At 39.4% G+C, this 144,179-nt stretch overlaps 2 protein-coding genes across 4 annotated transcripts; both read right to left on the reverse strand.

The window, feature by feature from the left end:
• Positions 1-339: 339 nt before the first annotated feature.
• On the reverse strand, positions 340-61,312 carry GYS2 (glycogen synthase 2). 3 transcript variants are annotated; one of them, XM_043882310.1, is made up of 17 exons: positions 60,880-61,006; positions 55,577-55,662; positions 48,978-49,159; positions 43,661-43,852; positions 40,827-41,009; positions 38,912-39,056; positions 32,004-32,121; positions 31,699-31,819; positions 28,183-28,289; positions 26,956-27,015; positions 24,146-24,224; positions 22,829-22,942; positions 11,526-11,652; positions 6,883-6,978; positions 5,464-5,627; positions 4,019-4,099; positions 340-1,312 (listed from the first exon to the last, which is right to left on the reverse strand). In XM_043882310.1, the coding sequence occupies exons 3-17, from the start codon at positions 49,083-49,085 to the stop codon at positions 1,091-1,093; spliced, it is 1,917 nt and encodes a 638-aa protein (XP_043738245.1). In that variant the 5' UTR covers positions 49,086-49,159; positions 55,577-55,662; positions 60,880-61,006; the 3' UTR covers positions 340-1,090. The 3 variants fall into 3 exon arrangements, with proteins under 3 accessions (XP_043738245.1, XP_043738244.1, XP_043738246.1); XM_043882309.1 differs by lacking the exon at positions 55,577-55,662 and having other exon boundaries at positions 60,880-61,311; XM_043882311.1 differs by lacking the exons at positions 43,661-43,852; positions 55,577-55,662 and having other exon boundaries at positions 60,880-61,312.
• Positions 61,313-92,401: 31,089 nt separating this feature from the next.
• Positions 92,402-110,641, reverse strand: LDHB (lactate dehydrogenase B). Its single transcript, XM_043881726.1, has 8 exons — positions 110,486-110,641; positions 107,562-107,696; positions 100,309-100,426; positions 98,672-98,845; positions 96,772-96,945; positions 95,773-95,890; positions 94,074-94,197; positions 92,402-92,772 (listed from the first exon to the last, which is right to left on the reverse strand). Exons 2-8 carry the CDS (start codon positions 107,688-107,690, stop codon positions 92,605-92,607), a joined length of 1,005 nt encoding a protein of 334 aa, XP_043737661.1. The 5' UTR covers positions 107,691-107,696; positions 110,486-110,641; the 3' UTR covers positions 92,402-92,604.
• Between the last annotated feature and the right edge of the window lie 33,538 nt (positions 110,642-144,179).

Consider the following 144,179-nt stretch of genomic DNA (forward strand, 5'->3'; position numbering starts at 1 on the left):
ATTGAGCAGACCTAAAGAGAACCTCTACAGACCTGGGTCAACCAATAAGCCAACCGAGGCATTCTCTGTTATGGAAAAATAATCCACAGGTGAATGTGGGGTTCTTTTTGTTTTTTGCCAATTTAGGTTTAACTACATTCAAAACATTAATATGTTTAACTACAATCATTCAACAATGTCTCAGAGACACTGTCCTTCTTATAATAGACTATTTTCTTTTGCTAATATTTTTTAAAGATAGTTTTAAATGTTATCCTTCATAAGGCACTATTTTATAGTGTTTTTGAACATATTATTTAAATGCCTAAAAGAATTTTAAACAAGACATTATCAATGCAGTTAAACTTTAAATATTGATATATTTATTCACATGGATTTAACAATTTATCCCCTATGAAAGACTAACCAAGTTTTCAAAAAGAGTTTCCTTTTACACAATAGAAAAAACTGATATAGTCAGGTGGCACAGTACAGATAACATCTTCCCACCATTAATTTGAGAAGTGACCTTGTACATACGCATTAACATAGCGAGATCCGGATTTTGGATAGCTAGTGTCTTATGGAATTTGATGCAAAAGTAAGCTTAAATTCATGGTTCTGATTCATGTGAAAAATAAAAGTAATCACTAAAGGCCAAATTATTTAAAATATAAACGTAGAACACATTCAAGGCTAAGGTCAGGATCCTTTGGGGGAGGGATGGCAGACTTGTTTAGTAGGTATAGAAGTTGTATAAACACTAAGCAAAGGGTTATGATGATGATAATTAAAAAATCGACATTAGGAAATGAAAATTCTTACTGCTTAAAATAACCGTTTTTAAAAACACTTCCAGTCTTCTTCCTATAATTAGGTCATGTTTCTCATGACCTACATTGACTGGAGAAAAGGAATTGGGGAAAATAACTGGGATTTCATTATAAATTACCAAATTGCCATTCACTTAACCTCCTCCACTTTTTAGGCAGAGAATAAATCCCATTGTAACACTGAGAGGAAGAGAGTGAAACGTGTGGCGTTTCCATTTCTATCAATAATCATTCTTACTGCATGCTCACTAAGTTAGCCTGTTGGACCAGAGCGGAATTCAGTTCTTGTATTCTCCGTGCTGCTTCTTCTTCCCCCGAGGAACGTGACTCGGAGAAAACGGCGACTTGATATTTAACCGATCCCTTTCGGCCTCTTTTTCCTCGTCGTATCTCTCATCCTCATTGTCATCCTCCGCATCGCTGCTCTGAGGACTGGAGGCCTGAGATCCCGAAGGCGACGGTGGTACCGAGGAGGGCCTGGGATACTTAAACCCTTCTGTCTGCCAAAGCCAAAAAAAGACACGAAACATCAGAAGGACTTCTTGATTTTTCAGTGAGGTAAACACTTGGCATGTGCATTTATTAAAATCACAGTTGGATATTTTTTGTGGTCTGTTCAGGGGCTATTAATTTTGATTTAATTTGACTCTGGTACCACCAAGTTCAAGAGAGATTCGTTAAATAAATAGCTTCATTTTACAGAGCACTGAAATGTGCCAGGTGCTGCGTGTATGTGTGATCGTATTTAATCTCCAAACAATCTGTTCCTCCCGTTTACAGAAGAAAATTGAGGGTCCAAGAGGGTCCAAATGATTTGCTCAAGGTCTTAACAGCAAATGGTAGAGCAAAGATTGGTTCCAGAAGACCTGAGTATTTTCAGAGCCTCTACAGACCTGGGCCAACTAATGGGCCAGTCAAGATGTTCACTGCAGTCTAAATATAACAATTTTCACTTCTGGAAAAAACTAATCCATAGGTGAATGTGAGTGGTTTTGTTTTTTTTTTGGTCAGTTTAGGTTTAACTACATTTAAAACGTTGTGCTGCAGTCCATGGGGCCGCAGAGTCGGACATGACTGAGCGACTGAACTGAACTGAAAACATTAATACATTTAACTACAATCATTCAGCAATGTCTCAGAGATACTGTCCTTATTATAATTAAGTAGGCTATTTATTTTTGCTAGTATTTTTACGATGATTTCTGGGATGATCTGGCTGTGACTACCCGAGAGCCTTTAATATCTACTGCCCTGATACCCTGTTGAGATTATCAGTCTCTGTTGCATCCTTCAGATTTACTCAATCAAAACTGCAGAATATGGGCAGCCTGCATATCCATGGACAGCCACCACTAGAAAGATTCCTGGAAGCCAGGCCGCTTCGTCGACCTCGAAATTCCACCAGTTCCATTTATTTCAGTTAATGAGCCTTCATCACTAGGTTTTAATCAATTGCCCTTCTACCTAAGATGCACCGAGATAACTCATTTGATAAACAGACATGAGCACCACCTATAGGACAGACACCCTAATGCCACTGGGGAAACGAAGATGAAAAACATGATGCTTCATCAATCAGGAAAACAAATGTAACAGCACTTGTCATCCTGAATTTCAACTATTTTTAGACACTGTTATGTCATATATGTACAATCACTTCAAGACTCATACTTTACCTGAAAGCAATACAAAACAAGAGGGAAAAAAAAGCTGAGTCCTGTACTTAGCATAGGAGTTCAATACTTATTTAGTTGAATTAGTTGAATAAATGGATGAATATAGCTGAATTATCATTCAGGGCAGTGACCACCTTTGAATAATCTAAGCAAGTCACTCTGGGGACATGGACATGGGAACTGAAATTTATATACTGAGGGATTTATGAAACCCTTTCATTTTCTCTATTAGCAACTTTTACCTCATGTTAGCTCTCTAGATCTGGTCCTCAAACACCAAATAAAGGTGAACATAAGGTATTGGGCAAAACTGCTCATGGTAAAAATGACTCCTGATTGAAAAACTACATCTACATTTGGAGTATCTACAAATACTTGACGAAGATCTCTAGCTTTTAGAAATCCTTGAATTTGATGACTCTTATAATTGGTCACAATCCTTCCAGAGACCACAGAAACTTATCAGTGAAGATTTACATGAGATGTTGGCTCTTGTGGGGCGTGGAACTACTAAGCTAAAACAGATCTCATGGTCAACAGCAGGGGTTTCATCTTTTTGCACCTAAGTGTTCAGCTGGTGGGGAGGGGGCAGAGAAATTTAGCTCTTAGACCGCTATGTAGACTGCTGTAAGGACTTATTCCATTGAAGAGAGATGTCTGATACTGCTCTACCTAGAGCTGTGTTTCCTTCTAAGTAAATGTGATGACAAGTAGTCTGTTCTAGTCTCATGAACATAAATGTCTCAGGTGACTTTAGAGGAAGACTCCCTGGTGGGCATGGCTGAATGGAACAGAAATGGTCATCTAGTCCAATTTCTTCTATGGTGCTTGAAGTCTCTCTATTATTCTTGCCGAGTCATCAACCCAGAGAAGGCAATGGCACCCCACTCCAGTACTCTTGCCTGGAAAATCCCATGGACCGAGGAGCCTGGTAGGCTGTGGTCCATGGTGTCGCTAAGAGTCAGACACGACTGAGAGACTTCACTTTTACTTTTCACTTTCATGCATTGGAGAAGGAAATGGCAACCCACTCCGGTATTCTTGCCTGGAGAATCCCAGGGACGGGGGAGCCTGGTGGGCTGCCGTCTATGGGGTCGCACAGAGTCGGACACGACTGAAGTGACTTAGCAGCAGCAGCAGCAACCAATATTTAAACATCTCCTTGGATAGCAAATTCACTTCTTTTTTTTTTTTTTAGCAAATTCACTTCTGATGAAAGTAGGCCAGTTTACTTTTCGACCGTTCTCAAAAGAACAGATGTCTCAGAGAAGTTTCAGGCACCAAAGCATAAGAGTTTCATTTGAAAGAGCTTCTCCAGTGACACGAAGTAGCTGACTGCTGACCCTAGGTATAGGCTAACTGAACTGAGGGCTTAGAGATGGTCTGACTTGTCAGTTTCTCTACGTGTTTTGTTGCAACACTATGAAAAAGTACAATAATTTGTGAATTTAGCTACTTTCAAATAAAAGGACTTACTGCACATAAACCATTTAGCTTTCAAAACAAATAAACAATACATAAACTATTTACCGTTGGTGGCGATGTGGGTTCCATGTGGAATTTTTCTGGAAAGGCTCTGCTTAATGTCAGGAGCCTGGCATGCTGGTAATACTGTGATAGAAAATCAATCCATGGTTTAAAAAAATTTTATAGTTATATATTTATACACATATAAATATATATATGTGGCCATATTATTATATATGGCCAAATTATTGTATAAAATCTTATTCTCCCACTTATAAATATATATATTTTAAAGTGGCAGATTTTAGTCATCCTAAACTTAAGAATCAAAAAACCATGACATTGCTGTGTAATACTGGGACACTCAACCTGGTACTCTGTGACAGTCTAGAGGGATGAGATGAGGGGGTGGGAGGAAGGTCAGGAGGAGGGGATATATGTTTACTTATGGCTGATTCACATTTTATGGCAGAAAGCACCACAACATTGTAAAGCAATTATCCTCCAATTAAAAATAATTTTTAAAATATGGTAATTTATAGGTTTATTATTTTTCAGTCAATAAGTAATATTACCAAAAATTTGAAGGGAAGGCCATCCTTCTAAGTAAACGAACTCTTACTTGAACTCTGAATTGAGCACAAAGGTAATTGAAAACACCGGTTTTTTTCTACAGAGAAGCAGTATGGTGCGGAAAAAAGTTGGGGCCTGAATAATCAGACAAATGGGATTTAAATCCTGCTTCAGATATTAAGAAAGAAACGTAACTTCTAAGTGCCTTATCATCCTGCTTTCATTATACAATGAGGACAGTAAAATTAATCTTCCAGGTAGTAACATAACCGTCAGCATTAGTGTGTGTGTGTCCTCAGCTGATGGCTGCATCTGCCATTTGTCAGCCAGAGTTCAGCAGTATTTAAGCAGTTACATTATGTGAAGGCAAAGTCAGTTTAGTTTTTATTAAACCATCCAGTGCTAAGATGTATGAACATCTATCTGAGTATTTATAAACTTACTGCAGACTAGAAAGGAGGTATTTCCTGTACCTGTCATTTGGAGAAACAAGATTATTCCCACTCCCCATTGTAGTTGAGAAATGTGATCATATTCTCTCTTAGAGTGAAACAAAACAGGGACTTTCTTCTTGATGTTTTCCTCATCTTCATGAAACAATACCTGTAATGCATCAAGTTAAGCCCTAGAAATAGAATAATTAGTAAGATCATGGCTAGATCTCTCTGAACCGGCTGGAATAATTAGTAAGATCATGGCTAGATCTCTCTGAACTGGCTGTTCTGGTCTCAAACTAAATATGAAGAGTTGGAGTTAGGATTTCGCAAAACTCACATCAAGTTAAAAGTAGTCATAGTTAAGTACATGAGAACATCAGTGAGATCTTAACAATGATGATACAGATTGACCTTAGAGATGGCAATTCAAATCAGATCTTTAATAATCCAGGGGGGATTTTTAAAGGGGTCCTCTGTGTAGATCACAGACTTGCTTACTCTGCCTAAGTATCTCCAGTCCAGAAGATCTGAGAGCCTCTCGGTGCGATTCCTTTGAATAATCCTCTGGCGGCGTGACTGTTTGCAAAATCCATAGAGAAACTGAGTCAGCTGATTGCAAGAATCATCAGGGGAGCAGAACCGCCTGTCAACGATGTAAATTCCTGAGAGACACAAACACCGGCGCACAGGTAAAGGTAAGGCTAACCTTGGAGCATTTCTACTCCTGTTCCTTAGGCTCCATCATGGACCGCATGCTTATCCACTCCCTGACTCCCCTACTGCTTCTGCTTCATCTTTTCCCTTCCAAGACTGTATTTCTCCTGTGATTTCCTTCTAATAGCTCACAACTGTCACTAACACACAGCCAACCAAATGAATGTTGCCAGAAAAAACCTGTCACAACAGGGCTACCACAGATCAGAGGTCATCCTTGGGGCCGCTGGCTAACCAGAGCCTCCAGGGTAAGGACTGAATTTCAGTGCTTTTCAAGTTCCCCAGTGTCCCCACTGTGCACCATGGGGTGAGACTACAGCTGTCACCCAGGGAAAGACAACGGTGACAGCGCGACTCCGCAAGACCAGAGAATCAGCATGTCCAGGCAGAGCATCCAGCCCATTCTAATTTTTCTTGTTGCTAGGCAACATGGACGTAGAGATGGTGACGCCATCTGCCATCTGAAATGTGAATTTTGATAACTTGGTAGTTGGAACTTAGAAAATAATTATGCTGACCAATACATGTACTCTAAAGCAGTGGTGATCATAATATCACTTCCAGGTAATAGAAGACCAAACCAGTTCAGAAAAATAAAACGGTGAAAAGGCAAGATTTGTCCAAGTTTAGCACTCTTTTTGGAGAAGGGGATGGCTACCTACTCTAGTATCCTCACCTGGAGAAATCTCATGGACAGAGGAGCCTGGTGGGGTACAGTCATTGGGATTGCAAAGAGTTGGACACGACTGAGCAACTAACACTTTCACTTTCACACTTTGTAGTTTGACTTTTAGGCAACATATTCAATATTAATATCATCCTTTTCTATGGACCATATAAGTAATCTACTTTTAATCAACCAAGAAGTATAAATATTAATTGGGGTTTCCCTACTGACTCAGCAGTAAAGAATCTGCCTGCAATGCAAGAGACCCAGGTTTGATCCCTGGGTCAGGAAAATCCCCTGGAGAAGGGCATGGGAATCCACTCCAGTATTCTTGCCTGGGAAATCCCATGGACAGAGGAGCCTGGTGGGCTACAGTCATGGGGTCACAGAGTCTAATACAACTTGGCGTCTAAACAACAACAACAAAAAACAATCATCATCGGGATAGTGTTAAGAGTTGGGCTCTGTAAAGACCCTGTGCTTTGTTTGGTGAGAGGTCCCTTCTCGCTGGTTGGGTTCATGATGAAAAGCCTCACCGTATGCAGTGGGGTCAGCCACATGCTCCTGCATGAAACAGCCAAAGCCAGAGAGATTGGTGGTCACACTGGGGATGCCCATCACAGTGCATTCAGCTGCCAGGGGAAACAGAAAAAGGCTTGACTTCAGACCAGCAATTATACCTTCTTATACATCCAGAGAAGGAAAAAGCTCCAGTCCCAGTAACAGCAATGTTTGGTTTGTGCCAGGCACAGCACTAAGCTCCTTACATGCATGAACAAATTTAATCTTCTCAAGCAGCCTGTGAAGTAAGGCTATCATTAGCCTCATCTTACAGATGAAGACATTGAGGCCCAGGGAGGTTAAATAGCTTGCCCAGCTTCACAAAGCCAGAGGATGTGGTGGAGCTGGGATTTGTAGCCAAGTGCCCAGCCCCAGAGCTACTCAGCACTGCTACCTAACTGCCTCTCTCATTCCAGCTGCCTTTTCTCTTGCTCTGTTCTAAGCTTGTGTCTCTAAGTACATGGCAAGTTTATGCGGTAAGCCGACTCATTGGAAAAGACCCTGATGCTGAGAAAGATTGAGGGCAGGAGGAGATGCGGATGACAGGAAGAGATGGTAGGATGGCATTACCAACTCAATGGACATGAGTCTGAGCAAACTCCAGGAGATGGTGAGGACAGGGAAGCCTGGCATGCTGCAGTCCATAGGGTCGCAAAGAGTTAGAGACGACTGAGTGACTGAACAACAAAATACATTGTGGACAAGACCAGTTCCTCCCCTCATTTTCATCTCTTTGACCACCAATCTCTTCCACTTTCTTGGGTACTCAGTGAAACCATGGTTTATTTCAATCCTCTATCACCTTTTAGTCAAAACGTTTTCTCCAGACAATCTCAGATGTGTCTTAAGACATGGTACCACACTCAAGGATATTTGAATTGTTAATGTGATATTTATATTTAATTATGGAATTTTTCTTGGTTGATTAGTGGGCATGAGTGGACAAAAAAAATTTCCTCATGACCCATGTACTCCTATTCTGCAAGTATTTCCTCTTGATTTAGCTCCAGAGAGTAGTGGTTTTCAAATCTGGGGGAAGATGGAAGAGGAGAGGAAGTTGAGTCAAGGATTATTGACTCGTTTGAGAATGTGATGAAACCTAGAACTCCTCCCCAGAAAAATTTAGCCTACAATTCTATGAAACTTAACAGATCCTCAGTTTTATTAAATACTCTTTTACACCCAAATAATAAAATTTTAGACATCTTTGTAAGCACCATTTATGTCCACTGAATGAAATTAATGAAGTCAGTGTTTATCTTCACTGGGTTTTCTCAAAACATAAAACACAGATTTTAATACTTTCTGGAGTGAGAGTTAGCACCACATAAAGCAATTGTTCTAAAAAATTATCTAATATATGAATACCAAACTTATACCACCAGAGGTTCTGCTATTTCTGCAATTCAAGTTAGGAAAGGAGGGGCCAACTTCCTTAGAGAATGACTCATTCACTATTTGGCATGTGTTTCTCACACTCCCTTTTCCATCTACTTATCTTTTATAACACCTTTGCTGGTCTTTATCTTAACAAACTAGATATAGCTCCTCTATCATTTCAGGTTAGATTTACCTTTGTCCTGTGATATGATATTCTGGTGGGAAGTAAGTCAGATAGCCTCTTTATCCAGTGTAAATGACTTCCCACATTCCCGTTCTCACTCATGTTTTGGTTTTGTACTTTTTGTTCTCCATATTTACAGTTGAAAATTATATTACTTACTAGAAATAACAGGAGTAACAAAATTGTCAGTTCATCAAGTGAATTGTTTTAATGTATCTCAAAAGATAGTTACTTCATTAAAAACAATTTAAGATAACTGTGTAGGCATTTTACAAGTAAGAAGATACTACCTTCACAAAAGTGGAATTGGTGCCAAAAACAACTTTTAGAACTACAAGAGAGATAACTGGAGGAGTCAGATTAGTAACTTTACTATGTCATGTTTCAAGAATGGGTAATTCTTTGTCAGTCTTTCCCCAAACGTTCTAATGGTTTTACAGCTGCTGGCAAATTATTCTTGCTGGAGCCTAAGACAATAAAAAAGGAACTTTATCAAAAGATGCAGAGCCTTGTCACTCCTATTGTAAAGATTATAGTAACCTATTTATATAGAATTTAAAATTCTATACTTAAATTCTGGGGTCAGAATGTAAAGATTAGAAAAACCTTCCTCATAATTCAGCCTATGACCTCTCTCACCTTATTTGCTGCTGCCCCTTACTTAGACCATGAAGACACTGAGATGCAGAAGGCAAAATGTATTCATTATAAATAAAAATGTTTTCTGAGCCTCTTATGTTCAATTATAAATGGAATTATAGCTGTACTGGGAGGAAAATCTCGGATTACCAGGAAGATGGAAAAGTCATCAATGTCTTCTTAGCACTGGCATATAAAGTAATTGTTTCCTTTTTAATTAGGCATTTCAGTACAAATACAAATTGACAGCTCCTGATGCCACTGACAACCATGTTAGTAGGATACAGAAAAGAAAAAAAGATAGTGGGTCTGAGAATCTACCACCTGTGGGAAAAAAGGGGGTGGGGCAGGTGTAGGGTCTGAATGGAATTATGTCATTGACACAATGCCTACCACCAAACTGACATTCTATCTTTACCTCCTTTTTGAGAGACAAGGGTGTGAAGATGACTTTTCACCGTACATCTCTTTACACTATTTGTGTCTTTAACCATGTGAATGCATTACCTAATTAAAAGATAAATATATCCTTAACTTAAAAGGGATTCTTCTGAAATGAATTTTATAACAATTTCAGAAACAATTGTTTCTCATATTAATCTCCTTGTAGTTAGTTTCTTCTTCGTATTAATGGATAAGACTGGTGAATTTAACTAAAAAGATATATTCTTTATAAAACAGTCTTTTTCTTTGGAATGCAATGAGGCAGCAATTCAGATACCAAAATATGCCCAACCACAACCTCTTACACTTATGTAAAAGATTACGTATTATGTCCTTGGGCTTCTCAGGTGGCACTAGTCGTAAAGAACCTGTCTGCCAATTCAGGAAACGTAAGAGAGGTGGGTTTCCTCCCAGAGTATTGGAAATAAAAGCAAAAATAAACAAATGGGACCTAATGAAACTTAAAAGCTTTTGCACAACAAAGGAAACTATAAGCAAAGTGAAAAGACAGCCTTCAGAATGGGAGAAAATAATAGCAAATGAAGCAACAGACAAAGGATTAATATAAAAAATATACAAGCAACTCCTGCAGCTCAATTCCAGAAAAATAAATGACCCAATCAAAAAATGGGCCAAAGAACTAAACAGACATTTCTCCAAAGAAGACATACAGATGGCTAACAAACACATGAAAAGATGCTCCACGTCACTCAGTATCAGAGAAATGCAAATCAAAACCACAATGAGGTACCATTACACGCCAGTCAGGATGGCTGCTATCCAAAAGTCTACAAGCAATAAATGCTGGAGAGGGTGTGGAGAAAAGGGAACCCTCTTACACTGTTGGTGGGAATGCAAACTAGTACAGCCACTATGGAAAACAGTGTGGAGATTCCTTAAAAAACTGGAAATAGAACTGCCATATGACCCAGCAATACCACTCCTGGGCATACACACTGAGGAAACCAGATCTGAAAGAGACACGTGCACCCCAGTGTTCATCGCAGCACTGTTTATAATAGCCAGGACATGGAAGCAACCTAGATGCCCATCAGCAGATGAATGGATAAGGAAGCTGTGGTACATATACACCATGGAATATTACTCAGCCATTAAAAAGAATTCATTTGAATCAGTTCTAATGAGATGGATGAAACTGGAGCCCATTATACAGAGTGAAGTAAGCCAGAAAGATAAAGACCAATACAGTATACTAGCACATATATATGGAATTTAGAAAGATGGTAATGATAACCCTATATGCAAAACAGGAAAAGAGACACAGATGTACAGAACAGACTTTTGGACTCTGTGGGAGAAGGCGAGGGTGGGATGTTTCGAGAGAACAGCATCGAAACATGTATATTATCTAGGGTGAAACAGATCACCAGCCCAGGTTGGATGCATGAGACAAGTGTCAGGGCTGGTGCACTGGGAAGACCCAGAGGAATCGGGTGGAGAGGGAGGTGGGAGGGGGTATGGGGATGGGAAACACATGTAAATCCATGGCTGATTCATGTTAATGTATGGCAAAAACCACTACAATATTGTAAAGTAATTAGCCTCCAACTAATAAAAATAAATGAAAAAAAAAAGAGAGAGGTGGGTTTGATCGCTGGGTTGGGAAGATCCCCTGAAGGAGCACACAACAACCCACTCCAGAATTCTTGCCTGGAGAATCCCATGGACAGATGAGCCTGGTGAGCTACAGTCCATAGAGTCGCAAAGAGTTGGGCACAGCTGAAGCGACTTTAGCACGCACACACGCATTATGTCCTTATGCTTACATCAGGAGCGACAAAGTGTACATCTGACCTCTGGATAGATCCAACCAAAATCACTTTTAAAACAAACAAACAAAACCAGAACCTTAGCAGAAATGACATATCAACTTGGAATATTATATACATGTGTGTAGAATAATATTCTAATACAACTTAAAGCATCTCACAATCTATACCTGTCACATACCTGGAGTATAACCCCAGGGTTCATAGTATGATGGAAATACTCCAAGATGACAACCTCGGACAAACTCTTCGTAATCCATGGGTAGCAAGGGGCTGGTGGAGGACAGGAACTCTGGGTGCAAAATCAACTGAAAGAGAAAAAAAAATCTAATGAGATAAAAGAGAAAAGAAAGAAGAAATTAGAGCAAAAAAATCTCCTACAGTTTTTTTTATTTCAGTATTTTGATACTATAGAATCCTTGTGTTATAGACTCAGGAGAAAGAAAGAGAGAGATAAGGAAAAATAAAAAGGAAAAGGTCTGGGTGTTTTTTTCCTCCTTTCTCTATTCTCTGTGAATATCTACTCTGAGGATTGATCTTCCCTCAAGTTCCCAGGCCTGGATTGGAGGATATGGAATTGTGTCCATTTTTGTTCTCATGCTAAACTCATCCAACCCAGCCTTTATTGACAGTAAAGATTTTATTTGCTTTCCTAACTGCTGGCCCCTGCCTTGTCTTTCAATTTATTCCCACCAGGAGCAGAGAAGAAGGGAGCTACCCTTATACACCGAGTGAATGGAACTGAGGGACAATCGAAAGCTACCACCGCGATGTCGCAGAACTGGAGACAGGAAGAAGAGCAGGGCATCCTGACAGGGTATTTTCATCACGCGAGTATAGTGGTCAAAAATAACCTCCAGAGCATAGCTCATAGAAAAATGCAGTACACAACTAGGATGCAATGAGTTTGAGCATTACCTTTCCTTTTAGCATAGTTGATTTTTTTTTTAAGTTTTTGCAATTTGATTTTACACAGCAATTGTGTTTAAAACTGGCCCACAGCATTTTGAAAAGTTAGCAATTGGCTCCCGGGCACTGGTATGAGCCTTTTCTTGGACTGCACAGCCTGTGCATGTGTGTGGGCTAGTCACTTCAGTTGTGTCCGACTCTTTGCAACCCCATGGACTGTGTAGCCTGCCAGGCTCCTCTGTCCACGAGATTCTCCAGGCAAGAATACTGGAGTGGGTTGCCATGCCCTCCTCCAGGGGCTTCCCAACCCAGGGGTCGAACCTGTGTCTCTTACGCCTCCTGCATTAGCAAGAGGGTTTCCACTAGCGCCACCTAGGAAGCCCCGCAACCTTTAATTTTCTGCAAAGGCAGACGGAGACCAGAATGCAGCTATACTTGGACAGCTATGAATAGAATAGCTACTTAGCTGGTAACCTAGATAAATGAGTTCTATTTCTCCTATTTACTGAAATGATGAATTATAAATTTTAGTATAATTATAACATATAAATTATATTACTCCAGTACTTTAAAATCAGATTTTTCTAATTCATTTATTAGAATTTAATTTTAATAACTTACTTAGCTATGAGGGGAGGCTGATAGGTAACCTAAAATTGGTTCGGTGAGAACTTTAATAAAATGGAGAAATAGAATTATATATATATATTATATATATTTTCATATGTAGTATGTTTTATATATTTTTATTTGCTTATATGTAAACATGTTTATATATAACTTGAAATAATGTCAAATTTACAGAGAAGTTGCAAGTATAATGTGAATAGAATTAATATTTTTCCAGATCCATATGAGTATAAATTGCTGACTAGATGCTCATCATCCATAAATACTTAACATGTGTTTCCTGCAAACAAGAATATTCCCCCTTAAAAAACTAAAAATAGAGTTACCATATGATCCTGCAATTCCACTGCTGGGTATGTATCTGGATAAAACTCTAATTTTAAAAGATACTGTGCACCCCAGTGTTTATAGCAGCACTATTTATAATAGCCAAGACATGGAAGAAACCTCAATGTCCACTGAGAGATAAATGGGTAAATATGAACTATTACTCCATAAAAAATGAAATAATGCCATTTGCAGCAACATGGGTGGACCTAGAGAGTATCATATTAAGTGAAGTAAGTCAGATAAAGACAAATATCACATGACATCACGTATGCATAGAATCTAAGAGATGGTACAAATGACCTTATTTACAAAATAGAAATAGACTCATAGCCATAGAAAACAAACTTATGGTCACCAAAGGAAACAGTGAGGGAGAGAGGAAGAGAGATAAACTGCAAGTTTGGGATTAACATATATACACTACTGTATATAAAATAAGTAAACAATGAGGTCCTACTGTATAGCACAGGAAATGAGACTCATATCTTATAATACTAATAACTTATAATGGAAAAAACTGAAAAAGAATATATATGTATATATAGCTGAAATACTTTGCTGTACGGCTGAAATTAACAACTGAAATAAGTGAATATTCTTCCAAAGAGATTACTTTGAAGGAAAACAAACCTAATTTGGGATATACATCAATAATGATGACAATAGTTGTCCAATACTTTATATATTATAAATCAGTTTCACATATATTACCTCATTTAATCGTAGCAACATTTTGTGATAAGGAGAGTAGACATTCTCATTGTCTTTATTTTATTTTATTTCTAGTTTTAGAAATAAGGAAACTAAGACTTTGCAAGCATATGTCAATAGATCCATAAATAGGAGATATGTAACACTAAAGAAGAAATGAAATGGTAAAAATGCCCAAAACTAGTACCTATAAATGATGGTTTATTCAATCACAAGAATTACAAATTGGCAAAGAAAATAATGGATAAAGTATTTTCTTCCACAAAACATAATTTTAATTCCTATTACTTGCAAAGTACTGCACTAGGGATAGAGACCAAAGAGGCAGACACTTGACTGTGTCTATGTCTTCAAGTCCAAAGCCCACTGTACCCTGTTGGCAAATATCAGCAAAGAGGGATTTGAAAGGCATTATGCCTGCTTTGGCATTTCCAAACTTAGGAAAACTTGTTCTCTCCAAAGCCCATTTTGAAACATGAAAACATCATGGCTCATTCATTTTGTTCCTAGCTAAAGAGAATAACAGCACAACTAAAATAAGAACACAGCTGTTCTACATCCTAAAACAGCCAATGGCAGAAGCCCAGGGCAGAGGAGGGGATGTCAGAGGTCAGCCCAAGGTCACAGGGAGGATTAAATGAGATCCTGTGTGCAAAGCCCCCCAGCAGAGCAGCTGGTTCACAGCAAGACCTGGATCAGTCAGCATACAACAAAAACTTGTCAGGCTGTATTTATCCTGGGAAGGAAGCAAGGTCCCCAGAAGTTAATTTGCTTTCACAGCGGGCAGCACAGGGTCGAGATCTGAAATCTACAGTCTAGACTTTTCTCACTATGCCTCGAACCTGAGGCAGGATCGATGATAAACTCAGATTCAAAATTATCTGCAATGCTTCTTGAATCAAACAGTTACATTAATATAAAAAACTTGTCAATTCAGTTGGAGAGTTAAGAATCACTCTATAGCTGTCTATAAACATGCAGGTAATCCAATAGATACTCATACTGTCAAACTTTTAAAGGACACTATTAATGAAATAAAATACAAAATTCTGAATTGACCAAAGTTTATCTCAGTGCTTTGAATGTATATTGTTAGAAAGAGCTATTCTTTAGAAAACAAACTTACAGTTACCAGGAGCTAAGGCGGGGAGGGATAAATGTAGAGATGTAGATTGACACTAACACACTACTATATTAAAAAATAGGCTTCCCTGGTGGCTCAAATGGTAAACAATCTGCCTGCAATGCAGGAGACTCAGGTTCAATCCCTGGATCAGGAAGATCACCTGGAGAAGGGAATGGCGACCCACTCCAGTATTCTTGCCTGGGAAATGCCATGGACAGAGGAGCCTGGAGGGCTACAGTCCATGGGATAGCAAAGAGCTGGGCACAACTGAGCGACTAACACTTCCACTTTCATATATAAAATAGATAACAAGTAAGTACCTATTCTATAGCACAGGGACCCTACTCAATATTCTGTAATGACCTATATGGGGAAAGTAATTTTTTAAAAAGAGCTGCATGTATAACTGATTCAGTTGGCTGTTTAGCAGAAACAAATACAACATTGTAAATCAGCTATACTCCAATAAAAATTTAAAACAGATAAAAAGAGGCTATTCTTTTATTTCTTTTCTGTGTGTTTGTCTTATATTAAACAGTGAATATCTGAACATGTTCATGAGCTTAACTGCATAAACATGATTTGTATGAGAAGCCTGCTAAACAAGGCACCTATGATTTATTTAGGGCTTCCCCGGTGGCTCAGCAGTCAAGAATCTGCCTGCCAATAGAGGAGACGTGGGTTCAATCCCTGGGTTGGGAAGATTCCCTGCAGAGGAAATGGCAACCCACTTCACTATTCCTGCCTGGGAAATCCCATGGACAGAGGAGACTAGAGGGCTACAGTACATAGGGTAGCAAAGAGTCAGACACGACTGAGGGACTAAACAACAACAACCTCTTCTTTCCATTTCGCTTTCTTCCTTGTGTCTCGCTGCACCTCTCTGCCTGCTCTTGCTTTCCACTTCTTTATCATACACAAGTATTTCTGTCAATAAATGTTTTCATAACTACTCTTGTTTCGGTATCTGCTTTTCAGAGGACAAAAATTGAGAAAACAGATGAGACACGATCATCAGCTCAAAAAAACCCACAGTCTCTGGAGAAATGGACACATTAAATTAAAATATATAGAATTCAGTGTGATAACTCCTATAATTGCAGAAGATACAGACAAGGAAACAATTGTTCTTTCTGGAGTAGGTAAATGTGTATTAAGGAAAAGTGTAAGAAAGAGATGACTTCTAGGTTGGATTCCAAAAAAGAATTGTTCAAATAACAGAAATAAGATTATTTCAGAGGGAAAAAAATATCAGCGATTACATAGAAGTATGAAAGTATTTCACATGTTTAGGAAATAAGTTACTTGTCCATTCCTGGGAATTGCTTCACTGTTATCAATCTTTTTTAAAAACATCAATCTGTATTTATTGTACTTAATAAGTGTCAAGCACAGATAGATCATCAGAGGAAGAGTTAAAAGTTTAGATATGGATGTGACATGAAGTCAAATCCCACTGGCCTCCAAAATCAAATCCCCTGTAGGTTCTCAGTCCCTTTGCCAGATCCCCGGGTTGGGAAGTCTGTTGTGGGTCTTAGAACTTTCTTAACAGTGTGAGAATTTCTTTGGTATAATTGTTCTGCAGTTTGTGGGTTGTCTGCTTGATGGCTCTATGGTGGGGCTAATGGCGACCTTCTCTAAAAGGGCTTATGCCACACACCGTGTGACATAGGTCTGTTTCACCCAGAGCCCCTGCCCCTGTGGCAGGCCACTGCTGACCCATACCTCTGCAGGAGACACTCAAACACTCAAAGACAGGTCTGGCTCGGTCTCTGTGGGGTCTCTGGCTCCTGGTGTGCTCAAGGTTTTGGTTGGGCCCTCCAAGTGTCTCTGGCAGGTATGGGATTTGATTCTAAATGCAATTTCACCCCTCCTACCATCTTGCTGGGGCTTCTCCTTTGCCCTTGGATGTGGGGTATCTTTTTTTGGTGAGATCCAACATTCTCCTGTCGATAGTTGTTCAGCAGCGAGTTGCAATTTTGGAGTTCTCACAGGAGGAGATGAGCACACATCCTTCTACTCCACCATCTTGCTTCCCCCCAAAAAAATACCCCCAGGGGATTTGATTTTGGAGGCCAGTGGGATTTGATTACAGCACTTACACAGGACCAGGGAAACAGACTCTTGGAGGGCACAAACAAAGCCTTGTGCACATCAGCAGCCAGGAGAAAGAAAAAGTGTCCCCACAAGAGATTGAGCCAGACTTGCCTGCGAGCGTCCAGGAGTCTCTGGTAGAGCCATGGGTTGACAGTGGCCTGCTGCAGGGTCGGGGCACTGAATGCAGCAGTGCATATGCACAAGTCCTTTTCAAAGAGGTTGCCATTATCTTCATTACACTACCATAGTTTGACCTCAGTCAAACAACGGGGAAGGAACATAGCCCCACCCATCAAAAGAAAACTGGAATAAAGATTTACTGAGCATGGCCCCATCCATCAGAACAAGACCCAGATTCCCCCACAGTCAGTCTCTCCCATCAGGAAGCTTCCATAAACCTCTTATCCTTATCCACCAGAGGGCAGACAGAATGAAAACCATAATCAGAGAAAAGTAACCAAACTGATCACATGGACCACAGCCTGTCTGTGTAGGGCATGAAACTACGAGCCATGCCGCGTAGGGCAACTCAAGACAGACGGGTCATAGGGGAGAGTTCTGACAAAATGTGGTCCACTGGAGAAAGGAATGGCAAACCACTTAAGTACTCTTGCCTTGAGAACCTCATGAACACTGTGAAAAAGCAAAAATATAGGACACTGAAAGATGGACTCCCCAGGTCTGTAGGTGCCAAATATGCCACTGGAGATCAGTGGAGAAATAACTGATCTGATAAGAGACAGAGCCAGAGCGAAACCACCACCCAGCTCTGGATGTGACTGGTGATGGAAGCAAAGTCGGATGCTGTAAAGAGCAATATTGCATAGGAACCTGAATGTTAGGTTCATGAATCAAGGTAAATTGGAAGTGGTCAAACAGGAGATGGCAAGAGTGAACATTGACATTTTAGGAATCAGTGAACTAAAATGGACTGGAACGGGCGAATTTAATTCAGATGACCATTATACCTATGCTACTGTGGGCAAGAATCCCTTGGAAGAAATGGAGCAGCCCTCATAGTCAACAAAAGTAGTCCTAAATGCAGTACTTGGGTGCAATCTCAAAAATGACAGAACTATCTTTGTTCATTTCCAAGGCAAACCATTCAATATCACGGTAATCCAAGTCTATGCTCCAACCACCAGCGTTGAAGAAGCTGAAGTTGAACTGTTCTATGAAGACCTAGAAGACTTTCTATTTTTTTTTTTCATTTATTTTTATTAGTTGGAGGCTAATTACTTCACAATATTGTAGTGGTTTTTGCCATACATTGACATGAATCAGCCATGGATTTACATGTGTTCCCCATCCTGAACCCCCCTCCCACCTCCCTCCCCAAGGACCTAGAAGACTTTCTAGAACTAACACCAAAAAAAGATGTCCCCTTCATCATAGGGGACTGGAATACAAAAGTAGGAAGTCAAGAGATACCTGGAGTAACAGGCGATTTTGGCCTTGGAGTACAGAATGAAGCAGGGCAAAGGTGAACAGAGTTTTGCCAAGAGAACCATGGGTCATAGCAAACATCCTCTTCCAACAACACAAGAGACAACTCTACACGTGGATATTACCAGATGGTCAACACTGAAATCAGACTAATTATATTCTTTGAAGCTGAAGATGCAGAGGCTCTATACTGTCAGCAAAATCAAGGCTGGGAGCTGACTGTGACTCAGATCATGAACTCCTTATTGTCAAATTCAGACTTAAATTGAAGAAAGTAGGGAAAACCACTAGACCATTCAGGTATGACCTAAACCATATCCCTTACGATTATACAGTGGAAGTGACAAATAGATTCAAGGGATTAGATTTGATAGACAGAGTGCCTGAAGAACTATGGACAGAGGTTTGTGACATTGTACAGGAGGCACTGAGAAAGACTTTCTTATTTCTCCTTGCTATTCTTCGGAGCTCTGCATTCAAATGGGTATATCTTCCCTTTTCTCCTTTGCTTTTTGCTTCCCTTTTCACAGCTATTTCTAAGGCCTCCTCAGATAGTCATTTTGCTTTTTTGCATTTCTTTTTCTTGGGGATGGTCTTGATTCCTATCTCTTGTACAATGTCATGAACCTCCATCCATAATTCATCACGCACTCTATCAGATCTAGTCCCTTAAATCTATTTCTCACTTCCACTGTATAGTCATAAGGGATTTGACTTACGTCATACCTGAATGGTCTAGAGGTTTTCTCCACTTTCTTCAATTTCAGTCTGAATTTGGCAATAAGGAGTTCATGCTCTGAGCCACAGTCAGCTCCCAGTCTTGTTTTTGCTGACTGTATAGAGCTTCTCCATCTTTGGCTGCAAAGAATATAATCAATCTGATTTCAGTGTCAGGCTTCAGCAATACGTGAACCATGAACTTCCAGATGTTCAAGCTGGTTTTAGAAAAGGCAGAGGAACCAGAGATCAAATTGCCAACATCCGCTGGATCATCGAAAAAGCAAGAGAGTTCCAGAAAAATATCTATTTCTGCTTTATTGACTATGCCAAAGCCTTTGACTGTGTGGATCACAATAAACTGTGGAAAATTCTTAGCTGGGAATACCAGACCACTTTACCTGCCTCCTGAGAAATCTATATGCAGTTCAGGAAGCAACAGTTAGAACCGAACATAGAACAACGGACTGGTTCTAAATTGAGAAGGGAGTAATGTCAAGGCTGTATATTGTCACCCTGCTTATTTAACTTATATGCAGAATACATCATGAGAAATACTAGGCTGGATGAAGCACAAGCTGGAATCAATACTGCCGGGAGAAACAGCAATAACCTCAGATAGGCAGATGACACCACCCTTATGGCAGGGGGCAAAGAAGAACTAAACAGCCTCTTGATGTAAGTGAAAGAGGAGAGTGAAAAAGTTGGCTTAAAACTCAGCATTCAAAAAGCTAAGACCATGGCATCCTGTCCCATCACTCCATGGCAAATAGCTGGAGAAACAATGGAAACAGTGACAGAGTTTATTTTTTTCAGCTCCAAAATCACTGCAGATGGTGACTGCAGCCATTAAGTTAAAAGACACTTGTTTATTTGAAAAACAGCTATTACCAACCTAGAGAGCATATTAAAAAGTAAACATATTACTTTGCCAACAAAGGTCCATCTAATCTAAGCTACGATTTTTTCAGTAGTCATTTATGGATATGAGAGTTGGATGATAAGGAAAGCTGAGTATTGAAGAACTGATGCTTTTGAACTGTGGTGTTGGAGGACTCATGGACTGCAAGGAGATCCAACCAGTCAATCCTAAAGGTAATCAGTCCTGAATATTCATTGGAGGGACTGATGCTGAGGCTGAAACTCCAATACTTTGGCCACATGATGCAAAGAACTGACTCATTGGAAAAGACCCTGATGCTGGGAAAGACTGAAAGCAGGAGGAGAAGGGGATGATGGAGGATGAGATGTTTGGATGGCATCACCGACTCAGTGGACATGAGTTTGAGCAAACTCCAGGAGACGGTGATGAACAGGGAAGCCTGGTGTGCTGCAGACTATGGGGTCACAAAGAGTTGAACACGACTGAGTGACTGAACTGAACTGTGGCATGAAATGTTCTGAGAAAAGCAGAAATCAAAGGGGAAATAAGATGTTTTCTTGCTCCCACTATTTTCCTTCCAAAACACAAAAAACTGAGAAGGACCAGTCTGGAATAAACTACATGAGAATGATGACAAGTGTGTGTTGACTTACTCTGTGGATAGAATCCTGCTGAAAAAATGTAAAGAGTGATGCAGTCTTGCAGCAAGAGTCCTGCATTTCCAGGAGAAACTGTGCAGCCTGGCTCTTATATGTGTGCTATGTGTTGAAAATTTGGAAATTCACAAACACAAATGAGAAATAAAAAATCACTCATATTTCTATAGCACAGGGCAATATACATATACATGTGGGTCTATGTGTAGATTGTTTGAAATGAAGGAGTTAACACAATATGGAGCATTTTATAAACAGCATGGATCATTTAATGCTGTACTATTAGCTCTTTCTACTATTATTAAAATTTCTCCTGACTTGATCTCTGATATATTTATCTTTTTCTTTCTTTCCCTAATCTTTCATCTTTTAATCCTCTCTTGAGGTTCTCTTGGGTCAATATTCTCTTCATTCATTCCACCTAGTCTTCCAACATAGCAAGGTCATCATTCCTTGGCCTCCACTACTGCCCACATGCCAATAGCTTCCCTCACAACTGTCCTTATAAACCCCAGACTTGTGTTTTCTAAGTACCTCTTAAGCATCCTAACTTGAATATTCCATATGTAACTCAATCTATAAAAAATTGAACTTCATTTGAGATATGACCCTGAAACCAACTTCTTTTAAAGCTTTTCCTTAGGTTCTAGAAAGTGTGGGTTACATCCTGAAGCCTTGCCTTCTGCCTCTTCCTCACTCTGCGCCCACTGGTCACTTAAGTATGGTCTTTTTCTGCAGGCAACCATTCCTTCCATTGTTCCATCCTCTCTGGAACTTTGGAGAAGGCCTTTGGAAGTGGCCCTTGGTATTTCTCACCTGGACTGTTGCAGTAGGTTCTTAACTTTTCTCCATGACATCCACTGATGCCTATGTCAACAATTGAGTGCAGGATGAGAAATACATTTAAGAATAGACTGTATTTTCCCAAGAGACTTTACAGAGAAGAGTAGAAAAACGTTTAAAAACATCAAGAAGGGGTAGAGTTAGGGCAAAGCTTGTTTTTTCATGTGGAAAAATTTCAGAAAGATTTGTAAACAGCAAGGGAAAGAGCTAGTAAGCCTACAATATAGAAAAGGGTAAACAGGGTGCATTTCCTAAGAATGTGGGAGGAAATAAGATCCCAGTAAAACTCTTACAATCTGAAGGAAAAGAAGTAAGAATAAGTCAAAATCTATGTGAGGCCAGTATGAAGGGACTGTGAAGGAGTTTAGAATTCATATCATCTGCTAAAGGCAAAAGAAAGAAGGGACATTGGGACCTTCCTTTCAAAAAGATTGGTAAATTCTTAGGACAACTTGACCTTGAATGCTGGTGGATAGAAGTGAGTAGGAATAGGCTATGATCTGTTGACACATTTACCCTTGTCTCCCACACCTAACCCCATGCCTAGAACGTAACACACCCTCAGTAAACATCATGGAGATTAAGCTCCATTGCAGCAGAAACAAGATCTTATTCAACACTGTGCTTCATCACTGGAGAAACTCAGAGTCAAAAGAACAAATTAGTCTACAGGAAATTATATAAAACCATCATTAGCCACATTCTCTGAAACTAGAAGCTTCTCATACTACACTCTTAAATTGAACTTTATGAGGAAGAAACAAAGACTATTTATGTTAATCTCCAAGATTCATTCATTAAACAATTCTTAGACCATATGTGTTTCATTAAAAATGAGGCCATTTCCTGATGCTTGCTGACAGTATTTGACAATGAAAATGAAAGCAACATTACAACTCAAAGCCATAAATAGTCTGCAATTATTTTTAAGAATGATACCAATATAGCAGTTTTTAATTGCTCAAGACAGGAAACAATTAATTTTCTTTGGAAGTATCATTTACAATATTTCTGATGGAAGTATCATTTACAATATTTCTGATAGATGTTAAAACAAACAAGGGATGCTTCTAATAAATTCTCAAAAACCTGTCCTCTATGATTTTGAAATGTCCCGCGTAAACAATGAGTTTTACCTTGACTCTGTCTGTGCGGCTATTGAAGAGCCCGATACGTCTAATGGTGCTGAGGATGGGATCGGTGGAATCATCAATCATGTTGTGAGTGGTCACCGGGGGCAAAGACTGCCGCTGAAGGAGCAGAGGGAAGAAAATGTCAGTTCAGGAAAAGAATTACTAAGTGTGACTAATTTCAACAATAGGTCATCAGTGATATGTCATCCAACCTTTATGCCTTTATGGTCTGAGATGCCACTAAAGGGGATGAGGGATTGTCTGTATATTTCATAGGAAGATAACAGGTTAAAGAACTTCCTTCTATACTCTGAACACATGATGCTTTTGTTCACCAGCAGCCACGCTATGGAAAGCCTAGACTTCTTGAAGCCTCCTGAGACTTACAGTTAGTCCCCAACATACGAACCTTCAAGTTGGGAATTTTCAAAAAGATACAAAAGCACATTCCATCAGCATCAGATGTGTGTGAAACTCCAGCTTGCCCTCCGTCTCCTATTGCTGGTGGTCCTTCAGCTCTACCACCTCTGCTACCTCCTCCAGTCAGTAACTCTTCTTGCCTGCTCATTTGATGCCAGCCCCCGTATGCCAGCTGTTGTTGGACTGTCCTACTGTACTTTCCAAGGTACTGTATTGTGAGATTAAAAATGTTTATTTTTTGTGTTTGTTTTTATGTGTTATTAGTGTGAAAAGTATCGTAAACCTATTACAGTACTGTACTATATAGCCAATTATATTAGCTGGGTACCTAGACTAACTTCGTTGGACTTACGAACAAAATGGACTTAGGAGCATGCTCTCAGAATGTTAGCTCATTCATATGTAGGGGACTGACTGTATTTGCAATAAAAATGGAACTCCAGGTGAGCTACTCTGCTGATTCCCACTAAGGGGCTGTTCTCCGATGCCTCCCTGTTAATGACAAGATGGCTATACATGGCTAACACAATTATCTTTTTAACAATTCCACTCGACTGAGAAACATTCACCTTTTCTCTAGAGTGACTCCAAAGTCTAAGCTTTTTGAAAACTTTAGGCACTTTTTTTGTCATTGCAATATACATAGTTCTTCAACTGACATATAGGTTCCAAATGAATTTTTTAAGTAGATATGAAGACAAGTTCCATGACATTTGTTTATAGGAGGCTTGAAAAACACTGGTGAAAGAGAACTCACAAAGGTGTCCCTTAGGTGAATACCCGAGGATGACTTTTCTAGCTCTCAGGTTTAAAAATTTCCCAAATTAGCCCATTTCAAAAAATTAAGATAAATAGACTTTAACAGTTATGGGAAGTAATGGGCATTTTTTCCTTTATTACCTGAGTTGAAAAGATAGCTCTTTTCATAATTGTCAGATCATCTCGATCCAAGATATTGTTCATGTCAGGAATTTCTCCTCTGTAGGGAAAATAGTTTTAAAAATCAAAATAAAAACAGTTATACAGCATACTAACACATATATATGGAATTTAGAAAGATGGTAATGATAACCCTATATGCAAAACAGAAAAAGAGACACAGAAATACAGAACAGACTTTTGAACTCTGTGGGAGAATGTGAGGGTGGGATGTTTCAAAAGAACAGCATGTATACTATCTATGGTGAAACAGATCACCAGCCCAGGTGGGATGCATGAGACAAGTGCTCGGGCCTGGTGCACTGGGAAGACCCAGAGGAGTCGGGTGAAGAGGGAGGTGGGAGGGGGGATCGGGATGGGGAATAAGTGTAAATCTATGGCTGATTCATATCAATGTATGACAAAACCCACTGAAATGTTGTGAAGTAATTAGCCTCCAACTAATAAAAAAATTAAAAAAAATAAAAAAAATAAAATAAAATAAAAACAGTTAGCACTAACCGACTGCTTCCTATGCGTCAAACACCATTTCAAGCAATTTAAAAATAAATGCCAAACATACATAGTTTCCTGATGAAGCTCACAGACAAATTCCAAAGGGCAAGGAAGTTTGATAAAAGAATACCATTGCTAGCATAAAAGAAAATTGAAATTATTTTTTAAAGCATTACTGTTGATGACCAGGAGGATACTTTCATAATATTTTGCCTACTTTAACAATTATAGGAAGTGAGTGCTATGTTCTACAGTGGCCATAACATTTCCATCTGTAAGTTGATATTTTAAAAAATTATGTATTTATTTTTGGCTGTGCTGGGTCTTTGCTGCTGTGTGGGCTTTTCTCTTAGTTTCAGCGAGTGGTGGCTACTCTAGTTGCAGTGCATGGGATTCTCACTGTGGTGAGCTTCTCAATGTATACTAATGTATGCATTAAGTAATGTATATTACTTAAGTAAATGTTAGTTAACATTAACTAATATGTTCATTAATAAATATATGTTGATATGTCAGTATATATTTTGACTTGAAATCTTCTGCAGCTTCAAATTGACATGTTAACTCTAAATGAGAATTCCATTGAAGGAGACCCTATCTGCGGGCTTCCTCAACACCTTAGCAGGTAAAGAAACCATCTGCAATGCAGGAAACGGGTTCAATTCCTAGATTGGGAAGATCCCCTGGAGGAGGCAATGGCACCCTTCTCCAGTATTCTTGCCAGAAAAATCCCATTTTCAGGACAGAGAAGCCTGGTGGGCTACATACAGTCCAGTGTTGCAAAGAGTCAGACATGATTGAGTGACTAAGTTCACACACAGATAACTTACCCACGTATTTAACTATGTTCTCATTTGTACAACCTGTCTACAAATATTTGTCAGATGAAGGATTAAACAAAGCCTGCTCATATGATGCAACATATCTTCAGTTCCATTCAGTCGCTCAGTCGTGTCCGACTCTGCAACCCCATGGACTGCAGCACACCAGGTCTCCCTGTCCATCACCAACTCCCAGAGCCTACTCAAACTCATGTCCATTGCGTCAGTGATGCCACCCAACCACCTCATCCTCTGTCATCCCCTTCTCCTCATGCCTTCAATCTTTCCCAATATCAGGGTCTTTTCAAATAAGTCACCTCTTCGCATCAGGTGGCCAAAGTATTGGAGTTTCAGCTTCAGCATCAGTCCTTCCAATGAACACCCAGGACTGATCTCCTGTAGGATGGACTGGTTGGATCTTCTTGCAGTCCAAGGGACTCTCAAGAGTCTTCTCCAACACCACAGTTCAAAAGCATCAATTCTTTGGCACTCAGCTTTCTTTACAATCCAACTCTCACATCCATACATGACCACTGGAAAAACCATAGCCTTGACTAGATGAACCTTTGTTGGCAAAATAATGTCTCTGCTTTTTAATATGCTGTCTAGGTTGGTCATAACTTTTCTTCCAAAGAGCAAGTGTCTTTTAATTTCATGGCTGCAGTCACCATCTGCAGTGATTTTGGAGCCCCAAAAATAAAGTCTGCCACTATTTCCACTGTTTCTCCATCTATTTGCCATGAAGTGATGGAACTGGATGCCATGATCTTAGTTTTCTGAATGTTGAGCTTTAAGCCAACTTTTTCACTCTCCTCTTTCACTTTCATCAAGAAGCTCTTTAGTTCTTCTTTGCTTTCTGCCATAAGGGTGGTGTCATCTGCGTATCTGAGGTTATTGATACTTCTCCCGACAATCTTGATTCCAGCTTGTGCTTCCTCCAGCCTGGCATTTCACATGATGTACTCTGCATATAAGTTAAATAAGCAGCATGACGATATACAGCCTTGACATACTCCTTTTCCTATTTGGAACCAGTCTGTTGTTCCACGTCCAGTTTTAACTGTTGCTTCTTGACCTGCATACAGATTTCTCAGGAGGCAGGTAAGGTGATCTGGTATTCCCATCTCTAAGAATTTTTCACAGTTTGTTGTGACCTACCCAGTCAAAGGCTTTGGCATAGTCAATAAAGCAAAAGTAGATGTTTTTCTGGAACTCTCTCGCTTTTTCTATGATCCAGCGGATGTTGGCAATTTGATCTCTGTTTCCTCTGCCTTTTCTAAATCCAGCTTGAACATCTGGAAGTTCAGGGTTCAGGTACTGTTGAAGCCTGGCATGGAAAATCTTCAATGGCTATTAATTCTTTTATATTTGGAACAAAATTAGTATAGTGTCTAAATACGTGTCTCAATAGTGAAGCCCTAAACGTTTGAGTGGTTTAGTGTTCCAAGCTCCTACCTTAATAGCGCATCATACAGTTTCTTTCCAAACTTTTCCTTCACAGAATGTGCAGTGTCCCTGTATGAACAGAAAGATATACAACTCAAACAATGTCACCGTTTTAAGTCTTTCTTTCCATGATGGTGTTCTGTCAGTGCATTCTTTGAAACTTCAGGTCTCTTTTATATCACCTCTTTTGTTCTTTTCTTATTTGCCAATTTGGCCTGAGTTAACACCTCTAGGCAACTGAACACCCTGACCAGTGCGGGGTGTGTAACTTTCTTTGGCTTGATGATAATCAGGAGAAGCTTGGGGGAAGGGAAAGGGAGTGTAGGGAGGTATGCATATAATATGAGGAATTTGTTTATAAGAAATGGAACATTCTTGCCATATCAGTAAACAAGGATGTCACAGTCATCAGCAATTGTAGCCCCTGGTGTGAGATGGTGAGCCCTAAGGAAACTCAGAAAGGAGAAGAATACCTGCCATCTAGCAGCCATCAGACTGCAGTCACTACCTACTGTGAGTCCCAAGGGAGCTCAAAATGTGAAAAACACTACAAACTAGCCGCAGATAGGTGACGTTTCTATCAGAGGAATGTTTTCAGTGAGTCCAGACTCCTGCATCTTCCCATACAGAGAAACGCACTAAGTTCCTTAACTGGGGATATCTGATTTTCTTTAATTAGCAATAATCTTTTGATGTTCAAACTACCTGCCCTTTGTTGCAGAACTTCTATATAACCTGGCTCCTCTCCTGGCCTCCTCAGAGCAGTTCTCTCAGGGTTACTTGAGATGCTGTCTCCCGGGCTCAAAGTTCTAAATATTCCCAGCAAATAAAACATAACTCTCAATTTTTAGGTTGCAACTATTTTTTAAGTCAACATTTATAATTGTTGAGTCTGGCCTATGGGGAAGAGGGGGAGCACGATACTAATTTCATTACTTCAGCATATGTTTTAACATTTCCATAATAAATTTTTTTAAAATCTGAGCCATCTTTAAAGATTTCTACAAAGGCCTTATCCCTCCATAGTAGCTCATTCCAACATTTTTATATGAACACAGTTTTATAGACATGACAAAATTTAACAAAGGAACGCAATGAGAAGAGAACCAAGTAGTATGTAAGCTATTATAACCTTAAGGGGAAAAAATAGTTCAAAGAAATAGATCAGAAATTATGCACTTAAAAAAAATCCCTTTACACCTATTGCTTGAGAATATTTACAAGATGTGAGGTTACCATAGCTGTTTGCGTACTGCCTGGCCTTTCAGGGTTTCCACATTGAAATTATTTGTCTTGGCAGGCATAATGAAAAACACCACCACGGTGACGTCACTTTTATGCATCTAATGAGGGGTTAGAAAACACAACAGTCAACTATCAAAGATAAAATAAACCACGTGACAGCTGGACCTTAAACTGTGGCAAAGAGTGCTTTGAAACATCTTGAGGGAATAAGAATACTTATTTATAACTGACAAAGAAATTATACACCACTGTCTTGAAGCTTCTTCAGAAAATTTAAATATGACATTCAACTAAGATCTGACAATTAACAATTAAAAATCCACACAGAATAATTTGGTGGCATCCATCATCTAAAATATATAGCAATTGCTACTGATATCACTGTGGTTTTCTGTTGTTAAAAAATTACATAAAAGATAACACAAATGTTAAAATTCCAGATTGGAAAGTTAATGAGGATTTCACTTGGGTTTATGTCTTATAGCTAATTTACATGGATTTGCACAAACAGATTATTACATTTTTCTGTTAAATGTCTTGATTCTCATGATGTTGTATTTTGTTTTTTTTCCAGCCATAAAGGAACCAGAATGGGGACTCAGAACTTTTGGTGTAGCAGTTACTGTGTTGGGTGCTTTAAACACATAACTTAACCCAAGCCTAACTATCACTTTCCTCATTGATTTCAAAAGAGAGGCACAGGAGTTTTGATTATTCTTCTGAGCTCCTATCACAGGTTATTGGCAAACCTGGGAGTCAAACTAGTGTTTTGTTTTGTTATTTTAAACTAGTGTTTTTTGACTCTACAATCTGTTTACTTTTCCTATTCCAAAAACACTATTGACCTGAAGTTTCTCAGAAAGAAATGACATGCCAAACAGCAGTGGGAATGATAGTGTAAACTTACTTAAGACTGTGTACTGATGAATGCTTTTATATTCTGAAATGACTGACTCTTGAATGTGGGGCACTATCATCTAACCTATGGTCTCAGCCCTCTGGAACCTTATATTCTATTCAAAATATCTATAGGAACCATAAAATAGGAAACACCCCAGGAATAAGCAATGTGCTTTTATTGAAGACTAAATGTACTATAAGGAAAGAAAATGTCTTATTTTGATTTCTCCAAGGATCATAATTATCTTTGATGTCTAGAATAAGAGAAATTCACTTTTTCTTCACATCTAAAAATAAAGTGAATATTTAATAAATGTATGGATAAATTAATAATGTCTCTAGACATGCTACATTTTTATATAGTTGTGAGTCCATCTATAAAGCTTGTTAAATAGATACATATCAGAAAATACTGTGAAATAAGTATTTTTCTCATGTTTATTCTTGAATAATCTTTCTGATCTTCAATCCTATTTTATAAGCATGGATGTTTATTAATGTGATTTTAGTAATCTCCTAAAATACTTGGTACAGTGTATATGTTTAGTCTGTCAATCATGTTTGATTCTTTGCCATCTTTTGGACTGTAGACTACTAGCTTCCTCTGTTCATGGGATTTCCCAGGCAAGAATACTGGAGTGGGTTGCCATTTCCTTCTCCAGGGGATCTTCCGGACCCAGGGATCAAACCTGCAACTCCTGTCTCTCCTGCGTTTCAGGCAGATTCTTTACCCTCTGAGCCATCCAGGAATATCTGGACTAAGACAGTGATAAATCTATGTCCAAGAAATAAAAACTGAACAGGAGAGTTACATAGAGCTCAGGAAAATTTAGATTATCTCAGCATCTCAGTAAAATTAGACTTCTATACTGACCTCTTCTATTTTCCTTATGTATTCTATATTTTTCTATGATGTGACAAGAATATAAGCTGATAACTTTCATCAATATCTATGATGCAGTACTTCTGTTGGCACAGGTTTTATTGCTGGATTAGTTCAGAATCTATTTTAAGAATACGCCTGCCAATGCAAGAAACACAAGAGACGTGAGTTTGATCCCTGGGTTGGGAAGCTCCTCTGGAGAAGGAAAGAGTAAACCACTCCAGTATTCTTGTCTGGTGGAGCCCAGCAGGCTACAGTCCATGGGGTCACAAAGAGTCAGACATGATTGAACATGCACACACAACAACAGTTCAGAATCTATTTTAAGATTCTGAGCAAACCTAACCTATTGAGCAAAAAATCATTCCATATTGGGAGTGGGAAACTCCTCTATGTTTCTGTGTGGTGGGGCCTCTCCTAGTGGCATGGTTTGAGGCTTTCGGATTTCAGAGTCGAGGCATGGCTAGTGAGCTGGGAGAGGAATAGAGTTTGTGTGTGTCTGCCCCATTCTACAAGGGCAACTGCTTGGCTGTCAGTCACATTGCACATGTTTTTCTGAAGGCTTCTGGTTGGAGGGGATGGATATGATCAGGGCTGTCTGTGCTCAGATGTGTAATACCACAAAGTTTAATACCAAGGTCCAATATTGGGAAGCCTTTTAATGCCATGCAACCAAGCCATATTTCCCATTAGGGTATTTTTTACAATTAATTTTTATTGGAGTATAGTTGCTTTACAATGTTGCATTAGTTTCTACTGTATAGCAAAGTGAATTAGCCATACATACACATACATCTTCTCTCTTCCTTACCATTCAGGTCACCACAGTGTATTAAGTCTATCAATTTAAAAAAAGGCAAGGTTTTGTTCTCTTTACTCTCTGTTTGCTTGATTTCTCTGTATCTTTCGATCATTTACAAACTCTTGGGGGATAGGTGGGAAAGAGGATGCTATACAGTCAGCTTAAAACATGGCACATATATAACATAGAAAGGAAGAGAATGTAAAACATGAATATATACACTTACATATATGTATCACTGAATCAGGGCTTCCCAGGTGGCACTGGTGTAAAGAACCTGCCTGGCAATGCAGGAGACACAAGAGATGTGGGTTTGATCCCTGGGTCGGGAAGATCCCTAGAGAAGGGCATGGCAACCCACTCCAGTGTTCTTGCCTGGAGAATCCCATGGATTGAGGAGCCTGGTGGGCTACAGTCCACAGGCTCACAGAGTTGGACATGACTGAAGCGACTGAGCACACATAACTATATCACTTGGCCATACACCTGAAACTAACACAGCTTTGTAAATCAACTATATATCAGTAGAATTTTTAAAAATTTTTAAATTAAGATAAAATATTCTTTGGGGTGCATTTCCAAAAAAAATTTGCTTCTATGATTCTTAAAAAAAAAAAAAAAAAAAAAAAGCCATACTATTATATTGGCTATATACCCAATATAACATGATAAGTTTGTAGCTCTCTTTAAAAAATACCTGACATTCTAGACAAATACACGAGCAAAGAGTGTGGCAATCATATTTATCATTTTAAATATGAACTTGAAAGACCAAAGGCATTTAAAAAATAAAGCTAACATTTTAAGTCTTCAAAATCAAATATTTTTTTTGAAAACCATTTAAGAAGCCAGGAAGTTCTTTACTTTCCACAGAAGACAGTCCTCTATAAAAGCACCGTTTAGTGTTCTAGAGCATTCTTACCCTCAGCAGGAAATTTAATCTGGATAAGGATTCTAAGAAGATGTCAGCTCCTTTGTTTGAAAACTCATACCTCCCAGCAATGAAGAGGAACAATGTTTTTTCAAGATCAAAGTCCAGATGACTAAAACAAAACAAAACAGTTTCTAATGAAAGAAAGCAACAGCAACAAAATGTACACATGAATTCTGTGAAAGTACAAAGGGGACTGGGAAGGATAAACATTTACTTTAACAACCCTTTTCTCTAACCCCAGATCCCTAACATCACAGGACAATTTTTTTTTTTTTAAATAAAGAAAAGCATACCCATAGAAGTGACCTCGAACAAATTCTTGGATCCTGGCCTTGTACATAGCATGGAGATTTTGAAACTCATGTACAGCTGAAAATTTCTTAACATTCAAGCCATTTGGAGTAACTACATCTGGAAAAGCAAAGTAAAATCCTCATGGAAAAATCTCTTTTGAGAGAGGGTAGCATTGCAAAAACAACAGTATTTTGCTAGAGAAGACTCTTGAGAGTCCCTTGGGCAGCAAGGAAACCAAATCAGTCCGTCCTAAAGGAAATCAGCCCTGAATATTCATTGGAAGGACTGATGCTGAAACTGAAACTCCAATACTTTGGCCATCTGATGTGAAGAGTCCACTCACTGGAAAAGACCCTGATGTTGGGAAAGATTGAAGACAGGATGAGAAGGAGGAGGCAGAGGATCAGATGGCTGAATGGCATCACCAACTCAATGGACACGAGTTTGTGTAAGCTTTGGGAGCTGGTCATGGACAGGGAGGCCTAAAGTGCTGCAGTCCATGGGCTCACAAAGAGTTGGACACTACTTAGCAACTGAACAACAACAACAAGTTAGGTGTCTATTAACATTTCTAGTTTCTGACTATCATAGAATTGGAAGTTTATAAAAATCCACAATGAACCACTGAAATAGATAATCAGGAGGATCTGACTGAAATAGCATTGAGTAATGGGTATTACATAATAGACCAATAGCAAAAATAGTCATTGTTAAGAGTTTTCAGTTACTGATCACTTACTATGCATTAGGTACTGCTCTAAACGCCTTGCCGTGTAACTCATTTAATCCCTTCAACACCCCGTGGAGCGAGGTGATATTTCAGAGGCAGAAACTGAGACACAGAGTAGTTATAGAATCTGTCCCAGAACACATGAGTAGAGTCCATGCTGTCTGTCCCCACCTGTTTTATCTTTAACTGTGCTATGTGCTAAACTACCTCTGTTTTTGTTTTAATTTTTATTGGAGTAAAGTGGCTTTACAGTGTTAATGTTAGTTTCTACTGTACAGCAAAGTGAATCAGCTGTATGTGTATCTATATCACCTGTTTTTTGGATTTCTTTCCCATTTAGATCACCACACAGCACTGAGTAGAGTCCATGTGATATACAGTAGGTTCCCATTAGTTATCTATTGTATACGTGCATGCATGCTAAATCACTTCAGTCCTGTCCAGCTCTTTGCTACCCAGTGGACTAGCCCATCAGGCTCTTCTGTCCGTGGGATTCTCCAGGCACGAATACTGGAGTGGGTTGCCATGCCCTCCTCCAAGGGATCTTCCTAGCCCAGAGATCAAACCCAGGTCTCTAATGTTTCCTGCACTGACCAGTGGGTTCTTTACCATTAGGGCTACCTGGGAAGTCCATCTATTTTATAAATAGTCACATAAATATGTCAATCCCAATCTCCCAATTCATCCCATCCTCCCCTTTCCCCCTTGGTATCCATATGTTTTTTTCTCTATGTCTGGGTCTCTATTTCTCTTTCGTAAATAAAATTATCTATACCAATTTGTTTAGACTTCACATAGGTGTGCTAATCTATGGTATTTGTTTTTCTCTTTCTGACTTACTTCACTCCATATGACAGCCTCTAAGTCCGTCCATGTTAAACTACCTCTTGTCATTTTATTTTAGTCAAATGTGTGAAGAGTGTTCTGTCCATAAGGAACATTGGAAAAGTAGCCCTTTATTCCAACACATAACTGATTCTTTCTGCCTAAAAGATTTTGTTGCTTGAGTAGGGAGACGATTTTGATTTTTCAGAATATTGGTCTTTGTCAAGAAAGATAAAGACTGCTCAGAATACATGATGGAAATCACCTACTGAGTTGAATTCATGGATTATTTTATTTAGAAGCAGTAAAAACAATAGAAATAAAAAATTAGCACATTGCAATACAGATTTTTCAAAGGAGATCTGAGCTATAATGACAAGAATGTAATCATTTTGAAGGATATTTTATATAGTAAACAGGCTATTCCCTTGAAATGGCTCCATAAAAATCAATCCAGGCTTCTTGGTCATTTCTTGTGAAAAATTAAAAAAGAACTTCTGTTTTTATGATTTTTTTTTTTTTACTAATTATTCGGGCATTTGCTACATTCATTTCCATATCTTGCCACAGCAAAGTTAATTTTAGGTTACCAAGGTTTCCAATAAAAGCCCTCATGCGAATAATTCCTAGATGAACCATATAGCGTGATCAGGATAGCAGACAACCCCCTCCTACAATATATCTCTTTCTATAAGTTTTATCCCTGGTAGCTCAGCTGGTAAAGAATCCACCTGCTACAAAGGAGACCCCGGTTCGATTCCTGGGTCGGGAAGATCTCCTGGAGTCTACCCACTCCAGTATTCCTGGTCTTGCCGGTGGCTCAGATGGTAAAGAATTCCCCTACAATGCAGGAGACCTGGTTTCGATCCCTGGGTTGGGAAGATCCCCAAGAGAAGGAAACTCCAGTATTCTTGCCTGGAGAATCCCTTGGACAGAGGAGCCAGGCAGGCCCCAGACTACGGGGTCACAAAAAGACAGACACGACTGAGCAACTTTCACTTTCACTACTATCGTTGATGAATATTCATTGCTGTGGTATCTAACACTCCAGGAAAAAGAGAAAAAGAGAGAAATGTTTTATTATTGGTAGAGATTTGCCTATCTTCGTGGGCTTCCATGATGGCACAGATGGTAAAGAATCTGCCTGAAATGCAGGAAACCTGGGTTCAGTCCCTGGGTCGGGAAGATCCCCTTGAGAAAGGAATGGCTACCCACTCCAGTATTCTTGCCTGGAGAATTCCATGGACAGAGGAGCCTGGCACGCTATAGTCTATGGGGTCACAAAGACTCAGACATGACAGCTACTGAGCACTCATGCATATATTGATATATAATAAATATTTTAAAATATATATTAAAGATGAAATAAAATCTCTTGCTTGGCTTTTGGAGCAGGGAACATTTTAGATTGCAAGCAGCTTAAGCATGGAACTCACAGAATTGTAATAGTCTAAGAAAGTAACTTTTTTTAAAACCACTTAAAATTGGTTTTACTCATGTGTCAACAATGGTGCTATGCATTCACAGAAATTTTAACATTTAATTTTTTAAATAACCTCTGAGGTAGGTATTATTATTTTCTATCAAAGTGAGCTGTGACTATGAGTGCCCAGTCACTCAGTCGTGTCCGATTCTTTGCAGTCCCATGAGCTGCAGCCCATCAGGCTCCTCTGTCCATGGGATTTCTGAGGCAATTACCCTGGAGTGGGCTGCCATGTCCTTCTCCCGAGGATTGTCCCAACCCAGGGATAAAGCCTTTGTCTCCTGTGTCTCCTGTATTGGCAGGCAGATTCTTTACCACTAGTGCCACCTGGGAAGCCCCAAATGAGATATCAGGGACTCATTATTTCCTATTTCTTTTTCTCCCTCTTGGATGCAAAGGCATCCCCATATAGATGAAACTTTGAGTCTCATCTGGTGTTCCCTCAAATTCCAGTTATCAAAAAGAACTTCTCTGAAACCCTATATAAAGGAAAAAAATACAAAAGCAAAATATGCCCATCACCTCCACTCCCTTACCTGCTTTACTTTTCTTCATGGCATTTATTACCCCAAACATGAAAAAGAAAGTGAAAGTCACGTCCAACTCTGTGACCCCATGGGTATAGTCCATGGAATTCTGTAGGCCAGAATATTGGAGTGGGCAGCCTTTCCTTTCTCCAAGGGATATTCCCAACCCAGGGATCAAACCCAGGTCTCCCACACTGCAGGCAAATTCTTTACCAGCTGAGCCACAAAGGTAGCCCATGAATACTGGAGTGGGTAGCCTATCCATTCTCTATCAGATCTTCCTGACCCAGGAATTGAACCGGGGTCTCCTGCATTGAATGCAAATTCTTTACCAACTGAACTATCAGGGAAGCCCTACCCCAAACATATCATATGTTTATTTGAATATCTGATTTACTGCCTACTTACTCCTCTTAGAATGTAAGCTTTATGAAAGTAGACATGTGTTTTCAGCCAGTTACTCATTCATATTGCTTGAAGCAGGGTTTAATAATTAATTGGTTGACTCATGATTAATTTGCATATGACATTATTGAAATGCTGCTCCATACTTGCAATTCGAGAATCTCCATACAGCTGGAAAGTCTAATTGCTCAGAAATTCTGAGCCAAAGATGAGTTATGATTCCTTGGGTATCTAAAATAGCATTGTTGAAACAACAAGGTCCTACTATATAGCACAGAGAACTATATTCAATATTCTGTGATAAACCATAATGGAACCGAATATGAAAAAGAATGTATATATGTATAACTGAATCACTTTGCTAAACAATGGAAATTAACACAGCATTGTAAATGAACTATACTTCAATAGAATAAATTAATAAGAGAAATAACAGGTCCAGCTGAGCAGCATCCAGATGGCAGCCCTCACAAGCTGTTGGCTTTGGAATAGTCACTTGACCTCTCTGTCCCTTGGGTTCCTCACCCATAGCAAGGAAAGATAATGATAGTTCTTATCTCTTCAGACTACTGTGATGATGAAATGAGACTATATATGTGGATAAAATACTAGAATGAGTCTAGCACACACCAAGCATTCAATAAAATTTTGTGTTTGATAATTCACTAAAAGTCTGTGGATTTTCCTGAGCCACAAAGCATCAGGGATTTCACAATTTCAATCAGGGCCAACAGGTGATTCCATGACTAGACAGAAATGTCGTAGATTATGGGGTTTATAGTTCTAGTAGAACCTCAAATTGAAGTTAGCAGAAATAGAGATGAGAATTTATGAAAAGCCTAATCCACACAAAATAATAATTGTCACTTTCTGAACTCTTACAATGGGCCAGGTGTGTATCTGAGTCCTTCCCATGTAGTAGCTCCTTTAATCATTGAGACAATTCTACATAAGAGATGATATCATCCTCATTATACAATCTGGGCAAAGAGGACTTAAGCAATATCCACAGTGTCTACAGCTAATAACATATATTCAACACAAAGTCATTCTTGCTACTGAATTCAGACAGTTTGGCAATAAGTCCACAGTTTTCACCACTACCTACAACAAACCCCCTAAGAAAATAAGGAGTTAAGAAAACAGTATATAGAGAAAGCGGGGTCCAGAACCTGATGATGGAGAATGTCTGCTTTTAAAAGACAGCAGTTAGTAGAGAAACTATTGAGACACTAGAAAAGAATATTTGAGAAACCTCAGAATGTGTAATGTCATGAAAATAAGGAATGATAGAGGTATCTGCCACCTTTAATTGCTAAAGAATGTCAAGGAACATAAAAAAATTACAGAATTGTGAACCTGGTGAGTTTTGAAAAAGCAATTTTAGATCAAGTGTTGGAGGTTGGAAGTTAAAGTTGAAGAGGCTCTAAGTGGAAAAACTATGGATTATTTTTGTAAAATACTTGATAGCAGGAGGAAGGATGAAATATGTAGACGTCTAAGATAGTAGTGGTTTTAAGAGAAATTTTTATTTCAGAATAGGAAAAAACAAAGCATTTCTGTAAGCACAGAAAAGGATACTGATGACAGGAAAAAAAAGTAAGATCCAAGAAACAAGTGAGCATATTGATGAAGCAAACTCCTACAAGAGACACGAGTGTGAGAAGCAAAGTGGACTCAAGAGCACCTTTGGAAAGAAAAAAGAATAGCACAGGATCTTTCGGCTGCCACTGTTCAAATTACTTGCTTCCTTTTTAATTATGTAGAACTTTGTAATGCTTTCTCTAGATGTTAAACTGGTATACAAAAGAAAGACTAATTAACTAGAGTTAAGACCACAGGAATTAAGCAAGGAAGATGTATTAATCAGGACTGTTTTGTTGCAAGTAAGAGAAATCTAGGCTTCCCTGGTAGCTCAGCTGGTGAAGAAACCGCCTGCAATGCAGGAGACCCTGGTTCGATTTCTGGGTTGGGAAGATCCCCTGGAAGAGGGCATGTCAACCCGCTCCCGTATTCTTGCCTGGAGAATCCCCATGGACAGAGAAGCCTGGTGGGCTACAGTCCGTGGGGTCACAAAGAGTCACACATGACTGAGTGACTAAGCGCAGCACAGGAGAAATCTACTAACACTGGTTTAAGTATTACAAGGAGGAATTAATAGGATCCTGGAGTGTCTGATGGCAGAGATGTAGCTGGGCCGCAGGAATTAATTTAAACCATGGTCTAAATCACTGTGGAGGATCTAGAGTTCACTCAATCTGTTTCTGCTTCTTAATTGTACTTCACTGTAGTTTATCTTTCTTTGCATCTTTACAGCTTCCAAGCTTCTATTATACAAGAGTATTCAAAGAAACTCATCTGTTTAGACTCATTATGAAAGCATTCTGATTGGGCCAACTTAAATCAGGAACCCACCTCTGGACCAATCAGCTATGGCCAGGTGACGGGGTCATGTTTTATGAACACACTGCTTGGCATTGCAACCTCTGCACTGTCTGGGGCTAGTTCCCTGAAAAACTTGCAAGAAAATCTTGCGAGAAGTAAAACAACAGGTTTCTACTAAACAGGACCAATGAGGCAATGTTCTAAGATGTAGGACTGGGGAAGTCACACACACATTTCTCATATTTTCTTGACATTCATTTTCTTAAAATAGAAAAGTCAACTCAGCTTGCTTCAACACAGGAAGTCATTATGACAACCCAGTTCAGAATTAGGGTATTTTAAACATAGACTATTCAACAAGCACAGATCGTTTACTATTATGTTCCAGATATAGCTTAGTGTTCAACAAAGCTACTGAAAATGAGAATTCAAATACGTATAAAGATTTGAGTAGTGATAGTGCAGTTTTCCTCTTATAATTATTTCATGAATTTTTGTTTAAAACAAAGCTATCACAGGTTGGTGACAAACTGAGGGATAATAATTAATTACCAGGTTTTCTCTTCAGCATGTGTTCTGCCTCTATGGCTGTAATTTCAGAAACTGTGGTGAAAACATGAGCACAATGGACGGAAGCGCGCTCCATGCAATACCGGTGATAAATCTGCCTTTCCCCAGCCTCTTTGTCTATGTTAAACTGTGAAAACAAAACAAACACACACACATAGACATTTGCTTACACCAGTCCTTCTACATAGGCAAAGCAAAATCACATATTTCTCACACTGTTTTTCCTTACAGCTATGTGGAATTTTATGACCACAAAAAAGAAGTGACAAATTTTTATTAAACCCATCACTGAAACACAAAGCTACTTATGCTTACAAAGAGTGCTCTTTACTTTAAGCTGGGGAGATATGCAATCATATTTGAAGACAGTGTGATATGAACACTGACCTTTTGTTGAAAGGATGAAGTTATAATATTGATATATAACTATATATTATGATTTTGTTCCTTAAAAATAACTAATAAAACCTGATGAATATTATTAGTTGTTTTTATTAATTGCTATATACTATGCTTTTAAGTATTTTGAAGTGAAATATTTGATGTGCTTGAAATATTCGCTATGCCTCTGTAATATTTTCTCTTTCACAAACATCAAAGCCTGCTCTTCTCCAGGAAACACGGTGGTTGAGCTTATCACAGATCACTGGTTTGCCCTTATTAGTCTACTATTAGGAGATCTCCCTGACCTCTTGACCTTTCTGAATTCCTTGGTGACTTTATTTTGAATATACATCTTATGTTTATAATTTGACCTTCAGGTTCAATTGACCTTTTTATAGGCGAGCTCTCCTTAGAACCATTGTTTTGCAAATGTTAAGTTTTGTTTAAAAGAACTTTCCTACACTCAAAACGCCTCTGAGATGGTGGTATAACTTTCTGCTCTCATTATCTGAGTAGTATTAATCATGTATTACAAATAGGCACAAAAATACACTCAGAAAAGTATGCAGTCTGTTGCATAGACTCCTAGAGCTTTTTTAAACTGGGGTAGGAGGTCAATTTTTCAACTTCCTAATGTTCCTGATAGTGAGACAAAACCCTAAAATGCTAAATTGATTTGACTGGCAATATAGACACCAAGTCTACAAAAGTCCTGACTGTATGTTACTCAAATGCTTGACCATGATTTTTTAATTTTAATTTTGTTACATTCTTTCCTTATTTATTTTTAAAATTTGCTTGATTTTAATTGGAGGGTAATTGCTTTACAATGTTATATTGGTTGCTTGACCACTACTATTGACAGGATGATATGAAAAACATAGCTACATTAATCTGAACTGATGAAAACTGGAAGAAAGAAGTCAAAACTGAATGATTTTTGGTCACAGAATAGGGCAGTCTTCTAAGATATGCAAACCCAACTGTTTGATCACCAAGGATCTACATTCCTGTTTTTGGTAACTCTGTCTTAACTGGACCCCCACAAAACTCCACCTATAACTCACTGCAGAATTACAGCAGATATCTGACCTTCGTTCACTTGGAGGATGGAGGAAGTGAGGCTCATAGTACAAGCGGATGCCTAGCATCCCTGTGGGGTACCTGCCACTCAGAGCTGTGTGAGGATCCCGGGTCCTCAAAGCATTTCCCAAGCAGCCCAACCTCAGGACCGCAGTGGCTGATGTCTTCCAGGCCTCTTTGGATCTTGGGTCTGTTACTTCAAAGTGGACAGGCATCTGGCCTGTCCCGGCTACACTTGGCTGCACTCTGAACAAAGTTAAACTTTATATGAGCTCTCAGTCCCCTCAGGGGAGGCTGCGTCACAAATATTGATTGGTTAAAAGGGCATTTCTGCCATCTGGATGACAGATGAAAGGTGAAGATCAATACTTCCCATCCTTCAGCTTCAAGGGTCGGAAAGAAAGGTGGCGAGGGTGGAAGAGCTAATTACCTTATCAAGCTGGTTGTAGAAATCGATGTTAGCTGCACAGAGATACCGCCCAAGCAGTGTGGCGTGGGTGGTAAAGACTGTAGCAATGGGCAGTTTCCGAGCTCGAGAAAGGATCAGTCCAATCCCAGCCTGCCATTCATGGAAATGGACAATGACGTGTCTCCCTTCGGCATGGTCCGTCACCTAGGTCAGAAAAGAAACTTGTAGAAAAGTTGAGGATGAAGTTTGATCTTGCTCATGGTCCACAGCATAAGGAAAGTTGTTATGCTTGTAAATTTTAGCACAATTAAAAAGAATCTAAATATAAACCATGCAGATTTATCAACTATAAGGGCTTTCTAGAATTTAGCTTCCTATTCATAAAGTCCATATATGTTTATGGCTTAATCCTCTTTTTCAATATGGATCAGATTTATTTTTGCATTCACAGAGGGGACTCCTAGAGTAAATGTACAGTAGGTGCTCAATTAATATTCATTGAATGAATGAATGATTAATAGCAATGAAATTTTTGAAGTTTCACTGAGCATCTGAATCAATTGGGACAAGCCACTTACAATCTTCTTTTTTAAATTAAAAGTAATGACTTCATGTTTTAAATCAGTCTTATTTGGATTTTCTGCTACTTAGAGCCAAAAATATTTTAGCTGATATATTATTATTATATACATCATTATTTTATATTATGATAATATTATTTTCTATTATTAATATTATTTTTAATATATCTTATTTTGTATATTATTATTTTAAGATTATGAGACTGAGGGAAAAAGAGATTAATAACTTGCTTAGAAATTTAGTAACACACTGAGGACCCAGATCTAATTCCAGGTCTAACTCTAACACTAGGTAAGGCACCAATTTCTTAGCCTTAAAGTTACTTTGTTTCACTAAACATAGAGCTATCATACAATCCAGCAATCCCACTCCTGGGCATATGTCTGGAAAAGATGAAAACTCTAATTTGGAAAGATACATGCACCCCAGTGTTCAGAGCAGCACTATTTACAATACCCAAGACCTGGAAGCAACCTAAATGTCCATCAGCCAATGAATGGATGAAGACATGGCATACGTATACAATGGACTACTCCTTGGAAGGAAAGTTACGACCAACCTAGACAGCATATTAAAAAGCAGACACATTACTTTGCCAACAAAGGTCCATCCGGTCAAGGCTGTGGTTTTTCCAGTGGTCATGTATGGATGTGAGAGTTGGACTGTGAAGAAAGCTGAGCATAGAAGAATTGATGCTTTTGAACTGTGGTGTTGGAGAAAACTCTTGAGAGTCCCTTGGACTGCATGGAGATCCAACCAGTCCATCCTAAAGGAGATCAGTCCTGGGTGTTCATTGGAAGGACTGATGCTGAAGCTGAAACTCCAATACTTTGGCCACCTCATGCGAAGAGTTGACTCATTGGAAAAGACCCTGATGCTGGGAGGGGTTGGGGGCAGGAGGAGAAGGGGGCGACAGAGGATGAGAAGGTTGGATGGCATCACCGACTCAATGGGCATGAGTTTGAGTAAACTCCGGGAGTTGGTGATAGACAGGGAGGCCTGGTGTGCTGCAATTCATGGGGTCGCAAAGTGTCGGACATGACTGAGCGACTGAACTGAACTGAACTGATTATTCAATCATAAAAAGAATGAAATACTGTCATTTTCAACAACATAGGTGCAGTAGAGATTATCACACTAAGTGAAGTAAGTCAGACAGAGATATCATTTATAAGGGAAATATCATACACAAATGAATTTGTTTACAAAATGGAAACAAACTCACATAGAAACAAACTTAGAGTTACCAGAAGGTAAATAGTGGTGGGTAGGGATAAATTAGGAGTATGGGATTAAGAGATACACAGTACTATATATAAAATAGATAAGCAGTAAAGATTCACAAACTGTATTTTATATCTTGTAATAACCTACACACCCTTTATGACTGTTGGCTTCATCAGAAAGAAGTTATACTGGTAAAGAGGACACACAGCCAATATACAGCTCTGTGATTTCTTCTTAGAACACAGTCCCACTTTGCCAGAGATGCTCTTAATTTTTTTATTTTTAAGCAAAGCATAATCATCTTGAGGTAATGCAAGGAATGTGAAGAAATCCTACTGCCATGCTTTCAGGAATTGAGTACAGACATGGCTCATTTAACAAAGACTGATTTCCAAGGCTCTTCTTGTTTTTTTAAATCTACAGAATATTTCACTGCTGTGGACTTCTTAGCAACTGCTGAGATCACTTCACCCTTTAGTAAATGATTAAAAGATCTAAGAGCCACTGCAGTCACACAAGCACTCAGGAATGAACAAAACCAAATATTTCAAGCCATTTCCACTCCCCTGATGCTGGAACGCATGTACATAGTCCATGATGTAGAATATTTTTTCCTGCATATATACTCAATATTACTTATGTAGCAGGAAATATAATTGGGTGTTTTACCCACATTGTTCTAGTTAAACCTGACATGAGGTAAATATTAATAAGCATGATTATCACCATGTTTCAAAGACTGGTATTCAGTTACAGGGCTTCACTGGTGGCTCAGACTGTAAAGAATCTGCCTGCAATGTGTGGGACCTGGGTTCGATCCCTGGGTTGGGAAGATCCCCTGGAGGAAGGCATGGCAACCCACTCCAGTATTCTTGCTTGGAGAATCCCCATTTAGTTACAAGAAGGCATTTTCTCAGATTCCTTTGATATGTCAATAAAACAGTTAATAACGGTACCATCTCAAAACTAGCTTAAAAACCAGAGGCTCATTGCTGGGTACTACAATATGCTTCTCCTCTCTCATGGGACTCTACAGTAAACAGTACCTCTTTCAAGAACCAGGCAGTTAATGACCCAAAGATCAGCATATCGTTGGCTTCCTGGTCGTGATAAGGAATGCCAACGTTGCATGCTTCCCAGAGGTCTCCTTTCCACTTGTCCAGGTTCCAAGCCGAATAGCCAATGTCAAAGAGAACCACGTAAGGACTCCCTTCTATCAGCCATCTTCCAAAGCGCACCTGCCATAGAAAGGACACATGGCCATGGAGTAACACTAGGCAATGCAGGGGAGGAAAATCTATTTGTACTTAGAAGCTGTGCTTGATAGAAACTGTATTTAAGAACTCCGGAGATTACACAAGCCATATAGGAAACAATAGTGATAACACGGAGCATCTCATGTTTGAGCCTGCAGAGGAAATGAGCCAGCACCCATTCATCTAGAATCTCCAAGTTCTTGCTTTTCATTAAATTTAGTCATTCAACAATGAAGTATATAGATCATGTGATCTTTGTTCTTCTGTCTATCATTACCTTCCCATGACCTTGAGCTCATGGTTTTAGGTTGTTTCTCTAGACAAAGGTATATGATTTCTCTTATTCCTCCTATCAAAAAAAAAAAAAAAAAAGTGACAATAAGTGTTTCCCAGTATGGTTGCTGCAAGAAGTCTTAACTAAATATATTGACCAAGACATATTTTGGGGGCTTCCCAGGTGGTGCTAGTGGTAGAATACCTACCTGCCAATGCAGGAGATATAAAACGCAAGATCAGGAAGATCCCTTGGAGGAGGGCATGTCAACCCACTCGAGTATTCTTAACTGGAGAATCCCATGGACAGAGGAGCCTAGAGGGCTATGGTGCATACAGTTGCACTGCTGAACATGACTGAAGTGACTTCACGCACACAGGCAAGACACATTTTCTCTTTAAGATAGCAGTCTAAGTCTATTATATTCTTCAAATTGATTATTTTATTCCAAAATATTTTGCTTTGTGCAAGTTTTAATGCAGTAGCTATTTCAAATTTTTTCCAGTTGTAACTATATAGTCATTTGTATATCTAAATTTTAACTTCCCTTTTGGTATCCACTTTTCTATAGTAATTTACTCATGTTTTTTATTTTATGTTTCTTCTCCTATTATGTGCAAGGCAATTCCATAAGTGACTTCAAACCCTTTTTGAAGTTGGCAGAAGCGAAGAGCCTCTCTCATTGGGTATCTAGTCCTCTCTAGTAAACTGAATTTGTCTACATTGCTAACATTGACCTTATGACTCCTCCCAAGGCTGAATTTTCCAGAGCATGAAAGCCCATTTGATCACCATTCCCTTGCTTGGGACTCAGGAATTCATGGTGATTTCTTTCTCCCATCCATGCCTTGGTAAACATTGAAAAGTCCTCATTACTTGTCAGTTGCACCCACTGCAATTCAGTATTTATCATGGCATAATTTCCTTTTCAGATTTAGTTTTCCTGAGCTCCAAACAACCTTTCAATAGATTCTTTTGGGACATTCATTGATTTATACATTCATTTAACAAATAGCTACTGGTTGCCTGATATGTGGCATATGATGCAGTGAGCTAAGAGCACAGTGAAGTGTTGAAACTACAGAAAATGTAAGCTAGCTTGTCTTGACTTCCAGTGTATTCTTGCTCATGACAGGAAACATCTTTACATCAGAGATCTGCTTGGAATCTTGAGAGCAGTCAGTTTCATCATGACTTTCATCTCCCTCTTCTTTCACAAGAGCTTCAAATGTGAGGGGCTTCCCTTATAGCTCAGTTGGTAAAGAATCTGCCTGCAGTGCAGGAGACCCCAGTTCGACTGCTGGGTCGGGAAGATCCTCTGCAGAAGGAATAGGCTACCCACTCCAGTATTCTTGGACTTCCCTTGTGGCTCAGCTGGTAAAGAATCTGCCTGCAATGTGGGAGACCTGGGTTTGATCCCTGGGTTAGGAAGATCCCCTGGAGAAGGGAAAGGCTACCCACCGCAGTATTCTGGCCTGGAGAATTCCATGGACTGTATAGTCCATGGGGTTGCAAAGAGTCAGACATGACTGAGCGACTTTCACTTTCACACTTTCAAATGTGAACCCCTTCTAACATCTCACTCATTTCATCCCAACAGTATAACATGCAGCCTTCTCTATTCTTCTAATTCTCCACACCATTCTCACTGTCATATGCTTCCAAAGTACCCTCTGGGACTTGAACTTACCTTTTAAACTAAATGTTCTACACTCTAAACCTCCTAGACACCACCACTCCTATCGACATCTTAATGGAAACTCTTTTTTCCACTCTTAGAAACTTACAAAATTCCTTAGAAAACTCTTAGAAAATTCCTCAGGTGAAAGCGAAGGAAAGTGCAGATTTTTTTACATCACACTGAAACTTTTAAAACCTTATTCTTTGTATATAAAGACATCTCTGAAATTTACATTATCCAAACATGTTACCTTTCCCTGTTCTGTGAATCTCCTGGGTACTTTTCTACCTTATTCTGGGAAATTTTAAAATCCAAGATTGTATCCTACACACTTACCTCATAGCTATTTGACCGTACTGACTTTAAAGAACTTCATGTCCACCGCCTGTTAGCCCCCCAAGCTCAAGGCTGCAATCTTAACCTTGTCAATAGCCGAATTGTTACTCCTCTGAAATGTTTAACCTTAGCACTGTACCCCTCAACCACAACTTCCGTACTTCTCTCACTGTGTTTTTCCCAGTGTATGTATTCTTTCATTTTCCTCTTCAGCATCTCCAGTTTCTAGAACCCTCCTTCTTGTCCTACATCATCACCATTTTTTTTCCTTTCATTACTTCCGTTCCTGTCCATTTCAGATCCAACTGTCCAACAACTCAACCGTTAATTCAGTCAATTGCACAGTTACCTTCAAGACTTATGCCACCTTGCCTCGTTGCACACGTGCTGAAATTAAACAACACTGAATCTCCAACTATCTAACTTCTAACACTTTCAGTCAGGCTGCTGACTGCAGTAAATCCCCTCTACACATGAACCTTCAAGTTGCGAACTTTTAAAGATGCAAACGCGCGTTCACATGTCCCATCACATAAGTTAGCTCACGTGTGTGGCATACACGGTCACACGTGTGCATCCTCTAAAAACGGTTTTGCTTTTGCGTACTTTACTGTATAGTACTGTATAGAGTACAGTAGTATAGTACTTTATTTCAGGCCCCAGACCCTGTGCCATCAACATCAGGCATGCGTGAAATTGCAACTCACCTTCCACCTCCTATTGCTGACGATCCTCCATCTCTACCATCTCCCACCTCCCTCCTCCAGTCAGTAAATCTTCTTGTCTGTTTACCTGATGCCAGCCCTTGAATGCTAGTTGTGGGACCATACTACTGCACTTTTCAAGGCACTGTACTGTAAGATTAAAAATGTTTTACTTTTTGTGTCCATTTTTTATATATTGTTTGTGTGAAAAGTATTATAAACCTATTACAGGACAGTGCTATATAGCCGATTGTGTTACTTGGGTACCTAGGCTAACTTTGGTGAACAGACAATTGAACTTGAGAATGTGCTCTCAAAACAGAACTCATTCCTATGTAGGAGACAGCTGGAGAAAGTCACAGTTGTGTATATTTGTGCCATTAAAAAGTCATGACTATATCTTAAGCAGGGGCTTCCCTAGTGGCTCAGTTGGTAAAGAATCTGCCTACAATGCAGACCTGGGTCCAATCCCTGCGTCAGAAAGATCCGCTGGAGAAGGAAATGGCAACCCATTCCAGTATTCTTGCCTGGAAGATTCCATGGACAGAGGAGCCTGGTTGGCTACAGTCCATGAGATCACGAAGAGTCGGACATGACTGATCGACTAACACACACACACATACTTTAACGATGTCTGGAAATTCTTTTCCCTATTCCTTTAACACTTTTCCAGAATTTTTTTCTTTACACTCTTATATTAATACTTGTCTTCTAGCTCTCAGAAGTTTATCTTGAGCACTTAAGATCATTGAAAACACAGAGTGAAATGATCTTGAATTCCTCAGTAACTCATTTCTGTTTGCATTTATCCTGTGTTTCCAGTTTGAGCAAAAGGAGTGAAGAACAATCCTTTCAGTAGGGTTTTGGATCTCATTTCTTCTCCTGTTCCCAGTGACCTTACTCTGTTTCATCATCTATTCCTTCTAAGCTTTCAGTTTCTCTCTATCCTCTGGATGTTTCTTTTTGGAATATAAATATGCTCACTCATATTTAAGAAAACATGAATTCTCAAAGCCATATCACTTGAAAAAACTTTTATCCTTCCTCTTCATAGAAAAGCCTCACAGTCACATTTCTGTATCCTTTATGTCACTATTTATTCATTCCTCAAGCTACTGCAATCTGCTTTAACCCCACTTTCTCCTCTGAAGTTGTCATTAGCAAGATGACCACAAATGACCTGAGTATTGCTCAACCCAACTGGCCTGGGTTCAATCCTTGGTTGATCCAGTCCCTCCTTTATACTTGAAACTCTCTCCTTCCTTACCTTGATATCTCTATTCCTATTGAGATGGCAAAAACTACTGCAAACTTAGTAGCTTAAAATGGCACAATTTATTGTCTTACAGATTTGGGGGTTAGCCCCCCAAAATGGGTCTTATGAGTTAAAACTGACATGTTGGCAGAGGTGCATTTCATCAGCAGTCTCTTGGGGAGAATCTGTCTTCTAGCCTTGCCCAGTTTGCAGAGGCCGTGTGCATTCCTTGGCGCGTGGCCCCTTCCTCTACCTCAAAGCTCTCGTCACTTCAATTTCTGCTCACGTTGTCATATCTCCTCTCTGATTCTAGTTCTACTGCTCCCCTCTTACTAATATCAGGATACTTATGATTACATTGGACCTACCCAGATAATCCAGAATAACCTTCCCATTTCAAGAATCTTAACACTGTCACAACTACAAGGCCCTTCTGGTTCTAATCATTAGCTGAACTTCTACTTTTGCAGTCCCTGACTTCTTTTCATGTGGATGTTCTAACACACTGACATCGCCCAAGGTTTGGCTCAAAATGTTGCCTCTTAGTCTATAATCTTCCACTGAATAATGTTATAAACACCCATAATGTCAATTACAATTTAGACACAACTGACTTTCCCCTAAGCATCTCTATTCTATACCCTCTGCTGAGTCCCAAACCTACTATACTACTAGGTTTTCATAAGGTGTCTCAAATGTAACCTATCTAAAATCAAGTTCATCATCTTTCTCATAAACCAACTTCTTTGGTCTAAGAAGATGAGTGGTCTTTTCTCATGAGCTCATGTAAAGTGTGGTGTGATTCCACAACAGTTTATTGAGACTTGCTGAATGAAGCATCTGACGGTGTCTTTTACCTGGCAGCCATGTTTGTTCATCGTGTCCATGGCTCTTCTAACGGCATCATTCACAGGTTCACACTGTTCCACCTGAGTCTTCATATTATGCTCAAAATATGGACCCATCAGAAAATAGTTGTCTCCCCATTCATCTGCTGTAGTTTTGGCCTTTGTCTGAATCACAGTATAGATGCCACCGACTGTTAAAAAGAAAAGGTCCCATTATCATTCAGGTTAGTAGCTCATGTTAAATGATGAAGGGATAGAAATAAGTCCTCAATTTTTCTATGTTTCTTAAGTCAATTTTTTTTTTTTTTTTTTTTGCTGTGCCATGCAGCATGTGGGATCTTATTTCCTTGACCAGGGATTGAACCCATGCCATCTGCATCCCTGCATTGGAAGGGTAGAGTCTCAATCACTGAACCATCAGGAAAGTTCAAGCCAACTTTTTTTTGAAGTATAGTTGATCTACAATATTGTTTTAGTCCTCATTTTTAAGTTAGCTCCTGAAATCAAGCACAAGGATTTATTTAGCTTTGGAAAAGAAAGCTTTTAAAGAATACTACCAAAAAGTTAGTATTTGTTTCAATTCCATGCTGGGTACTTTGTCAGAGAGCAGCAGATTGGCAGCAGCAAATCACAAATATTTCAAAGAAACCTGAAGAGACAATTGGGATAAAGCAGTACCTGGCTTAAAGCTCTATCTACATGGAAGTGTCAAAGGTGGGACAAACAGCTATTGTCATGGCGCGTGCCCTTAGCAGCAGTAATCACCTTTCACCTCTTCTCCTTCAGTGGCCCAAGGGCATAAGAGAAGACCAAGTATCAGCTACTGCTCAAATTATGAGCAAACTTGGTGGCTCAGATGGTAAAGAGTCTGCTTGCAATGCAGGAGATCTGGGTTCGATCCCTAGGTCGGGAAGATCCCCTGGAGAAGAGAATGGCAACCCATTCCAGTATTCTTGCCTGGAGAATTCCATGAACCAAGGAGCCTGGCAGGCTACAGTTCATAGTTGCAAAGAGTTGGACATGACTGAGTGACTAACACTTCCACTTTTTTTTTTACTTTCTCCCAGGATAAAGAGCCACTTCTCTTCTAGGGACCAAGCAAGTACCTTTTGACAAGGGGGAAAACCTGACAGATCTTAAAGAGTGATGCTTGGTTCAACTTACATGACATAAATCCAAGTTTTCATATAGTACTTCATTTTAGCTCTCTGCCATTGCTGCCACTACAATTAAAACACAAAGCCAAAAAATAGTATACTTTCGGAAAATATGCCTACTGTTATAGCCAGCATGTCTACATATGGAAAATTATCCTGAGGGGAAAATAAGATATGCGTTTAAGGATATTTGGGTTTCCCAGGTGGTTCAGATGGTATAGAATCCACCTGTCAATACAGGAGACCCAGGTTCGATCCCTGGGTCAGGAAGATTCCCTGGAGGAGGGAATGGCAACCCACTCCAGTATTCTTGCCTGGATAATTCCATGGACAGAGGAGCCTGGCGAGCTACAGTCCATAGGGTCACACAGAGTCAGACATGGATAAAGCGACTTAATATGCGTGCATAAGGATATTTATTAAAGAATTATAAAGGCAAAAATTGTAACTATCTTAAATTGAACTAGTTAACTCATTTAACCTGTCTGAGGCTTAATTAGCTCACCTGTTCAATGGGGACACAATAGTACCGAGTTGGCCAAAAAGTTCGTTCAGATTTGTCCCTAAGATGTTACAGAAAAACCTCAGTGCAAAACCTCTTTTTGGCCAACCCAATACCTCACCTGGGGAGAAAGGACAGGTTGGAGCAGCAGTATTAAAAACTATGTTTCATTGAAAAGCTGATATTTAAGGTAAATATTTAAAAGAGTGAGGAAATCAAGCAAGTTGATTCATGAGGAAGAATTTTTTAGGCGGAGGGAACAGTTAGAGCCAAGGCACTACATTTGGAGCAGAGGGTACCAGCAGAGTCATAGGCATTCAAAAGGAAGAGTTCAGTAAACAGATAGGAGGGATGGGGAAGGTCAAGGGGAAGAAGACCCTTAGTAAACCGCACAGGATAATTCTTATGCCAGCTCAGAGCAATCACCTAGTATGAGAATATGAAAACAGTCTAAATCAGTTTCTTGAGTGGTACTTTGCAAGGCAAAGGAATGACTCAAGAAATTCCATGTAAAATCCCCCAAGCTAATACAGATTCTGGCATTAATCGTCAACTCTACTTCCAAGAACAATTTTGTTACTTGTACATGAAGAAGAAAAAGTCTTATTTTTCATCATGGTTTTTCATAAAGTATTTCAATTCTTTAGCATATGGAGTTTGATAGCAACTGCATCTCGTAAATTTCTTATTTCAATCACTCAGACCTTAAATAATACATTTTACTTGTACTATGTGACTTACAATGATAGTCATAATTGACAGCCAAAAGGTAGAATTGTCATCCGCAAATGTTTTGAACCACTCAAAACAAAGTTTTTGATAAGTTGCTTTTTGAGAGGTGAGACACAAAAAGCAAATATAAATACTACTACATGACAAAACAGGGTTCACTAACTTAGAAAAGAGCTAATATAACTTCCAAAATGTAAATATTATATGTAGTTTTCATATAAGCCTACATAAGGTTATTGTCCTTTGAAACTTGATCTTTAAGAAAAAACTTTTTGACCATACCTAAAGGAAATTGAAATGGCTACTTGAGCAGAGTCTGATAATAAAGATATTATCAATCCCAGCTTCCACTGGCTGATGAATGCAGTATGGGACACAGGAAGATGATCTGCAAATCTACAAGCAGAGCCTTCCAGACTGGATCAGAACCGACAGGGTTCACTTAGCCATTCAATGATGAATCTGATTGATGCCAACATCAAGGACACCTACGCACTTAGCCAAATTCCAGAAAAATTTAGGGAACATCGAAACCATTTGTTGAGAAAAAAAAAATTAGACAAACAGTTTGCAAGGGTAACTAAATAGAACTTTTCTCTAAAGTCTGAGAGTCACGTCTTAGCAACATCTTTAAATATATATATTTATATAAGCTTTATTCAAGCCCACTACCAAAATAATTCAAAATCTTCAAATAATTTCTCCTCTTTGTAGACTTACTTCCTTCATCTGTATATTATCCAGGGGAATACATTTTCGGGTTCTGATGGCATACACTCCTTAAATGTCTTACGTTTTTATTCTTGGACAATCTTTTTTTTAATGGTAAACTTTTTAAGAAATTAATTAGCTGATTTGTTTTTGGCTGTGCTGGATTTTCGTTGCTGCCCGCAGGCTTTTTCTAGTTGTGGGGAGCAGGGACCACTCTTCGTTGTGGTGTTTGAGCTTCTCATTGTGGTGGTTTCTCTTGTTGCAGAGCACCGGCTCCAGGGCAAGGGCTCAGCAGTTGTGGTCCACTTGCTTAGTTGGCCCGCGGCATGTGGAATCTTCCTGAATCAGGGATTGAACCTGTGTCTGCTCAATTGGCAGGTGGATTCTTAACCACTGGATCACCAGGGAAGTCCCTTGAACACTCTCTTTTATTTGCAACTATGTACCTTGACCAGAGATTTTAGAACATCTTCCTTGTTTTTAGATTTTTTGTTGCAAATTCAAATACAATTGCATTAATGCAAACAAAACATTTTTATTTACTAAAGAATATAAGGGAGAAGAGAAATTTTTTATTTCAAAAAAAGATAGGATTTGAGAATTGAAATGCAAAGATAAACACAATTAATTAATTTTCTACTTCTTTTTCCCATTTGAGGCTTTCAGCTTTGAAATAAAATAGTCCCTGAATAGTCTTAGAGTGCTTATAAATACTATGACTATATTATTTCAGTCTCTTAGGAATAGAAGCATAAAACTGAAAAAAATTTTTTTCATCCCATATTGGTTGAGACCTGATTGTAAACAAATTTTCCCCCATCCCCCAGACTTCTCCCCTTACAGTCTTTCTGTGAGGAGGTGCTCTTACTGCTAATTGATATGCTAAAGCTTCATTTCAGGCCCTCTCTGTCCTTCCCAGATTTATATGCCAAAAATTGATGCTTTTGAACTGTGGTGTTGGCGGAGACTCTTGAGAGTTCCTTGGACTGCAAAGAGATCCAACCAGTCCATCCTAAAGGAGATCAGTCCTGGGTGTTCATTGGAAGGACTGATGTTGAAGCTGAAACTCCAATACTTTGGCCACCTGATGTGAAGTGCTGACTCATTTGAAAAGACCCTGATGCTGGGAAAGATTGAGGGCAGGAGGAGAAGGGGCATGACAGGGGATGAGATGGTTGGATGGCATCACCAACTCACTGGACATGGGTTTGGGTGGACTCCGGGAGTTGGTGATGGACAGGGAGGCCTGGCATGCTGCGGTTCATGGGGTCGCAAAGAGTCGGACACGACTGAGCGACTGAACTGAACTGAACTCCCCTTAGTTCTCACTCTATTTACCATCTTAAACCAACTCCCCACCTGGCATGCTAATTAAAGGTGAGTATGATAGCCTAGAAATAGGGTCATTCCTATTTTTAACTTTGGAATATAAACCAAGGGTTCACTAAAATCTATTTTTTAATGAATTATTGTTTTTCCACAGTGTAGGTCATTGAATTTGGACTGACTCTTCACTTTCAAACATGTACTTTGCATTTTATTGATCTCTACTTTCCTGAAACAACATGGGAGCTATCTCTCGTGTGAGGGCAAAGTAAAGAAAAGATGAGCTCTCATAACATATGTGTCAGTGAAGTAGCTAAAACTTCAAGTCGTCATCTGCGGCTGATGAAGCACTGCCGACATTGTTAAAAGCAGAACTCCAAGGCAGTATGGAAGGTGAGAGCCTGTTAAAAAGGATATTTTGTTGAGCTGCTAAGGTATGGCCAACTCTTTCCCAAACCCATGGACTGTATGTAGCCCACCAGATGCCTCTTTCCATGGGATTTCCCAAGCAAGAATACCGGAGGGGGTTTCCTTCTCCAGGGGACCTTTCTGACCCAGGGATCAAACCCTCATCTCCTGCATTGACAGGCAGATTCTTTATCAATGAACCACCAGGAAAGACATAAAAAGGAGATACATATAATAATATATAAGTATGTATATAGAGAGACTCTTCACTATTTTTAAGTGATTAAAAGTCGGAGAATTTAGAAGTCTATGATTTCAGTGTACATAGCTACTCATCTGATTCCTATCCCAAGACATAGTTGCAGAAGCAGGGATAGTCATTACAGAGTTAGACATCATTCTCTGAGGCAGCAGGTCTGGCGGGAAAGAGACTAAATGCTACTGGTGATGATGGTCACCAAATGTTTGTGTGCCTGGCAATTGACTAGGTCTGAGGTTCCATTCAGAGCAACTATAGTCCAGGGCAGTGGGAGATGACAGACTTGGAGCAAGCCCACAGGCATGCCCTCCCTGATTATATCCACAATGGCAGATCTGAATGCTTTATACAAGAAGGGCTCAGTCATGGCAATCTGAATGAAAGGAAAGGGGGGAGACTAGTGCTCTTCTTGAACCTATGTGTGTGCCGAGCATTGTTCTTACAGAGACTGTGTGTTTCGTGTGTTGTGACTTGGGGTGCCTTTGACATGACATGGCTGTGCATATCCACTTCAGGAAAAGCAATCCCAACCTCTAATTACAGTGTTGCTCATGACTATAGTAATCCTGATCCATGTCTTTTTTCCCTTTTCCCTGCTTTTGCATTTAAAAACAGAACCATGCAATTGTTCAAACTGAGAGTCAGTGTGAAAATGAATGATTCAAGGTCCCCATTTTATGAATAAATTTTGTAAGAAATAATAATAAGCTAACAGAGAGTAATTAAATGCTAGACACTGTTCTAAGTGATTTACAGTTGCTATTTTCTTTTAGTTTTCACCACATTGTTAAGGAAGATGCTATTATCTTTTTTTTTTTTTTTTTAGGTGGGGAAATTGAGACATAGAGGCTGTGAGATGGATCCAATATTAGACATTTAATGATGGAGCTGGGATTTCCAATCCAGGCAGTCTGACTCCAGACTCACAAGCCTTAGACAGCAGGATTGTAAGTAGAATTGTGCCTTGGTACCCACAGCAGGTTGGTTTTGGGACACAACTCCCTGACTACCACTCTGGATACCAAAATCCCAGATGCTCAAGTCCTATGTATAAAATGACATAATATTTGCATACAACCTATGCACATCTTCCCACATACTTTAAATCATCTCTAGGTTACTTGTAACATCTAACACAGTGTAAATGGGGTATAGTCAGTCTGCTGGTGTGTGGTAAAGTTTTGCTTTTTGGAGCATTCTGGAATTTTTTCCCCACTATTTGTGATCCAGAGTTGGTTCAATCCACAGATATGGAACCACGGATATGGAGAGCTGCCTTTAACTCTATGGAGCAACGTATTGATGAATCTTTGCAAGTAGTGGTGGGAGGGACAGAAGGAGAAAGTGAGCAGGGTCACACAAAGACAAGCATCTTTAGGTCTTGGAGAGGGTGGAATCATTTCTACTCTGCTTTAGAGAAGGTCCATCTGGAAAACACCACTAAAGGGAAATGGCTTTTTTACTTTGGCTCTAAGCATTCTGGTCCAATAAAAAATAAATAAATAAAACAAACCTGGGTTAAGGGAACTTCAGAGCAGTGGTTCTCACATTGATCATAGAGCCCTTTAGAAATATAATGAAATCATTCAGATCTTGACTCTGAAAAAACACGTACATATAATGAGCAAAAATTGCTGTATATCTTGGCTCTTCTCTTACCACTTTGGAACAGTCCCTTGGAGCAATCTGACAGGCTGTAGCCCAGGCTATAGTCCTCAGAAAGTCCGCCAAATAAAACACAACTCTCAACTTTTAGCTTGTGTAATTTTTTTTTTTAGCTGACACTGGTTTAGGGCTAAAACAAGTTGTTTTTAGTCAGTTTTTAGAGGGAAGCATCTATTCAGTGACTAAATTTCAAAATAGTTCACATTTATTAAATTACCATACATTATTTTTGACAACATTCATTAACCTCTTTTTAATGACTCCAACAATTCTCAGTGTGATCAATGGTCCACAGTTTTCAATGATTCAGGCAAGTTTGTACAGAAGAAATAATTGTAGCAGAGAAGTTGAAAGTGAAGCTTATTTCCAGTGTTTGGGCAAAACGCTCCTTCCTAGACCATAGCACAATCTCTTATTGTTCCTTTCTTGCTAACTTGTCCCCCAACTAGTTATAGTGCTATTTGTGGTATATATTAATATATATTTGTGGTATATATTAATATATACAGGCTTCCCTCATGGCTCAGACAGTAAAGAACCCACCTGCAATGTGAGAGACCTGGGTTTATTCCCTGGGTTGAAACAATCCCCTGGAGAAGAAAATGGCAACCCACTCCAGTATTCTTGCCTGGAGAATCCCCACGGAAAGAGGAGCCTAGCAGGCTACAGTCCATGCGGTTGCAAAGGGTCAGACATGACTGAGCGACTAAGCACAGCACAGCACAGCATTAATATACGTAATGGAATATTACTCAGCCAGAAAGAAAGAAATATTGCCATTTGCGACAAAATGGATGGACTTGGAAAGCATCATGATAAGTGAATTAAGTCAGATAAAAAAAGACAAATACTGTATGATACCACTTAGATGTGGAATCTGAAAACCACAACAAATTAGTAAACAAAAAGAAAGGAAGCAGGCTCACAGATAACAAGAACAAATTAGTGGTTACTCGTGGGGAGAGGGAAGGGAAGAGGAGCAATGTAGGGCTGGGGGGAAAGTTACTGTAGGATTACATGAAATCACGTGTGTGACTTGAAAATTATAAAGCACTCTAGAATTTAAAGAATCTTTCATTCAGCAAAAAAAAATTTAAAAACACATCTCACTCCTTAGTGCTTTCCACTGTCTAGAACTTCAATGGCTTCCCATGCTTCATGGATTGGAAATGGAGCCCCTTAAGGCTATTAACTCACTCTGCATTCCACAATCCAGCCCTTGTTGGGGTCTCCCATCTCCTCTCAGGCTCCACTCCTCTTACCCTTTCTGAGCTTCCCTCAGAGCCCTGAACAGGGTTCACTTTCTCACTTCTGTATCTCGGTATGTACAGTTCCCACACACCGAACACTGTCTGCTCTTTATCACCGCCTCCTCATCTCTACCCAGCAGCTATTTATCCTTCAGGAACCAGCTCAAATGTCTCTCTGTTAAAGGTTTTTCCCAAGCCTCCAATTAGATAGAAACCTTCCCTCCCCACACTAAAGCACAGGCTGGCCTTAGAGATATTACAGGTTCTTATCCAGACCATCCCAATAAAACGAAATTGCAACAAAGCGAATCATGAATTTTTTGGTTTCCCAAGCGCATATAAAAGTTATGCTTACACTATAACACAGTCTATTAAGTATGCAACAGTATTTTGTCTAAAAACATAATGTACCTACCTTAATGTAAAAATATATTATTGTTAAAAAGGTTACCCATCACCTGAGCCTTCAGTGAGTTATAACCTTTTTGCAAAAGTAATGTCAAAGATCGCTGATCACAGATCACCATAACAAATACATTAATAATGAAAAAATTTGAAATACCATGAGAATTAATAGAATCTGACACAGAGACAGAAAGTGATTAAATGCCATTGGAAAAACGGACTTGCTTGATGCAAGATTGCCACAAACGTTCAACTTGTCAAAAAAAGCAATATTGGCTAAGCACAATAAAGTGAAACACAATAAAATCAGGTCTGCCTGTACAGTTCTAGAGCAACTTGTTCTCATTCTTACACTCATTACAGTTGACTACAATTGCACGTTTAATGTCTGTAAATTCTGAAAGATTGAAAATCAATTCTGTGTTGTTGAACTCCATGCCCTTCATTTCCCAGTGTCTGATATCCAACAGATAGTTGGTGAATCTTTATTGAATAAGAATGAATGAATGCATAAAAGCAAGATATTTCAAGGTTAATTATTAAAGTAGAAAAGGTTATTTTGAAGTCAGAGAATTAACACCCAATAATTTAACTATGACTCTTATTTGTTATATCTTACATGTTTCCATTGTTTACAGGCAAAATTCTGTCAGTACAGAATTGTCCCCTTCTCTAAAAAATCTTTTGTTTTCTTGGATATGTTTTCTTGTTTGCCATGAAACATTTGTAAGATGGCTGGAGCATACGTAGTATGTACATTTCATCATGAAGAAACTGATATTCAGGCAGTTTAAGGGATTTTTTTCTAAGTCTCAGAAAACCCTGACCTTTTTGGACTGCAACTCTTGTGTTCTTATACCTACGGGATATTTCCTTAGACAGTGGACATTTTAATTTTTTATTCTTGCATGCTAATAAAAAAGAGAAGTGGACTCAGGAGGCCAAAATGCTAGTCCCAACCCTGCTATGTGCTTGACCATTTAATGCATCCTTGTAGGCATCCTTTTCATCTATGAAGTAGAGAAGTTGGATTCATGATCTTGAAGATGTCTCCTATACTGCTGTGAATGGCAGGGAAATAAAAACTCAAAGTAAAATTCAAATTCAAAGAAACTATAGTGTCAATGTCTTGTCAGAGATGCACACAATAATTGTCCATTTATATAAAAATGTAATAAAATCAGACTATAATAAATATTGCAGGAGATAAATATTGAAGGAATAAAGATTGAAGGAGATATTGAAGTGATTGGGTAAATCATTTTAATGGGTTTCCTCTCGACAAGAAAATTCCCTTTATCCTGCACGGGAAATGAAAGAAAAACAGTATCAAAGGCAGCTTAGAAGTTGAAAAATAAATGTATTTATTCCTTCATTCAAAAGAAAAAATATCCATTGAGCATTTTCTATGCACCAGGCACTGTTCCAGGCCCTGAGAGCAGCATGCATGTCATCAGGCTGGAAGAGTCAGCCTGGGGGATGGGGAACAGTCAGTGTTGCCATTGTGGGCCCAGCACCAGGAGACAATACCCTGTTAACATTTGCTAAAAGGAGAGAAAAGGAAGGAAGGGGAAGCATTCTGCTCAGAAGAACCCACACAAGGGCTTCTCTGTCGGCTCAGAGGCAGAGAATGCAGGAGACATGGGTTCAATCCCTTATTCAGGAAGATCCCACATGCCACGGAGCAACTTGGCCCGTGTACCGCGACTATTGAGCCTCTGCCCTAGAACCCGGGAACCACAGCTACTGAGCCCACATGCCGCAGCTGCTGAAGCCTGTGTTCCCTAGAGCCTGTGCTCTGGAACAAGAGAAGCTCAAGCACCACAACCAGAGAGTAGCTTCCGCCCTCTGCAACCAGAGAAAAGCCCGCGCAACAATGAAGATCCAGCACAGCCCAAAGTAGTAAAAATAAACAAATAAATAACTATTTAAAAACAAACCAAAAAGAAGAACCCACACAGAACTCTTCTGAACAGATTCTTGGTGCAAAAGAGGCCCCCCGCCCCGTTTCTTTTCCACCAATAAGCTATATCCTTGAATGCCTGCTTGTTAGGCAGAGAAAAATCTCTATTTCAAGTCACAGGCTGGGATTTATGCGTAGTAAAGATGGCTCTGCTCCCAGGAGCTTTGGGCATATTTAAAAATCTTGTGACTGGAAAAAGAACATTAGGAACAAGCTGATTGAAAAACACTTGGCTTTTCCATATTAAGGTTTCTGTCCTCTTTGCCTCTTACTCAGTAAACTACAAAGAGGAAGACAGTGCTTTGTTCTCTTACATTCATTCTGTACATTTCTACCTAGGAAGAATTTATTTTTATTTATGAGTTTATGAATTTTTTGAATGCATATGCATGAGAGTGAACACTGAGCATAAGGTAAAAATCAGAACAGATGCTAAATGTAATTTCTTTGATTTTGAGGTTTTGCTGGTTCTGATTAGCTAAAGGGAATATGTAATTTTCACATTCATGTATATTTCAGATCCTTTAAATTATTGCAATAAGCATAAGCAACAAAAACAAAAAATATAATTTCCCCCTAAATGAATATATAATAGATACATATTTTCGTTTCAGATCCTTTAAATTCCACACATTATCACTGCCTTCATCCAACAATCATTTGGGCTGGTTTTCCTTGACCTTGAAAAACTCAGTCTTCACAACTGTTGCTTTTTCTTTACCAATATTCCTTCAGTTTTAGTGGTAATAGTCTGAGACTTTTAAACTAGACATTATCAACCCACAAGGAATTGTTTTTTAAGAATTTTACAGGTACCTTTATCATTAAAAAGTTTAGGCCACAGTTCTCTGCCTTGCCTTCTCTAATCCAGCATAAAAGAGGTTACATCTCACTAGGAAATTGTTCTAATTTTGTTAATTTGATTTCCCTTATCTTATAATTTCTATGTTTATATAGTATTGAAGAAAAAACTACATGCATTATTCTTAATAGGAGGTCAATATTATACCTTCAGAACTTCTTCTAAGTTAAAACTTTAATTCCAAGCTAATCTTGAATTATTAGAAATGTTATTAAATATTTCACATACTTGCTAACAGAGCACATGTATATTTCAGATCCTTTCAACAGGGGTTGAAATTTCTAATTAGTCCTGATCAGGCACAATTCTTCCTAAAATAAACTACAAAATTGAAGTTTGTTCCTGAAAAAAATAATCATGAAACCCAAAAAGTAAATATTAATTCTATATCTCTATTTTTGTCATAACTTGAATTTCTAATTTTAATTTAAACGTGCATTCCCTGACCAAGACTAATATTTTCAGTTGTCTCCCTTTCAACACGTACACCAGTGTAAATTTTCATCGCCTGTTGAAATAAACGAGGTTAAACCTCGTCTAAATCTATGTTCGGTTTGAATACTTTCCTCACTCACAAGGGCAGTTCATTCTCACTAGAGTGCGTTCCGTGAATTCCTAATTTACATTCTTCAGTGATCTGGCAAAGAGCTGCCTCAGGGGGTAGTACAAACCTTTATTGGTCACTTCCCAAGAGACTTCAAAGAGCAGTAAATTCTCCACAGGAAGTCCGGCTTCCCACCGAGGCAGCCCACCTAGGGATGTCACAGATAGCGATCGACCTCGAAGCATTCTTCCTTCAGTTTTCCGGCACTTCTGGTCTCTCTCTCGGAGAACGGTTAGCCTAGGAGTGATGCGTGTTAGGGACGCAGAGGTTCAGAGCTGGGAGATGGCAGACTTTGGTAGCTTCTCATATGAAGTAAACCAGCAGAAATAAATCTCTCGGACTTCCCAGAGAATTCCCAATGGAAGGCGGAATTCTCAGCTCCTTTTACACTCTTTCTGGGGAGGTCCAGTGAGGACACTATCTCTGATCAATATCTACCCAAATAACCCAGAGCAATCACAAGTAAAACCCACCAGCTTAGGGCTTAGGTAAACACTCTTAGGATAACGGAATCTTTACAGGCTCATCGTGACGTTAGCACGGACCTTTAACCCTTGTCCTCTAGAACAAACTCCTAGACTCACACAGTCACTGGAACTTATTTCATCACCTCCAAAGTGATCCAGGAATAGCAATTCCACTTATAAAGTATGCAGATCATTGTAGGTTACATGTAGAATTGACTAGGACATGTTTCTAAGCTTTAAGTCTCTTTAGATTTCCTAAGTGTTATTTTTTCTTCTGATTCCGATTTTTAGATCAATAAAAACATTTTTTCTAATTGTTTTATTCCACATTGACAAATTGAATTTTGATGATAAACTTTGATCTTGGTTCCCCTTTCCTTGATTACTTTTCTTAAAACTTTCCTTATGAAAAAGTATAAATACCAGGATGTCTTTAGGTATAATATACAAAGAATGTAATTTTGATCAGTGATCACCAGATCATTTTAATGAGAAATCATTTAATGAGAAATTAATTTTAGTCAATTTACCTCAAATATTATAAAGAATAATTCAATGGATGGGAAAGATAGGAATAAATATAAACAAAATTCTTACAATGGTTTTCTTTAGGTGGTAGTGATGATGATTAATATTTAGGTGATCTTTTCTGTTCACTGTTATCCTACAAATTTTCTGCAATAAACACGTGTGCATATAGTCATATCATACACAGAACAAGCAAAGAATTTTTGAAAGTACAATCAGATCACCTCCTGATTATTTCACTCTCACTCTCATTACTTAGGATTTTTTAAATTCCTGGCTGTTGGCTTTCACCTGGGGCTTTGCCTCAAATACCAACACTCTCAACCCTTCATTTCCTAACAATGAACAACCCTTCATTTCCTAACAATCCCTCAAAGTAAACTAACCCTTGTAAATACTAACCCAAAGTAATATAACCCTTGAACCTATTATTCCTGACACCAGGACACACTTTGTCAATTCTTTGCTTTTTAGCAGTGAATGTCTTTTTCAAAATTGCTCCCTGAGTCAACAGAGGTGAAATGAATGAACCATATTTTCCCACTGAGGCAGCCCACCTAGGGATGTCACAGATAGCGATTGACATTGAAGCATTCTTTCTTCAGTTCTCTGGAACTTTTGGTCTCTCTTTTGGTGAACTGTAATCCCAGGAGTGGTGCGTGTTAGGGACGCAGAGGTTCAGAGCTGGGAGATCACAGGCTTTGGTAGATTCTCATATGAGGTAAACCAGCAGAAATAAATCTCATGGACTTCGCAGAGAATTACAAATTTAAGGCATAATTCTCAGCTCCTTTTACACTCTTTCAGGAAAAAATATATATATTTTCCATGAACATACTTCCATTGAAATATGTCCATGGAAAATACCTTTATCAATCCACATTTTTCTGGATGAATTTGCTTTCCTTCAGATATATATGAAAAGAATGAAATCATTTATGCAATAAGATTTAGAGGAGAAACAGAGAAAGTTCTCTGTTTCTTATATTCGTGAATACTCTCCTTTAAGATTTGTGCTAAAAGGACAAACTGATTAACTGGGAGCCAAAAGAGAACAGATATCTAGACAGAAAGGAGGGTGGGATTTCTCCAAGACGGGAGAAAAACTCTCAACAGTTCCTGAGCTCTAATTTTACACTCACACCAACATTTTATCATTCAGTAAAAAGAGGTGATATGCACCTTAATATCTAAAACCCAAACAACCCAATCAAAAAAATGGGTGGAAGACCTAAACAGACATTTCTCCAAAGAAGATATACAGACAGCCAACAGGCACATGAAAGGATGTGTATGTGTGCTAAGTCACTTCAGTCATGTCCGACTCGTTGCCATCCTATGGACTGTAGCCCACCAGGCTCCCCGTCCATGGGATTCTCCAGGCAAGAATACTGGAGGGGGTTGCCACGCCCTCCTCCAGAGGATCCTCCCCTCACAGGGGAGCCATGTCTCCTGTGGCTCCTCTACTGCAGGTGGATTCTCTACTGCTGAGCCACTGGGGAAGCCCTACATGAAAGGATGCTCAGCCACTAATTACTGGAGAAATGCAAATCAGGGCTACAATGAGGTATCATCTCACACCAATCAGAATGTCCATCATTAAAAAGTCTACAGGTAAATGCTGGAGAGGGTGAGGGAAAAAAGGCAACACTCCCACACTGTTGGTGGGAATGTACATTTGCACAGCCTCTATGCAGAACAGTATGGAGATTCCTTAAAAAGCTAAAAATTGTTACCACAATCCTGTAATTCCACTCCTGGGCATATATCTGGAGAAAACTCCGATTCAAAAAGATAACATGAATCACTTTGCTGTCCACCTGAAACTAATGCAACATTGTAAACGAACTATTCTTCAGGGACTTCCCTGGTGGTCATACTCCAAGCTTCCACTGCAGGGGGCTGGGATTTGATCCCTGGTCAGGGAAGTAAGGGCTTTCCTGGTGGCTCAGTGATAAAGAATCCATCTGCCAATGCAGGGGACATGTGTTCAATCCCTGGGTAGGGAAGAACCCCTGGAGAAGGAAATGGCAACCCACTTCAGTATTCTTGCCTGGGAAATCCCATAGAGCGAGGAGCCTGGTGGTCTACAGTCTATGGGGTCACAAAAGAGTCAGACACGACTTAGTAACTAAACAACACCAGGGAAGTAAGATCTTGCAGCTGCGTGTAAGGTGGCCAAAAAAAATCCGCAAAAAAACTATACATTCAATTAAAGAGAGTTTAAACAAATAAGAACTCTGAACAGTGAGGCTCAGGTGTGCTTCCATAGTGACAATATTCCATGTGTAGCACGCAGATCCCAGGAAAAGAACAAGTACAAGATTCCATGGGGAGAGGACAATGGGAGCTCCATATTTATTAATAGTACTTTTCCTAGATTCTGCCTTATTGCTGCTCTTCTCTTGGGTGATTTTAATCTCTGGGTTTTCCCTGTAATAAACCATAACTGTGAGGATAACCAAAAAGAGAGAGGTGAGAGGGAAATTGAGAGGAAAAAGAAAAGGATTCCTAGATGGTTTCCTTGGTAAGTATTCCAGCAGAGGTCACTAGATACATTTAGAAAACCACACATTTGCTTTGCAATTTTGCAATCTTCTTGGAAGTCTTTAGGATTTCCAAGGCTTGATTAGCCCTCACCTGCATATCCAGAAGGATTCTATTAACACATATATGGAGCACCTACTGTGTACTACTATTGTAGGAGCTGAGGGTATTTTCTATAGACGGTAGACAAGTCTCTGCCTCTGTGTGAATAGACAGACATTAATCATGTAAGCCAAAGTTTCCAAAGAGGAAAAACCACAATGGTAGAGGGTGCCATTTGACAGAAATGGATGCTTCAGCTGGAGAGGGCAAGGAAGATGACTCTGAGGAAGTGTTACATGAATTGAGATGCAGAAAATGAAAAGAGGCTACACTTGAAGATGGGGGAGAAGAGAGAGTAATGCCTTTAAGTCACACAGCAACAGAAAGGCCAATGTGCTTGTGGCCCAGAGCAAAATGAATGAGAAGTCTGGAGGGGGAAAAGAGACAAAAGCAGAGAACAAATAAAAGAAATGCTGTTTGAGAACTTGCATTTTATTTTGGTTGACTTGGAAAATCATTGACTGATTTTATGCGGGGTAGCAATGTGATCTTATTTATGCTCTGAAAAGATTTCTCAGTTTTCTCTACAAAAAAGAAAAAAAAAAAAGGGAATATCGAGGAGGGCAAGAGAAGAGGCTTGGAATCTGAGGATAATGAAGATTTTCTATCAGTAACAGATTCTAGAATGTAGTACTTTACTCCTTCCATAGATAATCTCCTGTTTTCTTCTCAAAAAGACATTAACATTTGATCTTTTTCTTCCTAAAGTATAGAGAGTGACTTTCCAAGCTGGCAGCTCTCTATAGTTCACTTTTACGCTCTCACTTGTTAATTGTCTGTAGCTTATTATGCATGGGCTACTGTTGTCACTACAAAAATAAGATTAAAATAGAGAATTAAATGCAATGTCTCAGGGACTGTGACCAGAATCCTTGACTTCATGAAGTTTACATTCTAGCAGGAAAAGTCAGTATGAAACAAGTAATTAAAGGACTTTGAAAGTGATTAATTAAACACAGGTAACAGTAGAATTAACACAACTAGATATTGAGAATGATCTCCCAAGAAAGAGAAACAGAAGGAAATCAGAAAAGAAGTAAAACTGTCACACTTTGAGGATGGCATGATATTATATATAGAAAACCCTAAAAACTAAACCAAAAATATGTTAGAGCTAATAAAGGAATTCAGTAAAGCTGAAGGATAAAAAATCAATACCAAAATCTGTTGCATTTCTATACACTAATAACAAACTGTGAGAAAGAGAAGTTAAGAATACAATTCCAATTATAATTATATCAGAAAGGGACTTCCCTGGTGGTCCAGTGGTTTAGAATCCACCTTCCAATGCAGGGGACCTGGGTTCAATTCCTGGTCAGGGAACTGGGATCCCACAGGCCATAGAGCAACTTAGCCCATGTAGTGCAACTACTGAGCTTGCGCACTCTGGATAAGAGAGCCAGAGTGCCACAACTAAGGCCCAACACAGACAAATAAATAAATACAGAAATATTTTTTTTAAAGACAATTGTTTCAGAAAGAATGAAATCCAGAAATAAATTTATGACAAAGGAACCAAGAATAAACAATGGGCATAGGACGGTCTTAATAAATGGTGTTGAGAAGGCTGACAGCCGCATGCAAAAGAATGACATTAGGCTGCTCTCTCATATCATACTCAAAAGTTAACTCAAAATGGGTTAAAGACTTAAATATAAGACCTGAAACCATAAAACTCATAGAAGAAAGCATAATAAATAAGCTTCTTGACATCAGTCTTGACAATGTTTTTTTGGATTTAACAACAAGAGCAAAGGCAACAAAAGCAAAAATAAACAAGTGGGATTATTTCAAATTAAAAAGCTTCTTCACAGAATAGGAAACCATCAACAAAATAAAAAAGCAAACTATGAAGGGAGAAAATATTTGCAAATCGTTTGTGTGATAGTATATAAGAAACTCATATAACTGAATACCAAAAAACAAACAAACAAACAAAAAAAACTTGATTTAAAAATTGGCAGAGGATCTGAATAGACGTTTTTCCAAAGAGGACATACAGGTGGCCATCAGGTACACGAGAAGGTACTCAACATCACTAATCATCAGGGAAATGCAAGTCAAAACCACTATGGATACCACCTCGCACCTGTTAGAAAGGCTATTATCAAATGGACCAAAAATGATTAGTCCTGGTAAGGATGTGGAGGAAATGAAATCCTCAGACACTGATGATGGGAATGTAAATTAATGTAGTCACTGTGGAAAACAGTTCAAAAAACCGAGAACTACCATATGATTCAGCAATTGCACTCTGGGTATTTATCTGAAGGAAATAGAAATGCTAACTGGAAAAGATAACTCCATCCTCATGTTCTTTGGAGCATTATTTGCCATAGCCAAGATGTGGAAACAACCTTAGTATTCACTGATAGATGAATAGATAAAGAAAATGTGATGTGTGTATATATATATATGTATATATGTATATATGTGTGTGCAATGGAATATTAACTGTGAGAAAGGACAGTTTGCCATTTTTAACACCGCAGATGGACCTTGAAGGCATTATGCTAAGTGAAATAAGTCAGACAGAGAAACACAACTACCACGTGTGCAATCTAAAAAAAGCCAGACTTATAGAAACAGTGTTGATTGGTGATTGCCAGGGGCTAGGGGCTGGGAAAAATAGGGAGATGTTGGTAAAAGGATACAAATTTCCAGTTACAAAATGAATAAGTTCTGGGGGTCAAATGTACAGCATGATGATTATAGTTAGCAATGCTATTACATACTTGATGTTGGTAGAGGAGTAGATCTTGAATGCTATAACCAAGGTAATTATATGAGGTGAAAGAGGTATTAATTACCCCTACTGTAGTAATGATTTCACAATACATAAATTCATCAAATCATCATGTAGTAAAACTTAAACTTAAAAACTTAAATGTTACGTGTCAATTACATCTCAATAAAGTTGGTAAAAAAAAAAAAGAGAGAGAGAAAAGGAGTTATGAATTTATCATGAGAGCAAGGAAAAACCATGATAGAATTAATTTTTTAAATTTAATTTTTACATATATTTAAATTTTAAGTTGAGACAGAGTACACACACGGGCTTCCCAAGATGGTCCTGTTGGTAAAGAACCCGGCTGCCACTGCAGGAGACTTAAGAAATGTGGGTTCAATCCCTGGGTTGGGAAAACCCCCTGGTGGAAGGCATGGTGACCCACTTTAGTATTCTTGCCTGAAGAATCCCACACAGACAGAGGAGCCTGGTGGGCTATAGTCCATAGGGTCGAAAAGAGTCAGACATAAGTGAAGTGACTTAGCAAACATGCACACACACAGTAGAGTGCATAAATTGTAAGCCCAATGAGCTCTCAGAAAGTTAATACCCTTGTGTAATAGCTTAATGAAAAATTAGAAGAAATCACATAGGAGTGTGGGGATTTTTTTCAGACAAGTTTTGTGAGCGGCTTCTGATTCCATGGTGTGCCAGTTTGAAAATGGAATCATTCTGATGATTTATGTTTTCCGAATATCACTCTCACTGAACACTGGAGAATAGATTATGGAGGGATGAGGCTAAAGAAGATGTGTTTGCAGTTTTTGAATACCCATAAATGAACATCTAAATTCTTAAAATTCAATTGCACCTGCAAGACAAAGAGAAGCTAGAAAGAGAGAGAATAATTTAAATAGCTTGGGAGGATCCCAAGTGAGAAGAGAGGATGTCTTAGAATGAGAAGGAACTAGAAGGTTGTATTTCCCACAACTGGTCTTTTCAGAGCCTGAGCATCTCACCGGCTGAATGTGCCTGAGGGTTGACACATATATTTTGACCTAGATGTTCCACTTATATGCTGGCTATGAAACCCAATCTCAATAAAAAAAAAAAGACTTGAATGTAATCTATGCAAGTACTCAGGCATGCCCGACTCTTGGTGACTCCATGCACTGTAGCCCGCCAGGCTCCTCTGTCCATGGGGATTCTCCAGGCAAGAACACTGGAGTGGGTGGCCACGCCCTTCTGCAGGGGATCCTGCAGACCTAGGGATCAAAACCAGGTCTCCTGCCTTGTGGGCAGATTCTTTACCATCTGAGCCACCAGGGAAGCCCAGATCTATGCAAGAGATGGTGGTAATTTGTATTAGAGTGATAGCAATGGAAGTAGAGAGACTTGGATGGGGGACATGTTTAAGAATTGACAAAGAAGATGTGGTACATACATAAAATGGAATATTACTCAGCTGTTAAAAAAAGAATGAAATAATGCTGTTTGCAACATGGCCTAGAAATTATCACAGTAAGTCATGCAAGTCAGACAGGGAAAGACAAGTATCTTGTGATATGGCTTATATATGGACTCTAAAAACTGATACAAATGAACTAATAAAACAGAAACAGACCCACAGACATAGAAAACAAACTGATGGTTACCAAATGGCAAAGTGGGAGGGAGGGATGAATTAAGTTTGGGATTAGCATATAAACATTACTATGTGTGTCCATGGGGTCGCAGAGTCGAATACAACCGAGCAACTGAACTGACTGGCTGATATATAAAATAGATAATCACCAAAAACCTACTGTATAACACAGGTAACTATACTCAACAATTTCTAATAACCTATTAGGGAAAATAATCTGGAAAAGAATATATATATATAATACATACACACACACACACACACACACATATATATATATAACTCAAATCTAATACAACACTGTAAAGCAACTATCAGTTCAGTCGCTCAGTCATGTCCGACTCTTTGCAACACCATGGACTGCAGCATGCCAGTCTTCCCTGTAAATCACTGACTCCCAGAGCTTGCTCAGACTCATGTCCATCAAGTCAGTGATGCCATCCAACCATCTTATCCTCTGTCATCGCCTTTTCCTCCTGCCTTCAACCTTTTCCAGCATCAGGGTCTTTTCCAATGTGTCAGTTCTTTGCATCAGGTGGCGAAAGTATTGGAGTTTCAGCTTCAGCATCAGTCCTTCCAATGAATATTCAGGATTGATTTCCTTTAGGATGGACTGGTTTGATCTCCTTGCAGTCCAAGGGACTCTCAAGAGTCTTCTCACCACATTTGGAAAGCATCCATTCTTCGGTGCTCAGTGTTCTTTATAGTCCAACTCTCATATCCATACATGACTACTGGAAAAACAATAGCCTTGACTAGATGGACCTTTGTTGGCAAAGTAATGTCTCTGATTTTTAATATACTGTCTAGGTTGGTCATAGCTTTTCTTCCAAAGAGCAAGCATCTTTTAATTTCATGGCTGCAGTCACCATCCACAGTGATTTTGAAGCCCAAGAAAATAAAGTCTGTCACTCTTTCCATTGTATTCCCATCTATTTGCCATGAAGTGATGGGACAAGATGTCATGACCTCTATTTTTTGAATGTTGAGTTTTAAGTTTTGTTTTGAATGTTGAGTTTTACTCTCCTCTTTCACTTTCATCAAGAGGCTCTTTAATTCTTCTTCTCTTTCTGCCTTAAGGGTGGTGTCATCTGCATATCTGAGGTTATTGATATTTCTCCTGGAAATCTTGATTCCAGCTTGTGCTTCATCCAGCCTGGCATTTCTCATGATGTACTCTGCATATAAGTTAAATAAGCAGGGTGACAATATACAGCCTTGACGTACTCCTTTTCCTATTGGGAACCAGTCTGTTGTTCTATGTCCAGTTTTAACTGTTGCTTCCTGACCTGCATACAGGCTTCTCAAGAAGGAAGGTCAGGTGGTCTGGTATTCCCATCTCTTTCAGAAATCAACTATACTTCAGTATAAATAAATAATAAATAAATAGTGGAAGCAAGTGACACACACACGAAACAGGAGTTCACAGGATCTTAGGGCCTGGAGTTCTGGTCGTGGGGAAGGTAGTTCGGTGCCTAGCCTGGCATCTGTGCAGATGGCCATGGAGTGTACTAAAATAAGAAACAGGGGGAAAGTAGATTTACTTGAGAGATTATACTGACTTCAGTTTTAGCCATGGTGCATTTGAAATACCAGCCAGATGTTCAAAAAGATGTTAGATATACTCCCTACTCAGAACCTCCGAGGACTGACCTCAGACAAAACTGGTAACTGAGGTTACGGGAACAGTAAGATCCCAGGAAGAGGGACCGCAGGGTGCTGAAAGAGAGCTCCAGAAAATTCAGCTTTTATGGCAGAAGTCACAATACGGTCACCTGAATTTTACTCAGTGTGAAAGTGAAAGTGTTAGTTGCTCGATTGTGTCTGACTTTTTGTGACCCCATGGACTATAGTCGGCCAAGCTCCCCTGTCCATGGCATTCTCCAGGCAGGAATACTGGAGAGGGTGATCATTCTCTTCGCCAGAGGATCTTCCCGAACTGGGATCAAACCCAGGTCTCTCACATTGCAGGCAGATTCCTAGTGCTTAATATAAAAGGAGTAATTATTTTTCAAAAAAGAGAAATTTAACATAAAACTTTGGGTTTCTATTTTCTCCTGAAAAATCTAGATCCTATTTGCATACCTTCACAGCACCAGTCACTGGAACTGGAGAAACCTATCTTAGTTTAGCAGTGACTATAGTTACCTTGTCTCCACAGGGCTATTTTACTCATTTAGGTTAACTGTAAATGACTCCCTAAAAACACAGGAATCTTAGGCTTTTAATTTTATTTTTTACTGTGTGCACTTGGAGTTTCTGGATAAGGAAATGGCCAAAGAAAGAAGAAGTTATTCTAAAATTAACCTTGTAATCTAAGTTGTCAATGTCCATTGTCATGCTTATTGATGACAATGAGAAAGATTTTTGACCTTGATCATAGAGATGATTTTAGGGGAGCATAAATGGAGTTTTGCTCAGACACTCAGAACTTGTTTTTGGAATAGAACTTTTGCTTCACTGTGCTCTCTTCTCTGGCTTTATTTTAAACTCTTCTTTCCTGGGTCGATTACACAAGATGAAGAGATTCGGAGGAGGAGCTTTAGCTCCTGTGAATGAAGAGCTGAAAGAATGGGATTCGGGGGAAGACAGAAGGCAGAGAGAGGATTTCTCTCTGGGGAGAGAGGAAGTCACCCTGAGACGTTCAATTGAATTTTGTGAATTTTTTTTTCCAATGTGTACCCATCCTCTTTTTTCCTATTCAAATTTTAATAGAATCAATATGACCACTTTTTAAAAATATCAGTTAAAAAAATCAGAATCAAAGCAAAGGGGTGTAAAGTTGATGACAGAATCTGCCAAGGGGAGAAACCAAAGCCTGCTGAGACTGTCCACGTATCAGATTGCTGGAGAGGTAGTACAGTGAAATTTTTTTGAAAGGGGGGAGCTTTGGTGGACTTCCCTGGTGGTCCAGTGGTTAAGACTCTGTAATTCCAATGCAGGGTTCGAGGGTTCTATCCCTGGTCAGGGAACTAACATCCCACATGAGGTGCGTAAAATAAGTAAAAACAAAATAAAAATAAAAAGAGCTTTGGAGTCAGGCTCGTTTCAGTTAGAATACTGAACTACTCACTAGCCTGTGACATGGGGGTATTAACATTTACCTCATGAGGTCGTTGTGAGGATTACTTAAGAGAATGTAAGCACCTCCTTCGTAGGGTCTGTCGAATCCTGCTTTGGCTCAGAGTCCAGGGACTGCAATTCTGATGCATGAAGTTGACCTGTGGCTGGCCAAGATGCAAAGTTGCCTCTGCCCCAGTCTCCACTCAGGAGACCACTGGTTGGCTGCCAGTTAGACTCCCTTTTCTCTGAGCACTACTTGGATGCAAGGCCACTAGTGTGGAGGTTAGAAATAAGTTACAGGCTTACTTTTCTGACATTCTCCACCCAAATCAGGAAGTAAAATATGGCCACAACTTTTTACACAATGATTTTATACTTAACGTATATATATATATATATAGAAAGGTTTTTTTTAAAATCATATCTTTCACAAGAGCAGTACCAGGCTATTTCTCAATCCCTGCACTTGGAGGAGAATCAGTATTTATTACCTTATGTGGCTGGCAATTGCATGTGCACTTTGACTAGAAAAAAGTTGTTCTTGTGACCCAGAAATGTTCCCAAGGAATACTGTGGAAGTATTCTTGATACAATTACAAAGCTGTTTAATGTTGATTTAAACTGAAAGTTTAAGAGGAAAGTGGTATTAGAAAATGCAAAGAGATTTTTTTCTAAGTCCATCCATAGGTACCCTGTTTCTACACATGGCAAATAAGTACTGTGTTTGTTTTCAGAGGTCTTTCTAATGCAAGACAATGAAGACAAGCATTGTGGGAGGCACACATATTCTTCAGCATATTGGTATCTTAGTGATTAAGAGCGTGGGTTTGCCTTTTGAGGTTGTCCTTTTTTTTTTTTTTTTTTTTTGATGTGTGATCCCAGGTTAAGTGTTTTAAATGAAGTCGGCATTTCACCAAACATATATATAGCTAGCTAGTTAAAAATCATATGTGAATAAATAAATCAAAGATGAATAAGAAAGTTAATGATAAAGGTAATGCTGTTGTTTCTACTATCCACAGAATGTGTTAACATTATTATGATTTTTTTTTAAATTTTTCTTTCCTTTTTTTTTGCAACAATACTTAGAAACTTTAGCTTGGTTTGCAAAATCAAAAGTTTATTTCTTGGATAGCTTACTTTTTAGATTGTGTGCTGAATTGATTTTTCTATTCATTCTGAGAATTTGGCCACCTGACTGAGACACACTTCCCAGTTGTTCTGGAGACCAGGTATAGACATGGAAGCAATTTTCCACCAAAGGAATGTGAACAGAACTGATTAATGTCCCAGACTTTAGAAAATCCCAGAATTCATGAAAATTTTTCTTCTTGGAAATATATCATATAACATCATAATTAGCTGAATAGTAAGGGATGACATTTTAGAATGAACCAATCAGAGAAGAAAAGTTAACTACAATGCAAAGCAGATAGGTAGGCCGAGGAAATGAATAATCAGAATGAATATAAGCAAGCAATGTCTTCTAAGATAACCAAGGAAGAGTTAAAATTAAAAGCAATTTATTATCTCTTGTAGTTAGCCTAGCAGTTCTTACCTTCAGGGGAGAGATGAGCAAAATACACTAGGTTCAGTATCAGTTCAGTCACTCAGTCGTGTCCAACTCTTTGCGACCCCATGGACTGCAGCACGCCAGGCTTCCCTGTCCATCACCAACTCCTGGAGCTTTCTCAAACTCATGTCCATCAAGTTGGTGATGCCATCCAACCATTTCATCCTCCCTTCTCCTCCTGCCTTCAATCTTTCCCAGCATCAGGGTCTTTTCCAATGAGTCAGTTCTTCACATCAGGTGGCCAAAGTATTGGAGCTTCAGCTTCAGCATCAGTCCTTCCAGTGAATAGTCAGGACTGATTTCCTTCAGGATTGACTGGTTTGATCTAGGTTAATTTTCCTTTGGTGGAAAATTACTTCCATGTCTATACCTGGTCTCTGGAAAAACTGGGAAATGTGTCTCAGTCAGGTGGCCAAATTCCCAGAATGAATGAGAAAATCAGTTTGGCACTAGGTTACAGTTTTGCAATTAAAAACTGATGTTGAGTCCTTCTATCCAAGACCAGATAAACTTCTGGATGGAAGTTCAAAGATACTGCTTGTTCAGAAAGAATTTATTTTCTCATCTTTCCACCTCATTAAAATTAGGCCTTGAGGGACTTCTCTGGTGATCCAGTGGTGAAGAATCCACCTTCCAATGCAGGGATTGTGAGTTCAATCCCTGGTCCAGGAACAAAGATCCCAGATACCGTGAGACAATTTAGTGTACCCAACTAGAGAAAGCCCACACACCCCCAGTGAAGACCCCAGAGCAGCCGAAAAAAAAAAAAATTAGGCCTGGATTCAGGAATAAAACACACAGTTTTCACAAGATCACTTGTGGAAAAATAGAAAAAGACCTTGACTCTTGTTCTTAAGGTTTATTTTGTCTCAAATCACACAAATTTTAATTAGGAATTGTAAGATATCCAAATACTACTATAAGAAGCTTTGTAGACAACCTGGGACATGTGTATCAGTCTGTGAGTATATATGTGAAGTTAAGAACTTTATCATCATTGTAAAAAAAAAAAAGAACTTTATCTTCATTGTGCAGAATTTTAAAAATTCACCTCTACTGAAATATATAATTTGAAATGAAAAAATTTTCTCTTTCAGTGAGAAGCAGAGCAATTTCTAGAATAACAGGAAGAGAAAGTTATTATCTGTCCTAAGCATCTGTTTCTTTCTTTTTTGATTTTTTTTTTTTTTTTTTTAGAGATTCAGAAGATTGTTATGGCTAGGCTTTTATTCTTATTTGTGATGGTAATTATTTGCCAAAATGATACTTTTAAAAAACATTCTCATGGAGAATTGACCTCCTTAAACCTATCTGAGAAGTCAAGAGAAAGGAATTGATCCTCCTCTGGAGAAAATTATTTCTTCTCTGGAATCAACACAGCATACAGTAATTTGACCTGGTGAAAGAAAACTCTATATGAGAAATACTGCTCACCCAGTTTTCTTACTCTGGATAGCAGAAGCTTGAGTTTAATTCAGGTAGCATCCACCTAGTCGAGATATTTAATGTCGATATATTTAATGTGTATCAGCGTCTGGAAGATTTCATTATTTAGGATTTTATGAAGACAACAGGATTAGATTGTGACTGAATTCAAGTATAAAATGAACAATGTTTAAACACTTCAGCATAACCTTTGCAGCAGATACAAATGAAAGTTCCAATATTAACTTCTAGTTTTCTCTTTAAAGGGAGCTACCAAAAGCCCAGCATTAGCTAGATTCGGATGAGAGCAAAGTCTCTCATCATTTCTGAGTCTCAGTCTTTTTGAGATGTCCACGTGGGCTTTCCCCAATGTTTCCTAGCAATTGGTCTGTTTCATGACACCCCTATTAGAAATCACTATCTCATGTCAAGATCCTTATTATTAATAATACTTCCAAATTTTTCAGTCTGCATCTGAAAATGTTCATAGTTTAAGCCTTGAGTCCTAACAATTTTTTTCTCATAATTATATATCAAAGGAGTCCATTTCTCTCCTTTACCTTGGCCACCACTGCAGTACATGCTGCCGTTAACTATAACCTTGAAACTGCCTTTGTGCTGTTGTTGTTATTATTGTTGTTTAGTCACTAAATCGTGTCCAACTCTGCCACCCCTTGGACTGTAGCTCAACAGGCTCCTCTGTCCATGGAATTTTCCAGGTGAGAATACTGGAGTGGGCTGCCATTTCCTTCTCCTGGGGATTTTCCCAACCCAGTGATCAAACCTGCGTCTCCAGCATTGCAGGCAGATTCTTTACCACTGAGTCACCCACCTGGGAAGCCCTTAAAATGCCTTAGCCTTCTTCTTTTTTTTTGGTGTAATTACAATATCGTGTTAGTTTCTGCAGTACAACAAAGTGAATCAGCTGTATGTATACATATATTCCCTCCATCTTGGACCTTCTTACTCCTCCTACCTAGACTTCTTGCATTTCTCTAGCTCTCCTCCTTGCCACAAATATACAGTCTATTTTCCACTCAGCAGTAAAAGTGGCCATTTAAACATAAAACTATGATCATATTACTATCTTACTTTAAATGTATCATCTAATTCCATTGCATTTGGATGAATCCATCACCACCAAAACAATCACCCTCCCCTCACAGCTCTCACCCCACCAAACCAAAAACCAAAACATCAGTTCATTCAGATTTTGCCTGGGATTCAAGTTATTTTATATTGGTAAGGCAGGTGGAGAAGAGGATGACTGAGGATGAGATAGTTGGATGGCATTACTGACTTGATGAACATGAGTTTGAGTAAGCTCTGGGAGTTGGTGATGGACAGGGAAGGCTGGCGTGCTGCAGTCCATGGGGTCACAAAGAGTCGGACACAACTGAGTGACTGAACTGAACTGAAGGATGGATATCTTTAGGATATTGTCTTTCCACCCAGAAATATAAATTTCTCTGAAATTGCATCCTTTCATTAATAAATTTCATCAATTATAAAGTTATTTTATTATTACTTATGATTAGTAAATTTATAATTTTCATCATATAAGACTTTACTTTTACTTCACCTTCTCATTTAATTTATTCATGGGTATTTTAAATTCTTTTATTTATTTATTTTTATTGAAGGCTAATTACTTTACAATATTGTGGTGGTTTTTGCCATACATTGACATGAATCAGCCATGGGTGTACATGTGTTCCCCATCCTGAACCCCTCTCCCACCTCCCTCCCTATCCCATCCCTCAGGGTCATCCCAGTGTACCAGCCCTGAGCACCCTGTCTCATGCATTGAACCTGGACTGGCGATCCATTTCACATAGGATAGTATACATATTTCAGTGCTATTCTCTCAAATCATCCCACCCTTGCCTTCTCCCACAGAGTCCAAAAGTCTGTTCTTTACATCTGTGTCTCTTTTGCTGTCTCGCATATAAGGTCATCGTTACCATCTTTCTAAATTCCACATATATGTGTTAATATACTGTATTGGTGTTTTTCTTTCTGGCTTACTTCCCTCTGTATAATAGGCTCCAGTTTCATCCACCTTATTAGAACTGATTCAAATGCATTCTTTTTAGTAGCTGAGTAATATTCCATTGTGTATATGTACCACAGCTTTCTTATCCATTCGTCTGCTGATGGGCATCTAGGTTGCTTCCATGTCCTGGCTATTATAAACAGTGCTGCGATGAACACTGGGGTACACGTGTCTCTTTCAGTTCTGGTTTCCTCGGTGTGTATGTGCAGCAGTGGGATTGCTGGGTCATATGGCAGTTCTATTTCCTTTTTTTTTTAAGGAATCTCCACACTGTTCTCCATAGTGGCTGTACTAGTTTGCATTCCCACCAACAGTGTAAGAGGGTTCCTTTTTCTCCACACCCTCTCCAGCATGTCTTGTTTGTAGACTTTTTGATAGCAGCTATTCTGACCGGTGTGAGATGGTACCTCACTGTGGTTTTTGATTTGCATTTCTCTGATAATGAGTGATGTTGGGCATCTTTTCATGTGTTATTTTAAATTCTTTATCTTTAGTGTGATATGTGAAATGAATTTCAACTTTAAATTTCTAGTATAAGGAAATGTAGTTGATGTTTACAGTTCTCTTGTATCTGCCATATTACGTTGTGTTATTAGCACTGATAGGTTTTTAATGGTGTTTCTTGAATATTTTTAGGTAGGCAATCATATCAAGGTGGTAATTCTTTCTTAATATTTATAGCACATCTCATTTTTCTTTGATTGTAAGAGCTAGAATATACTAAGCGTTGCCAAATAATCATGACAAGTGTCTATCAGTGACTCTTATGAGACTGCTTTAAGTATTAATATTTTAATAGAATGTTTGCTCTTGAACTCTGAAACACAGTCCTTATTGTGTTTAGTAACTTTTTCTGTTTTTCCTCAGTTTTTCTTTATCAATTTTATTTCCTTTTTAAATTTGTTAATTTCATGTATAGTGTTTTATTTAAAATAATTTCTTGGATTTGCTTAATGCTTCCATACTAATAGTCACTAATCTGTTGTAACAAGGTTATAACAGACATAACTCTCTGTTATAGTCACTTCCCTATCCTGCACTGCACAAATTGCCTGACATATTGCACACAGTCCGGAAGTATTTGCTGAAAGGGTGGATGATTGGGTGTGTCAATAGCTTCCTAAGGAAGTTGCTGCTAATTCCTTATTACTGAGGTAATAAGGGCACCCACTTGTGATTTTTCTCTTTGATGTTCAACATTCCTCGGCGAAATCGAGTTCTACTGTTTTAAACCACTTTTTGAAGGGAGAGTAATTTCCTCTTTGGGGTCTGAACTGAAAAAAAGCTTCTCTCCTTGAGCACAACACAGATCATTTCTCCAAACTGTTGCCAGTTTAGAGCCTAACAAGTTCATGTTCCTTTGTGATTCCTCCTAAACCAATTCAAGTCACATTTGAATGCACTGAATGTATTTATGAGTAGCCTCCAGGGCACCTCCCTTTTCTCCACTGACCTACTTTGTATCTAGGCTGAGAGCATCCGCACATTTCTAGAGCTCTGGTGTCCGCCAATGGACTAGGTGCTTTATGTCTCTTAAGTATTTAGTTCTCACAACCCTGGGTGGGAAGGACCAATATTTTACCCATTTTACACATGAGAAAAATGAGGCAAAGGTTAATGGATTGGTTCAACAGCACACAACTAACAGGTGTCAGAGCCACGATTTACATCGGGAGGTCTGGCTCTAGAAACTGCTCTGCCTGTTTTTCTTAAGCCCTTGTCAATGCAGCCTGGTAAACATCTCCAAAATTCTCCAGCTTCTCCATCTGCCATCATCATCCTAGTCTAAGTGAAAGTGAAAATCGCTCAGTCATGTCCAACTCTCTGTGACCACATGGACTACACAGTCCATGGAATTCTCCAGGCCAGAATACTGAAGTGGGTAGCCTTTCCCTTCTCCAGGGGATCTTCCCAACCCAGGAATTGAACCTGGGTCTCCTGCATTGCAGGCAGATTCTTTACCAACTGAGCCATCCTAGTCTAAGTTGCAGTCATCTCTTGTAATTATTTCCAGGATTCACTCTTGTCACTTGACAACTATAGTGTTGTGCTGTTTATTTGTTTGGTGTTTTTTATTTTTTTGAAAAGTGCAAATTGGATCAAGTCACACTCAAACTCAGAACTCTCAATTGCCTTCAGGTTCTTAGGCTACATATTCAGATCAGAAGCCTGACTTATAAGTTCTTGCAGAATCCAGCTCCTGTGTACTTCTGCAGCTTCTTTTTTATCAATTTTTTTCCCCCTTTGAGCCCCCTCCTCACTGGCTTTCTTTCAGTTTCTTAAATAGATCAGGGTTCTTTCTGCCAGAGTCTTGGTTGTACATACTTTGCTCTCTGCCTAGAATGCTCCTCAAATCTTTGCCCTTCAGATCAAGTGTACCTGTCCAGAGGGAAGCCCTCTATGGTTCCCTGAAGCAAGGCACACTTTCCTCATAATATGTATTACAGTTTGTAATTATACATTCAATATATCTAACTGTGTAATTATTTGAGTGGAATCTTTTTGTCCACTAGGCTCATGTCTGTGGTTATCTGCTCTTTCTGCAGTGCTTGTTACATTGCCTGGTACTCGGTAACTGAAAGGTCCTCAGTCACGTCCGACTCTTTGTAATCCCATGGACTACAGAGTCCATGGAATTCTCCAGGCCAGAATACTGGAGTGGGTAGCCATTCCCTTCTCCAGGGGATCTTCCCAACCCAGGGATCGAACCCAGGTCTCCCGCATTGCAGGTGGATTCTTTACCAGCTGAGTCACAAGGGAAGTAAGTACTCATTTGAAATTAATGGTTAGATTCATGAATGTACAAATCTGTTTCTGGGGGGAGGCCTAGGCTGATTTCAACATATTTAGGCACTTTCTAGAAGCAAAATCAGGAAAGTTTCAGTTATCAAGTATGAGTGAAATGTTGAAATGGCACAATTTAAAAAATAATAGGGGAAATATAGAAGATGTGGAATGGATTAATGGAACAAGGAAAAGAGGCGGGGAAAGGATAATGCAGAGATGCACCCATCTTTCTAAGCCACTGCTGGCACACAAGGAAATTGGAAGTATTAGTACTTGGTAAGAACCAGGAACTCTGCCTTCCTTGGAAAATCCTTCCTTTGGAAATGATGTGTTTCTCACTTGAGTCTGGGGTCTCCATGTGTACTTGCAGTCCATTCTCAGGTTAAGGAATGGAGGAAGAAGAGGAAAGAGATCATTTTTCTTTATAAAAATACATGTAAATCAATGAATATCTTTATGTAGAGTTTAACAGATACATTATTCATAAGCCCAATAAGGCCAGAAGTCCATAATTATTCAGTGTCTAAATAATGCCTATTGTGGTCCATGCATGGGCTGGAAATAAATTTTCAGACATGAGCAGATTGAGAGGATAATAGAGTTTATTAGAGCAGGAGACGATATTAGAACAATGGACTGGTTCAAGGGAGAGCCGACACCTTTTGAGGGCTGGAAGTTAATTTTTATAGCCTCAAGACAAAGAAGATGCCTGCTGGAAGGGCAGCAGTAAGTGATTTGTTAGGGTGCTAAAGTCAGGGAGCTGAACAGTTTAGATCAGGAGGCTCATGGCAACAGTTGTTATGGGGCTCAGTCAGTGACGGAGATTTTTGTTCTGTGACCTTGGTAAAGGGCTCCATATCTGTGACCTTGGCGTAGGACTCCACAGTGTCAGCACCCACTGTCGATTTCATGATACCCTGTGTTTTGTGGCCACTTTTAGTAGTGGAATCTCTGTGAAACAGCCACCTCCCCTCACCTGCCCCAGCCTCACCATCTAACATGCAGAACTGAGAATCTAATGCTCCAGGCCCATCAGGCTGCGTTTCCAAACCCCCAGACCTGATTCTCTCCCTGGGCAGTTACTGTCCCCCTTTACCAGGAATAGTCTAAGGGCTGCTCATTCTGGGCCCCCAGCCAGCAGCTCTAAGTGACCTCAAGATATCCCTTAAGGAAGAACATTTAAGGAAACCTTAGGAAAGTGGAGTTTCAGAAAGCCTTGGTCCAGCTGTTTCTTTAATGCTCTGTGTGTATCGCTGGCTACTTTGTCATATTGTATTTTATAGCAATTTCCTATTTGCCTCTATTTCTTCTCTTATAAGATGGTTAAAGGTGGAATTGTGCTGTTTTCACCTTTAATTCTCAGTCCCTAGCATAATGTCTGGAATATGACAGTCAATAAAAGTCTGAAGATTTTGCTTGTTACTGTTCTTTATGTAGTTTGACTTATTTAAAGTATACTTTTAGACATATTAGACATAAAGTATACTTTTAAAGTATACTTTTTAGACAATGTTTCACATGGCTTACAATGATTCATATAATAGTATGAAGGTAGCACACTTCTGAAGTAGGATTGAAAAAAAATAAGAATGAGGATAAAGGATATTCAGGACTAAAGTGAAAACTGTTACTATCATAGACAAAATTCCTTGCAGTATAATTTAGCCTTAAATATGTCCACATAAAACAAGACATCATCTCTCATTCCATTCTTGATGCTTACAAAATAAAAAGCAAAACCAATTTCTTAGCAGATTTTCTCTTTAAAACACTTTAGAATATTCAAAGATGTTATTACTATTAAAATTTTAAAGATCTGACTAGTGTATGGGTGGAAACATGGAGGAAACCATTTAATAGGCATCTAATTTAAAATTAGTTTGAGCAAGCTCCAGGAGTAGGTAATGGACAGGGAAACCTGACTTGCTGCAGTCTATGGGGTCGCAAATAGCTGGACTTGACTGAGTGACTGAACTGAACAGAACTGAATTTAAAACTGAGATGTAAATATATTACTGAGTTTGCGAGGTGTCCAAAATTAACACACAGAAAAAACATACATGTCTTTTATGTATCTGTATGGAATGGGCATAGATATAATATTTATGTATAAAATAGGCCTTTTAACCTAAAAAAATCCATCCTATAAATATACAAGTGAACTAACATTCATCCTGCTTGTGTAAAGCTTTTCACACAAATTTTTTAGCACACTTTTTTTCCTCTCCCATCTCCCCTCCCTCACGTTATTTTTAGAGCTAGAAACAAACTGTAATAAATCTTTAAATTTTAAATAAGCTCATGATGTTTCCTTGTAAAGCCCTTGGCTAATATATGTGTGTTATTTTTGTCTACTGTTAAAAATATCCTGTGCATTGTTCTAGAATTATGTAATTGATTAGAAATGACCACGGACGTCTTCAACAAGAATTGAAAGCACCAGCTGCCTGGTATCAGGTGGGCGTCATAATTTTCAGCCAGCTAGCTAGCTCCTCGTGGCTAGGAGGACGTGCCCGGCAACCCTGAGTGTTTGGTAATGCAGGCGGCCAAATACCATGCCAGTAGAATAAACAAGAGATAACCTGAAAAGTGAGTTGTCATCACCTTCTGTTTGAATTTTTTTCCCTTGGAAGGAAAACTCCCTATGTATTTAACCCTTCTAAAAACCTCAGGATTTTCTGTATTTCTTAGAAAGCTGTTTTCACCCCAAACCAGATTTATCTCAGAATAATCTCATCACATGGATTTGAAGTAGAAGATCCATGGCTTTGGAAGTGTAACATTTGAACACACGTGTAGTGTTGTATGCCTTAGGCTAAATATAAAAAAAGTCATATCAATATACACATATATGTTTTATTTCTCTGATCTCTAAATAGTAAAATTTCTTGGTTGTTTCAAATTAAATCTGTTGTCTAGGGATGTTAGAATTCATTTTTCCTTCATATCATTCAGTTAAATCTATTGACTGAAGATGGTAAAATTTGTTCTTTATTATCTGAGCGCAGATAAAGTAATACAGAATATTTAAAGAGAATGGTAGTTCTTTAACCATTAGTGTCTATTAATCTAGAAGTAAGAAAAGAAGGGTCTCAATGCTATACTCTGAAAAACAGTGTCTATTCAAAATCACCCTGTTCCGTGGGCTTGAAAGGAGACACAGAATTTGTCTTATAATACTGCTTATAACTTGTCTTATAATGAAAATACCTTATATTCTGTAGAATCTCAAAAATTTCCCTAAGAAAATTGGTAGATCTAGAAAAAGCTTTGTGAACTCTGACTTCTATAAAAACAATAGCAAATAGCTCTTACAATCTAATGACCTGAGTGTCATGGGTTGTTTTACTTTATGATCTAGGCAAGAACATTATTAAAAAAAAAAAAATCACTAGAGCCCTCAGAATGTTTGTAAAGAACACTTCATAAAAGATTATATTGTTCTTTGAGTTTATGGTTGCTGGGGGGAGAGGTGGGGGAATGGATAGTTAGGGAGCTTGGGATGGACATGTACACGCTGCTTTATTTATACTGTATAGCACATGGAACTCTGCTCACATTATGTGGCAGCCGGGATGGGAGGAGGGTTTGGGAGAGAATGGATCCACGTATCTGTATGGTTGAGTCCCTTCACTGTTTCCCTGAAACTATTACAACATTTTTTTGTTAATTGACTACACCCTAATACAAAATTAAAAGTTTTACAAAAAGATTATCTTATTCTTGCTATTTTCCCACAGTGTAGGAGGCTGGGGAAAAGATGAAAACATAAGACAAAATTAATTTATAAAAATTTCTGAAGATTTTAATGTCTTTGTTGTTATTTTTTTTACCTTGAAACCAATTTTAACAAGTTTTTATTTAAAAAAAACTTGAATTCACTTTAATCAACAATACATTCATCTGGTTCGAAAGCCATAAAAGTATAAAAATTATACCCTAAGATGCCCTTTCATATGCCCAGGTCTTACCACAGCCCCTCTCTCCATCCCCAACCATTACTAGTTAACTGTAAAGATACATAGGATATATTTTATAACCTTACAACTTTTTAAAAAATTGAAGTATAGTTAATTTACAATGTTGGGACTTCCTTAGTGGTTCAGTGGTTAAGAATCCACCTTGCAATGCAGGGGACCCAGGTTCGATCCCTGGTTGGGGAACTAAGAACCCACATGTCATGGAGAAAGCAAGTCTGGGAGCCACAGCTACTGAGTCTGCGCACCACAACTACAGTCCATTCACTGCCATGAAGGATCCCACATGCCACAACTAGGACCAGAGGCAGCCGAATAAATACATGCTAAAAAATGTTGCATTAGTTCCAACTATACAGCAAAGTGCTTCAATTATAAGTATTCTTTCCCAGATTATTTTCCATTTTAGGTTATTACAAGATATTGAGTACAGTTCCCTGTGCTATACAGTAGGTCCTTGTTGTTTACCAGTCTTATATATATAGTAATGTGTTTATGTTAATCCCACACTCCTAATTTATCTCTCCCCCCTTACAGTTTCTTAATGTATATATACTCAATGTCAAATATGTCCTTTTGTTCCTTCCATTTTTCTGCAAGCTATTCTTTTTGCCTATCAATCCATCTTCTTGTATTGATACGTGGAGAGGGTGCTGATTCATTTACACAGTAGAATAATAGTCCATTGAGTGATATGATATACTCTAAGTCTTCCTTTGAAAGATATTTCAATTGTTTTCCATCTTTTGCTCTTATAGACAATGTTGCCTGATTAAACTAACACATACATTGTGTCCCTCTTGTGCTAACAAGCAAGATTAAGTTTCAAAACTAGAAGTTCTGAATCAAAGTCATCTGCTTTTACAACCTAATTGATGTTGCTCAATTGCCCTTCATAACTGTTACATCAATTCATGCTCTTTCCAGCAGTATATGAGTTCCACTTCCCCACCCTATCGGCATGTTATTATTGTAGAGTGTGAGCAAACATTGGGATTTTTCCTCCTAGGTGAAAAGTGGTATATCACTTTACTTTTAACGTGCACTTCTTTAAAAAAAAATGTTTCGTTGCTCTGGGCCTTTGTTGTGGTACACGAACTTTCTCTAGTTGAGGCTCGTGGGGGAGCCTTAACTTGTTACAGAGTACTGGCTCTAGAGCGCTCAGTCTCTCGCTGCAGTGCTCAGGCTTAGTTGCCCTGTGGCATGTGGGATCTTAATTCCCTGACAAGGGCTCAAACCTGCATCCCCTGCATTGGAAGGCTGATTCTTAACCAGTGGACCACTAGGTCCATAACCTGGTTCAGTCCATAACCTGAACTCCTTAAATGAAGCTGGGAATTTTTTCACATATTTCATAGTAATTTTCTTTATTTTTTGTGAAATATTCATGCATAGCTTTGATTCTTTTCCCATGGCATTCAAAAAATCAATTTTTAAGAAGTCCACATACATTAGAGATATTAATCCTTTGCCTGAGATTTTAGTTGATAATTTCCCCCAGCATGTTGTTTTTTTTTTTTTTTACTTTGTTTGCATTGTATTTCCAAGCAGGTTTTTCTTTTTCTCGGTGGTTGAATTGGACCAATATTTTTTTTAATGACTCTAGATTTGGAGACTTAATTACAAAGGCCCTCCCAAGCCAAAGTAATAAAAGAATGTACTATTTTCTTTTAGGACATACATTTTTTTTTCTTTCTGCATTTAAATCTTTGATTCATTTACAGATTGTCATGTTTTAGGGTGTGGGGCATGCATACAACATTTTTTCCAGTCATGCTGTTGAGTTATTCATAATCTTTTCCACTTACCTAAATATTATTATCTAAATCATCTCCATAAAGTATCTCTTAGTCCACTGAGATTTACTTTTAAGAACTGTCATGGCACTTGGGGTTTTACCACTGTACTGTGGTTTTATCATAATAATGTACATGTGTAGGTTTTGACAATTTGGGGGACTCATTTCCTACATTCATGTCCTCATTCACTACAACTTAAATGGAAGAATATGACGTTGTGATCATATGGATTTGAGTAAGAACCATGACTCCCTCTGCAAGTGTGACATTTCGACCCAAGTGTAATTTTCTGTGTGCTATACTGAACACACAAATTACTACACTTCTTTATGTTTTATTTCCCTTAGATGTGGACTTTGTCTTTTGACTTTCACCATGACAACTAGAAGCTATATATGCTAAATAAACACTCAATAAACATTTGTTTCTTGGCCAAGTTAGTGTTGTATGGCTTCTTCTTTTAATTTTTGCCTTAATTTTATTCACATAGACCTGTTTGCTCCAAAACAGTGCAGAATTCCTACTTTCTTTTGATCTTTCAGTTTCCTAAAGTAATCACTAGTGTTTCTATGTGGGAGCGCCAATAAAAATAGAAACCAGGTTGAGTCAGACATTTCAGTGGAAAATGTCATAGTTTCCCCTTATAAGATCTGCAATTGACCTAAAAAAACCCAAACCAAAACAAAAAACCTTCACTAAGGCAGAATCCAGATATAACTGAAAGCACTTATTACATCGGCTATTGCTGCTTAGTCGCTCAGTCATATCCGACTCTCTGTGACCCCATGGATTCTAGCACACCAGGCTCCTCTGCCCATGGAATTTTCCAACCAAGAATACAGGAGCGGGCTGCCATTTCCTCCTCCAGGAGATCGTCTCGACCCAGGGATCAAACCTGCGTCTCTTACGTCTCCTGCACTGGTGAGTTTTTGCCACTAGTGTCACCTGGGAAGCCCATGTTAGCTATTGGAGGATATAATACTAGGCAATAAAGTAGGGTGTTGGAAAAGATCACAGATTAGGTGTTGAGATTTGACATCTATTGTTTTTAACATTTATCATCTATTTTCCCCCAATGTCTGGTAAGAATATCTTAAATTTCTTCTCAGACACTTCCCTTTTCCACTCTCAGCTTTCTTGGGCTCTGGCTCCAGAAAAATGAACTCATTAGTCAGTGTGAGCACAGTATCTACTAGGCCATGGAGATAGTTCCAGGGATGTGCATTTGACTCAGTGAGAGTAGGATACAATGAGATATTTCCTGAAGCTTCTAGGAAAGCAGTAGGTAGTTTCCAACTAGATCTCATTAGGAGATTATGTGAGACTGAACTTTTACCACCACACAGAACCTCAAAATCAAACACATATACTAAGGACAGAAAAGTTAGAGGGTTGGAGAAAACCTTGACTATTCTGGTAACATTTTTTTGTTCCTAAATGTTACCTTTGTTGCTTAATGTCGGTTCCACTTCTACGCTTTTCATTTGGGTGCACCAATAAATCATCCCTATTTTTTGTTTTGTTTTAGCTAGTTTGAAAGATCACTAACCAATAGATCAGCTCCGTAAACCAGCTTGGTCACATTTAGGTAAATCAGATTAGCACATGGGTCTCTGTGACTCGAGAAATGCTTGAGCCAAGGTCATTTCCAATGTTAACATTATATGAGACAAAATTAGCTTTCTTGATCAATGTCGGTCCCAAACAGTCCATGAGTTTTGCATTTTCGATACTGATCTGTGGAATCAGTTCAGGTCAATTCAGTCCCTCAGTCACGTCCGACTCTTTGTGACCCCACGGACTGCAGCACGCCAGGCCTCCCTGTCCATCACCAACTCCCGGAGTTTACTCAAACTCATGTCCATTGAGTCGGTGATGGCATCCAACCATCTCATCCTCTGTCCTCCCCTTCTCCTCCTGCCTTCAATCTTTCCCAGCATCAGGGTCTTTCTGAGTCTATATATTAACTAGTCAGGGGCTCACTGGTGATCTACTCTATTCCTAAGGAATCTTAGCAATTCCACTTTTCATTTCCCCAGAGAATAAGGAAATAACCAAAGAGCTCTGACTGCACAAGTGAAGACTCAATTTTTTCTTGATTTTACTGCACCTTGTTTTGCTATTTATCATTCACGACTATCTCCTCCATTAGATAAGAGGTTATTTTCTGGACTTTCCGGAAGTCCAGAATGCAGGGGACATGGGTTTGATCCCTGCTCTGGGAAGATTCCACATGCCTCAGGGCAGCTGGCCCCTGCACCCCAACTACTGAAGCCCACGAGCCCTAGAGCCCATGCACCACAACAAGAGAAGCCACGACAATGAGAAGCCCATGCACTGCAACTAGAGAGTAGTCCCTGCTCGCTGCAAGTGGAGAAAGCCCACACACAGCAACGAAGACCCAGTGCTGCCAGAAATAAACAAATAAATTTTTAAAAACAGTTATTTGCTAGCAGGTGCTTTGCCTTATGGTAATTTTCCCAATAAAGTCTTACAGAATGTGTTACTAAGTTAAATTTGGCTGCTGAGACACACACCCAAAATATCAGCATAGGCGTTTGTTTCCTCCTCAGGCAAAAGCAAGTTGGAAGCAGGCAGTCTAGCTGGAAGAGCAGCTCCATAAACTCCAAAGACCCAGACTTCTTCCAGCTGTTGGCTCCTCCAGAGCAAGGGTTTTGCTTTTCTGCTCATGGTGCAGGACAGCTGATAAATGTGATTGCGATGTTTTCCTTCTTTTGGCATTAAAATATCTGTTCTTCTGTATAATGGTAAGAATACATGGTCTTTTTTTTCCCCTCCATGTCTTTATCTGGCTATGTTGAGGCACCGATCTCCCTCCACACAAAGACTCATTTCTATCCTTGACAAAGTTTAAAAGATTTTAAACCGGTCTATGAAGTGCAAGCTTGGAAACCATTGGCTTGTTGTAAATTTAGTATTCACGAATAAATCAAAACAATGAATTACAAATTAAAATAACCTTTCTCCTTACATCTAGCTAGATATGATTATCATCCTAAGATTGTCATTTTTAAAAATTGAAGTACGGTTGATTTACAGTACTGTGTTGAGCTTCGTATAGCATAGTAATTCAGGTATTTTTTTTCAGTTTCTTTCCCTTTATAGGTGTTGCAAAATGTTGAGTATAGCATCCTGTTCAGTTCAGCAGACCGAGTCATTTAAAAAATGTGACCTGAGAAGTATACTTAGTACCTGTGGTTTAGACTCCCTTTCTGTAAAAATTCTGAGAAGTTTTAAGGTTGATATCTTGAGCCAGGTACAGATACATATAACTTGTTAATTTCTTCAAATATATGTAAATTTTAAGTGACATTTGATGTCCCTGCATAATAAAATGTTAATGTTGAAAGTCAAAAACAAAAACAAAAAAAGACATTGTAAGTTGGAGTAACATTGTAAGTTAGACATTGTAAGCAGGATGCAAGAATAGTGAACACATGCAAACTGATAATTACACCAAATTAAAAAAAGAACATCCTCATAATATGCTGGAACACTAAATGAAACAGTGATTTTGACATTATTTTATATTAAAGATACAAAAATGTAACAATAAGTGTTAGTATTTACAGCAATAGTAGCACAGGACAGATTAAGGAGCTGTGGTGCTTGAGTTGAACCTCAACTCTGCTACCAAGAGAGTCAATTCCTAGGCAGGTTGATAAGAAGTCCAGGGGTCCCCAAGGAGAGTGGAGTCTGGAATTCTCAAGGAGGAAAGGACAAACTTTTTTTCCCTCTACATTCCTTAGGATTGTAAAACAATAATGCATCCTGCTTGAGAACAGTTTCTGGAAAAAACCTGGCTAATCCTGTTATCTTAAAATGTAAATTATGGGAGTGGGTCTAGTAAGGTCTTTACAACCTCCAGACATTCTTTTGACTCACTGTAATAGGTAATTAAAAAGTATATAATTCCATAGCTAACATTAGTAAGGGGATACTCTTTCTGCCCCCTTGTGATGTCTATTTCAGAAGCTTTCTCTATCCCTTTTATACTTTAATATAACTCTATTGCACAAAAGCTCTGAGCGATCAAGCCTTGTCTCTGGCCCCGGATTGAATTCTTCTCCTCCGGAGGCCAAGAATCCTGGCGTCTTTCGTGGTTCAGCAACAACCTTTCGCTACCTAGCAGCTGTGTGACCTGTGTGTCTGTTTCAGTTTTATCTGCAAAATGAGGATTCAAATACTTTAGAGCAGTGGTTCTCAACCAGGAGTGATTTTGCTCCCAGGAGAAATCTGGTATGTCTGCAGACATTTTGGGTTGACAAAACTGGGGAGAGGTGTATGTAACTGGCATCAAGCGGATAGATGCCAGAGACGCTAGCAAACATGCTATGATGCACTGTGTATTAGTTGCTCAGTCGTGCCCAACTGTTTACAACCCATGGACTGCAGCCCACCAGGCTCTCTGTCCATAGGTTCTTCCAGGCAAGGATACTGGGGTGGCTTGCCATTTCCTTCTCCGGGGATCTTCCCGACCCAGGATCGAACTGGGTCTCCTGCACTGCAGGCAGATTCTTTACTGAATGAGCTACCAGGGAAGACCTTCCCACAATACAGTATATTCCAGTCGCAAATTACAGTGCCAAGGTGCAGAAACACTACCCTATGGCTCAGTTCAGTCGCTCAGTCGTGTCTGACTCTTTGCAACTTCATGGACTGCAGCACGCCATGCATCCCTGTCCATCACCAGCTCCCAGAGCTTACTCAAATTCATGTCCATCGAGTCAGTGATGCCATCCAACCATCTCATCCTCTGTCATCCCCTTCTCTTTCTGGCTTCAATCTTTCCTAGCATCAGGGTCTTTCCAAATGAGTCAGTTCTTCACATCAGGTGGCCAAAGTATTGGAGCTTCAGCTTCAGCATCAGTCCTTCCAATGAATATTCAGAACTGATTTCCTTTAGGACGGACTGGTTGAATCTCCTTTCAGTCCAAGGGACTCCAGGAGTCTACTTCCAACACCAGTTCAAAAGCATCAGTTCTTCTGGGCTCAGCTTGCTTTATTGTCCAACTCACATCTGTACATGACTACTGGAAAAAACCATAGTTTTGACTAGACGAACCAATGTTGGCAAAGTAACATCTCTGCTTTTTAATGTGCTGCCTACGTTTGTCATAGCTCTTCTCCCAAGGAGCAAGTGTCTTTTAATTTCACGGCTGTAGTCACCGTCTGTGGTGATTTTGGACCCCAGAAGTCTGTCACTGTTTCTATTTTTTCCCCATTTATTTGCCATGAAGTGATGGGACCAGATGCCATAATCTTCTGAATGCTGAGTTTTAAGCCAGCTTAGGATGATTTATTTAACTCACATATATTATATATATGTAAATCGCTTTGGCCACCTGATGCAAAGAGCTGACTCATTTGAAAAGACCCTGATGCTGGGAAAGATTGAAGGCAGGAGGAGGGGATGACAGAGGATGAGATGGTTGGATGGCATCACCGACTCAATGGACATGAGTTTGGGTGAACTCTGGGAGTTGGTGATGGACAGGGAGGCCTGGCATGCTGCAGTGCATGGGGTCACAGAGTCGGACACGACTGAGCGACTGAACTGAAATCACTTATAACAGTAAGCACTAAAATACTATTAGACTCAAGCATTGTGCTTTAAGTTTTACATTTTCTCATTTAATTCATACACCATATTGAAGAGGTACCATTATTACCACTACTTCATAGGTGAGAAAATTGAGGCTTAGAGGTGGTTAAGAAGGTAACTTGCCCCAAATTGCAGTTAATCAATGAAATCCAGGTTTACGTGATAATAAATCCCATGCTTTTAACACTACCACAACTGACCCCTAGATATTACATGTAAAGTAGACTCTATTTTTTAAAGGAAGTCTGCATTAAGGCCCCCCCCCTTTTTTTTTTTAAGGCCCCCTCTTAACCCCTGTATTAAGCTGTCTCCCAGTAGCCTGGATGTGAATAATTCAGCCCATTTTCATTTTTCATTATCAAATTGAACCAACTGTAACAAAGTGAATCCCAACTTTAGAAAGTCATTTTAGAGGCTTTTCCTTTGAGAGCAATAAAATGGACTTCTTTGTAAATGTCATCCATTGGTTCTAGTTCTTTCTTCACTGGTAAACCTAAAATGGTACCCTCAGGATTTTTAGGGCCATGAAAATACTGGGTACATGTCACTTTACATTTGTACAAGCCCACAGAATGCATACCAAGACTGAACCGTAATGTAAACGATGGGCTTTGGATGTCATAGCAATGTTGGTTCATTGACCATAACATAACAAATACACCACTCTGAGTGATACTAATAACAGGGGATGCTACGAATATGTGTTCATATACATATATTCATAGACAGATTTCCTATAAACACAGGGGAAAGTGTTTATGGGAAACCTCTGCATCAATTTTGCTGTTAAACTAAACTCTAAAAAAAAAAACAAAAAAAAAAAACCCAAAATCCTTGAGACTTCCCGGGCAGTCCAATGGTTAAGAATTTGCCATGTAATGCAGGAAATGCAGGTTCAATCCCTGGTGGGGGAACTAAGATCCCACATGCCATGGAGCAGTTAGACCAGTGAGCCACAACTAGCGTCTATGTGCTGTGCTGAAAGACCCCACATGACGCAATAATGATCCTGCATGTCACGGTTAAGACCTGACACAGCCCAATAAATTTAAAATACATGAAACAAAAAAATGGTAACATTCTTAGGACAACAAAATCACAGCACATGTTGTGACAAAGAATTGTAGTGCTGTTTGGTGGAAGAAGTACAGGATGAAATGTAGATGACAGAATTTAAGGAAATTTATGATATGGGGGAAGAATTATTTAAAAAACAAAGAAACAGATGGAAATCTTTCAGAAATTAAAGAATTCGAGAGACAGGAGCACACTACGCTAGGTGGTTTATTTTATTTGTTCAAGGACTCATCTTGCAAGCTTTAATAGCAAGCATGGGCTTTGATTCTGGGAGCCCAGATTCAGACTTAGGAAGACAAAAGCGAACTGTGCTCCATGTACATGGACGCAAACTAAAGGCTTGTGGTTAATCAAATCGTAGTTTTAAGTTTCTACAGCCTCGCAGCCAGAAGTCACAGGTCCTTTAGGTCCTTCTGGATGCCCCAGAGGGTATCTGCACTCTTCTTGAGTTGGGCAACCTCTTCATCCTTCAGCTTCTGGTTGATAACGCTGGTTAACCCCCGAGCATTCAGCACACATGGAAGGCTCAGGAAGACTTCATTCTCAATGCCATACATGCCCTGACAGAACAAGAAAAGCACAAGATTAAGAAATGAAACCAAAGGTAGAAACGACCACAGGTCCTGGGGTTGAACAGGACGAATTACAGGAAATTTGATAAGCATAAACTCCTCTAGTTTTTATCACTGACAGTCCTATCTATCTCTAATATTTGTATTTCAAATTTGATTTTGCACATAGAATATACAAATAGACTCTATGATAAAACTAGAATTTTTAAAGTACTTTATCAAACTTATTGACACCTCTCTGCTTATATGTCTTCAAATTAAATCACATTCAAATGTGGTTCTTATTGGGCTTTTTTTTTTTTCATGAAATTTTAAACATCCTGAAAACTCTTTAGTTAAGAAGATTCCAGGTAGTAGTTGACCTACAAAGTCCAGGAAAGTAACTGGAAGTCACACAAAGGCAAGATTCTTGGAATACTCAAGAACTGCTGAAAAAAAAAAAATCACGCAATTCCCCAAACACTGTACTGGTTTGTACGAAGTAATTTACTCACAGGATCAATTTAATTATGTAATTATTTTAGTATATTAATCAAGTCAGCTTAATATTTTCTTTTCTTTTTTTTAATTTAATATTTTCTTAAATTAGCTCTGAAAGTTTTTGTACATATACCAAAATGGAGGCAATAAACAAATTTTTATATATGGACTGGGGCAATTATCCAGTTTTGCCATACTTACTTTTAATTTTTTTTTGCTATAGTGTCAAAAAGCCAAACAACAATAACAAAAAAACCCTCAAAACATCTGATACATGCTTTATCCCCCAATACTTCTATATTTACCTCTTGTTTCTTTCAGTCTACTGCATTTTCCCTTACTTTTTCACTCCTGCTGTTGGCTTGCAGAAAATGAGTCAGTTATCTCAGTTTTATTTAAAAATAATCAATTTCTACTTAACTGTTACATAGCTTCTGAATTAAACTCAATTTGCTAAGGCATCAGTTGCTACATACATCAAAGCCAAGCTATAGTCTATAATACACCAACTTGAAATGAAACTATTAAACTTATTCAAATGATCATCTAAGAATATGCTGAATAAGACTCAGAGTTAATATTTAATTTGCCACATTATACAAAGGAGAATTATAAAAACGCATTTGATGTCTCAGCTTCTATAAACTTTTGCTCTTTTGGCCTAAGCTTCTGATAGAAATGAGTAAAGTTTCCATAAAACTTTGAGATGAAAAATAACTGTGGACTGAGACATTATCTCATCGTTCTTAAAATTCACCTACTTAAGGAATACTCGACGAGAAACCACCTAATATTTTGTAACAGTTTACCTTCACCATTGTTGACACTGGGTGAATCCTGGATAGATTTTTCAACATGGATTCAATAAGATCAGCCACACTTAATCCAATAGCCCAGTTGGTATATCCTTTTAGCTTGATGACTTCATAGGCACTAAGAAAAAAAAAATCATAAAGGAGATAATTACCAGATGCTTTGGTAACTAACCAGATGCTCTGGTGGTTTGATTCCTGTTGTCTCAACTCTGTCACCCTAAGAACAGTATTTAGACTACCTATCTCAGGGTCCACTTCTGTAAAATAAGGGTAACAATGGCATCTACTTCATAAGTTTGTTAAATGAGTTAATATATTAAGTAAAATATTTAAAACTTTAAAACTACATGGTAGGTACTATGTAGATGCTTTGACAAATTTAAGTAGTTTTTTGTATAAATGGCCATTTATAAAGTCACAGTGGTAGCATATACATTTTGCAACCAATCTTCTTATTTATAAACACAAATATTTCCAAAGAGATTAATAAAATCTGGGAACAATGTAAGTAAAAGAACCTTCACATTCACATTCAAAGGACAAACTACACCTTGATTTTCAGGTCCCTTTGAGGCAACTAATCACTGTCACCGAAAATACTATGACCAACTAACTTTTAAGAGCAAAGTGATGTCAAAACCTTGCAGACAACTTTCTGAGCGCAAATTATATACAGCTCTGAACCCACAAAGGCACTTTTATTTGAGAATTAGGTAGCAGGAGTAACTGAGTACTAGAAAAATGGGACTTAATGCAATCTATCACTAATTAAAAGACCTTGGGTGAGTTACATTGGGTTTATCTTAATGAAATCCTATGAATTATTTCAACTTTTTAAAGATCCTTTTTCTCCATATACAGGTCAAATTCTTAGGGGAAAAAAGTCATTAAAATTGAACTAAATGAAACGACATATTTGAGAAACCAGTTAGACTTATAATATAAACACCTTAAGACTTTGCAGAGGAGAAAACTGAGATTCAGTTTAAAGGTTAAATGGCTTCCCAATATTATACAGTTAGTGTCAAAAGACCCATAATTTCAGTCTAAGCCCACAATCTTTACTCTGGTCCAAAATGATACCTTATTTTATGATAAACATGAGGGTCATAGAGAGAATGGTTAGTCACAAAAGGCAGTTTTAAAAAACAGGGGAAAGGGGACATCCTTGGTTGGGTGTGGAGAGACACTGAATCAATGTTCAAGCTATTGATTGCTAATAGCTTGAAAACTATTAACAATTAATCAGTAAGTATCATTTTAGTCAATTATGACACAACAGTGCCTAGGTTTACTTTTCTAAATGAGCCAACTTTGTCATCTGTGAATTCCATGTTTCACTCCTATTACAACAGAATTTCTCTGGAAAAATATTTGCTTTCCCTAGGGGCACCAGCATACCAAGTTTGACCAGCATAAGTTAGTCTTGCCTCTTTCAGAAGATAATAGCTGCATATTTGCTATGCTGAGTCTATCTAAAAGAAAAAAAATAATTAAAAAATGAAAAGAAAAAGAAAAAAAAAAAAAACCACTCTCTCTCAAACGAACAAACAAAAAAAGAGTAAATTTTTTTAAAAGGAGAAAAAAAATTTTGGAAAAAGTCTATCTGAATAGGCAGCCATGGAAAGTGTTCCCGATTTTATCTAAGATGATATTAGTTGTCCTAAATCTTAAACCCCCTACCCCTGCTTACCTCTCAACCACCATCTTATGCACTTCCTTCCAATTTTCACTATCATTGTCTGTTCCCATTTCTGGATTCAGTTCCTGGAGAGAAACGCCTGCCACATTCACTCCGCTCCAAACAGCCACTATTGGGAGTGGGGGAGAGATAGGCATTTTACCTCTGACATTATTTAAAAAAAAAAAAAAATCTTCCCTTCTCTTAGTTCAGATTTCACCCTTGATGCAAGTTATCCACTAACTGCTCCAATGACAATTCACTCCCATACACTCCCCCCCAGGGACTAACATTTGCCGTCAAATCTGACCTTTTACCTTTCAACCACTTCGATGCAAACAGAATTGCTGTGTCAGACTTACAGGCGTTATGAAATTCTTCCCTTTCTGTGGGTTTGTGAAATCGTGAGGGATTCTAGTTTGGGACTATCCTAAACCCTGGGTTTGAGGAATTCTGAACTTTCTGCCTGCTTATATTTTAAAAAACTAAGTAGTATTTTTAAGACCCAGTTCTTACTGTACCAAAGTTCACTCTTCCAGAATTACACTACAAATTTTTCCAAGAAAAATTTACACCTTAACCTTTAGGGAGAAAATAGCCCCTTGCATATTGGGCAGAAGTGGTTTTAATAAAACCAATATTATCATTGTGTCTTGGATTATTACAGTTTTATACAATAAGCCTATTCAATGTATAATATTCAATGTTTAAGATGAAATGATGGAATTAGAATGTTTCAAAACTATCACAGTAATAACCATTTTTAAACCATTATTATCTAAATATATTTAACTAAGAATCATTAGTGGATACTAAACTTATGAGGCAAAAAACTGATAAGGAATCAGGAATTTACCCAGTCAGTATCAAAGTATTCTCTCACAATTACTTATCTGTAATGTGAAGTATGTGAAAATATAAACTACAATGTAAAAACAAAAAATTCAGAATGGCAGAAACAATATCCTAAGGACACAGCAAACACTATCCATGTTTTGTTTTGTTTTTTACCGCTTGAGTCGCCATGTTCTCCCAAAATCCATCCATGGCAGCTGCTGGGATGAATGCCAAGTTTTTCAGCCATAAGATAGCGAAATCTAGCAGAATCCAGATTACATCCACTCCCAATCACACGGTGCTTGGGTAATCCACTTAGTTTCCAGGTAACGTATGTGAGAATATCCACTAAAATTTTTAAAAATAATATATGTAAGCACATCAAAACTGATGTCAACTGCTATGTTAATCAGCGGCGTCCTGGTTTTCTCCTCTCCCCCCTGCTTCATCCCCCAAATGAGATGTGGCCAGAAAGATATAAATACTTGACTTTTCATAATTAGGGACCACGGGCGTTAGAAAGGTAAGAAAAACTTTTAAGCTGTATAGTCAAGAGATTGTAAAACATGAAAAATGCAATATTGCGGTTTTAATTTACATTATCATTGGAAACAAGAATATATGAGTCTTGCACATTAATTTACTATATATGGAAAGAAAGAAAAAAAGGGCTGAATATGGATCATCACTTAAGTTTCTTCCAATTCTAACATTCTAGGATTGTAACAACTGTTTTTAGAAATCAAAAGCTATAGGTTACTAAACAACCAAGGCACGCTGCTAAGTTACCTTTGGGAACAAGACAGTTTTCAGTAAACAATTATTATAATATAGGGTATTTGCATTTTCTAGTATTTAACAGAAAGAATTTAATGACAGAGCCTTTATTCTGGTGTGGTACAGAGGTAAAACCTGCCGGGCTGGAGAAGATCAGAGCATTTATACAGGCTAAGCTGTAAAAAGCAGGAAAATGTGCACACCAAGAAGGCAAGTCTCCACCCCCACTCTCATATACAGACCCTGGCTGAGATATTTTAAGGTCATTTTGGCCTGGATATCATAACCTCTTCCTTGGCAACACTGACTCAGTAGGAGTGACTCCCTGGAGACTTAAGACTTTGAAGCTATACCTGGAAAAGTTGTATAACCAGTTAATAATGTCTGCCTTAAGCACAGGATGTAGCAACTTCATTTGTGCCTGCTGTTTGTCACTCATGCCCTACATCTATTTGCCACTCTCTATTTATGAGAAATTTTAGATACAAGGTTGACTGGGAAACTCCAAGCCAAGATGGTCTTGCTGGCTCCCAACTCTCAATATCCCATAAAATTTAAGGATTTTCCTGGCTCTCACAATGTTTCTCTACGTGAAGTATCAGAGGTAATCAGCTTTACCATTTAACAACATATTTATCTACTGTGCTTACCAATAAAAAGTAAGCTTGGTGGCAAATTATAGGCAAAAGAAGTGTGAAACAGTGAATTCTGACTCTTTGGGCTGAAAGAATACAATTCTTTCTAATCAGAAATTTTAAGTTACAACATTTGGTGTTAAACGTGTATTTGTCCATCAACAGGCTATTTTCCATCTTTAAACCTAGAGTAATCAATGGCTTTAACTCCTTAAAAAAAAAAATCAGTCAACTTAATTTTCAAGAATTTTAGAAATAAGAAGACTAAAGTGCATTTTCTGGAAAATAGAAGGTCAAATATGCTAAAATATTCCTTCCAATCTGGAGCCACATTCAAATGCCTCATTTTGTATCCCAGGATAATCTTAATAGAAAATTTTTAAAGCTTTTAGACTTTCCAACAAACCCAGATAAAATAAGGAGATGAAACTGCTTTATATAAAGCTCTTCTCACATTCTTCCGCATGTGGCCTGGGAATGTGCCAGGGGTTTTGCAAACATCATTCTCTGTAGCCAATTAATGGAAGACACGTGAATTGCTTAGGCCAAACACCAGAAAAGATTTTTTATAAGTTAAAAAAAAAAAAAAAAAGGAAAAGAAAAAAAAAAATCCCAAAGTAATGAATTGAACAGAACTGATCCTTAAGACATCACAATGATACCTGGGTTGGAAACCACAATGATGATGCAGTCAGGACTGTACTTGACAATCTGAGGAATGATGAACTTGAAGACGTTAACGTTCCTTTGCACCAAATTCAGGCGACTCTCCCCCTCCTGCTGGCGAACTCCTGCAGTTACCACCACGATCTTGGAATTGGCAGTGACAGAGTAATCTTGAAGGAGAGGAGAAAAGGACTTTACATACAACTCTGCATCAAAACATGCCATGTGAGATGCTCTAGGAACCCAAACATACAATAAGCTCATGGAATGTTTATGTGAGAATTACATTTTCTGTGTAAGGTTGAGTTGCAACACCAGTGTTCCATGGTGTTCTTCTTCCTCCTTGAGCCATGTGGAACCATTCTGACCATAACACTAGCTCAGAAAATGAACCCAGGAAACAAAGACGGCCCTAAATTATGTTTCTTGTTAACAGATTCAAAATTGTATTGGCTTTAGAGAATATCGGATTGTCAGGAATAATACAAAGTATAAACAGTGAGTGCAAAGTTCAACTGGCAGTCATCCAACAAAAAAGCAATTGGAAGGTACTGTCAACTTGTAATGTTAATTCAATTTATGAAGGCTAAAGAAGGCACTCAAGTGTTTGTTCTTGGCTAGAATTTAATTTCTAATACTCAGTATTTTAAAGAAGCTTATTGTTTTTAGCAGTGAGTTTCTCTAGAGAGTATTTTATTTTTTACCCCAAGCAAGTGAATCCTTTTCTCAAATCATAGACATTTTGATTGGATGTGGTCTTTAGACTCAATACTTATGGATGACTCATAGAATTAAACCATGTTGCTATGTGACTTTTGACAGTTACTAATTTATCAGCTTCCTCTTCCATAAAATGGAGGTAATAAGACCCACTTTTCACAGGGCTGCAGTGAAGATGAGACATGCTACAAGTTTCACAATACCCAGAATGCTAATAATTCAATAAGTAACAGCGATCATTAGCAGAGGACTTGCCCTGTGACTCAGATGGTAAAGAATCTGCCCGCAATGTAGGAGACCTAGGTTCGATCCCTGGGTTGGGAAGATCCCCTGGAGAATGGAATGGCAACCCACTCCAGTATTCTTGCCTGGGTAATCCCGTGGACAGAAGAGCCTGGGGGTTATGGAGGGGTCCATGTGGCGGCAAAGAGTTGGACATGACTGAGTGATTGACACACACACTATTATTATTAGTAGTAGCAGGATTAGTAGTATTGTTAGAAATTATTTTGGAGGCTGGACATTACTATATCTGTAGGCACAGCCATATTACTGCATAAATGCATTAATCCAGAACAAAGATGGCTAGAATACAAATTTATTTAGATTCTTGAGGCACTCAAATTATTTTGTGCAAACATTTTTTCGGATCTAAAACATCCCTGTTCTCAGGTATGTGTAAGTAAGCATTTGGATCCAATTTCCTTGTGCCTTGCACACTGTATATGTGCAAGGCACAAGGGGGAGGGTTTACAGAGATAACAATTATGATTGTCCCTGAGGATGAATTGGACCCAGAAGGAAACAAGAAACTGCTGACATTAGATTCACCGGGATGGGAAAACCTGTTTTCTCTCAGGGAGTGAGGGTATCAATTTATTATTTGATCACTTTGGTCATGAAAGGAGCCTACCTTTGTCTGCCACAATTTTTGGTGTCTGAAGGAATAAGCTCCCATGCTGCAGGTCCATCATTTCTCCCTTGAGTTTATCTTCCAAAACATCCACAAGAGCAAGCTCATCAGTCAGGGACTATAAACACAAAAAGAGCTGTTAGGACTCCAAGCCACTCAAGGACACCTCAGTTCACAGTATTTAAGTCAAAGACCCTTGAAATGGAAATGCCCAATGTCTAAAAACCTAGGGAAGAATTTTTACCATGGAGTTAGGTGTGCTTTCAACAATTTGATGATGAAACATTTTGAATAATGAACTATTAATATTTGATACCATTTTTGTTTTAAAGAATTTCACCTCTAGTACTCAATGGACATTCAGTGAGCTTGATATAATTGTTTTAAGAATCTGTAAACATGCAAGAATTGTGATTCAACAGTGGCCTCAGGGTGCTCAAGTCTTCACATTAAAGGAGGGTGAAGGCAAAAAAATAGACTCACAAAGACCTAGAAACAGTCTTGGGCATTGTGTCCATCCTGAAGGTCACTCCTAGTTTGGAGGGATTTAGAGAGGGCAGATTTCATTTAAAACAAGAGGCTCAGTTCACTTCAGAGCAGGCTTTGAAGCCCTGGTTGAAGCTAGGAACCCTCAGGTTGGCTCTGACTAATTTGAACATCCTGCTGATGAAAGATAAGAGTCAGGAGCACAGGGCTACAGGGCTAGTGAATTCTCCATACGCTTTCAAGGCAAACTTGGCCAGTGTCAATGTTTTCTTATTTTCTATTCCGATTGTCATCTTGTGCCATCCATCCCAAGTAATACCCTCAATCAACTATCCTGTCTGCTTTTCAGCAAGTCCTCAATCTTTTCTCCTCAGGAAAAGGGAGCTGTTGATCTGTTGTTGTTCAGTTGTGTCTGACTCTGTGACCCCACAGACTAAAGCATGTCAGGCTTTCCTGTCCTTCACCATCTCCCGCAGTTTGCTCAGATTCGCGTGCATTAAGTCAGTGATGCCATCTAACCACCTAATTCTCTACCACCCCCTTCTCCTTTTGCCTTCAATCTTTCCCAGCATCAGAGTCTTTTCTAGTGAATCGGCTCTTCGCATCAAGAGATATAGTTGCGTTTAAATAACCTTTCAGCTTTTAACATCAGTTGTCTTTAAGACTCCAGGCCTCCAATGCAGAAGGCACAGGTTTGATCCCCGGTCAGGGAACTAAGACCCTGCGTGTCATGCAACATGGCCCAAAAACTTAAAAAATAAGTGAGTCAGTTGTCTTCTGAAAACTCGTAATTTACAAATTCTATTTCTTTTTTTTAATCATATTTTTGACCATGTCCTGTAGCGTGTGGGATCTTAGTTCCCCGACCAGGAGTCAAACCCATGCCTCCTACCTTGGGAGCACGGGGTCTTAACCACTGGATCACCAGGGAAGTCCCTACGAACTCTTTTAAAAAGCAATTAACCCTTCCCATTGACCTATCACCCAAATCCTGGCCTTTATTGCTTTTCAGGCTCTTAGCAAAATAATTCACCTAATATGTGAAGGATAGTTTGATAAGTTATGTAAAGGGGGAAAAGTATGAAGTAACTCAGGTTCAGAAAGTGCTTTGAAGGCTAAGATAGAATAATCCATGTGGAATTGGGAAGGGTCAGGAAGGCTCTGAGCAGCAGAGGGAAAGGCAGAGAAAGAGAGAAGAGGCTGCCAATAAGAAAACTCGACCCAGTTAACTTGCCAGCAAAACAGGTCCTGCTCCAGGTCGGAGCCTAGGAATAAAGACTGTCACCTGTTTCTAGAAAACCAGTGTCGGCTGGCCTGAAGCAGGGAGCTACAATAGGCTTGCTTGGGAGGGTTTCTCTGAGACTCAAACTTCCCTGTGACTGAATGCATTCTTAGTTCCAAGCAGTTGATTTCACTTGCCAACTTCAAAGGACCCTTTTATGAACTGGGGGTTGCTTTGTTGTTGCTCAGCCACGGAGTCATGTTCGACTCTTTGTGACCCCATGGACTGCAGCACGCCAGGCTTCCCTGTGAAGTATTTTCTCCTTCCATGTATGTCAAATGCAGGCATTAATGTTCACCCCTTTTCACTTACACATGTTTTTAACACTTAAAATGGTTTCGTTCCTTTGCAAGATCACACAAAGCTCTTGCTTGTTTCTGGAGCCCTAAATTCATTCCAGAGAACTTCATAACCATTCCTTTCAGGTGCCAAGTACTGGGGATGTCACTCTTATTTTGGGGACATCACATGTGTGCTGTTGAAGTCAAGGGGCACAACAATTTGGGGCTTAAGTGGAAAAGGATGTCACAGGATCTCAGATCTCTGTTTTGTCTCTGTGGGTAGAGAATTGGCGGAGAAGTGCATAGTCAGCTGGCAAGGAAGGAAGAGATCCAACACTTGGAGAAAATAATTGCAGCGCTGAATTTAGCTGCATTTATGCGACTGAATATCCTCCCAGTGGGAGGCAGGCAAACAGAAGATGTGTGACTAAGTACTGACACTTGGACTTAAATAAATCTTTCTGTATTCACCTAGTGTATACTAGCCAATGAATTTACCACATGTATATTCCACTTAAGCTGCATATTTTAAAATGATCAATACATCAAGGCTTAGATTAACTGCAAAAGCACTAACTTATTGAGGAACAAGGTCAGTTAGAAGCCAAGAACAACATTTGTTGATAGCCTGTTTAACATAAGACAAAAATCGTCACTTTGGACTTTCCTGGTGGTTCAGTGGTTAAGACTCTGTACTTCCACTATAGTGGACACAGGTTCAAATCCTGGTGGAGAAACTAAGATCCGGAATGCTGGACGGCTTGGCCAAAAAAAAAAAAAAAAAAAAAATTATTATCTCTTAATCTAAGTCCTATGTGGACCAGACATAGCCACAACCTACCTCTTGGTCCCTGAGCTAGCAAACTATTGTTTTTGTTGCTTTTTAGTTGCTAAGTCACATCCAACTGTGCTACCAGTACTTTAATATTTGATGGCTGCATTCTGCATTTTTATATTCAAGTGTTTAGTCTGCATGACATTTTGTGGGAGGAAAAGGTATAACTTTTTCCAAATAGCTAAATGGACAACCACCGCTTATTCAATAATTTGGTTTTCTTCTCTGGCATGTCCCTTTGTATTAAATATTCTTTGGTTTTGTTTCTGGGTTTTGAGTCTGTTCCATTAGCCTGTCTATTCTTGTACAAACACCAAATTCTAATTAAGTTTCACTTTTAGGCCAAGTCTTGCAGTGCAAAAACTACTTTGCAGTATGTCTGTAATTACATTGCTCTGTATGCTGTGTTTATAGAAGAATGTGACTACAGCTGACTGACAGACACTCAAACCAAAAACAGCTGGTCAGAGGCTAAGGGCAGAATAATCACATGGAAGCTCTATATGACCTTGACAACGTGATGGGGTCTTGGCAGCCAAAGCAGACACCTTATGATTGGTAGGGCTGACAGGAGAAACCAGGAAAAAGGAAAAGCTCTGATTAAAATTTGACCAGATATAAGTGCTGTTTCTTAGTAAGAGGAATATCCATTATTTAATACATGTTCACTACTCAACGTGCCAGGCATTATTCTACTAGTGAGGAATATAGTAATGAACAAATCTGACAAGGTTCCTGCTCTCATGGAATGTACCAGGAAGGGGAGAGGAGTGAAGCAAACAATTTAAGATGGTTCTGATCATGGAAATGCTATAAGCAGCGCAAGGCAGAGTGAAGTTAAAGGAAATGGAAGGAAGCTTACTTGGTATTGGATGATTAAGGAAGACCCATCTGCAAAGGCCTGATATGAATGATAGGAGGGAGTTAACTCTGATGATCCAAGGCAGTCATTCCAAGGAAGGGAAATCAAGTTCTAAAAGGGTTTAAGGGACTTCCCTGGTAGTTAAGAATCTGCCTCCCATGCAGGGGGTGCAGGTTCGATCCCTGGCTGGGGAACTAAGATTCCCACATGCCACAGAGCCACTAAGCTCAAGCACCGCAACTGCTGAGCCCGTGCAATCCAGAACCTGTGTGCCGTAACCAGAGAGCCTACGCCAACCACAAAAGATCCTGCAGGCTGCAGCTAAGACCAGACACAGCCAAATAAATACAATAATTTTTAAAATGCTTTTTAAAAATAAAAGGGTTTAAGCTATAGGCTTCCCTGGTGGCTCAGGGAATTTGCATTTAATAATCTGCCTGCAAAGTAGCAGACCCAGGTTCGATCCCTGGGTTGGGAAGATCCCCTGGAGAAGGAAATGGCAACCCACTCCAGTATTCTTGCCTGGAGAATTCCATGGACAGAGGAGCCTGGTGGGCTACAGTCCATGGGGTCACAAAGAGTTGGATATGACTGAGTGGCTAATACTGAAGCTGTGATGATCTTAGTGCTTTGAAGAGGGGAGAAGGTAAGAGATGAAGTCAGAGGTGGGCACCAGCCACCGCATAGCACTGGAAGGAATCCACAACATTCCGAATGGTACCCCCTGGAGGTGTGCACCCTGTCTTGCTCTGAGAGACACGCAGGGAAAGATCCTCCCTGTATTTCATTTATGTATGCAGTTCTAAGCAGGGGAGCTATTTTTATACAATGGTTTCCATGTTGGCAATTAGGATGTGGAAAATGGGCAAGAGAAGCAGAAAACATTAGCATCTTTGTCATGGTGGAGGTTGGACTCAGGTACCTCCATGGGCCCAGTCAAGGTACGAACCTTCTCAACCAGTCTGATGCCCTAGCTCATCCCCTTTCTGGGCCAAAGCATTGTGTATCCTCTGAAAACCACACCGGGGATGTAAGATCTTTGAGATCTTAATTAAGGCACTTAATCGTTCTGAGTTTGTGTTTTTCCACCAGTAGTATAGTGATGACAACATTCCCTAGAAACTTTGTAGAGGAATAAAGTAATATATACTTAACAAAATAGAATTGGCTAGTTCCCTTTCTTTCTCTCTCTCTTTTGGGTATCTTTATTATTAAAGGAATGGGGCTTATAATCCTTACCAAATAGTAATAACAACTTTGACTCTAATCCTTCCCCGTTACAAGAAGATTTAAACATTTTTAATTAGTAAAATGGTCCTTGAACAAGGCAGTCCTTCCTTCTCAGAAGCTCAGCTGAAAGATTCCTACTGTGCTAGGGGCCTGGTTGGTTCTCAAGCACTTGAATTGGGCCAAAGTATTATATAACAGCAGAGAGAGTCAATTAAATTATTTATCAAAGAGGACTTTGCATTTACAATTAAAACAATCAGAGAGGTTCTCAGAGAATAACGATAGCTCAGATATATTGCTAATTTCCTAAAACGTCCAAATTTTGAGTTTAGCTTAAGGAATGAAAAATCTTTACTATTTTATTAATACATTTATGTTTGGGGCAGGGAGAGAGAAATTATCAGGAGTCTGGGATTAACACATACACAATACTGTAGGACCTGTGAACTGTTCTCAATTATCTTGTAATACTCTATGATGAGAAAGAACCTGGAAAAGAATATACATATACATATACATACGTATAACTGAATCAGCTTGCTGTACACTTCAAACTAGCACAATATTGTAAACCAACTATACTTCAATTAAAAAAAAAATTGTCTTTAATTGCCCAACACTAGCATAGAATAAAAAGAAATGCCAGAGTTACTGTGGTTAAGAGTTCAGAGTCCCGGGCTCAAATACAGCTCAACCATCACCAACTGTGTGATAATAGGCAGGCGGCCACTTAATCTAGTCAAGCCTCAACTACCGTATCTGGAAACAGGATATGAACAGTTTCCATTTATTGAGATTACTGTTTAAATAAAGCATTTTAAACAAAACACTTAAAATATGTTACACAATAAATATTTTAAAAGAAAAGTAAGCTGGAATATTTTTTTCCATTTTTATTGGTATGCATGGTAAACATTAAATTGTGGTTATTTATTTCCCCTGTAACTTGGGGAGCAGCTCTTCTCCTAAATTAGGGGAACCTAGTCAATTAAACTAGCCAGGAAAAATGCAAAAGAATAAAACTTTCATTGGCGTGCACTACACATTTTAGTTGATTTCTCTGATGATTCTTTCCTCAGTGAAGATTCAGAATTTGATCCTTTAGAATTTAAATTTTATAGACAGAAATATGCTTGCCTAGGAGTTATTCCAGCAGCCTTCGCATACAATACAAAAAGACAGTGTGTTCTACCGAAGGCCCAGCAACATTTTTTGAGGCAGGGGATCCCCATAAAAAACATTTAAAACAGCCTTCAGAAAACAATGAAGTAATTAGAGAGGAGGCAAACTAAAAGTCTATGGAGGTATGTGGGGAAATATAATCTAGAGGAGTGGAAGGTGCTAGAAGCATGTTATCAGTATTAAAGCTTCTGATGTTGATAACTGATTATGTTAGAATATGTCCTATTCTGAGGAAAAGTACTCAGATAGAAGGAAGGCCATGTCTGCATTTATTCTCAAAGGGTTCAGAAAAAAGCCCCATATGCACACACATGCATACACTCATACACACAGGCACACATTTGTGTGCACACACAAACAGAAATACATTAAGAACTGGTAAATCTGGGTGAAGTGAATACGGAAGTTTTACTTTTTAAAAAATACTCTTGCAAATTTTCTGTAAATTTGAAATTACATTAAAATTAAACAACTGAGTGAAGGCTTGAGGGGAATAATATAGGATATTTCCATGACCTCAAAAAGCAGCTGTGCCGATAACGAGGCAAGATAACATTACACACCTCCTGATGTAACGCACTGTGAGGACAGGCCATCACCTGGTCATAATGCCACCCCCAAATATAACCTGAACTCAGTTACAAACATCAGACCAACATTAATCGAGGGGCATCCTACAAAACTGATGTCTCTTCAAACTGACCAGTAACATGAGAGATGAAGAAGGGCTAAGTTCCAGATTAAGGAAGAATAAAGAGACATGAAAAGTATACAATAATATGATCTTGGACTAGGGGAGAAAAGGTATGATTCTGATAACTGGAGAACTATAATCTGGGTACTGTATAGTAAATAATAGTGTTTAATCAGTATTATTGAGTACAGTAAGTCTATTGTATCAGATAAGAATGTCATTCTCTCAGGAAATATTTGCTAATGTGTTTAAAGATAAAGCATCACCAGGTCTACAACTTATTTTAAAATTTTCACGGGAAAAAAAAACCTTTTAAAGATACAATCAAATTCTCAAAAGCCTAAAGAGACTGCATACACATGATGAAACTACCTATCACGTATGGAGTTCTTGAAAAGTACCTTTCCCAGAATGCTGATGGCACATGCCATACCAACTTGTCCAACACCCACTACAGTGATCTTATTGTTTGGGGTTGTTCCCTCTTCTTCGGCAACTGGTGCAATCAGTTTGTCCTTAAGAGTTGCCATTGTGCCCTGAAAGAAAATAATCAAAATATGATACATGTATCCACTTGAGAAACAGGAAGGGAAACTTGTAATGTTAGTGTTGCAAGTTTGAATCCAAATACATTTTAAAATGAGCCTAATGGTATTCCAGAACACAGTTTCTTTAAAAAAAAAGAAAAAGAAAAAATGTGACCCACTAACAAAAATTTCAAGACAAAAATCTCCATGAAGCCCTTTAGAGTTTGCGTTCTTCTCTTCAGCCTATGACTATCTAGTTGTATTTAACAAAGCTGTAATAATTGTCTTGTGGCTATTCATTTCCTGGATAAACAACATTTAGATTAGCTGATTGGTTTCCATGCTCCCTACAGAATATTTATTTAAGTTAGGGCCCAGTATTAACCCATATTAAACTTGGTCTAAAAGAAGAGCTACTTATGAATATAATTTGAATAAAATTTCTACTATCAATGGTTATTATCACTCTTAGAAGATAGGGACCAACTGGTTTGTCTATTTTCTTCTTCTACTGAGGTCTCACTTAAAATTTGTCAGTGTACTGGACATACAATGTGTGCTTCAATAAATACAATAATGATAAAATAGTGACAAATATGTTTGCACAAAATCTGTAAAAATTATTACTCTGAATTCCTTTTGTGTGCCTTGGAAGCTTACTGGAAGGTGGGTAGATACTTAATACATTTCCCCCCAAAGGGACCACATAAGGAAAACACCAGCCTTTGAGTCAGCTTCTTTCCAGCCATTAAAGAAAAAGTAAAAATAAATAAATAAAGTTTTTTTTTTAAAAAAAGAAGGAAACTGTTAGGAAGCATTTATACAAGTAACACCAACTGTATTTCTCTCATCAGGTTATCAGGTGAGTTTTCTGGATAAATAAAACAAATGGTGAAACTTGGTGTATCAACCTGCCTTCTTAAAGAGAGGATTCAGATGATATTTTTTAAAAAGCCCTCTCTTCAAAATTAAGTATCATTTATAATTATAACCCATTAAAATGTCTACTATTTGTGTCTGCCTTTTCCTTTGCTGCAGACAGCCACGTGGCAGGGCAAGGTCCCTCTTTCAAATTGTACCCCTGCTTCCCAGTCTGGTTTTTTGTTTCTCATCTGCAAAGGACTAAGTAACAAAACCTGGTTGAGTAATTGTATATATTAGGTAAGAGTCAGTAAGACTCCTAGTTGGAATAAAGTACTTGAATTTGGAGACAACTGTTTAGCAACTGTTTCGTTCTATAGCTATTTCCCCCCCAAAAAAACTATTCCCCACCAATCATTAGGGTCTATGCTGGGAGATTATTTTGCCTTTCCAAAGTACATTGGCAGTTTTCTCCTGGATGCTAGAGAAAAAAAGAAATATACAATGGTGCAAATGTTTCCACAAATAGATGACCTTGCAGTGAAATTTACACGTCCTGCATTTTGAGCAGTTGAGCAGAATCCGGAAGAATGAATGCTGCCTCTCCTGCTGAACTGAGATACAAAGGCTAAGTTTCTCTTCATCACGGTATTTTCACTAGTTGGTTTAAGATCTTCTAGGTATAGAGGATCCAGCAAAGCGGTGGAAAACAAAAATCCAGAAAGACTGCTCTAGAAATACAGATTAGTCGTTCAGATAGACCTTTTAAACTATCTGGGGAATTTCAGATATGACATTGTAGAGGCTTGAGCCAATACAGATTTTCTTTCAGATCTTTCTACAGAAATGTGATTTAAATTTTTTTTTCTTTAACAGGGGTTCTTTAATAGGGTTGTAAGAAATGACAAGAAAATGTTTTATATCATACACAGGCCTGTTTCAAGATCAGTGGCGGCTTGTAAGGACAAAAAATGAAAAACAGGGTAAAAATAATCGATACTTGGTCCTTTTCATCCCCAAGCTCCTGCCCCTTCTGTGGATATAAATCACTAGAAAAGAATCCGTGCCTTTAGTTCAGAACAAAGCTCCACTTTTCAGACTATCTCGATTCTAACCTTCTAAACAGCCAATTTTTGCCCTGCAATTCCTCGGCTGAGAGCCGGCTCTCCCCTCCCCCACTCCATCCCTCCAGCCCGCAGTGCCGACCGCCCACGGGCAACCTCTTCCTCTTCGCGCCGCAGCGCTGAGCTCAGGTCACCAGGGGAGGCAGCCACCACGGATCTCCCCAGAGAAGGTCTCTAGCGTGGAAAAGTCTAGGCCTTTCTAAACTCTCAACACCCAAAGCCGGTAAATAAACAGCATCCGAAGCATCAAGGAAAAAAAGGCCAGAAACGAGCCGGCCCATCGCTCCGGGAAGGGCTGGGGAGAGGCTAAGGGCAGGGCCAAGATCATCCTTCACTCTCATCCCCGAAAAGCCGGGCGTTTATCCAGGCCCGAGGTCGTGGGCGCCAACAGCCCCCTCATCCCCCAGTTTCACGGGTCGCCTGGCCCCTTCTCCCTGCCCCGACTCCTCCGGCACGTGTCCGGGCGCCCGCCAGCAGGCACCGAGGGTGATGCGGCCGCCATGAACCCATCAAGGACACGCAGGACCGGGATGTAGCGGCAAATGCGACAAATCCGTCCCCCGGGAGGGCACAGACTGGCCGCGAGCTCCGATGGGCGGCCGACACAGCCCGGAGATCGGGCGGAGGCCCTCGGCTCCGCCGGGTCCCCCAGCCCCGGGACAGGGCCCCCGCCCCAACCCGATCCGGATGCTCAGGGCTCCAGGCCCGCGAGCTCAGATGTCCTTCCTGGTCCTTCGCCCGCTGAGTCTTGCTGCACAAGTCCCACCAGGTCTTTCCGCAGAGCCAGGATGCAGGGTCCCAGCTGAAACCTACCAGGGGAAAGAAAGTTCTCCAGACAGTGGTGAGGGCTGCACGAAGAAGACGAGGTCAGCAGCGTGCGTCTCCTCCGGCGCAGGATCAGCAAGGAGGGAGGAAGAGCAGGCGGGCCCGCCCCTTGGCCGCCTCCGAGCTTCCTCTATTGTGATTGGAAACCCGAGCACCGCCCACCCCTCCCCCCGGCTCGTTCAATCCTCTTCAAGGACAAGGGCTCCGGTGCGCCCACGCCCTCCCTCGGCCCAATTGAGGAGGTCACCTTCTGGCCGCTAAGGCGGCCGCGATCTCTGCTAGCCTCCGGACTTAAAGACTCTTGCACACAGAGGCTGCGTTATTTCTGAAACCTGGCCATCTTCAGCCCTTCTGGACTCTCACGCTCTTGATTGGATAAATTTAGTCCCAGTAGAAGTAAATTTCTCTTTGGCATTCCAGGTCAACTTTAGAGGACCACTCTTCTAAGCTGAGATGCTGCTGGTGTGTGTAGTTTCTCTGGAATAATCCTCCTGCTTCTGGAGTTCATTTGATGGAAGGGTTTTCCCCACCTTAACTCAGCAAATAGGCAGTAACTACCTACTGGTGGCTCATCGGTAAAGAATTCGTCTGCTAATGCAGGAGATGCAAGAGAGGCAGGTTTGATCTCTGGGTTGGAAAGGTGCCTTGGAGGAGGAAGTGGAAATGGCAACCCACCCCAGTATTCTTGCCTGGAAAATTCCTTGGACAGAGAAACCTGGCAGGCTACAGTCCACGGGGTCACAAAGAGACACAACTGAGCGTGTGTGCGCGCACACACATACACACATACACTTGCCTGTGAAGTCAGTGAGGCCTAGTGCCTGCATTTTAAACTTCTCTACCAATCTGTATGGTCTCAAGGGCATATAATTGGGCCACTAGTGAGTGAAATGCAGTTTCTGTTAGTCCCTGAGCGACTCCAAGGCTTCATGTGTCCATTCAGTCTGTGTCTCCAACACCCAGCCCTGTGCCTGGTACCTCAGTGTTGGTGAATGAGTGAATGAATGAGTGAGTGAATGAATGATTAAGCAGGTGAGTTTCCCAAAGATTTGGATTCAGTTGTATGTGTTTATTAATATGTTTTCAGGTACAGCAATCTCAGAAACCCCTTGCATTTGAAAGGGAGTTTTTTCCTTTTTCTTTTTTGCTAGTGTTATTTATTTTGTGTAGATGGCCATTAATCCTATTCTTTAATTTCATCTCAGTGGCAAGTGTGGGAAGTACAAAGACAAGTGTAACACTGTGCTCACTGAGGTGCTCCCAGTTCCAAGGAGATAGGTAGGCCAACTCTTCCAATTACAATTCAGTGTGATAAGTGGTAATAGAGATTTGGCTAAAATACAATAAAAAGATGCAAAGAAAAGAGCCCCTAAGAAAGAATGTGGCTAGAAAAATTGATAAACCTCAAACTCCAGGATTACAGAGGCCAGTTAGTGTGGACCTTAGTGCCCATGAAGACACAGTCTACTTACAAACTGAAACAAGATGATCAGGGATAAAAAGGATTTGGTGAAAGAAAGTGAAAGTGTTAGCTGCTCAGTCATGTCTGACTCTGCCACCCCATGGACTATATCCCTTCAGGCTTCTCTGTCCATGGGATTTTCCAGAAAAGAGTATTGGAGTGGAGTGCCATTTCCTTCCCTTCTCCAGAGGATCTTCCTGATCCAGGGATCAAACCTGGGTCTGCTGCATTGCAGGCCGGTTTTTTACTTTCTGAGCCACTGTAACCTCAAAAGTAGTATTATGTTCATCTTGAATCCAAGTTTGAAATAAGACCAGTGACTCACTCTGACAAGAAATCTAGAAGCCACCGTAGATCCTTCTCTTCTGTTTTCCAAAAACAGTCAATCTACATTGCTATAGATTTCTAAGTATCTTCCTAGTTTTCCCCCTTCTTGTCAGCCCTGCTACTGCGTGTCTTTGGTAAGGAGATGGGACGAGAAAAAATAAGAGGTTGTAGCTCTTCTACCATATCTCCATCCCCTCCCTCCACAGTCAGTTACTAATCTGATTGATCAAACTGAGTTCTCCATCTGCAGCTCTCAGTGCCAGGAGGGGACACACCACCTGCCTCGAAGATTTTTGAGAATTGTATAACCAGACCAGTGATCTTTTTATGTATGAAGTGTGAAAGACAATTTTATATACAATGATTCATATAATAAAATCCTTTGGCAGGATTCAGGACACGCCACCCTCAAAATACGGTACCTTGGCATCTTGAATATCTTAAACTGAAGGGGTTGAGGAAACAGTAGGATTAATAAGTTTTCTCTGACCTCCCCTCCCCCTATATCACCTGTCTTCCCTGAGAGCAGGTGATAAATCTCCCCTGTGATAGGTACCCTTCCTTTACCAGGAAGAAGGAAAATGTGTATAAACAAACTTTTGTTAAGCTAACCTTTAACTTTCTAACCACTTTTTCACTATCTACTACCACTAGCCCAAATCCCTGTCTTGTCAAATTCTTCACAAATTTATTGTTTCTTGGTCTAAAAGTTATAAAACTTCTCTCCTCTGGTCAATTCTTTGGGGTTTCTTTTTGTGAGGGTTCCCATGTATGTGTAAAAGTTTAATAAAATTTAATTAAATGCTTTAAACAAAATTTTAATGATTCAATAAATGCTTTTCTCTTGTTAACCTGTTTTTGTCAATTTACTTTTCAGACCCAGCCAGGGAGCATTAAGAGGGTGAAGGAAAAGTTATTTCTCAGCTATGTGCATGTGTGCTAAGGGCTTCCCTGGTGGTAAGGAATCTGCCTGCAATGTGGGAGACCCAGGTTCAATCTCTGGGTCAGGAAGAACCCCTGGAGGAGGAAATGGCAACCCACTCCAGTATTCTTGCCAGGAGAATCCCATGGACAGAGGAGCCTGGCGGGCTACAGTCCACGGGGTCTCAAAGAGTCAGATACGATTGAGCTACTAACTCTTATCCCTTATGTGCATGTGTGCTAAGTTGCTTTAATTGTGTCTGACTCTGCAACCCTATGGACTGTAGCCTGCCAGGCTCCTCTGTCCATGGGATTCTCCAGGCAAGAACACTGTAGTAGGTTGCCATTTTCTCCTCCAGGGTATCTTCCCAACCCAGGGATTGAACCTGAGTCCCTGCATCTTCTGCATTGGCAGGCAGATTCTTTACCACTGAGCCACCTAGGAAGCCCTGTCACCAGATTATCAACTGTTTCTAAAACCAAATTCATAGAACTTTAGAATGGAATAGAAACCTTGACATCATGTCATCCAAATGAATACCCAGAGTCTGAGTGACTGGCCTCAAGTTACTCTGTTAGCTAAAAATAGAACCAGAAAGCACTTTGGTCTTGCCACTGTCTGTGTGCCTGCCTGTGGGAATCCTTTCAGTTCTATTTTTTTTCTGTTTTTGTTCTTCTGTGGTTATGAAACCAGGTTAATCTTATTAGAATTATAAATTACTTGAGGTTTTTTTCATCTTTTTATATACAAATAACATAGTATCTGAAAGACACCTGTGTCTCTCATAGCTAGATACTTATTAAACTTGGGGTACAATATGAGCAAGGATTTAAGATTCAGACTTGATTCAGACTCTTTTACACACACACAAATACACACATACATTATATGCATATATATATGTATATATATATAGAGAGAGAGTCATTTTTTTTTATTTCCCATCTCTTAAGCATGTTTCCAATACTTAAATTTCTTGAAGCTGAGTTTCTAGTGGGTGGGTTGTCATTCAAGTTGAAACTGTACTAGCAGCATTTGCTTATAAAATGAAGAACTGATGTTGCTGGTTATCTCTAACTACAAGAAACAGATGTGGCCAGGGAGAGAAATCAATGCCTGTGGGAAAAGAAGAGAAATGAAAGTTTCATTGTCTGACCATTTACTGAATAATTGTAACTTGGAGTGACTTTTCTGTGTACATATTAGCTGTTTCTTTTTTTTTTTTTTAATTATTTTTAAAAATATAAATTTATTTATTTTAATTGGAGGCTATTTACTTACAATATTGTATTGGTTTTGCCATACATTGACATGAATCTGCCACGGGTGTACATGTGTTCCCCATCCTGAACCTCCCTCGCACCTCCCTCCCCATCCCATCCGCCTGGGTCATCCCAGTGCACCAGCCCTGAACACCCTGTATCATGCATCAAACCTGGACTGGCGATTTGTTTCACATATGATAATATACATGTTTCAATGCCATTCTCCCAAATCATCCCACCCTCGCCCTTTCCCACAGAGTCCAAAAGACTGTTCTATACCTCTGTGTCTCTTTTGCTGTCTCGCATACAGGGTTATCATTACCATCTTTTTAAATTCCATATATATGCGTTAGTATACTGTATTGGTGTCTTTCTTTCTGGCTTACTTCCCTCTGTATAATAGGCTCCAGTTTCATCCACCTCATTAGAACTGATTCAAATGTATTCTTTTCAATGGCTGAGTAATAATCCATTGTGTATATGTACCACAGCTTTCTTATCCATTGTCTCCCGATGGATATCTAGGTTGCTTCCATGTCCTGGCTATTATAAACAGTGCTGTGATGAACATTGGGGTACATGTGTCTCCTTCAGTTCTGGTTTCCTTGGTGTGTATGCCCAGCAGTGGGATTGCTGGGTCATATGGCAGTTCTATTTCCAGTTTTTTGAGGAATCTCCACACTGTTCTCCATAGCGGCTGTACTAGTTTGCATTCACACCAACAATGTAAGAGGGTTCCCTTTTCTCCACACCCTCTCCAGCATTTATTGCTTATAGACTTTTGGATAGCAGCCATTCTGACTGGCGTGAGATGGTACCTCATTGTGGTTTTGATTTGCATTTCTCTGATACTGAGTGATGTTGAGCATCTTTTCATGTGTTTGTTAGCCATCTGTATGTCTTCTTTGGAGAAATGTCTGTTTAGGTCTTTGGCCCATTTTTTGATTGGGTCGTTTATTTTTCTGGAATTGAGCTGCAGGAGCTGCTTGTATATTTTTGAGATTAATTCTTTGTCAGTTGCTTCATTTGCTATTATTTTCTCCCAATCTGAGGGCTGTCTTTTCACCTTGCTTAGTTTCCTTTGTTGTGCAGAAGCTTTTCATTTTAATTAGGTCCCATTTGTTTATTTTTGCTTTTATTTCCAATATTCTGGGAGGTGGGTCATAGAGGATCTTGCTGTGGTTTATGTCGGAGAGTGTTTTGCCTATGTTCTCCTCTAGGAGTTTTATAGTTTCTGATCTTATGTTTAGATCTTTAATCCATTTTGAGTTTACTTTTGTGTATGGTGTTAGAAAGTGTTCTAGTTTCATTCTTTTACAAGTGGTTGACCAGCTTTCACAGCACCACTTGTTAAAGAGATTGTCTTTTCTCCATTGTATATTCTGGCCTCCTTTGCCAAAGATAAGGTCTCCATAGGTGTGTGGATTTATCTCTGGGCTTTCTATTTTCTTCCATTGATCTATATTTCTGTCTTTGTGCCAGTACCATACTGTCTTGATGACTGTGGCTTTGTAGTAGAGACTAAAGTCAGGCAGGTTGATTCCTCCAGTTCCATTCTTCTTTCTAAGATTGCTTTGGCTTTTTGACATTTTTTGTATTTCCATACAAATTGTGAAATTATTTGTTCTAGCTCTGTAAAAAATACCATTAGTAGCTTGATAGAGATTGCATTGAATCTATAGATTGTTTTGGGTAGTATAGTCATTTTCTCTATATTGATTCTTTCAATCCATGAACACGATATATTTCTCCATCTGTTTGTGTCCTCTTTGATTTCTTTCACCAGTGTTTTACAGTTTTCTATGTAAAGGTCTTTTGTTTCTTTAGGTAGATATATTCCTAAATATTTTTTTCTTTTCGTTGCAATGGTGAATGGAATTGTTTCCTTAATTTCTCTTTCTTTTTTCTCATTGTTAGTGTATAGGAATGCAAGGGATTTCTGTGTGTTGATTTTATATCCTGAAACTTTACTATATTCATTGATTAGCTCTAATAATTTTCTGGTGGAGTCTTTAGGGTTTTCTATGTAGAGGATCATGTCATCTGCAAACAGTGAGAGTTTTACTTCTTCTTTTCCAATCTGGATTCCTTTTATTTCTTTTTCTGCTCTGATTGCTGTGGCCAAAACTTCCAAAACTATGTTGAATAGTGGTCATGAGAGTGGGCTCCCTTGTCGTGTTCTTGACTTTAGGGGAAATGCTTTCAATTTTTCACCATTGAGGATAATGTTTGCTGTGGGTTTGTCATATATAGCTTTTATTATGTTGAGGTATGTTCCTTCTATTCCTGCTTTCTGGAGGGTTTTGATCATAAATGGATGTTGAATTTTGTCAAAAGCTTTCTCTGCACCTATTGAGGTAGTCATATGGTTTTTATTTTTCAATTTGTTAATGTGGTGTATTACATTGATTGATTTGCGGATATTGAAGAATCCTTGCATCCCTGGGATAAAGCCCACTTGGTCATGATGTATGATCTTTTTAATATGTTGTTGGATTCTGTTTGCTAGAATTTTGTTACCGATTTTTGCATCTATGTTCATCAGTGATATTGGCCTGTAGTTTTCTGTTTTTGTGGCATCTTTGTCAGGTTTTGGTATTAGGGTGATGGTGGCCTCTTAGAATGAGTTTGGAAGTTTACCTTCCTCTGCAATTTTCTGAAAGAGTTTGAGTAGGACAGGTGTTAGCTCTTCTCTAAATTTTTAGTAGAATTCAGCTCTGAAGCTGTCTGGTCCTGGGCTTTTGTTTGCTGGAAGATTTCTGATTACCGTTCCAATTTCCGTGTTTGTGATGGGTCTGTTAAGAGTTTCTATTTCTTCCTGGTTCAGTTTTGGAAAGTTGTACTTTTCTAAGAATTTTCCATTTCTTCCAAGTTGTCCATTTTATTGGCATATAGTTGCTGATAGTAGTCTCTTGCTGCTGCTGCTGCTGCTGCTGCTAAGTCGCTTCAGTCGTGTCGGACTCTGTGCGCCCCCATACACGGAAGCCCACCAGACTCCCCCGTCCCTGGGATTCTCCAGGCAAGAACACTGGAGTGGGTTGCCATTTCCTTCTCCAAGGCATGAAAGTGAAAAGTGAAAGTGAAGTCACTCAGTTGTGTCTGACTCTTAGTGACCCCATGGACTGCATCCTACCAGACTCTTCCATCCATGGGATTTTCCAGGCAAGAGTACTGGAGTGCCATTGCCTCCTCCGAGTAGTCTCTTATGATCCTTTGTATTTCTGTGTTGTCTGTTGTGATCTCTCCATTTTTCATTTCTAATTTTGTTGATTTGATTTTTCTCCCTTTGTTTCTTGATGAGTCTGGCTAATGGTTTGTCAATTTTATTTATCTTCTCAAAGAACCAGCTTTTGGCTTTGTTGATTTTTGCTATGGTCTCTTTTGTTTCTTTTGCATTTATTTCTGCCCTAATTTTTAAGATTTCTTTCCTTCTACTAACCCCAGAGTTCTTCCTTTTCTAGTTGCTTTAGGTGTAGAGTTAGGTTATTTATTTGACTTTTTCTTGTTTCTTGAGATAAGCCTGTTTTGCTATGAACCTTCCCCTTAGCACTGTTTTGGGTTGTTGTGTTTTCATTTTTGTTCATTTCTATGCATATTTTGGCTTCTTTTTTTATTTCTTCTGTGATTTGTTGGTTATTCAGCAGCGTGTTGTTCAGCCTCCATATGTTGGAGTTTTTAATAATTTTTTCTCCAGTAATTGACATCTAATATTACTGCATTGCAGTCAGAAAAGATTCAATTTTTTTGAATTTACCAAGGCTAGATTTATGGCCCAGGATGTAATCTATCCTGGAGAAGGTTCCATGTGTGCTTGAGAAATTGAAATGGTGAAATTCATTGTTTTGGGGTGAAATGGCCTATAGATATCAATTAGGTCTAATTGATCTATTGTAGCATTTAAAGTTGTGTTTCCTTGTTAATTTTCTTTTTAGTTGATCTATTCATAGGTGTGAGTGGGGTATTAAAGTCTCCCACTGTTATTGTGTTATTGTTAATTTCCCCTTTCATACTTGTTAGCATTTGTCTTACATATTACGGTGCTCCTATGTTGGGTGTATGTATATTTTAATTATTGTATCTTCTTCTTGGATTGATCCTTTGATTATTATGTAGTGTCCTTCCTTGTCTCTTTTCACAGCCTTTGTTTTAAAGTCTATTTTATCTGATATGAGTATTGCTACTCCTGCTTTCTTTTGGTCTCTATTTGCATGGAATATCTTTTTCCAGCCCTTCACTTTCAGTCTGTATGTGTCCCTTGTTTTGAGGTGGGTCTCTTGTAGGCAACATATATAGGGGTCTTGTTTTTGTATCCTTTCATCCAGTCTTTGTCTTTTGGTTGGGGCATTCAACCCATTTACATTTAAGGTAATTATTGATAAGTATGATCCCATTGCCATTTACTTTATTGTTTTGGGTTTGAGTTTATACACCCTTTCTGTGTTTCCTGTCTAGAGAAGATCCTTTAGCATTTGTTGGAGAACTGGTTTGGTGGTGCTGAATTCTCCCAACTTTTGCTTGTCTGTAAAGCTTTTGATTTCTCCTTCATACTTGAAAGAGATCCTTGCTGGGTACAGTAATCTGGGCTGTAGGCTATTTTCTTTCCTCACTTTAAGTATGTCCTGCCATTCCCTTCTGGCCTGAAGGGTTTCTATTGAAAGATCAGCTATTATCCTTATGGGAATCCCCTTGTGTGTTATTTGTTGTTTTCCCCTTGCTGCTTTTAATATTTGTTCTTTGTGTTTAATCTTTGTTAATTTGATTAATATGTATCTTGGGGTGTTTTGCCTTAGGTTTATCCTGTTTGGAACTCTCTGGGTTTCTTGGACTCGGTTGATTATTTCCTTCCCAATTTTAGGGAAGTTTTCAACTACTATCTCCTCAAGTATTTTCTCATGGTCTTTCTTTTTGTCTTCTTCTTCTGGGACTCCTATGATTTGAATGTTGGGGTGTTTAACATTGTCCCAGAGATCTCTGAGGTTGTCCTCATTTCTTTTAATTCTTTTTTCTTTTTTCCTCTCTGTTTCATTTATTTCTACCATTCTATCTTCTCCCTCACTTATCCTATCTTCTGCCTCTTATTCTATTGTTGGTTCCCTCCAGAGTGTTTTTGATCTCATTTATTGCATTATTCATTATATATTGACTCTTTTTTATTTCTTCTAGGTCCTGGTTAAACCTTTCCTGCATCATCTCGATCCTTATCCCCAGGCTATTTATCTGTGGCTCATTTTGTTTTCAAGATTTTGGATCATTTTCACTATGATTATTCAGAATTTTTTATCAGGTAGACTCCCTATCTCTTCCTCTTTTGTTTGGTTTGGTGGGCATTTATCCTGTTCCTTTACCTGCTGGGTATTTCTCTGCCTTTTCATCTTGTTTATGTTGCTGTGTTTGGGGTAGCCTTTCCATATTCTGGCAGTTTGTGGTTCCTCTTTATTGTGGAGGTTCCTCGCTGTGGGCGAGGTTGGACGGGTGGTTTGTCAAGGTTTCCTGGTTAGGGAAGCTTGTGTCAGTGTTCTGGTGGGTGGAGCTGGATTTCTTCTCTCTGGAGTGCAATGAAGTGTCCAGTAATGAGTTTTGAGATGTCAGTGGGTTTGGTGTGACTTTGGGCAGCCTGTATATTGAAGCTCAGGGCTATGTTCCTGTGTTGCTGGAGAATTTGCGTGGTATGTCTTGCTCTGAAACTTGTTGGCTCTTGGGTGGTGGTTGGTTTCAGTGTAGGTATGGAGGCGTTTGATGAGTTCCTATTGATTAATGTTCCCTGGAGTCAGGAGTTCTCTGGTGTTCTCAGCATTTGGACTTAAGCCTCCTGCCTCTGGTTTTCAGTCTTATTCTAACAGTAGCCTTAAGACTTCTCCATCTATATGGCACTGATAATAAAACATCTATCTTAATGATGAAAAGTTTCTCCACAGTCAGGGACACCCGGAGAGGTTCACAGAGTTACATGGAGAAGAGAAGAGGCAGGAGGGAGATAGAGGTGACCAGGAGGAGAAGAGGGGGAATCAAAAGGGGCAAAAGCAAGCTAGCCAGTAATCACTTCCCTATGTGCTCTCCACAGTCTGGATCCCTCAGAGATGTTCACAGAGTTACACAGAGAAGAGAAGAGGGAGGAAGGAGACAGAGGTGGCCAGGAGGATAAAAGGGGAAATCAAAAGGAGAGAGACAGATCTAGCCAGTAATCAGTTCCCTAAGTGTTCTCCACAACCTGGAACACACAAAGAGATTCACAGAGTTGGGTAGAGAAGAGAAGGGGAGGGAGGAGCTAGAGGCGACCTGGTGGAGAAAAAGGAGAGTCAAAAGGGGGAGAGAGCAATCCAGCCAGTAATCTCACTCCCAAGTAAAAATGGGTACTGAAGATTGGGTTCTTAAAGGTACAAAATTGATAACAAATACCAAAAAGCAAAGATTAAAAACCTAGAGTAGAGGTTGGATTCTCAAAAATACAATATTAAAGAAAAAAACAAAGTCACAAAAATTATAAAATATATATATATGTGAAGTTTGCTTTAAAAATAGAGTCTTTTTTTTTTTGCAAAGTAAGAGTAGGTTATAAAAATGAAAATTAAAGGAGTAATAGAGGACTTAAAATTTTAAAAAAAATTTTTAATTAAAAAAAATGATAATAGTAAAACTATATCTAGGACTTTCTCTGGTGTTGTTGTGGACAGTGGGGTCAGTTCAGTTTCAGAAAGTTCCTTGATCTGGCTTATACTTCTCAAGATCTCTAGGCCCTTTTCCATGTAGTCGGTGCTAACTGCAGGGTTTTAATCTTTTGCACCTGTCACTTCCAAAGTGGTTGCCTCTTTATTTCAGCTTCTGTTTGCTGGTCTCTTCAGTGTCTAATTTCCGCCCTGACACAAGGGGGCGGTGGTGGTCACTTTTGTAGGCTCACTTGTTCAGTCGTGCTGTGAGGAGGGAGGAACACTGCATACACACATCACTGATATCACTGGCGTGTGTGGGAAGCGCTCGGCCACCCTGGGTTTGCCCCGCTCACGGCGTGCGTGCTTTCCCCATCTACAAGGCTCAGGCTCCAGGTTGCTCTGCAGGGGAACTATCTAAAGTGGGCCCTGGGTTGCGTGCACTTCCTAGGTCTAAGCTGCTCAGGTTCAGGTTCTCCCGTACTCCACAGAGGCACAGACTTGGTGGGGCCTGCGTTTTGTGCCCTTCCCAGCTCTGAGCCGCTCAGGTGACCAGGTGCTTGGTGAGCGCGGTCGCCCCAAGTTGGGGGCTGCATCTTCTCTCCTCCCCCGTCCCAGCCGCTCGGTTTTCTGGGTGCACAGCGGGCGTGCATTCTCAGGTGTGCGGTGTGTCTCTTCTGGGGAGCTGATCTCTGGCTGCGACCCCCCTGGCGGATGTCGACTGTCCAGAATCCCAGGAAGTCTTGGTTAGCAACGAAGCCTGCTTGCAGTTTGGTAGATGATGCCTCTCTGGGGCCGCAATAGCCCCCTTTCTGGCTCTGGCTGCCCTCGCCTGCCTGTCTCTGGCCGGGGGTGGGCCGGTCCACAGCTGGCCAGCTCTGCTCAGTCCTTTGTTCTGTGAGCGGGCCTGGTGGTGTCTTAGATTAGGGCTTTTCACAGGATAGATATCCCAGTCTGAGTTGCTATCTCAAGTTAGTTCCCTCAGATTGCCCTCGGGGCATTCATGCCTGGTCCTTACCCTAAGGATGCAGCCCGCACTTCCCTGACCAGTCTCCGCTTGCTAGTGGCAGATGCGAGTGTCTGCGCTGCTTCCCTGCTGGGAGTTGCCCTTAGGCACGTAATCTGTGGGTTTTAATTATTTTTTTATTTTTCCTCCTGGTTATGTTGCCCTCTGAGGCTCCAAGGCTCACCACAGACTCACCGGTGAGAGTGTTTCCTGGTGTTTGGAAACTTCTCTGTTTTTTAAAACTCCCTTCCTGGGACGGATCTCCATCCCTAACTCTTTTGCTTCTTTTTTTATCTTTATATTTTTTCCTACCTCCTTCCAAAGACAATGGGCTGCCTTTCTGGGTGCCTGATGTCCTCTGCCAGCATTCAGAAGTTGTTTTGTGGAATTTACTTAGCATTCAAATGTTCTTTCGATGAATTTGTGGGGGAGAAAGTGGTCTCCCCATCCTATTCCTCCGCCATCTTCTAGCTGTTCCTTTTTAAAGGAAGGTAATGATATTCTAAGTTATACTAGTAGTCTTGAAATGACCTATATTTGAACCTAGTTGGGTATGAACTGGTTAGTTCTAACCAGCATAGGGTCCCTTGGTACATCTGAGTGTTAGGCTGCCGGGGTCCAGCCTCGACAGGATCCAGGGGGGTACCCTCAGGATGAACGGCGTCGGCGAGAGAGAGAGAGAAGACACGTGAGACCAGCCTTGATAGGACCAAGTCTGTGTTTTTACTTTTTGACAATTTGGTTTTATACCCTTTCACAGAACGTTTTCAAGGTACAAGATGCTTACTCATGATTACACAGGATTAGCATTACATCATTTTGATTTTTAGGAAAAGCAGGATTTTTTTGCTTTCTAATTCTATAGTAATTTTTAGCACATGATCTTCTGGCCTTGAGGCTATTAACATTTCATGCAGGTCAGGTGATTGTAAACCTATTTTCCGTTTTTATGGTGACCTTAACTGAAAGGTAACAGGGTCATAGGGAAATAGTACAGAGTAGAATTATATTCTTGTTAATACAAAAATTAATCTTTCTGCAAAAGTTGTCAGTTGCATTTATCTAAGAAGTTTAATCCATACAGACTCTGCGGCTTCAGTGAGGCAGCTTCTGCCTAGCACTCCTGGCTGACAATTAACAACCATCTCATTGTTACCACACTAGGGCTAAGTTCTTATTTCTCTAGATCTTTAACTATATTAACAATGGTTTTTATAACACAACCTTAGCACATTAAAGGCAAAAATACAGCAAGCAAAACACAGCAAGCAAATCACAACCCAATAACCACCTATAGAATAATTTTCTTATGTTTTCTAATAGGACTCCTTCACCCCTCAAAAATGCTCTATGTCTATTAGGGCTTTTATATAATCATGTTCTTTATGCTATTTTATGATTAGGATATTATAAGCAATCATACATATTAGTACCAAGCGCATAAATGCATTTGGCTAACAAACTACCAGCAAAGGAGTTTAAATTAAAACACTCCTTTCACCCTGAATAATCTCATAAAATACCACCACCTGGGAAACTTATTGATTAAAGTTCTAAATTGATTCTTATTTGGTAAGAGATCGGGGAAGGCCTGCCTGCCTGTGTCAGAGAAATTAGGGAGTAGTCCATTGAGGCAGGCATCAGAAAGACAGATATCATCTTTAAGGTGAGAGCCGGGGGCAGCTTTTCAAAATCCCTGAAAACCTGATCTGCCTTGCCTGTCAGGCTTTCTCCTCGTGACCTTGTCATGGGTGGGATCTCGTGAGCTGGCCTTTTTGAAAACCCCTGGGAACCTGATCCGCCTTGCCGGTCAGGTTTTCTCCCTTACGGCCTTGTTAGGGGTAGGGTCTCGTGTGTTGGCTCCCGGCATTAGGCATTTAGAAGTAGTGTCGTTGGTGACAAGTTCCTGGACTCTAACCAAAAATCAGGCATGCATTTTTACTTCCCTTGGCCTTGGAGGATGTTTTCTCTGGGTGTCTGAAAAATGTCAGTGATACCTTTTTGACTAACCATGTCCCACTCATGGAAAAATGTCTTTTTGCCCTTCTGTTGGGGGAGGGGGATAAATCTCTGAAAGGCGCCTCTGGTGAGTCCTGCCTTGGTAAAGGTTCACTCCCGTTAACTTGATACTGAGATGAAAATATTCACACAGAGTGAATTATACACCAGATAAAAGGTCACAACTTTTGCCTGAAGGTGAAATTTCAGGCTGGCCAACTCCAGCACAGCCAATCAGAAAGCAGGAAGTTCCTTCAGCTTACAAGGAGCTGCCCTTGAATTTGCCTGGGCGCTGCTTCCACATGCCCTTAAGGGCATTGCCAAGGTCTTCATTGTCTGAAAGTCCTCCATCCACATTTCCCATTCCTGGAATCATGACCTCTTACTGTTTGTGCTGCCACGGGTTTTCTTGATGGTTTCTTTTCCTATTTTAGAAACCCTGAAGATGATAAGTAGTTTTTCTGCATTCTGGCCATCTTTTGTTGTTGTTCACTCTCTAAGTCCTGTCCGACTCTTTGTGACCCAATGAACTGCAGCATGCCAGGCACCCTGTCCTCTACTATCTCCTGGAGTTTGCTCAGACTCATGTCCATTGAGTCAATGATGCCATCCAACCATCTCATCCTTGGTTGCCCCGTTCTCCTCCTGCCTTTAATCTTTCCCAGCATCAGAGTCTTTTCCAATGAGTCGACTCTTCACATCAGGTGGCCAAAGTTCTGGAGCTTCAGCTTCAGCATCAGTCCTTCCAATGAATATTCAAGGTTGATTTCCATTAGAATTGACTGGTTTGATCTCCTTGCTGTCCAAGGGACCCTCAAGAGTCTTCTCCAGCACCATCATTCAAAAGCATTATTCTTTGGCTCAGCCTTCTTTATGGTCCAACCCTCACATCTGTATATGACTACTGGAAAAAGCATAGGTTTGACTGTATGGACTTTTGTTGGTAAAGTGATGTCTCTGCTTTTTAATACACTGTCTAGGTTCGTCATAGTTTTCCTTTCAAGGAGCAAGTTTCTGTTAATTTCATGGCTGTAGTCACTGTCTGCAGGATTTTGGAGCCCAAGAAAATAAAAACTGTCACTGTTTCCACTTTTCCCCCATCTATTCGCCATGAAGTGATGGTACTGGATATCATGATCTTTTAGCAAATAAAAGATAGATAAATAATTAAATGGAATGAAAATGCTTGTACTAATAATGAAATAAATGGTCCCCTGCCCCTTCCTTGTCATGCCCAGTACAGATGCAACTGTGTTGTCTTCCTAAATTCTTGAATTCTTCTAAAGCCTACTTGCTCCTTCCCTTCTTTCTTTGCACTCATTAAAATATAAACAACGATATACTTCTTTAAAGCACATCCATTTGTAAGGTGCAAAGTGTTATCAGGCTTCCCTGGTGGTTTAGAAGGTAAAAGAATCTGCCTGCAATGCAGAAGACCTGGGTTTGTCTCCTGGGTTGGGAAGATCCGCTGGAGAAGGGAATGGCAACCCACTCCAGTATTCTTGCCTGGAGAATTTCATGGACAGAGGAGCCTAGGGGGCTACAGTCCATGGGGTTGCAAAGAGTTGCACACAATTGACTGACTAATACACATGCACAAAGTGAGATATTTAATTGGGAAACCCTGGAGTCCCCTAATGTTTTCTTAGAGTTCTATAAATCAATATTCATCAAGGAGTTTGTTTTATATAATTAAAAACCTTTCATTTATTGTAAAAAGTACTATGTGCCAGACATGTAATACATCAAAGAAGCATGTAATACATGCAATTACACAAATTAACAACAATTTAATACTTATTTTACTAGTAGTAACAAACTTAATCCTGATTTCAAGCTTATATTGCACTCTTATTATCCTCATTCTACAAATGAGATAACTGAGACAGAGAGAAGTTAATATTCTGACCAAGAGAAGACAGCTAGTAAGCAAACTGTTTTAAAATTTGAAGATCATTCTTAAAATACAGATTTATATGTACTTGTGTCTTTTAAAAAATATTACTTTAAATATTACAAGAAATCTGGAAGTTTACAAATATTCAGTCATTCAGAAATATCAAGTTCTTATTCATTTATAACCATATTTTGAGGCATATGTCTTTCACTATGAAAAAAAATCTTGCATAAATACCTCTTATACATAGTCATTATGCATGTTTTTAGTTCTTTCCTTACAATCACTGAAAATGAAATTAGCAAATTATGAATGTACTGTTTTCTGGAAGGCTTGTGCCCTTTTATGCTTCCCAGCCCTTGTGTGTCTTACTTAATTTTTTTTTCCAGTTTGTTGTATGAAAATGGAATATGTTGTAAATTTATGTAATTTTGACTATTAGTTAAGATATATATCTTTTGAATATTTGTGGAGAAGGTGGTTTTGAGGGAGTTGTTTGTTTAACTTTCTGTATCTCTCCTCATCTACTGAAGTGGACATTTGTTTTTTTCCACTTAGCAACTATTTACCTTGTAAAACTAGCCTGGAGTTCTCTGTCCTGTTCTCACCCCATCCTCTCCTAGGATCCATTAGAACTGCTCAAGAGAAGAGTCTGTCTGAAACTAGAACCAACCAAGAGAAATAAGAATTGGGGGATGATAGGCAAGAGAAAAAAACAGATGATAGCATTTGAACCACTCCTCTGGAATTTTTCAGGTAAACAAATCACTGACCAAAGAAAGGGTCCTTACTGACACATTCTTTTGTTCTTTTTTTTTTTAGCCACATTAACCTTATATTTGTTTCAACACCAAAATATCAAAACTATAGCTGATTTTTAAAATCTTCTTATTTTGAAATAATTTTAGACTCACAAAATGTTGCAGAATCACTTGGAAAGCTCCCATATCTTCATCACTCAGTTTCTTCTGATTAACATCTGATTTAACCTTTGTACATTGTTAAAACCAATACATTGAGATTGGTACACTTCTATAAATGAAACTACAAAAATTAAACTACTCATTCAGGTTTCACTAGATTTTATATGCATCTCACTGTTTTTAAAATATATACATTTCTTTATATTGAACAATTTGTGCAATGTCCACAGATAATTTCTTTAACTAAAAAATAAACATAATGCATTCTCTATATATACTTTAAATACATCAAGCTTTACCAAGGTTTCTAGGCAATGTTGATAGACTTGAATAATGTCTTTCACTTATAGAGTAGAACTGTTGCAAAGAGCACATGCGTCAGGCATTTTGGCATGGAATGTGTATTTAAGTTAGTTATTATGTCTTCTTGCTTATCTAGGGCAGGTTAAAATGCAACTTTCTGCAGTGCTCTTGTGTACCGCAAAAGAATTTATTTCTACCACTCATCCATCTGGCTGTAATCAGTTTTCTTAATGGGTTTTTGAAATTGGTTTTCCTGCAGCTGTGTTTACCTTTCACTCCAAAGCAAAAATAGGGTAAGAAGTAATTTTCTCATCTGCATTTAAAATTTAAAAAGCCTTTTAAAAAATCTCATTTTGTTTTCTCTGATACTAGCTGATAGAGAAAAAAAAGAAAGAAAGAAAAGAAAGAAAAATAAAAAACAAAACAAAACTGAAAAAACAAATTGCAGAAAAACAGGTACAGAGACTTATCTGGCTGTCCAGTGATTAAGACTGCATGCTTCCATTGCAGAGGACAAGGGTTCAATCCCTGGTTGGGGAATTAAGATCCCACATGGTGTGGCCAACAAACAAACAAAACATCTAATTAAGAAAAACAGGTGCACCAAAAGCAACACCTAAAATCCAGAAACCTGACATTGCTCATTAAATGAAAAAAAAAAAAAAAAAAAGAGGGGGGTGCTATTTGGGAGTATAGCATAAGGGAACTAGTATTTATTTATTTATTAAGACTTGTGTATGTTAGATGTCACAATGATTGCTTTGAATGGCCCAACGTAATCTTGGCAATATCATCAATAGTGAACTGATGCTATTGACCTTGAGACAATCATCTAATAGTATTTAATGAAGAAGGGTGATGATCTAAGGAGGCAGCAAAATCATAGCAAAGTCAGAAATGGAAGAAAATATCAAGCAGTTTCTGGTTAATCGATAATATACTGTCACGTCATCTTATTTCACGTCTTACTTTTTTATATATAAATAGTGCCTAATACTAGAAAGACCTTCTAGAACTAACACTCAAAAAAGTTGTCCTTTTCATTATAGGGGACTGGAATGCAAAAGTAGAAAGTCGAGATACCTGGATTAACAGGCAAATTTGGCCTTGGAGTACAAAATAAAACAGGGCAAAGGCAAACAGAGTTTTCCCAAGAGAACGCACTGGTCATAGCAAACACTCACGTCTAACAGCACAAGAGATGACTCAACACATGGACATCTCTAGGTGGTCAATACGGAAATCAGTTTGATTCTATTCTTTGCAGCCAAAGATGGAGAAGCTCTATACAGTTAGCAAAAACAAGACTGGGAGCTGACTGTGGCTCAGATCATGAATTCCTTAATGCCAAATTCAAACTGATATTGAAGAAAGTAGTGAAAACCACTAGACCATTCAGGTATGACCTAAATCAAATCCCTTACAATTATACAGTGGAAGTGACAAACAGATTTAAGGGATTAGATCTGATAGAGTGCCTGAAGAACTATCGATAGAGGTTCATGACATCGTGCAAGAAACAGTGATTAAGACCATCCCCAAGAAAAAGAAATGCAAAAAGGCAAAATGGCTGTCAGCGGAGGCAATAGCTGAAAAAAGAAGAGAAGGTAAAGGCAAAGGAGAAAAGGAAAGATATACCCATTTGAATGCAGAGTTCCAAAGAATAGCAAGGAGAGATAAGAAAACCTTTCTCAGTGATCATTGCAAAGAAATAAGAGGAAAACAATAAAATGGGAAACACTAGAGATCTCTTCAAAAAAATTAGAGATACCAAGGGAACATTTCATGCAAAGATGGGCACAATGAAGGACAGAAATGGTATGGACCTAACAGAAGCAGAAGATATTAAGAAGAGCTGGCAAGAATACCCAGAACTATATAAAAAAGATCTTCATGACCCAGATAACCATGATGGTGTGCTCACTCACCCAGAGCCAGACATCCTAGAATGCAAAGTCAAGTGGGCCTTAGGAAACATCACTATGAACAAAGCTAGTGGAGGTGGTGGAATTCCAGATGACTCTGTGCAAGTGCTGCACTCAATATGCCAGCAAATTTGGAAAACTCAGCATTGGCCACAGGAATGGAAAAGGTAAGTTTTCATTCCAATCCCAAAGAAAGGCAATGTCAAAGAATGTTCAAACTACCACACAATTGCCCTCATCTCACATGTTAGCAAAGTAATGCTCAAAATTCTCCAAGCCAGGCTTCAACAGTACATGAACTGATAACTTCCAGATGTTCAAGCTGGTTTTAGAAAAGGCAGCGGAACCAGATATCAAACTGCCAACATCTGTTGGATCATAGAAAAAGCAAGAGAGCTCCAGAAAACATCTACTTCTGCTTCATTGACTATGCCAAAGCCTTTGACTGTGTGGATCACAACAAATTGTGGAGAATTCTTAAAGAGATGGAAATACCAGACCACCTTACCTGCCTCCTGAGAAATCTGTGTCCAGGTCAAGAAGTGTTGGGGTCCTTTAATGGACCGGAACCTGGTGGTCCGGAGTTGATGATAAGAAAGTGAAAGAAGGAAAGAGGCTAATATTCCCTGGGTTATGCAGAAAACCAATAAAGCCCTTGGACTGAGATTGTACCACTTACGTAGGCGCGGGGCGCTCTCTCAAGAAGTCTTGAGAGGTCTTGGAAGCCCGGGCAGGAAAATGAGCTTGGCAGGCCTTCGTGCTCCAGGAATCAGCCAGACAGATAGAGAGAGAGAAAGAAGGACACGGGGACCCAAGTCTCTGGTGGCACAAGGGTGATTTATTGAATTCTGTGTGAGTATATATACCATATTACAAGGTAGCTTCTTCACATAAAGATCAAAAGACCAGACTTTACAAGTTACCAGGGGAATGAGGAGCAATAGAAGCCATAAGGCCACAAGGCAATCCATATCAAAAGAGGGTCGTAAATAATCCCTTTCACCAAATGGAAAAGCTAATGAAGGACATCCTATGCAAGCATCCCATCTCTATGATCTCAGTCCTGGGAGTGGCTTGCCACTCCTCTCGTTCCTGACAGGAACTGATAAGGAACAGAGGGCTCAAGAGAGATAGGAAACAGCACACAGGAATCCTCCTGTTAAACATTCCCTGACAAAGAAGCAACAGTTAGAACTGGACATGGAACAACAGACTGGTTCCAAATCAGGAAAGGAGTATGCCAAGGCTGTATATTTTCACCCTGTTTATTTAACTTATTTAATTTATATGCAGAGTACATCATGTGAAATGCCAGGCTGGATGAAGCACAAACTGGAATCAAGATTGCCAGGAGAAAAAGCAACAACCTCAGATATGCAGATGACACCACCCTTACGCAGAAAGCAAAGAAGAACTAAAGAGCCTCTTGATGAAAGTGAAAGAGGAGAGTGAAAAAGCTGGCTTAAAGCTCAACATTCAGAAAACTAAGATCATGGCATGTGGTCCCATCACTTCATGGCAAATAGATGGGGAAACAATGGAAATAATGACAGACTTTATTTTTTGGGGCTCCAAAATCACTGGAGATAGCGACTGTAGCCATGAAATTAAAAAGATGCTTGCTCCTCAGAAGAAAAGCTATGACCGACCTAGATAGCATATTAAAAAGCAGAGACATAAAAATAATAAATAAATAAAAGGCAGAGGCATTACTTTACCAACAAAGGTCCGTCTAGTCAAAGCTATGGTTTTTCCAGTAGGCATGTATGGATGTGCGAGTTGGACTATAAAGAAAGCTGAGTGCTGAAGAATTGATGCTTTTGAACTGTTGGAGAAGTGTTGGAGAAGACTCTTGAGAGTCCCTTGGACTGCAAGGAGATCCAACCAGTTGATTCTAAAGAAATCAGTCCTGAATATTCATTGGAAGGACTGATCCTGAAGCTGAAGCCCCAGTACGTTGACCACCTGATGTGAAGAACTGACTCATTGGAAAAGATCCTGATGCTGGGAAAGATTGAAGGCAGGAGAAGGGGATGATATAGGATATGGTGGTTGGATGGCATCACTGACTTGATGGACATGAGTTTGAACAAGCTCAAGGAGTTGGTGGTGATGGACAGGTAAGCCTGGCATGCTGCAGTCCATGGGGTTGCAAAGAGTCAGACACCAATGGAAGACTGAACTGAATATTAGAAAGGGTTAAAAAAATATTACATGTCTTAACAAGGTGTTAGATTTCTAGGGCATGTACTGAGACCCTGGGCCTTCAGTAAGATTTCTACACAATGGCTGATCAAAATTGAATACCAAATCTCATTTGAGAGTCCCTTGGACAGCAAGATGATCAAACCAACAATCCTAAAGGAAATCAACCCTGAATATTCACTGGGAGGACTTATGCTAAAGTTGAAGCTCCAATATTTTGGCCACCTGATGTGAAGAGCTGACTCATTGGAAAAGACCTTGATTCTGGGAAAGATTTAAGGTAAAAGGTGAAGGGGGCAGCAGAGAATGAGATGGTTAAATAGCATCACCAACTCAATGGGCATGAGTTTGAGAAAACTCCAGGAGATAGTGAAGGACAGAGGAGCCTAGCGTGCTGCAGTCCATGGGGTCGCAAAGAGTTGGCATGACTGAGCAACTGAACAACATCAAATCCCATTTGGGTTCTGGGAATCATCCAGTTACATTTCTTGGCAGTTGTTCTTTGCTGACCACGAATCTTACATGGGTCCCACATATTTCAGTCACCTTAAGCTTTGGAATCCCTGTTACTTGAATCCAGTGAGATGTTAGTGCTTTGTGTGGACTCCTGCTAATGCTGTGATCAAAAAATGTTTCCAGGAAGAAAGTCAGGTAAACAATAGGCTCAATTTAAGGCTCATCTTCTTTCCTCTTTTTTTTTTTTTTTTTTTTCTGGATCATGGTCTTGTTATGCCTCTTTTCCAATGTCTAAAAACTGTTGCTTTGCCTATTTTGTTTATTTTTTGGTTGTTTATATTTGCAAGTCCACCAGGCATCATTTACTCTACTGGAGCTCCAAAACTTTTTTTTTTTAAATAATCAAAAATTGAGGAAAATTCTCAATTTCCCACTATATCAGTATAAAAGTAAGTGGGGTTTTTTTTTTGGGGGGGGGGGGTGTTTTTTATTTTTTTAATTTTGTTGCTTTAATTATGTTTTTTAATTTATCTTTTTATTGAAAGATAATTGCTTTACAGAATTTTGTTGTTTTCTGTCAAAAAAATTAGATGTTTTAAACGGTTAAGATGCAGGCTTACATTTAAACAGGGCACAAAGATATATTTCAATGCCAAATGCTTTGATGAAGGTGACAGGCGAATAAAGGAGTCAATGAAGGTGGTGATCACAAGTATACAGACTGTCTGGGTTTGAATCCAGGCTCTCCCATTGTTAGCTATGTCAAAGTGCATGGGCAATGTAACCTCTCTGAACATTTCTCACCTGTAAAATGGGTACAAGCATAGCATCGTTTTGTGGGTGAAGCCCAAATTAGATAAAATATGTGCGGCATATTCTCTAAAACTGCAACCAAGAGGAGAAGGGGACGACAGAGGAGGAGATGGCCGGATGGCATCACTGACTCAATGGACATGAGCTTGAGTAAACTCTGGGAGTTGGCGATGGACAGGGAGGCCAGGTGTGCTGCATGGGGTCGCAAAGAGTCGGACATGACTGAGCGACTGAACTGAACTGAACTGAACTGAAGAGAGAAATAATAATTCCTGGTCTAAAATTCTGGGAAACTTTTCTAAACCCCAAAGATGGGGGCAGCATCTCTCTTACTGCTCCTTACCTTGCACATGTATCCGTGTGGCCACATCACGGGTGCCCCTGAGCCGGTAAAAGGCTTTCTGAACAGGTGTGACGCTCTACAGTTACTCACCAACATGCAGATTCTGTTAATTTATCCGTGAGCTCGAACTTCTAGAAGCCCATCTTCCATCTCTGTATTTTCAGGGCTAAAACAATGAAGGCATATCATAGAAAACCATTTAATGATTCATTTCTTTTAAGTGCTCAGATGAATGAAGATTATATGAATATATGGGAGCTTCAGGCCCTCTTGCTGTTGCTGCTGCTACTTTTTTCCTCCTCTTCCTCATCCTCCTTCATTTCCATCTTTGTCTTTGAGGTGTTTTAGCACACTTCTTTTGTGGTCCTAACCTCTCTTTCTAGGCTCAGGTTTAGAGCAGGCTGGGGAACGAATGTTTACAAAGCTTTCAAAATCCTTCTGAGCTCAAGTGGATGCTTGAAGTCTATCAGGGCAACCTGAGACTGGTGTCTCTACTTTGGATGTTCCACCAGCATGAGGAGGAAATGTTATCTTAGGGCATCCTCTTAGAGTTCTAGTTGCAAGGATATAAACCTGTAAGAGGACAGAACAAGAAACTGTACTGTTCGTGGTTGCATCCCCTCATTCCTGGTGCACAGTAACCATTCAGTAAATATTCGATGGATATAGTTTGTTTTCATCTCTCCCTATGCTATTACTATGTTATTTTAAAATTTTATTTATCCTTAATTGGAGGATAACTGCTTTACAATGTTGCTTACAATTACACTTTTTCCATTAACTGTCTGGGTGGCCTTAAGAAAATGCTGTCTTTGTTCTAATATTTACTTTCTTTATCTGAAAATTAGGAAAATGGGAGGACATAACTCATAGAGTTATCGAGAAGGTTGACATAAATAATGGAGATGAAGTACAACCACTAGTTAGATATATTTATTCTAAATATATTTATGTTTCCATCTATTACAAGTGTGCTGGATTATTTATGCTTCTTAAAGTTAGATGTGAATTTATGGTGGTAGAAGTCAGGCAGGATGGTTGTTAGGAAGAGTTTTGACTGCAAGATGCTGCTCACTGAAAAATATGTGCAGCCTAAAAGTTGAGATTCATTACTGGGTGGACATCCTGAAGACTTAAACCCAGGAGACAGCCTCTCAAGTAGCTCAGGTGGACTGTTACAAAGAGGTAAAGAACGAGCTAGAATATATCCCAGGTAGTCAAACTGTCGCAGGAAGGGGGACCCCTTCCAGAGCCCAAAACTGGGCTCTTGTCTAACACTCGGAAATGAATTGTCCGAGGAGACGCGTGCTGACAAAGCAAGAGATTTTATTGGGAAAGGGCACCCGGGTGGAGAGCAGGAGGGTAAGGGAACCCAGGAGAACTGCTCTGCCGCGTGGCTCTCAGTCTCGGGTTTTATGGTGATGGGATTAGTTTCCGGGTGGTCCCTGGCCAATCATTCTAATTCAGAGTCTTTCCTGGTGGCGCACGCATCGCTCAGCCAAGATGGATGCTAGCGAGAGGGATTCTGGGAAGTGGACAGACACGCGGTGTCTCCTTTTGACCTTTCCCAAACTCTTCCGGTTGGTGGAGGCTTATTAGTTCCGTATTCCTTATCAGGATCTCCTGTCATAAAACGACTCATGCAAATGGTTACTATGGTGCCTGGTCAGGGTGGGCAGTTTCAATCAGTGTGCTTCCCCTAACAAAACTTCAAAAGATCACTGTTAATTAAGGAAAATCAGACATCCCAAGTTAATGAACTTAGTGCATTTCTGTGTATGGAAGACGCAAGAGTCTGGGCTCATTGAAATCATTCTTTTGATGCACTTTAACTGTACAGGGCCAGTGTCCTGCTTTTTTCCTTCCTGAATCCCCTCGGGGTACACAGTTAGGATGGCTGTAGGGCTGATGACTTAAGGACCTTGTACTAGATTCTTCACTTATTAATGTGGCAGACAACATTCTTCACCTACTAATGTGGCAGACAACATTCTTGTCCACAAGGTCTCTATGGGACTCCTGATTCTGAGAATGCTCAATCTCTAGATCTAGATTTTGTTATGCAGTATGTTTACTTTGAGAATTATCATTTCTATGTCTGTGATTTACATGTATTTCTGCAGGTGTATTATACTGCAATATTAATTTGCACACAAAATAGTAAAGAAAGAAAAAAGGAAAATGTGAATATTATGCACATTTGATTTAGAGTGCCTTGCAAACGTAAATTACTCTTTATGGAAGAAGCCCCAATTCTAAGAGGAATGTATATTCTAAAAATATTTAATATGAGAAATCAAACTGGCCACAGATGACTCTTTGGAAATATAAAAATCTCAGAATGGCTTTTTGTGTGTACTAAGTAAATGCTGACTTGAATAATTAAACATATATGAAATACATAAATTATTACAGGAAAATTAGTTTCATAAGTCCTGAGTGGAGATGCAAAAAGCAACAGAAAATCAGTCAAGAAAATGCCTAGATTTTTTTTTTTGAAGAGAACTTTTGAAGCAAGGGAGTGTTGACTGAAGAAAAATGCATGACCTAAAAGTTGTGAGTTATGCTTTATTGGGGGGACTTCCTGAAGATTCTAACCTGGTTGACAGCCTCTCAGATAGCTCTGAGGAACTGTTCTGAAGAGGTAAGAGAAGAACCAGGAAATATAGGAGTTTTTGCTGAAAAACAAAGCAAAAACATGCAGTTGAACCACAAAAGATTACTGCTAATTGCAAAAGCCAGAAATCTCAAATTAATGATCTTTAGCATGTTTGTTGTTGTTTAGTCGCTCAGTTGTGTACGACTCTTTTTGACCTCTTGGACTGTAGCCCACCAGGCTTCTCAGTTCAGTTCAGTTCAGTCACTCAGTGGTGTCCGACTCTTTGCAACCCGAGTTTCTTAGTCTTTGGTATTTCCCAGGCAAGAATACACCAGGCAAGAATCCTTCTCCAGGGGATCTTTCCAACACAGGGATCAAACCCACGTCTCCTATACTGGCAGGCAGATTCTTTACCACTAAGACACCAGGAAAGCCGCTTATTGTGTATGGGAAGATACAAAAGTCTGCGTTCATTGAAATGATTCCTTAGATATGTATCTTAAATATTTTGGCCCCATATCCTGCTTTTCTTCAACCCAAACTCCCCTCAGGGCTCTGCAGTAACTGATAGCTTGATGGTGGGCAACATTCTTTGTTTACTGATCTGGGAGGTGAAAAAACAATTTCTTTGTCTCTCAGTAGCTACCTTAATTGAGAAAGAATGAAGCAAGAGGAACTCCCCTGGTGGTCCAGTGGTTAAGAATTTGCCTTGGAATGCAGGGAATGCAGGCTTGATCTCTGGAAAGGAAACTAAGATCCCACATGCCCAGCAACTAAGCCCAAGGACCTCAACTCCTGAGCCCTCCTGCCACAACTAGAGAGTACACATTCCCCAAGAAAAAATCCCACGTGCCACAGCTAAGATCCAAGGCAGCCAAATAAACATGAAAAAAAAAAAAAAAAAAAGAATGACTCAAGAATCATCATCATTATTATTATTTTGGCTGGGCCATGCAGCATGCACAACAAGGATTGAAAATACAATCCCTGCAGATGAAGCATGGAGTGTTAACCACTGGACCGCCGGGGAGGTCCCAGCAAGGAATTTTTTAAACAGGAAAAGTGGGTGCAAAGTGTGGTAGTGGGAGCAACAGTGATGTGATGTCTACAAGAAGGCAAATGGCTTATTAGACTGGGTCAGGGGTTGAGTGTTGCCAAGTGATGAGAAAAGACAAATGTGGGGAAGCTTGTAAAAGACCTTAACTGTTAGGAAAAAGATACTCTTCTTTCCAGGCAGAGTTCTTACCAATGATTCCTGGGCCATGTCAGCATTTCCTGACATCTCCCAGGCATTTAGACACCATATAGATTAACAGCTTTCTAAATATCACTTTGTCGCATAGCCAACAAAATTCCAGAGGGGGAATTGGTATTTGGAGCAATTTCAAGGACCTTACACAGAATTCTTAGAATCAGGTTAACCAAATTTACTGTAATTTGTTAAAGCCAAAATTCTACATCAGCAAGTTGAAGGGTGAACCCTTCGTTACTGGAAATGGTAAAACTTTAGCTCCTGAATTTTTCCAAGGACAACAAAAAAGTTTACTGGAAAAGCAAATGTGGGCCAAAGTTTAAATAATCTTGTTTGACATTCAATCTCATAGCAGCAATAGCTGCCCTCCTGGTGGTTTTCAGTAATGTTCTTAAATACTGCCACCTGGTGGAAATTTGCTAGAACTGCTGTGGGAACACCCAACATATTCTCTATTTCAGTCTGACCTCCCTCATCCCCCATCTCTCACCTCTTGTTATCCCCATGAAATCAATGACTAGAAGCTAAGGGAACAGTAAAAAGCAGCAGTAGTGCTAACAATTTGTCTTTTTCTCTTTAGTTATGTTTTATTTATTATTGCTTTTAATGAATTTAAAATTGTAAAGTGTTGCTAAGAGGTTGAGTTTTTGAACTGAGGCAGATTTGGTTCAATCAGGACTCTGTCACTTGCTAATTTTGTGGTTTTAGGGAAATTGCTTAATCTTTCTAAACTTTGGATTTGTTGTTGTTCAGTCAGTTGTGTTCGAGTCTTTGCAACCCCGTGGACTGCAGCACACCATGCTTCCCTGTCCTTCACTGCCTCGCAGAGTTTGCTCAAACTCATGTCCATTGAGTCTGTGATGCCATCCAACTATCTCATCCTCTGTCCTCCCCTTCTCCTCCTGCCTTCAATCTTTTCCAGCATCAGGGTCTTTTCCATCAGGTGGCCAAAGTATTGGAGCTTCAGCTTTAGCATCAGTCCTTCCAATGAGTATTCAGGGTTGATTTCCTTTAGTATTGACTGGTTTGATCTCCTTGCAGTCCAAGGGACTCCCAAGAGTCTTCTCCAACACCACAGTTCAAAAGGATCAATTCTTTGGTGCTAAGCTTTCTTTATGGTCCAACTCTCACATCCATACATGACTATTGGAAAAACCATAGCTTTGACTATACAGACCTTTGTCGGCAAAGTAATGTCTCTGCTTTTTAATACGCTGTCTAGGTTTACGCATCTATAAATTGGGACATTCTGAAGAGTAGAGCTAATACACTGAAAGGACAAGAAGCTGTCTATATTAACGTATGTGGAAAATCACACATAAATTAAGTAAGCAGAGCAATTGATACAAAGTGTGCTACATTTGTAAAATAAGATTTTACACGTGTACACATACTTGTACTCAGTCGGGGATGCTGACTGACCAATCAGAACAGGTGTTGACTTTTAACAGCCAATAGAGCGGGGGCTTCCCCTGTGGCTACAAGGGTAAAGAGTCTGCCTGCCAATGCTGGAGACCTAAGAGGCGTGGATTCTACCTCTGGGTCAGGAAGATCCCCTGCAGGAAGAAATGGCAACCTATTCCAGTATTCTTACCTGGAGAATCCCATGGACAGAGGAGCCTGGTGGGCTACAGTCCATCGGGTCGCAAAGAGTCTAACACAACCGAAGCGACTTAGCATTCCGATACCAGCCCTACCCACCCAAAACCCGTCTGCACTGCTTGCTTCCCTTGGACACTCAAGCCTCCGGGTTCACTGCTTGCTTCTGAAAGTGAGACAGAGGTGATAAGGAGTGGGGAGGAGATCCACTTTCCTACTGTGTCCTTTTCTTTAAAAATCTTGTTTATTTATTTTTGGCTGTGTTGGTTCTTAGTTGCTGCCTGCAGGCTTTCTCTAGTTATGGTGATGGGAGCGACTCTTCATCGTGGTGCGTGGGCTTCTCATTGCTGTGGCTTTTCTTCTTGCACAGCATGAGCTCCAGGCATGAGCAAACAGACTTCTATCCACTGCGCCAGCAGGGAAGTTCTGTTTCCTATTTTTTTAACCAAACACCTTTATTACCTATTCAAAAAAATTAAAATAGTTGTCTTATACAAGAAAAAATATACCAATGGTTACATGGTTTTATAACAGAATTAAAATGGTATTTTAAGTCTCTTTTCTGTATTAGTATTTTAATTACTCATTAATTTTAAAACTAGGAGAAGTTTTGTATACATTCTGATAAAATATTCTTAATTTGTTCATTTCATGGCACCTGTATATTGTGTCCTGTCTGTTAAGTGGGACCATTTTGTCTAAGTTCCTTTCATTTTGATGCCAGTTTTGCACACACCAAAACTTTTCAGTTTTTAATCAGTCCACTTACTTTATATGCATTAATTTCTATGTATGAAATAAAGCAGACTTCATTCAGTCCATTCTTTGATGCTGCCATTTGTCATAACATGAATTATTTTCTGTACTACACAAAATAGAAATAGGCAAGGCCAACCTTGACTTGTCTATCTTTGAGCAAAAGTGCCTACAGTAGTGATGGTGAAGTGGATGGGACACTTTTATTGAGCTATTTTGTCCTGTTTAGACAACTAAATGTTTGAGGATTTTGTTTGTTTCATCACTGTACATCAGAAATTCTGCAGAGTAAAGAGTTCTGGCCTCTGGAGATATTTGTCTCCTATCCTTTGTTCCATGTACTAATCTCTTATGGATTCTGTAAGCTTTAAAATAGGGCTTACAGGGGTATGGAGGGAAAGATTATTGGCAAAAGAAGCTGAGAAAGGTGAGCCTAGGAAAGCCCTTTGCCGGGCTTCTCACTGAGGATCACTGGACAACTGAATCCTGATAGACAAGGATGTAATACTCTGTCCTGAGATCCTAAGCCTGCTTTCCTCAGTGATGCAATCCCTGGGTCTAGCTCAGGGCTTGGCAAACTTGTAACTGAGCAGAACCTCTTGGGGCCTTCCTGGCACAGGACTTGCCCCATATTTTCTGCTTTAGCTCCTCTCTGAAGTACCTGGATAACAGTATTTGATACAAATTTCCTGAGTTGTTTTGCAGATATGAAAACCCTTCCCACCAAATGGGAGATGTTAACTAAGCGCATAGCCCCAGGCCTCCTGGAGCCTAGGGACTGATCATGTTACACTCCGTGACAGCACTCTGCTGCCTCACCATCAGTCAGAGAATTGTGTGTAAGCTGATCACCTGCCCTGTGACACTTCCCCTCACCTGCCCTTTAAAACGCTTTGTTGAAACCCTTCAGGGTTGGCGACAGTTGTAAAGAACCTGCCTGCCAATGCAGGAGATGTAAGGGACGCGAGTTTGATCCCTGGGTTAGAAAGATCCCCTGGAGGAGGGGCAAGGCACCCACTCCAGTGTTCTCGTCTGGAGAAACCCATGGACAGAGGAGCCTGGCAGATTAGAGTCCATGGGGTTGCACAGAGTCGGACATGACTGAAGCGACTTCGCACACACTTCGGGGAGCCGGAAGCTTTTCAGGGCATGAGTCACCTTGTCTCCTTGGAAGGCCTTACAAAAAACTTTTCTCTGCTTCAAACTCCAACGTTTCAGTTTGTTTGACGGCAGTGTGCCTCAGGCACATGAACTTGTTAACAGTGTATATGTTCAAAGAATGTGATGTGGGGAAGCAAATGAGATAAATGGCATATGGTGTTAACAGCCTCCAGCTTCTTTAAAAGTAGCACCATGGCGGCCATCACTGGCTTTTGAATCTCAAGTCTCTTCTCTCTGAGGTTTCTGACCTAAGTCTAGCAGGGAAAATGATTTCTTCCCTCACCACTTTTGGGGGCAAGCTCTCCCCTCATCAAGCCAGGTACAAGCTCCTTCCCAATAAGTCCCGGATCACATGGGGAGATATTCTTGGATTTTTGGAACTGTTAGGTAGTTAGAATAGGAAAAAGGAGTCCAGAATGTCAGTGGCTAAACGACAAGGACGGGGAAAGTCCATGAAAACAGAACAAAGGAAGGTCCAAGGACCGGAGTGAGGACCTCAGGTAGAACAAACAGCACTCCTGGCTAGCCCAATTTACATAGGGCCGACCCAGGGGGAGGAAAAACATACAAAAAGAGGAGCCAAAGGGCCAGGGTCTCTCTCCCCCACCCCGCCCGCACACTTGTTCTCTCTCTCTCTCTCTTCTCTTCACATCTTTGGGTTGGCATGCCCTGACGCCTCCAGGATATATTTTCCTATTATTTTCTAAATAAAACTGAGCTGTAACACAGGGCTGTAACACTGATCTGTCCAAGAGCTATAACAGGGTCTGTTCAAGACCCGAGAGCTATAACACGGTCTGTCTGAGAGCTGTGACACGCCAAGGACTTTAACGTCCGTCGCTTCAAATTTTTGTTGAGATGAGACAGAACCGAGGAGATTACACTCCCCTGACAGAACCATCAGTTCTCGCCAAGGGGTGGGGAGCTGCTGTGAAATTACATAACCATCTGCCTTCATCCACCTCTCTACTGCAACGTGCCCTTTGTCTTCTACTGTTTATTTTATGGCCAGATTTCTACAGCTAGCCCTGAACACAGAAGTAGAATTTATTTTGTGTCATTATAAAGAAATCCTTGGGGACAAACAACATCCCACATCTGCAGTCACTTTCTTCTTTACTCCCATTTTCTTGTCCTTTTCTGATTTAAATGTTCTTGCTTCTTTGCCCTGAAGCATTTCAGATCCTGTTTAGTACGTTTTCTGAAGCCAGCCTCCCACTTCAGTCTACCTTAGGTCAGTTTCCTTGCCCTAAAAACCAAAGGGGAAAACAGTGCCTTTGGAAGACCTCAAAAGTTGTATTGATAGCATTCTGTTCCCTTCTCATTTCTGAAGCAAATTAAATGAGAAAGAGCTATTGTTTCTCCACCACCCTTATAAACCTTGGCTGTAAAGGCGTCACATAGAATCTAATCACTGTAAACCTCAAACTCCAGGCTTGTTAATACTGGTGTCTGGGTCATTTTGTTCCAACAGGCAGGCAGAGAAAATACAAGCAGAGACATGCGGGCAGAGGCCAGGTGGCAGGAAATCACACATCTTGCACACAGGGGAGTTCCATGGGCAGATGAATAAAAGTAGGAACCTCCAGAATAACAGGAAACCACATCTTTCGATGATAAGAGTCCTGAAAGCAGACAAAGAGAGGTGGGGAAAGATGGGACTCTCCTACCTTGGAATGTAACTTGTTGCTTATTACGCTCTCATTCTAATAAAATTAGCCTTGCAGATAAGAAGCACCCATCATTCACTGATGCCATGACACTTCTGATTTAAACTAAATGAGGTAAAAAATCCCTCCACCCCTTGGGAAAATGGAGCTGGAATAAAAATCAGGGAATACAACTCCCCAAACACCTCCTTCCCCAGTGAACATTCTGCCCTTTCATTTGTGTGCCTCTCATAACTGGCTTGGGCTTCCCTGGTAATGCAGACTGTAAAGAATATGCCTGCCATGCAGGAGACCTGGGATCGTCACAAGAAAGATATTCAGAATTATTTCTAATACCATCAAGTGTTCAGTCAGTGTTCAAATTTTCCCATAGTCTCAATTTATTTTGAGTTCACTTTTGCTATTATTAGGTTCTAAATAAGACTCATGCACTGCAATTAGCTAATCTGTGGTATCATTTTACATGTTTCTGTAATTTCAGAAAAGTGATAGATTTAGTCTTGATGAAATTTAGATTTAATTTTTTGCAAGAATAGTGGACAGTGACCTTTTAATAGAAGGCACCTATTGTCTAGCCAGTTCTCTTTTTGTGATTTTAGAAGTTCATGACCATTGTCTAAATCTATTAACACATTAGAGCTTGCAAGAGTGATATGCATTGGAATATCACTATTCTACAATTCCTTTTTTTATCAGCTGAAATATTAATATTTCTATATAGAGAACTCTCTCTGGAGAAGGGCATGGCAACCCATTCTAGTATTCTTGCCTGGAGAATCCCATGAACAGAGGAGACTTGTGAGCTGCAGTCCATAGCGTATAAAGAGTCAGAAACAATTGAAGGGACTGAGCGCATAGAGCCCCATTGCCCACTGAATTACTCTGAAGTATAATTTATATAGAAAAAAGAGGATGAAGTTTGGTCCTTTCCTTCTATTTACTAGTTTTCAAAATGACCATGTTCCCTATCATTCTCCAAGGATGGTCAATGAGTTTGCCTGTTCCCTTGCTTGAATATTATCACAAACCATGTGATATGGATCCTATCACATGGTTTGTGATAATATTTTACACGTTATAACATACACACATATTTTATGTGATTGCATTTATTACTCTTCTTGGTGTTCTAATTGTCTAACTTTGGGATGGTGGGAATCTTTTCAGGTTGAACCATGAGTCTTTTGAAAATAATCTGGGCAGTGTTCTTGCTTTTTGACCCAACAAGAATGTTCAAGTTTATCTTGTAAACTTCTTGCTCCAGATCCGGAATCAGTCAGTTCTCTAAGAAGCCCAGGTTCCACCTAATTGGGGGAAAAAAAAATTTTTAGATATCACAGTCTGGGCACCGAGGGTACTCTTAGTACTGACTGCAGTCCATGGGGTCACAAAGAGTCGGACACAACTTAGCGAATGAACAAGAACAACACAATCCATAGAAATGCATGGAGCATGGAGGTAGTTCTCACTCTTTTTTAAACTCTGCAGAGTGATAGTGTAAAGATGTATTATTTAAATAATTAGTCCCATTTTGATGAGCCTCTGAATTGTTTTTAGACTTTTCATATAACAAATTACGTAATAATTTTTTTTCTTTCCTTTTTTGTTTGTTCTCTTTGTTTTTTGTTTTTGCAATGAATAATCTTGAGCAAATGTATTTTTTATCTTGGTAGTGTATTGGGATTGATTTCTAGAAGTGGATTTGCTGGATTAACAATGAAAGGATTTGGGTTCTTTCCTAATCTTAATGCAAGGTCCCTGAAGTGTGTAACTCTTGCCATGATCATGGCAGAAATGGGGATTCTTAAGATATCAGTGCCCATGGCAGTGGGGCAGTGGTTTAAGAAATGTTATCAACTTAGACTATTTTTATGTGATGTGTATACATGATATATACACGTATAGAACTACATACAATTTTTATAAAACTTTAAACCATAATTAACAAAAAATTCTGTCATTTCCTAGAATGAGAGATGACTGCTCTCCTTCTTAAAAGCACTTTATTTTCCCAGGAATATTAGACTTTCCTCCCAGTGATTGCTATTTTATTTCTCTGACAAAACTAGAAAACTTAAATTTATTTTGAATATAATTTCTGTGATTTACATAGCTTAACAGTTTTTGTGCTGGAATGCCTTTTTGTATTTCTATTT

This window comes from Cervus elaphus, chromosome 22 (genome assembly GCF_910594005.1).
Source record: "Cervus elaphus chromosome 22, mCerEla1.1, whole genome shotgun sequence".
Lineage (NCBI taxonomy): Eukaryota > Metazoa > Chordata > Mammalia > Artiodactyla > Cervidae > Cervus > Cervus elaphus.

Excerpts from the sequence above, each read along its gene's own strand:
- GYS2 (XM_043882309.1), bottom strand. The coding sequence starts at position 60,997 with ATGCTTCGAGGTCGATCGCTATCTGTGACATCCCTAGGTGGGCTGCCT. Across the intron at positions 24,225-26,955 it reads CTGTATGATGCGCTATTAAG|AGGAGAAATTCCTGACATGA; the intron begins GTAGGAGCTTGG and ends TTTTCCCTACAG. Across the intron at positions 1,313-4,018 it reads AACCCACATCGCCACCAACG|ACAGAAGGGTTTAAGTATCC; the intron begins GTAAATAGTTTA and ends TGGCTTTGGCAG.
- LDHB (XM_043881726.1), bottom strand. The coding sequence starts at position 107,690 with ATGGCAACTCTTAAGGACAAACTGATTGCACCAGTTGCCGAAGAAGAG. Across the intron at positions 96,946-98,671 it reads CATTGTGGTTTCCAACCCAG|TGGATATTCTCACATACGTT; the intron begins GTATCATTGTGA and ends TAAAAATTTTAG. Across the intron at positions 92,773-94,073 it reads CAGTGTCAACAATGGTGAAG|GGCATGTATGGCATTGAGAA; the intron begins GTAAACTGTTAC and ends TTGTTCTGTCAG.